The following is a 144,179-nucleotide window of genomic DNA, read 5'->3' on the forward strand; positions in this document are numbered from 1 at the left end:
AGTTTCTCATGCAATGGGGTTGTGAAATGTGTCCACAACGCTCGTTTTCTTGTGTTTCTTATGTTTTCAGAGTCTTGATCTTAAGACTTGTCTCGTCTATCAATCATTCTCCAAATCCTAATCTAAATCTACAATCCTACAGTCCTAAAGGTACTCAACAAGTACGATTACTTCCAAGCTACCTCTACACAGAAAAAGACAACTTAAGCTATGCGGTTTTTAAAAGAAAGTTTTAAACTCTAGGAGAACCTAGAGGAAGTTAAAGGACAATTGCACAAGACGCTCGTGTTTTTCCCTAGTTTACGTCTCTTCGTTCCCCCGCAGCTGCGCCAAATGTGGGCTGCATGTCTAACCTCACCATCCTATCTTATTACAGTGTTAGCGAGAGCCACAATTAATTTGTCAAACCATGGGATGAAGCTGACTCGACTAGTGCATAGAGGCTACAAGAGGTTGTCAATCTCTTGGAAAACAACTAACAACTCGTATCTAACTCAAGCTACACTCAAGTGACTGAAATCACCAAAAGCCAATTACTCATCGGCAAGCAAATCATATCCGTTATAGCATCAAATGACATCCAAACGTAACTTAACTTCTAGGACAAGTTTATAAGACCTAAGCACACATGCCTATGGCCTCAAATTCCACTTTACGTCAAGTTCCAAAATCGCGATTTTTAACAACAGTGGATTTTTGACCTAGTCGTTTTCGACCCAGAATGCATCTAAATGTTTAGCAATGATGCCCCAATACCCCGCCTATGGTTAGTTTTCAATTTAAAAATGTAAATTCCTAGTTATGATGAAATTAGGTCGCGGTTTGGCGACGCCAAAAGCTACGAAATACTGTGAATGGCTTACATCAATGCGTAGAGCTCTTACCTGCGGTTGCAATGCAACAAATGGATTGGCAATGTGACAACCGGAGAGGGAGTAGAAAGCAGGAGAAGGAGAGAAGTGGGCACCGTTAGCTAACGCTGTGTATTTCTTATCCAAAAACTTACAAAAATTGGCTTTTATACCTTAGCCAAGTTTTTTGGGTGGTCAAAAGTAATAAGCTAGAGTTCTACCACAGCTGGGAATTGACTGGTTGATACAATCTGGAAGCTTGTAGCCCCGGCTCATTAATTACAAAGTTTACCAAGAAAATAGGAGTTACAATATTCCCGATTTATCAAAATAATAATTGTTTTACAAGGAGAATTCCAAAAAATGGTGTCCGCGTTTGCTTGCTGCTAACAAGTATCCTGGCTCCTTTCTTTAGCAAGTCAGTTAGTGGTGCAGCTTTAAGAGCATAGTCCTTAACAAAGATCATGTACCACCCTATGATACCTAAAAACCCTCTAGCTTCGGTTTGTAAAGTGGATTGAGGACATTCCACAATATTCTTAACTTTGCCAGGGTCACCAGAGACTCCTTCAAGTGAAATAATAAACCCTACTATATCAACCTTAGGGGTGAAGAAGATACTTTTGCTTTTCTTTGCATACAACTTATTTAGGCGTAAAAAGCTCTAACACTGTCCGTCATGCTCTTCCTCTAATTTGGAATAAATTAAGACATCATCAAAGAATAATGAATTCTCTAAAGATATCATGCATCAGACAATTGAAAGTTGCAGGAGCATTCGTAGGTCCGAAAGCCATCACTATAAATTCATAATGACCATAACAAGTATTGAAAGTTGTTATGGAGATATCATCCTCTTGGATTTGAATTTGATAATAGCCAGATCAAAGATTTATTTTTGTGAAAATTTTGGCTCCATGTAGTCTATCTAGCATCTCGTTAATACGAGGAATTGGATATTTATTATTGATGGTAACCTGATTTAATCCCCTATAATCTATGCAAAATTAAAGAGATCCATCCTTTTTCTTTTGGAAAAGAATACGTGCACCCCATGGAGATGTACTAGGTTGGATAAACCCTTGATCAATGAATTGCTTGAGCTGCTCCTTGAGCTCTAGAGCCTTTGGAAGTGACATCATGTACGGTGCTCTTGAGACATGTTCACTACCTGGAAAATTTTGATTTCATGGTCTACCTCCCTTGGTGGTGGTAGTTCAAAAAGTTATGCGGGGAAAACATCTAAAAATTCTTCTAGCCACATGATTGAGGGTTGAAGAAGATTTTTCTACTTTGTTTAGTTTGACTACAAAATTTTTTTATCCCTTGTGTAGCCCTTTCAAAAGACGATTAGCTTTGACCAAGTAAGCTTTTGGTCGTCCATTCTGGCCTTGAATAGTGACTTCCTGACCTTGGTTGTCCACAAAGGTAACACTTCCTTGGGCACGGTGGATATTGGCATTATGACTGGCTAACCAATCCATTCCAAGAATTTCATCATAGATTCCTATGGGTAAGGTTTGAAAAGTAGTAGAAGTAGAGTATTCTACCAACTTGAAATCTATTTTTTCCATAGTCTATTGAGATAACACCTCCTTTCCATTGGTGGATTCAACTCTCATCTTTCTTGTAGGGTGTTCATTAAGTCCTAACCTCCTTAAAAACATTTAGGTGATAAGAAAGAATGAGTATTTCCACAATCAATAAGAAGCTCAATTTTTTCACCTTGGTGATTTGCAGGTGTTTGAATGACAACATATTGTTGTCTTGCTGCCGGCTCATCAATTGCAGCATGTAGAGTTGCTCTTTCCTCTTGTTCTTCTCCCAATGTTGGTTCTCCTATGATAGCATTAGCTATGGCAGCTATTCTGCACCCTCAACCTCGTCCTCCATTTCTTCCTGCATGTTTTATTATATGACCTCTCCCTCTGGCTTGATTAGGTATATTTGTTGTAGAGACTCGCCTAGGACATACATTCCTAAAATGTCCTAGCTCGTTGCATTCATAGCATCCAAGATTTTCATTTCGAGATCTAGTTTGCTAAAGCTGCAACTATCGGATGAGTTTGGTGAACTGTGTGAACTAGCCTTTGGTTCCACATCATAGGTTGTCCTCTCCTTGCAGAATCCCTTATATTTCCATTCCATCCCCTTTGATAGTTTGACATCTCTTTAGCTAAGGGTTTAGCTCTTAAAAGAGAATCTTGTAAATTTATAGGCCTCATGGCTTCTAGACAATTGTTTAAAGGAGCATTTAGACCTTGGCAGAAACGGGCTACTTGTTGATCTGCGATCATTGGTGGAGCATAGCGCCTAAGAGTTACAAATTTGGAGTAGTATTCTTCCACTATAAGATAAAACTGATGCAATTCAAAGAATTCATTCATATTAAGAGATTCATGTGAAAATGGATGATAACGTCCTTTGAAAACATACTTAATGTCTTCCCAAGTTTGAGTGTTTTGAGCTACATGGTTATCTTTGTAGTGCTATCTCCACCACATCTTGGCATCCCCAGTGAGACGAAATATAGCCAACATTGCTTGGTTATAGGGAGTAGTACCAACAAAAACAAAATTATCCTCCATCTCTTTGAGCCACACTTCTGCATAGTGCTCAAGTAGAGTTCCTCCCCCCTTGAAAGAGGGAAGTTTAGCTTGCTTGAGAAGTAGCTTTTTCTCTTGAAGAGATGTGTACACTGCACTCTACGCAATATAGATTAAGTGGAACTTTATTTGATATAGTAATTTTAATCTACTGTAAAACAGGACTTGATCAAACAATAGTATAGGCAAAAGTCAATATTGATCCAAACTTTATTCATATACACAGTATTTGCTACCAAGGTTGGTAGTCTTTTGACTTACAAGGCTTTGAAATATTCCTATATTTTTACTTCAGCAATTACAAAAGGATAGGCTAAAGGATTAAAAAAATAATTATTTTTTTGACACTCAAAACTGAGGAGATACACACATGGGTCGAATACTACCACAATGGATAACTTTTGTAGCTTGGTTATAGACCCATTGAGTCCGAGATACCTTTTCTCCTCCAAAGGTAGTGGTAGCATCCTGATTCTTCGTACTAACGAAAAGATAAACTTCAATAAATTTTAATTCCTCTACCTATCAAAGTTTCTTGAGGTTGGTAGCCATGAACTATATCTTGTTAGCATCAATGGTATAGATTCCTCGAGATGGACTCCAGTCGATGCCCCATCCTCTATGCACCATTGGGATAGGTGGTGCAAGCATCTTATCAAAAATCTTCATCGCCAGTTTTTGAAACTGATAATTTGTGGATTGGAATGAATTTTTGAACATGATGGTGAACACTTGGAATTCCTGTTAGGCCGAATGAACCGTTTCCTATATCAAGAAAGTTCAATCCTCGATACCATACATACATTCAAAACAATTTCCTAGGTTTTTCTATTATTTCAAACATTTTCATCCTTCAACATCCAAACATCAATCTAAAAATCTCCCCAAGCTTTAACCTAGGCTCTGATACTAATATAAATTCCCTGCTCCCTTTCGAGAGGAGCAGAGTACCTTTGGTAGGTCTCCAATCCTGAGACATTGCCTTAGCTACTACGTAGCCATGGGCATGAACTGTTAATGAAGAATTGGTCCTATCTCGCTATGGTGGAGCGTGACCACCATAACCCTATCTAAACACTACATGTAATCAATTATACCTAAGAGTATAAACCTTAGAGTGACCAACCTGTGAGCTTTTCTCCCCATGTTTCAGAAGCACGACTGCCAAGGTTCATCTCTTTTAAGATTATGACTATAAAAAAGAAAACTTCTAGCATTGAAAAGTTACCCCACTCATTGGGTCCACACGTCCATAGAATGATACCCTCATGGTATCATTCTCCCACTTTCCACACCGACTCACCCTTCTGTTGTTACCAAATTACTACCACAATGTTTAAACATACATGTTCCTTTACCTTATTTATGATACTCGTTCGTTAAAACAACCCTTTAAACAATAATCAAACAAGAAGAAGCAGTCCATTTCGATACCAACGATTTTTGGATTAGGTTCAAATAAGAATCTTTACTTGTGCCATTAGGTCCGATCGGTATATACATTATTCATAAAATCCATGTCATCCGGAGTGTCCCATACCACTCGACAAGTACTCACTGTGCCAACCTGGGCGTACTCCCGCCACAGCAACAATGGTGCCAAACTGGGCTTCATCCTCACGCCATGGCAAAACATAACTGCAGTATCTAGCTGAGCCATTGTGGGTGTAGTCCCATTGGAGCATCAGCTGTGCCACCCTGGACGTCATCTCACACCTCGACAACTATCACTTGATGCGAGTGCTAATAAGTAGAGATTCTTGACGGAAACCATATCAAAAGTATTGGACATACATTCTTTCCTATTGAAAACAACTTAACCAAACAATATTTCCTACTTGTCATACATATACCGAGTTTCTTGGGGTTAAGCCCTTGGTTTCGGTCCGTGCTTTCCTTTCCTAAGGTGATTAATATATGTCTATGGTCCTACATATGCAATGATGCATAACTTGAAATTGTAATACTAATATGTACCATAGTCCGATTGGTCCGATTGCTGGAGACATAACATGTTCCACAGGAGTTTCCCCTGTTACTTTTACCGACTTCATGATCGTTAGCGCCTTGGATTTGAGAACGCTTTGGAACCATTTTTTTGTATTACACTTAGGTTATACACTTAGAACTTTAAAATGGTCAATTTCCCTAGAAATCTCCTTGAAATCTAAGGTCGTTTTTACGTATAAGTAACCTTATTTTTCTTGAATATTACTTTACTAAATTTTTCCAAAGAGAGTCTGTAATTTGAACCCTCATCAATTCAGAACCACTTAGTTTTACTACACTACACCTAATTTCTATATATCAAAATCTTTCCTAATCTTAATTAATCAAAAATTAAGTGTATAAACTACAAAATTGAAATTTTAGAAATGCATTACTTTTATGCATGACATTTCTAATCCAACTCTAACTTCAATTCCTATACTTCAACTGAATCAATTTTTAGTATTATTCAAAATACTAATTAATCTAATTGATAATAAAATTGGTGTATGTAAATTTCATCATGCATAATAAGAGTGTGATGAGTACTCTTATGTATTAACTTTCAATTAACTATGCATAAGTTAATAGTTAAGATGTACTAACTAGAGAGAGTAGGTATAACTAGAGAGATTAGGGTAAGGGAGAACACACACACATCCTTTCTAAAACTAATTGAATCTTACTAATACATTAGAGAGATTAGAGTAAGAGATAACACACACACATCCTTCCTAAAGCTAATTGAATCTTACTAATCCATTAGAGAGATGAAAGTAAAAGATAACACACACATATCCTTCCTAAAGCTAATTGAATTGTACTAATGCATTAGAGAGATTACAGTAAGAGATAACACACACATCCTTCCTTCCTGAAGCTAATTGAATCTTACTAATCCATTAGAGAGATTAGAGTCAGATGTAATAAGTAAGATGTAATACACACACATCTTTCCTAAAGCTAATTGAATACTACTAATCCATTAGAGAGACTAGAGTATGAGAGAATACACACATCATTTCTAAAGATAATTAAATTCTTAATTAATCCTCTATGACTTGCTGAATGTATTTCACGTATTTCTCTTGGAATGATGAATAGGAAACACAGAGATGTTTTCTTGGTTCCCTTCCATTGAAAAAAGCTGAATATAATCTCCAGCAGTAGCCAAACAATCCGCCTCTCCCATCTCCAATAAAATGCAGTAGCTCATTGATATTACAAAAGGGCCGTGACGCAATGTTCATTGGATCCCTAGGGTAGATATGGCCATCAACCCATAAGTTGATTGCCTTGCACCCAAGGTTCCGTAGTTGATCTCCATCATTGGGATTAGATGTGCCAAGTTGCACAATAGTGTACTCCTGCTCTAAATTAGTGTTTAATCGATAACATTTTGACTTGTTAGTAATGTCTTGTAGTGGTAGGGTATTGAATGACATTTGTGTTAGTTAATCAAGAAAATTAGAGAGAATGTGTAATGGTGACTGCTACAAGTAGGTGAAGGTGGCTATGGAGGAAAGAAGTGGGAAGTACTTAGAGATAGGAGAAAAGGATTATATTGTGGAGGGAAGAAAGAGATGGAGTACAACTTAAACTCCTCTGAATTCAAATTGTTGATCATGAGTGTAGAGAGAAAAATGTTGCTGCACACAGAGGTAATGGAGTTTTCCATTGCTCCCAGTTGAAGCTAGATTCAAGGATTTAATATTTATGTAATTACCAAAAACATTGTGTGATCACAAGGTCTTGTGGACATATTTACATAATCACAGCTAACATGATCACAAACAAGCCGGTTCAGAGCAACCTAGAAACCCACAAAAAGCCCGCCGGGATTCTGCGTTTTCCCGCCAGGCCCCGCCGCGGCTATGCATTTTCCCTACGGGTCCTCCGGGAAGACCCTATAGCCCGGTGGGCTGCAACTTAGTATCATAGAGTGCCCAAATCGGGCACGTTCGGTGTTTTTTGTTGAGACACACACACACACACACACACACACACACACACACACACAAAGAGAGAGAGAGAGAGAGAGAGAGAGAGAGAGAGAGAGAGAGAGAGAGAGATGACCATCTTTGTAGGTACGTTGAGAGGAGAGAGGGGGTCATGAGAGAGAGAGACAGAGAGAGAGAGAGAGAGAGAGAGAGATCAATGACTATCTTCGTTGTGGAGCTATGTGGTGTCGCCACAATTATAATGACTACTTGCACACAAAAAACAAACATCATTTGATACACTTACAACCACAAATAGCTCGTAGATGCGTTAGCACATGTGCTCCAATTTGCAAGGAATGCTTGGCATTGTTGTGTAGCTCTCTCCGAGCCAGAAAGCTCTCTCCTCCAAGTGTGACTAGTGGAAATGAGGTGATTTTGGGCTACCTTGGATATCGATAATCAGACTTTCCAAACTATTTTTCCCCAAATTCCCCTGTTAGTCCTACAAGGCCGTGAAATCTATGTTAGACTCAAAAATTTCTTCAATCCGATTCCATTAGCTCATTTTGCAAGAATTTGCGGCCTTGGCGGCCTAATTTAGGCTTCCCGGTTCCATCTGTCGATTCAATTGAAATTTTTTATGCATTTCTATTGGAATTAGGGTTGCAATGAAACGCACACATCTTGGAGAAGATGAGGGAAGCTCAAGGCACACAATAGAGATTGTATTACTTAGTGTGCAATGGAAAGATAGATAGCCCTAGAGTGATGGGCGTATATACAATGCACGGGGGAAAAAACCTCCTAAAGAGGGAAAAAATGCCCCGGCGGTCCTAGTGTGTTCACACACATGACTACCACATGTATATGGTAACAAATCCCCCCTGGAGTGATGCGATGAACGAGAGTTGACACATGAATAAAGGGAAGTGCCATGCCCTGAGGACATGATCAGTCCACAAAAGGGAGTAAGCCCAAAGCTTTGCGGAAAGCTTCAAGCTTCTCATGAGACAATGCCTTTGTGAAAAGATCTGCAAGGTTGTTCTGTGTTGGCACATAAGCCAAGTTGATCTCTCTTGCTAAGAGCCTCTCCCTGGCATAGTGGTAATGCACTTCAATGTGCTTTGTACGAGCATGAAAAATTGGGTTCCTCGCAACTGCCAATGCGCTCTGACTATTAGTGTAGATAGTGTTGACAGTGTCCTGTCCAACACCCGAATCAGCCATAAGGCGTTTGAGCCATACAGACTCAACCGTAGCTGTGAAGACTGCCCTGTAAGATGTAAAGTGCCACTAAGGTAGCGGAAAATCCTCTTGACAACCTACCAATTCTTAGACCCTGGGCTATGCATGAATCTGTTGACGTGTGAGATTGCAAACTGAATATCTGGCCTCATGTTGCATACATAAATGAGGCAGCCAACAACATTTTGGTGAAGAGTAACATCAGCAGGATTGCCAGCATCATGTAGACTCAAATTCAAACCTGTTTCGATGGGAGTGGCAATAGGTTTGCAATCCTCAAGTCCAAACTTACATAGCAATGTCTCTATGTAACTTTTCTGACACAAGGCAATACCACCATCCCACTGCTTAAACTGTATACCCAACTAATGATGCAACATCCCCAAATCTTTCATCTTGAAAGTAGCATTCAAATCAGCCTTAAATTCAACAATATGCCTCTCATTTGGTCCAGTGATCAACAAATCATCAACATAAAGAACCACAATGAGAAGTACATCACCCTCACGCTTTACATACAATGTGCTTTCTGTTGTACGAAAGCCTCATTTAACCAAATGAGTGTCAGCTTTCTCATACCAAGCACGAGGATATTGCTTCAACCCATACAAAGCCTTCTTACATTTGCACACTTTGTCCTCTTGTCCTTTTATGACAAGACTGCGAGGATGCGTTACGTAAACTTCCTCAAATATGTCACCATTCAAGAAAGCAGTAACAAATGTCTGATTGATGTACATCCCAACCAAAATGAGTTGCCAATGCACATGGAAAACGCACAGTAGTCATATGACAAGTGGGGGCAAAAGTCTCTTCATAATCTATGCCTTTTTGCTGTGCATAACCCTTTGCAACAAGTCGAGCCTTATGGTGATCGATCTCACCATCCGGCTTGCGTTTCAACTTGTAAACCCACTTTGTACCAGTGGCCCTTTTTCCAGGAGGAAAATCACATAAATTCCATGTGTCATTTTCTATAAGTGCATCATATTCTGATTGCATGACAGCTATTCAATTTTTTGAATTCTGTGCTTCATCAAAAGACAGAGCCTCCTGAACATCATGTAAACTAGACACAGCCAACGCATAACAATCCGATGCATAAGATGCATGGCGAGAGCCTGAACGATTATGACTACACAAAGGTTCATCCAATTTACTGTCATGCAAAGTGTGCACCAGCCATTTTGGCATACCTCTAGCCTGCTCATTTTCAGCCCTTTCCTCATCAAGTACATCATGTACATCTGCATCAGTAATAGGCCGATTTGTAAAATTTTCAGAAACCCCCATAGGTTGTACTTGAACGATTTTTGCATATTTAGGATTCATTGGGTAGGGTCGTTGCTAAACTCGTTTAGCCATGCTATTCATGGGGATTTGCCTCATTGGAAATTACATTCCTATTTCCACCACTGAAAAGAGGCAACAAAGTGTCATAAATGTCCTGTGAGCTTACATTACTGTCTCTAGTACATGACAGCAAGGGATGAACCGAATCTTCCACAAACACTACATCCCGTGAAACTAGAATACATTTTGTGTGCGGATGATACAACCTGGAACCTTTACTTTCAACACTATAACCAACAAAAATACATTTGACACCCTTATCATCCAATTTTTTGCGTTGTGTTTGTGGCACTAAAGCATATTATGCCAAACAGCCAAAAACACGCATGTGCTCAATAGAAGGCTTTCTATCATGCCATGCTTCATATGGAGAAATAGACTGCAAAGATTTCTTAGGACACCTGTTAAGTACGGAAGTGGCACACATGATGGCCTCAAGCCAAAAAGAATGCGGCAAAGCTTGACTTTTGACCATACATCGTGCCATTTTCGTAAGTGACCTGTTTTTCCTCTCAGCAACACCATTTTGTTGAGGTGTATAAGGCACTATACATTGGTGTTCTATCCCATGAATAGCCAAAAATGCATTAAATTCATGAGACATATACTCCCCCCCTCGATCGGACCGTAGGGTGTCCATAGTACATTTCGAGACATTTTCAGCCATAGCCAGAAATTTTTTAAAGCACATAAAAACTTAGGACTTCGCTTTAAGCGGAAATACCCATGCATGCCTGGAGTAATCATCAATGAAAGTCACGAAGTACAGGTAATTGCCCAAGGACGGAGTTGGCATGGGTCCACAAACATCACTATGCACAAGCTGCAACGTGCATGTGGCCCGAACTGAACCATCCTGTGGAAACTTAGAACGCTGCATCTTACCCAAAATACAGCCTTCACAAACATGTTTGACAGGTGCTTCAAGAGGCGGCAAAGAAGCAACCATATCAAATTTCTACAAACGCAACAAATTGGAAAAAATTCAGATGACCAAAACGTGCATGCCAAAGTTTTGCATCTGAAATAGCCCTTGAATCTAAAACAGCATTTGCAAAATTTTGTCCACTTGTCATACAAAGTGAGTGTATATAGCCCACGGCACAAAAGGCCAGATGCAACAATTTCATCACCAAAACTGAGATCATGAATTGTACATCTATCACCCACAAATTTTACTACAAGTCCAAGTCTAGCAAGTGTAGATACAGACAAGAGTCTCTTTTTGATCCCAGGTACATAAAGTGCATCAACAAGTGTGAAGGAACTGCTATTTGCAGCAGTAAGCACAATCTTTCCAACTCCCTGAACTGGATAAGAGGCATTTTTGGCACAAGTGAGAGAATTCCCATGAGGGACAGACTTGAGAAAGGTGAACAATTCACAATGTGAGGTAATGTGCTTTGTGGGAATGTGTTGTTTAAGGGAGTAAACTAAGACTAAGTCCCCTTTTTTGAAAATTTTTGTGACTAGATGGGAATCAAAAAGCTGTTTTTGTTTCCGCTTTTGTGCATAGATGTGAGCTACAGCTGTTAGCCTTTGCTTCTCAAGCTTTTCTAAATCTTCAAGCATCTCAGACAACTCATTTCTAGTCCACTCAAGATCCTTAGCTACCCTTAGTGTCGGCAATAAAAATTCTATCGACAGTGTGGCATCAAGACCATAAACAAGGTTAAAGGGTGTAGCATTTAAAGCGGTTTTGAATGAAACTCTATAAGCCCATAGAGCGGCATGGAGGTTCATTTTCCAATCAGTCCATCTTGAAGTAACCACATATCGAGCTAAGAATTGTATTCGTATGCTCAGATTGTCCATTTGCTTGTGGGTGATAGGGAGCCGACTTGTTATGGATTACCATAAATTCATTCAGCAGATACTCAATTACCTCATTGAGGAAATGAGTTCCCCTATCACTGACAATTTCTATTGGGAGTCCATATCTTGTGAAAACATTCTCATACAAGAATGAGGCTGTGGTTCTGGCATCATTCTTTTTAGTTGCCTTGGCCTCTGCCCACTTGGCCAATAGTTCGTAGCTACAATGATATATTGAGCTTGGGTTCTATAAGCCGATGGTTGTATTGGCCCAACAAAATCTATTCCCCATTTTGCAAATGCTCTAGCCCCCATCATCAGTCTTAAAGGCATGGTATCTACACGAGTTGGCATTTTTGCTGGTTGACATGCATCACACCTTCGAACATATTCCTTGTCATCTCCAAAAAGTTTTGGCCACCATATGCCTGCCATTAAGATTGCTCTAGTGGTGGTTTCACTAGAAAAGTGACCTTCAGCTAATCCAACATGTGCTTGTTCTATAATAGGAATATATTTGTCTTCATTTTCACAAAGATGCAAATGTTGATCCTTCCCTCTCTGATACAATTGGTTTTCAATAAGAGCATAGTCTCTGCTTCAATTTCAATTGCTCTCTGGCGGCGTTTACTCATATCCTCAGGAATTTTTTGGCTTGATAAGTAAGTAACTTGATAGTTACTCCACTTAGGAATGAGTGATATTTGGAACAATGTTGCATGAGGTATGGGTGATTGTTTCTGGCATTGAAGATAGTTTTTTACAACTGAGTGAACATCGCTTCTCATGGTTGGCCAATATACTCTTAGTCTTAAGATCCGCTTCATAGTGTGGTCTTCCATAAAATGAAGTGCTACTATGGTAATATGTACTTGACTTACATATTGGGTTTTCTTCTCAGGATTAATACACAAAAGCAATATTCGATAACGATTTCTTTTGTACAGCCTTCCAGCTAGTAATTCATACATAGCCGATTGCCCAATTAGTTTGGTTGTAATAGGAAGTGGTGTTTGCGAATCCACTTGAGCTATGGTCATCAATGATACCATATTTTACGACCATTGGGGTATCATTTTCATGGAAAACAGATATGCATCTGGCAGATCATCGTGTACCCCTTTTGGTGGTTCTCATGAAATAATCCTTGACAAATGATCTGCTCTTTGATGAGTAGTGCCCTTTTTCACAACTACAATGAAATAGAAAACCAAAATAATAATGAACCCTCTCACTATTCGTCCTGTGTTGCATGGCTTGTTGACCAAGTACAATAAGGCTTGGTGGTCCACAAAGAACACAAATTTGCTGGCTAATAGGTAATGTCTATACTTTTTTACGTCATAGATCATTCCTAACTCTTCTCTTTTAGTGGTTGTATAGTTTTTCTCTGCCATCTTCAACTGTCTACTAGCATCATTAGGAAAAAAATGGACTCTCCATGGGCCTTGTAAGAATCCCTAATTTCAAGGAAGCCTGCCAAGATTAAGGGGGACAAAGGCTTTGAATGGGGCTATTTTGGTAGGGTCTCCTCCACCTTTGACCCCTAAAAAGGTAGGGGGAAGGGGGGGGGGGGGATAACCATTTAAAAAGTAGGGAAGGGGGGGCTAAACCATTTGAAAAGTAGGGGGTCTTCTCTCTCTAGCTTTTTGGCCAACTTGTAAGTGGCCTCTTAACTTTCCCATGCCAGCTAAGCAAATCCGTGGGTCAAAGAGGTCAAAAAAATGACTTTTTTCAAAAACTTTCAAAAAAACTCTATTCCCCCCAAAAAAGTACCCCCAACATATATACATATTAAAAAAAATATTTTTAAGTTAAATTACTCATAATTCAACATTTTTTGACTCCCTCCAAAACTTTTAGGAAATTCCTCCCAAAATTGAAAACTTTCCCTCCTAATCTAAGCTCCTCTCCTACACCCATCCCCCTTGCACCTGCACCTGCTGCTGCAGCTACACACCCATCTCTCCATCCTTCAAGCTCCATCTCTCCATCCTACAAGCTCTATCTCTCCATCCTTCAAGCTCCATCTCTCCATCCTACAATGCCTCTTGACGACGTGACCAATGTCCCAGCAAGCTCTTCACGCGGTAGGTCTCCAGGGCTTTTCCTACGCCTACCTCAAGAGTATGTTCCGACAAAGAAAACATGCTTGGGTAGATTACCTTCAGCCAACAAACGCCGCGCTCAAGGGGAGAAGAATGTGGATCTCTGGACAGACGGATGCTTGTATCCAAAGGATCCTTCTCTCAATGTTCATCCGTCTTTTACAAACATTCCATCACTATTGCAATACGTTGGAAATGGAGAGCAAGGTTTGTTGGGCTACTGCAAGAGACTCAACAAACACGAGATTGCGCGGTCTGAGATCTACTTGCGTCATTGGCAGTTGCTCAATGGGAGTTTCCACAATCTTCAAGATCAGATGCAAACAGCTACTAGTGCGCTTGAGGAGGCAAAGAGCACCATCACAACCAAGGAAAATGTAATTAAAAAGCTTGAGGATACTCTTTCACACATGAAGAGTACTGCCATGGGAGGTAGGGTGAGGAAACGAGAGTTGTCCGAAATTCAGACTCTTGTACCACGTGGAGGTGCAAGAAAACGAAGGGTGACAACTATAAGGTAACATGTTCTGTCCCTCATGTTGTTTAAGTCTAATACCTCTCATCATTGTTGTTTTGGGCAATAGGAACTTCGTCCAAGAAATGTGCGGCGGGGAGAATGCGTCAGCTAGGGCTACTTTACTTCGTTCTTGTTTCAACAAAGAGGATTTTATTGGGATGCTTGATGCTCCAGAGGAAAAACACTTGAAAGACGCAATCACTAAGAGAGTTCTTAGTGATTTTTCTAATATTGTCCACTGATCTAGATGTTCAGGATATTTGTGATGCTGTTGGGATTAGTACGAAGGGCTATCAAGCAATACATCAAGTGTTAAAAGATGCATTAAGAAGTCGAGGAGTCACGAAAAACCTATTCCCACTTCCTCACAGAGTGGTGATTGCCAAGAAGGTGTCAAATGAAGATGTTGTTCACCGATTAGGGGACTACTTGTATATTGAAGACACGATGCCTCTTCAGCCGCTCCGTAGCAAATCACAAGGAAGGAAGGGCCGTGGGAAGGGAAGCGGTGCTGTTTCTAACAGTGTGTTGCGGACCGAAGGGTTTTTTTACACCAAATTCAGCAATATCTTTGTGGACTTGATATGATTGCAGCAGTCCATGGCTGCTTTCTACAATTTGAGTGATGCAGGTTAGTTAGAGTTGCCTACATGCTCTATGATGTGTCATAACATGCATTCTGAGGCTTTATATTGTTGGCAGTTCTTGAAGGCAAGCTTGTGTTCGTGCTGGAGTTGGATGAGTGTGTAATTGTTAAAGGTAGAAAGTTGGAGAGAATGCGCATCACGCTTATGAATGAAGCCCTAGCTTATGCCAAGCAATCTTGCAGTTCGAGTGAAGTGACAAAGCCCTCTTTTAGTGTGCAATCAGAGAAGGATATATGGTGGCTTGGTGCAATTGAAGTTCCGAAAGAGACACATGAAGTCCTTGCATGGATTTTCAGTAGAATCCCATGGGTCACAGAGGTCATTAAAGCTCAAATAAACGGTGAGAAGCTCATGGTTCCAGGACGTGGGGAGTTTGATGTTGAATGGCATTTAGGTGGTGATCTAAAGACCATAAAGTGCATGCTTGGATGCAAACAAGGTGCAAATTCTTTACTTCCCTGTCCATTCTGTACGAAAGGGCACAAGACAAGTCGAGCAACTCAAGTGGAAGGTCAGAACAAAGATAATGATGACCATATAAATAGGGAGTGGCAAACTTCGGTTCTTTCATGTGATATGTTGCAGGTGCCCAATAGGGATAGCAAAGATCCTAGGTGGAACCCCATAATTCCCTTCTCCCTCAACAATGTTCACTTTTGTACATTGCATGCGTTTATGCGAATATTTGATAGGATTCTAAAGCATCACATTGATTATGCTTTCACAATGAAGCCCCTTCAACGGTCAAAAGACTCCTTGCAGGGGGTGGAGACGCTCCTTAATGAGATTGGATGTCACCGATCAAGGGTGAACATTGTAGCAGAGACTTGTAGGGAGAAGACATATGAGGTGGCACAGAAGGTTTCCATGAATGGAGCCAAGGCACGTCGATTTTTCAAGAAGATGTCAAAGTCTCCAATGCACGTATCCAAGGCAAGTGTCGATCTAGCAAGTGAGAAGCGGTGGGAGTTGTGGAAAGATTTGTGTTCATGCAGGACGGACAAAGATCCCAATGTGGAGGTTGCTAACCAATGCAAGCTAGTATGGTCATCCTTTCAAAAGGTTGTGCAATTGATGAATCTTTCAAGCACCACCGTTGAGCAGCGAGAGGAGTTCAAGAAGGTGCTTTATGAATTCACAAAGGCCGCTAAGGACGGATGGTCTGAAAGCAATATTACACACTACATGGTTTGTTTTAATGGACTTAATACATATGCAATGTTTGAAAATGCAACTTTTCTATTGGCTTATCTCCTTTTTGGTTGTTTTAGCACATTCTCTATGCGCATGGTGCATACTTCATGGACCGCTATGGTTCACTTGATATATGGAGTACACAAGGCATGGAGAAGTCCCACTATCGAGAAAAAGGAGTCTACTTCAAGAATACTCGGCATGGTGGTGGTAGTTCACACTCCAACTACCTCCAAGAGATGTTTAACTGGTTTTTTAGGCACACCTTTGGGAGAACTCGTACTATTGAGAAAGCATCCGAGAAGTGGAAACGCAGCTAGCAAAGAAGTTACGCAACGCCTCCCATACTGCAGCATCCAAGAAGTGGAAACGCTCTCGAGCGTCCCTGGGCCATGAAGCTTGGCGTGCAACTAAGTATCGAAAAGGCAGCCTTTGGGCATCACGTCAGCCGTCCGCATGATCCAGGTTTAGTTGTTAAATTCAATTGGTTTATTTGAGTTTCACTCAATTGGCCGCATAGTGTGAAAGGGCCCAATTCTCAAAAAAAAACCTATTTAAAGGTTGAAGGCGCTCATTTTGTCATTTTCCCTGCTAGGTGCTACCATGGAAAGAACAAAACAAATGGCTAGGATTGCATATCCAGAGGGGCCGGATGGCCAACAACTCAAAGGTACAGCAACAGAAGCTGGAACTTCACAAGCTCAAGGTGAAGTCCACACACAAGAAGCAGGAGCTTCAAATCATCATGGCCAGTCCTCTACAGCTTCAAAAGAGAGAAGGAAGCATCGCCTTGTTGTCTATTCATCAGACTCCAAGGATTCTGATGGAAACAGGGAGGATGAGAGCGACCAAGGCAAAGAAACAAACAGCCAAAAGCAACCGTCAGAAGGCTCTGAAGAGACGCAAATGGATGAAGATGCCCCATGGGTTGGCGTCCAAATACAACCTTATCAGGCTCACATGTCTATTGGAGGTAAGACACTTCCTAAAGGGAGTGGACCTACACCATCACATCCTCTCAATAGTGAAGAGCACAAATCAGATGGAGAGTGGGTGGAATTAGATTATGAGGTGTTGGAAGTGCCTGTGTAGAAAAAAAAGAGAAAGAGAATTTTCTACAAGAAGAGGAAGCAAGCTGCCCCAGCTCGTGCCGAAAATGCACCTCCACGTCAACCTCAGAAGGTACGAAAGCGCAGCCGGGCTTTTGCGGAGATTCGACACTATCAAAAGAGCACCGAGCTCTTGATTCGGAGGGCCCCTTTTGCAAGGCTATGCAGGGAGGTTTTGCAATTGTACAACACTCAGTTTCGGATGGTGGGCGCCATGGCCATAGAGGCAGTCCAAGAGGCAGCAGAGCAATATAACTAGCATATTCAAGGATTCTAACCTCTATGCCATCCATGCAAAGCGTGTAACCAATATGCCCAAGGATATGCAGCTTGCTCACCGTTTGCGCCATGAGGAGTAGCTTGTAATTAGGCATCAAACCTTTTTGTATTTACGGAACTCCAAGATTGGGAAGAATTTGAATACACGCGTCTTTTGATTGTATACCCCACTCTGTGCATTGTATTGGGAAGAATTTGAATATAAGCGTCTTTTATTGTATACCCCACTGCACATTGTATTGTTTTAATTTTGTACCATGCGATGTAGCACTGGTCCAAGTTTTGTCTACCTTCTATTGTATGTATGTAGCCATTAGCTTGTTATTGTGAAAAATTGCCTACGTTTAGCACCTTGGCTAAGTGGGGTATGCACTTCCTGATGTATCCATGCTATGTGACTCACTATTGCATGGAAAAAGCATTTACAAAGTGTTGAAAATGGCTTGGAATGCCCCCAAACTGGCTGCCACAAGGGCGCGCATTTGGGGCTTCCAGAGGCCTATGGATGGACACAATGCGTGCCCTTGTGGCAGCCTTTTCTAGTGCTTTCCAAACACTTTCCAGTGGTTTCCAGACAATTTTGACAAGCAATAAGTATGTTTTGTTTGCTTCAATGCTTCAATTATCATAGATGCTTCTGGCAATCATCCCCCCTTAGTCCATGTTAGTCCTATACTCCAAAATGGGCTAGATATTGCCACATAGTTTACTCTTGTGGTTTGTTAATACAACTTTAGGTATCTGGGGCAAGATGGGCTTAAGGTTACCTGGGTATGTATGTCTTCCTGTTTTGCAGCTGGGTATTAATGTCTTGTCACTCTGTTTTGCACCTGGCTAGGCTCCTACATGGGTCCAAAATCATCTGCCACAAGGGCACGCATTTGTACACTTCATCTGCTGATGGAATGCCCCAATGCGCGCCCTTGTGGCAGCATATTTTAGGGACTTCCAAGCTCTTTACTAGGCACATCCATAACTTTGGAAGCCTAGATATAACAAAGTATGCATTTTATTAATTTTAATGCCTGCCAAACCCTTTAGTAGTCATAGCAGAAATTATGGTGCTTGTCATACACAATGGAAGCCCAACATATAAGAAATTCAAAACCTTGCAAGAAAGAGAGTCATAGACAACAAAAATTAGTTTCATTAAAGAAATAAATTCTTTACATGATATCCGGCTTTTGCTTTAGGATCTTTCGAATTACAATTTTCTGGCGCTTGGCCTTTTGGGGTGGCTCCCTGTTAAGTAAAGTGGTTGTGATTTCTTGGGTGTCATTAACCCCTACAGCTTGGTTCATGCCAACATGGGCAATAAGGCTCCTGCGAAAGTTAACACCAAAAGGGAATATTGCAAAATCTTTCTTTACAAGCACTACAAGGTTGGCTGTTTGGGCAAGTGTTGTTAAACACAACGCCTTGGAGAGTGAACGGAGAGTTAAAATGTTGTAGCGACCATTGGGAGAGTAGTCGGCATGGACAAACACCATGACACCAGTGGGAAGTGTGCCGAGGTAGTGAGCAAGTTCCGCTTGAGGTCCGAATGGCGTCCTTCTCCCCCCTGACCGTTGCGCCCAGGCGTCAACCTCCAAAACATTCTGCAAAACATAGGTTTTCTGAGATATGGCACAGAATTATGATATAACATTAACAAAATCATTTGTAACAATCAAATGTAAGTGAGCATCTATACCTCTTGTCTACGATCCTCCTCATCGGCATCCGGGTGCAAGTAAAGATCCACACTTGACTTCCCCTTTGGATCAAGCAGAACAGGTGTTGCACCAAATGGTGGTGAATCCAATCTTGCGCGTTTAGCCAAACACATGGCTTGCACGGCCACAAACTCCTCCTCAGAGACCTTGGCCTGCTCGGCCGCTGCCACCTCGGCTTGTGCGATCGCCACTGTGTCCGCCAAAGTATTCTCCATGGGAAGTAGGAGATCATCGTTATGGGAGGTGGTGGTATCAACCTCAAACTTGCCATGGGAATCGAGGATGGCGAAAAACTCATCCATGCGAAGCTCAAAGGATTTCTCCAGATCTTGCATAAAGACAAACTCCTCCCCACCCACCACAATGGAGGAGAAGCGGGTAATCTCTACCTCAGGGATGGCATCCCGAGTGGTGGTTCCTTCTGGCGGTCCCGAGGATGAACGGACAGATGAAGAGGCCTCCAAGAGGCCTTGAATCCCTACAGGGTAGGTCAAGGCAAGCGTCCTCTCTTCTGCGGATGATTCAATGGCCGCGGGCTTGGGGTCCTTCACATCAGCCAGTACCCCGCCGATCTGCAAGTGTGGTAGCACTACGTCAAGGCTTACTGGGCACTCGTGAAGGAGGAAGATCATTATGGCCTGAACAGAGAAAAAAGTGTTTCCGATCCTTCCCTTACGCATTGCTCGCACATCATCAGCTTCAAGCCGCACATATTGTCCGGCGGGTTGTGCTATGGTGGCAAAGCGTGCAAGCCGCTGATGAAATGGCCTGTCCCCTTGGTACATGTGGTGGAGAAGACCTTCAGGGACCCATTGCCCTGGCCGATTTGGTAACTCAACAATGAATCTCCCCATGCACCTGGAAATGTATGAAGTAATGTGCTCAAGAGATTGAGAGTGGAGGGTCAAGGTGGTTTCCAAATCGGGTTGGTTTGTGAAAAATGCTTGAAGCTCAGGGTGATTTGCATGCCCAACCTCAGTAAGGAATGCATCTAAAGCACTAGTAGCAGCCATTTCTTCTCTTTGCGTGATTGGGTATGCTAGGTCTCTCTGCACTGCTGGGATGAAAATGGTGAAATGAGGTGGTCCCCCTTATATAGACATATTCCATCTCGAAAAAAATAAAAAATATGCATTTAAAAAATAAATTTACACCACCTTAAAACTCAAGTACAACACCTTAAAACTTTTCAAAATCTTTAATAAAATATCCAATGTATAAACGATTAAAGTTACAAGCCAATTCACTTAGACAAGATGATTTCGTCTGTAGCCCAATCTTTGTAAACAAGCATAGTGGCCTCCATCCGCCTTCCAATCTATACAACCAAAAAATGGGCAATCAAAATACAAAAACCCACAAAAAATAAGAAAAGGTAGCTAAGCAAGCACAAAGCAAACCTTGCATTGTTCCAGTTTGAAACTTGCATTACCGACATCCTCGAATCCCATTATGACAAAGTGTTCCTGAAGATTGGCAAGAGTCCAATGCGGATTCAATGCAACCACCTCCACCTCATTATTGGGCATGCGGACAGGAATTTCAAAGGATTGAACCTCTTTGGCTCTCAACTGCAAGGGTATCCATGTGCCACGTGCTAAGTATGGAGCCTGATTTACCCTTGTAATTTTTTGTGGTAAAAGCGCACATTTGTAAGGCCCCCATTATGAGGAGAAGCCATCGTTCGTGAAGGAAAATCACTCACCGGAAACCAAAATTTTCACGGACAAGAATCAGGGGCAACTTTAGAGACCTCGGGGGCGGAGGCCCCTGAGACTTTTTTTCACCGGAATATTCCTTTTCGCCGGAATATTATGGCCGGCCAACGGCCGGAAAGTGGTCGGAAAACAACCGATCGGTTGGCCGGTGGCCGGTAGTCAATGGCCGATGGCCGGAAGTCAATGGCCGGTGGCCGGTGGCCGAATTCAAAAGCGGACTTGTCTTCTCAAGGGCGGCCACACATGGGCGGATTGGAGGGTCCGATTTGGACTTATTCGCACAAGGGCGGCTACACATGGCTGTCTCTCATAAGAGAGGGCAGCCCTTTTGGCCTATAAAAGGAGGCCATTTCTACACACATTTCATAGTGTGAAGTTCATGCAACAAGGTGAGTGTGAGGTGGTGAGAGTGAAGCAAGGCGGGAGCTCTATCAAGGGTTTAATCCCTTTGTAAACTACTTCTTCTTTTGAAGTGCTAAAGCCATTGAGTGGCTGCTTTCCCGTGGATGTAGCCCACATTGGGTGAACCACGTATATCGTGTGTACTCTCTCTCTCTCTCTCTCTCTCTCTCTCTCTCTCTCTCTCTCTCTCTACTCTATAATCTCTTGTGTGTGAAATCTATCTCTCTCCATTAAGTAATCTACTCAAAAATCTATTTAGCTATGTGTTATTTCCTAACACCACGTTTGTGCATCCACCTCTCGTAGCTAAACCGTGCATACAAGGTGCACCTTGCTTTCAAATACCGAAGGCAAAGCTGTGTGGGGGACACATTGTACTTATAACGGTCACCATCATGCAAACCGTCAACATAGCCCCAATTGACTCCTAGAATGGTGTCCATTGCATCTATGTCAACTTATTTGCAAACAAACATTGTTGGTGTTTCTACAATCGGCAGAGAGCGGAATGCATGTACAAACAAATGAATGGGACAATGCCAACTGAGACCCACCGATCTGGTTGCCTTACCAAACTTTAGGGACCCTTGGAAATATTGGAGCACCTTGCGCTTGAAAGAAAGCAAAGCCCAATGGTCTGGAGTTGGCCATTCTGCACTCTGCAATGAGGGTGTCTCCAAGGCTTCTAACCTACCATAGCTTTGGATTGACTTCGGCACCACGTACTCGTGGAAGTACATGAATATTCGTTGCTCGGTAAGTTTTTTCGATGAGACATTAGGAAACATAAGCTCCCCAATTTGAGCATGCACAACCATGAACGTGCCTGAGAGGCACTCAAGCGGCTGCTCCTCAACTAAGCCGGATGGAAAAACATCTTTAGAAATGTCCTTAGTTAAACATAATGATCACATAAACGTAAACATGACATATGCATGGGATAGCTAAACCATGAAAACTTACAATGAGGTGCAAATTGATTTGAAGCTCTCTTGAGGTGGATCTCAGCTGCACTGTAGACGTGTTGCACGATGGCCACCATTCCGGACTTGGTTTCTTTGAATGCCAATAGCCGACCCTTCCAATGACGTTCCAATACGCCTCGACACCGTAGGCGATGAGGTCCAGCACGTGACGGTTGCATGTAGACACATGCACCCTTCTTGAATACTTGTGGGATCCATACCCCCTCTGAGTTTTTTGTGTTGTGCAACACAATCTCCTCTATCTCTGGTTTGGGCCGTCTATGCGTGGACATGATTGGGAAGTTGGGCTTAGGAAGGGATTTGAAAGAGTTGAGTACTGTGGAGAGAGAATGAGGAGCTGAGGGGAGGGTGAGGTGAGCTGCCTATGGTGGCTATGGTGGCTTTGACATTGGAGATAGAGAAAGAGGGGAGGAGTGAGAGGTAGAGAGGTAGAGAGGATAGTAGAGCTGTGGGCTATGGAGTTTGGGATTGTAGAGGGTTGATGGAGGTGTGAGAGAAGGGGGAGCTATGGAGAGAGAGGAAGAGAGTGGTGGAAAGCTTTTGGCTATGGCTTCCTTGACTATAGAGAGAGAATGTGAGGAGGGAGAAGAGGGAGAGTGTGGGAGAGAAAATTAATGAGGGAGAGAGAGAAAAGTGGATTTTGGGGGGGAAAATTGATTTTTTTAAGTTAGTTTATGTTTTGGGGCAGTTTTGGAGGCAAATGGGTGAACTTTGAAACTTTTTAAAAAAAATTCAATTTTTAGGGTTTTTAAGCATGCGCGTTTTTTTTTTGGCGGTCCCTCCCTCTTTTATGACACCTCTCTCCTCCTATTTACCCCCCCCCCCCCCCAGCCTACCTCCCACCTCTCTCTAAGAACCAAGCATTGAAGAGGGAGACAATTAGGCTGCACCCCTACCATTCCTCCCCCTCTAGGTGATATCCCAAGAGCCTTCTCATTGGTTCTCCCTTAAGCCTTCACTAATCAAAAAGGCCCAAGGAGAGTCCATATTTTTCTTAATGATAAGAAATAGGAAAATCAAATTTTCCGTCTCCTGGTTGAGCTAGTATACACCCAATGGCAAAATTGGAAGCATATACATGTATGTGGAATATCTTATTCCAATCTGTTGCTTTCAATATTGGGTCTGAAGTGAGAGCTTGCTTTAGCTTCATGAAGGATTCTTCACACTCGTTAGTCCATTCAAAGAGTGTGATCAAACTATACATGGGTTTTGCAATTATAGCATACATGTAAATGAATCATCTCTAATATCCACAATGTCCCATGAAAGCTTGAACACCTTTGACTGTTGTCGGTTTAGGAAATTCAGCAATAACATGAATTTTATCCATATCAGTAGCTATGCCATTTTTAGACACTATATGTCCAAGAATTTTTCCTTGTCTACCCATAAGTGTGCACTTTTCAGGATTTAAGCAAATCCTATAAAGTCTACATTTTTCGAATATCTTTTTGAGGTTTTCAAAATGATACTTCCAAGAAATTTTGAAGATATTCTTTAAAATCATGGCTCATCAATCTTTGAAAGGTGGTAGGAGCATTAGTTAACCAAAAAGGCATAACCCGATAGGCAAAAATACCCCATTCAGTTGCAAAGGTAGTTTTATGTTGATCTTTGGGGTCAACCAAAAAGTTGATTGTATCCCAAAAAGCCATCTAAAAATCTATAAGCTTCTTTTCCTGCAGCTCGTTCTAAAACATGCTCAGTGATTGGAAGAGGAAGGTTGTCTCTAATGGTGGCTATGTTCACTTTCTTGAGATTGACACACACCCTTAATTTTCCATCTTTCTTGGGTACTACCACAATTGGAGACACCCAATCTATGTGTTCAATTCCATAAATGATTCGGCTTCATTTAGTTTTTCTCTCTCTTATTTGATCTTTCTGGCAAAGGTTTCATTATAAGTATATGGCCTTTGTCTGCTTGGTTTCGGATCATCTCACATAGGTATGGTATGTTGATAGATTTTTGGATCAACACCCTTGATATCCTTGTAAGACCAAGCAAAGATATCTCAGTATTCTTTTAGTAAGCTTAATAAAATCTCTTCTTCTTCTTCCGTCAGGTCGTTTGCAATGTAGGCAGTCTAGGCTCTTCTGCTGGTTCGACCAAATCTATCTTTTTTGCATTTTTAGGTCCTTCGTAGGACGCGCCTTGTTTTCTTAGTTCCTTGATAGGTTGCTCAACTATAATCTTTCACTCTTGGAGAGTATGTTTCTTGTAATGGGATGGAACACTCATTACATCTTTATCCTCTTCCTCAATTGTTTCGATTTCCGTGGTATACATCTCCTTTAGAGCTTTCTTCAACTCTTGATACTTCTTTTCTCGTTCAACTCGTGTCATGGTTGAATCCTTGTCCTGGTATTTAGGTTTTTCTTGAGTTTCTTTTCTCGTTTTTCTCGATTCTTTTGATATTTCTTGCTTTTCGTCTGAAGGATATCTACCCATGATTTTGTCTTTGACACAATCATGTGCATCTATCTGCATCGGAAACTGTGTTCTACTAGAAACTGATGGCATAGGTTTAGATTTCAAGTTTTTAGTGTCTCTTTTTCTTCAATACCATTTCTGTCTTCTCAATTTCTCGTTTGGAAAGTCATAAAACTTTTCCTTCCCTCCTTTCATGAGTAGTTTAGCTCTCACATGTTCTTTTTCTGACCCTGAATCATCTGAGGTAGCTGAATGTTCTTCTAGCTCGTCTATTGCATCATAGTAGAGGTCTGAAAAGATGTATTGAGCTTTCATTAAGTCCTTGGGTTCTTGAAATTTTTCTTCAATGTGAAGGGTTGAAATCATTTGTATGGAATTATGTCATATCCATCCTCATTGCAAAATTGAGTAGGTATAGACGTATTTATACACAGATTCATTGTTTGCCAAAATTTGAGTCCACTCAAATGGCTCAAACAAATGCTCCGGAAGGGTTCAGGTATATAAGCTTCATCAATGCAATCCCTCTCTAAGATACATTCTTCTCGTTTTAAGCTCTTGTTTCTGAGGCTCTACACATCCAAATGGGTGTGTCTTTGTTTAACCAAGATGGAAGCTTTGTTTCAACCGAAGAGACTCAGTCAAATTCTTGTATGGGAATTTTCATAACATCTCTATAAGTGTGATATTTTATATTAACCCTTGTTATTGATCCCACTTGCTGCAAGTAGAGGTAGTTGTTTTCCCACCAATCCTGGATGAGTTGTACTTGTCGCATGAAAGGTCTTCCCAAGATGATTTCATAATTGAGTTTCTTTCTAAAGTCCACTATTGCAAAATTATGTCAATAATCAATTCCAGAGAGCTAACTATCACTTTTTCAAGCAGTCCTAAGGGTTTTTTCATGTATCCATCAGCAAATTGCAATTTCATTCGAGTTTTTCTAATGGTTGGTTTTTCCTGTAATTCCTATACTGCTTTCGTGTCTATGGCTATGCCTGCCCCACTATCCAGTATTTCCATGGTTTCTATGTCATTAAATCTCACTTGAAGGGTTATGTTTCCTTATTTACCTTCGTAGTATTCTTTGACTTTTTTCATTGGGACGGATCTAATCTCTTTGTTATTCAATCGTGTTTCAATTTTCCCAAATTTTTCATGATTAGCCTTGTTATCCCCACCTTCTCTAGAGTTTTTTGTACATCATTCCATAAATATGGTTTGATTTTTAGTGGTTCTCCTAAAGTAAGAGTGCATTGAATGGGTGTAGACATGATTGAATGAATGTTTTCTACCTCTAAGGTTTGTTCCGCTCTTTTTATCTGAGTGGTTTTATACACTATGGATTCGTATTCGTTATCTCCCAAGTAAGAGGGTAGTATTTTCAGAGTCATTGGTTTAGACATTCCTGAAGCTTCAGAGCTGCAATACCCATACAAGGATTGTATATCCATGTCCATATCAGGAGGTAAATTGTCTAACCAAACTTCCTCTATAGGAGCTGACTTCAAAGCTAGCCTCCCATCATTAATCTCTCTCACTTTTACCCATAAGTGTCCTGGCCAGTCTTCTTCTACGAACGTAATTCCATCTAAGACATCTTCCCTGTCAGGCACTATGAGTTTTGGCTCTTTAATTTCAAGGTGGGGTTCTACCACCACTTTGGATTTCCCTTTACTGATTCCTACCACAAGATCCTCAGGTTTTGCTATACTCTCAAGCTCGGGTTTCTCGTTTTCCAGCATCTCTTGAGTAATTCTTACCAGATTCTGATAAGCTTCAAGTATAGCTGCTTCCATATCTAGAGAATGATAGTTTTTCCATTTGTTTTCCATATTTTGGCCCGCTTGGTAAGCTTCCAAGGCTGCATTGATCTGCTAAAAAATTTTGTCTACCAAAATTGATCCTCCAAATTTCACTGTGGTTTCCTTGATTTCACTTCCAATTTCTTTCATTTTTTTCTAGAATAGTTTCTTGGCTTTCTCCTCGATTTCAACCCTTTGCTTCTATTTTCTCGTCTCATACCTCTCGTTTCTTATTCTCTTGGTTTTTTGAGAGGAAATTTTAGTATTCTCTGAGACATCCGAGGAGATATGTTTCTTTTTCTTAGCCTGGGATCTAGTTATTACCTTGATTGGAACAATAGGTTCACTCTCTGATGAGCTACTAGGTATCACTTGGACTACGTTCACTACTGTTTTACCCTTGTTTAAAGGATTTTTTCGACAATCTTCAAGGAAGTGTCCTTCCTTTTTGCAACATTGTATACAAAAAGCTTCAACTGGCTTAATGATTTGTAAGGATCTGGGCATTCATTTTTCTAATGATCATATGCCCCATAGTTATGGATGTTTCTAGTTCTTGGCTTAATCATGGGTCTTACCATTGGAGTTCTAACACCTTGATTAGCTACATAATACATCGGTGCAAGCTCTGGTGTAGCGTAAGTGACACGTTCTTCCATTGGCGGTGGATGTGAATTATACCACTCTCCTTCTACCATTACTATAGATGGACTAGTCTTAACATAGGGTGTAACAGGCACTAGTGCTTGTTCATCTATGATTCCCTCTGAATGCATGTACTTTACAGGCACTGCGTTATGTCTAGGATATGGAGGTTGTTGACCCAACACGGGTTGAGGTCTTTCCATACCCATCGATGGTCTTTGAGTTGGGTCCATATTAGGCTGATATCTATACATGGGTTGTCCTTGTGGCCTACTGAACATTTCCATCGTACTTTGGTCAGTAGTAGCACTCATTGGTCTCATGGTTGGTCCATTTACCCTCAATTGCACACCATTTTTCTGGCCTAATTGGTTGTACCTATTGAGGTATCCCTTGCCCTAGTCCCCTCATAGGTGCTTTTTGCATGTTATTCATCATTTCATTCATCCTTTTGAGCATGTCTTCTATGGTTGTAAGCGGTGATGCTGCAGCCGTTCCCACTTGTGTTGATTTGGTGGATGTTGTCTTATCACTTTGAGTATCCTTAGGGACATCTTCTTCATTGGAAATATCACAATTGTCTCACAAGTCGATGGCATCCAATACACACTCTTCTAGGGTTGTATGCTTCTTGCTATACAGTATAGCATGAAGTTCTTTCTTTAGTAGTCCCTTTAGAAACAATGATACTAATCTTTCTTCCACAGGTGTTTCTAGTTATGGACATCTTGCAATGTATTGCTTCATTCTAGTTGCACAATCTCTAACATACTCACCTTGTTTCTATTTGAAGTTATAGATTTGAGCTACCGTATTATTTTTTATCCCCGTTTTGGAACATGCAGCTACAAATTCTTGAGCTAATGTATTTAAGTCCATGATTGACCTCAGTGGAATGTTTTGGAACCACGTCAGTGCTTTTCCTTCTAATGTCATTCCAAATTCCTCAAATTGAGTATGGAAATCAAATATGCATTTTGATCTTAGCACTTGCTTGAAACTTGCTAAGTGGTCATACGGATCCCCAGATCCACTGTATTTTTTGACCCATTTTTAAAAATCAGCTGGTCTGACACGTCTATTTGGTTCAACTTCAGGTCTCCTAGCAGTTGGTCTTGTCTTGAGTCCTTCAAACCAATCTGTTGGAAATAGTGACTCATGTAGCCCTGGACTGGCTTTAGTGTCACCCGGCTTTTTGTGCGACGTGGTAGGTTTGGATTTTTTAACATTGCTCCCAAAAGATCTCTTACAGAGTTCCTCTCTTGGTATAGTTTCTGGTCCTTGCCAAATATCCAACCTCTTATGGAGTACCCTTGGTATTTTGTTTGTTCCACCTCCTCAGGACTCATCATAACAGAATTATTGCTATAACAATCCCTAAATAGGTAGGTTGGTAGATCTGTTGAACCTTGTCTTTGATTTTGAAGATATAGATGATCTTCATGAGTATTAATTGTTCTGATTTGGCATGAGAAGTCCATAGAAGATCCTTGACGTTTCTATCCCCCAAACAATAGACTCTGATCCTAGGATTATCCGTGTTAAGCTGTTTCAAAGGCTTCAAATCAACTTGATCATATCCCTCAAATTCTAAAGTCGGTGGTCCTTCTTTTGCTGCCATATCCGGAATGAGTGTATTCACCTCTAATCTCCATTTGTCTATCACATCAGGGTTTCCAACTTTTGAATACTGAGTTCCGTTTCTATGCATATACATTTTTCCTTCCTTATTTTTCCTCATTTCCTCTTCAAACTCTATATCATGGTCATCAATGCGAATAGCATACCCTTCATTAGGATCCAGGTAAACTTGAGCTCCATGGTTATTAGTCTTATAAAGTGTGAGTATGTGCTTATATCACACTGTCATTCGGGTTCCTGAATGAGTCGAATAGGAAGAATTTTAGATGTTGATTCAAAAAAAGTGTCCGAGACTTCTTCAAAGATAGTATCCAAGTGATCACCTTGGTTCACACTCTGTTCGGTGAATACTTTACTAGTGGTCTCTCCAAATATTCCTTGATTTGCTAGTATATGACCAGATCTAAGATTCATATGGACTTGTGAAGCCCTGAAGAGAGTATTTACAGTCTGATTGACTTGTTATCAGTCTCTTCCACTTGACTTGAGTGCAATTTCTGTCAAGATTTCAATTCCTTGTCTGTAAACTAATTCCAATATCAGTTTTAATCAAGTTAGCTATTCTTTCACAAATTGTATAATTTTTTGCCAACTATTTGTGACTGGTCTATGTATATCACTTGAGTTTGAGCTAAGTGAGTCAGCAGTTCAGACTTTCAGATTCTACTTTTGCAAAAAGCCAAAGGACTAATATGCAAACTGGAAATTGAGTGAACATGTACTAATTTGGATCCGATTGACCCAAAAATTGACTGGTGGCCTTGTATTAGGTTGTTCTAACATTGTACAAGCTCAAAAGTCCAAAATTTTTTCTCTGTGCATCAGAAGTAAATAATCGTGTTTATTTACTTTTCTCAGTTTTTTGCACTTTTTGACTTGTTTTGCCAAGTAATCAACTTGTTATGGTCTCTGGACAAGTTTCATTGAGTTTGAACAAAAATTGTCCAAGTTATCAATTGTTTCGTGTCCGCAGACTCACCTTTGTGATCCAAATTTCATCAAATTTGATTTGTGTGATCGACTTGATATGCTTGACCTTGTGGTATACTCAAATGTGAAAATTTGTCCAATTTTGAAACAAAAGTAAATAATCATGATTATTTACTCCTGGTAGTTTTGTGCAACTTTTTGCCCAATTGTTTACACAGATTTGTTAAGCAGCTTAACTTAAGCTCCCTAGCCAAGTTTCATCAGGTTTGAAAATCCTGTTCAAATGGTCAACAGTTTTGTGTCTACAGTCTAACTTTACAAATTTCAATGATCCAAATCTTACCAAATTTGATTTGTGGGCTTAATATAACATGCTAAAACTAGTGGTAAGCTGGGTTGGTCAAAAAATTTTAGAAATGGGACAAAAGTAAATAATCACGATATTTACTTCTGGCAAATTTTTTGCATCTTTTTTGTCAACTGAGCTTGTACACTTGTTTAACACTTCAATATAAGCCTCTTAGTCAAGCTTCACTAAATTTGAACAAGATTTTCTCAATTCACACTCAAGTTCTCGACAATCAATAAAGATTTCAATTTTTTTCAAGGTTTTGGTCAGTTTGGTGATCCAAATTCTCTGAGCCTTTACAAAAGATGTTTGTACACATGCATAGAGTCTTTGGTATCAACCTTGGCCACTTTTGAGCTAAAAGTAAATAATCATGAGTATTTACTTTTGGCCTAAAATGAGCACTTTTTTTTAGCTTTTTCAGTGGATAGTCTTTTTATGATCTACTTTAAGCCTGTGCGTCAAGTCAAAACTTAATTTGGCCAAAAATATCAAGAAAAAGTAAATAATCTGAGTTTTTGCAAAATCTTGAAAATTTACCTCAAATGCGTCCTTAAGCTTACCCACCATTAGTTCATACAACTTTTAAAGCATAATTTCTAGCCGAATTCAGTGATTGACAGTCTTTTGGTGTTGTTTCAAGCTGTAGACCTGAGATTCTATAGCTTCACATAAACAACTCACAACTGATTCTTCTAAAGAGAGCAATGTTATGAGATCCCACCTTGGACTCTATTTACCCTACTCCTAGATTGTACTGCAATGGGCCTGTGGTGGAAAGTGTCCACAAACACTCGTTTTCTTGTTTTTTATGGTTTTTTGAGCCTTGATCTTAAGACTTGTCTTGTCCATCAATCATTCTCAAGATCCTAATCTAATCCTACAATCCTACTATCCTAAAAGGTACTTAGCAAGTACACTTACTTCCAAGCTACCTCTACACAACAAAAGACGACAATCTTAAGCTATGCGGTTTTAAAAAGAAAGTTTTGACTCTAGGTGCTCCTAGAGGAAGTTAAAGGACAACTACACAATACGCTCCTGTTTTTCTCTAGTTTAGGTCTCTTCAATCACCGACAACGGCGCCAAATGTGGGATGGGTGTCTAACCTCACTCTTATCTTATTGTAAACATAGCGAGAACCACGAATATAATTGTCAATCCATGGGATGACGTTGACTTGACTAGCGCATAGAGGCTACAAGAGGTTGTCAATATCTTGGAAAACAATAGACAACTCACATCTAACTCAAGCTACACTCAAATGAATGAAATCACCAAAAGCTAGTCATTAATCGACAAACAAATCATAACCGTTATAGCATCAAACGACATCCAAACATTACAAAACTTCTAGGACATGTTTATAAGACCTAAGCACACATGCTTATGGTCTCAAAGATCACTTTAGTTCAAGTGCAAAAATTGTGATTATTAACAGCAGTGATTTTTTGACCTAGTCGTTTTCAACCCAGAATGCATCTAAATCCTTAGCAATGATGTCCCAATACCTCGCCTATACTTATTTTATGATTTTTAAGCTTAAATTCCTACTTATGATAAAATTAAGCCGTGGGTCGGCGACGGCAAAAGCTACGGATTACCATGAAATGCTTATGTCAACGCGTAGAGCTCTTACCTACGGTTGCAACGCAACAGACGACATTGCAATGTGACAACAGGGGAGGGAGTAGGAAGCGTGAGAAAGAGAGAAGTGAGCATCGTTAGCTCATATTGTGTTCTATTATCCAAAAACTTGCAAAATACTTATAAAAATTGGCTTTTATACCTTAGCCAAGGTTTCTATGGTCAAAACTAATAATCTGGGAGCTCTAACTAAAGATAGGTTGATACAACCTAGAAGCTTGTAGCCGTGTCTCATCAATTACATTGTTTAGCTGGAAAGTAGGAGTTACAACATTCTCGAATTATCAAAATAATAAGTGTTTTTACCATAAAAGCTCCGAAAAATGTTATCCGAGTTAGCTTGCTGCTAAGAGCAGATGTGTATGCCATTGTGTGCGTGCGTATAGTCCACTTGAATAGAGAGAGGGAGAGTACTTCTCTGTAGCCAATAAAGAAAGAGAGAGAGAGAGAGAGAGAGAGAAAGTATCTCTTTGTAACAACAAATCAAAGAGAGAGATTACAGGAGAGAGAGAGAGAGAGAGAGAGGTTTGCATGTGGGACCGAGCTTGGTCAAACCAAAGGTTGAGGGAGAGCATGGAGGGCATTGGGGAGAGAACCCCTGTATGGGGTTGTTGTAGATAGCGAGGGTTGTCGATTTGGAGAGTCGCCAAGGGCTGCCATGCTGACTAACGGTATGAGGCCATAGCCATGCTGAATAGCGAGGGAAGCAAGAGAATTGCTAGGAGATCCAGGTGCTTGGGACCCTAGAGATGGGCCTGGCCCTATTGTATATTGAGATAGAGAGAGAGAGAGATTTACCTTGTGTGGAGAAACAAGAATGAGAGAGAGGCTTTGGCTGTGATGGTTGACGAGAGAGATAGAGATAGAGAGAGAGAGAGAGAGTGATTGAGGGGCTCTCCTATTTGGAATCAAAACCACAAAGAGGGAGTGTTGGGGATTCTTTCTTTGAAATCGAGTCCAGGGAGAGAGAAAGTCAACCTCCATGGGCCACTAATTCTTTGAAATAAAAAAAGAGAGTAACTATTTAATCCCTCTTAATGGAGGATCCCCATAGGCAAGGAAAAGAGAGAGCCAAAACCTCTCTGAGTGGGTTAGAGAGAAAGAGAAAAGTAGAGAGAGATCTACCCTTCTTGCATAAGTTAGGATATTGAAAGTGAGATTCTCCTATACAGAAAAGGAGGGAGAGCCTATACGGAAAAGGAGAGAGAGAGAGAGAGAGAGAGAGAGAGAGAGAGAGAGAGAGAGAGAGAGAGAGAGAGAGAGAGAGTTTCTCTCGTTGAAACCCACGTGAGGTTCATGATGAGAGAAAGATGAGACCTGATTGAGCGAGAGAAGCTCTTGCTAGAGGATTGAGAGAGAGAAAGTCCTTGAAGGCTATTGGAAGCATGAAGAGAGAGAGAGAGAGAGAAATATTGTTCAATCTCTCTCTCTCTCTCTCTCTCTCTCTCGTTGAGTGGTGAAGTGATCACTTTGTTTTTGGTTATTTGTTGGTGAGATCTGACACTAGAGCTGCATTGCCCATTCCTTTGCAGCGGATTTTAGTAGCACTTTCTAGCCATAGTTCTTTGTTGGTGGGCTTGGGTTGGGAGTTTGAGTATTAGCTTTTGCTTGGTTTTTCTTGTTTGGGTCTGTTGGGAGCAAAGTGTTGAGAGAGAGAGTGTGTGTCTCTTTATGAGAGCATTTGGGATAAGTTTTGGGCCAGTCTAATTGATGATGCCACGTTTAATCAATGTCTTATTCAGGAGGAGAATGTTGATCTACCTCTTGTTCTTTCCCACCCTCCACCCTTTTTTAGGAGGTGTTGTATGGCAGGTTTATCGCTTCTTTTGACCATATTGATGATGAGATGCAACCTTTGGAAAGGGTGGCATTTGGTGCTAGCAATTAAGCCATTTGTTGCAATCATCCCTTTTGAAGAAGACGTTCTTATTGACGATGTTCTTGATGCTTCTAGTTTTATTTCTCTTGATGTTTTTGATGATCATATGGTTACCATTGAAAAAATTCCTTTGAAAGAGCTGCTTGATCCCCCTCCTATTATTCTCCAAGCTAGGGAGAGACCTATTGATCAATGGATTGTCAAGTTGATACCCTATGATAGAGTTGGGGCTGATGCCGTCGATTTTCATTTATTGCAATTGGTGAAGCTTGTTGGATTGAGAGTTATGACAATCCTAAAGACCTCATGCGGTTCTTTCCTACCTTTTTGACTAGAATAGCTAGGCAGTTGGATCATAGTATGTTGGGAGATTCTCCACATTTGATGCAGACGGGATGGAATGGATAGAGATTTTGTTGCTAGATTTTCCCCTATTTGGCCTTCAAATTTAGCCTTTGGGAACCTATTAAACTTCTTCCAAGGGGAGAGTGAGTCAATTGATGAGTATGTTGGTTGTTTTCAAAGTTTCAAGAAGAATCATTGTGACCCCTATTGTTTTGATGAGAGGGTTTTATTCAAAAGTTTTCTTAAGGGTATGTTGAGGTATATTCAACTCCACGTGAGGTTGTCAGTTTCAAAAACATGTGAGGATTCATATGCACGAGCTAAGGTCATGAGGGACGCCTTTGAACCTACCACCCTAGCTATCCAATGGAAGGTAACCTTGGAAGCTTATTTGAATTCTATGGCATGTGCTCCTATGGTTCCTATTCCACCATCCCTCACCCCAACACCTTTGCAAGCTAATGAGTCACCTCCTTGGAGTTATCAATTTACCTACTCCACCTTGGGTACCACATGTGCCAAAGAGTGAGTTTGTTTCCCATCCAAGGGGGTTATGGCAAGATAAAGGGAAGAGAAAAGTAATAGAAAAAGGGTAAAATTTAAACGGAAGGAAAAAGAGAAGCCCAATGGATAAGGCATCGGTCTAACCAATAATTTTGGGTTCACACTCGTAGGCTAGTTTTACCTGCAGGACGCCATTGTTACACTTTTATTTGGCCAAGGGCATGGGGATTTTGACAGAGAAAGAGAACATTTGCATGAGATATTGAGCACTTGAAGCGAGATTGAAAGGTTGTTTTATTATAAATTTCCAAGATGATCACTTGATTTTCCTTGAGGAGTTGTTTTGACAAATTATGACATGCTTGGAAATATTGTTATAAAGCCCTCGACCTTGACGACTAAAGATCGAGATTGATCACTGCTCGAAGCGTACCAGCAGACAAGGCTTTGAAGAGGATGGTCGCCAATGGCCATTTATTGTTTTTTGCATATCATCTATGATTTTATCATATTGTGCAAGTGCGAGAGTGTGTGTGTTTGTGAAAGGAGTTCAGAGAATCCTTTGTTGAATATTAAAAAAAGGTGCCTTAATATGTTTGTTTAATGTGTTGAGGGGAGCGTGTTGAACGTGACGAGGGGTGTCTAAGGTATGCATGACGAGATGAAGGGGAGAGTGTGAATAGGAGGTTAAGGGGGATTTGTGTTAATAAAAGAAAAAGAAGGGTTTTAATTTTTTAAAATAAACTATGGACAGGTTACAAAGGGTGACGAGCAGGCATTGCATCAAAAAAAGGTGTCGATTCAGAGCTGTAGGGCGCATGTTGCAGAGGATTAGTGTGAGAGAGAGAGCATGACAAGAGCCGCAGTCTGCATGCAGTGAAAGAGAGAGAGAGAGAGAGAGAGAGAGAGAGAGAGAGAGAGAGAGAGAGAGAGAGAGAGAGAGAGAGAGAGAGAGAGAGAGAGAGAGAGAGAGAGAGAGAGAGAGAGAGAGAGAGAGAGAGAGAAACAAGGGCTTATGGAATCCATACCGAGCAGGCCACTGTGAGAAGAGGAGAAGGAGAGCGCAGAGAGAAGGCTATTAAGCCAGAGACAAAGATACGTAGGGAAAGAGAGACAAGGCGTTAGCCAAGGCGATAGGCAATGCGCTGTATTGATTGATCTAGAGTGGTAGTTATATACACAAGAATGGGCCGTTATAGGCTAGTTACAGATGTCATATGAGGTTCCTAGGAAGTTGGGTAGTTGTGCCTATTAGGAGTGCCTATTAGGATGCGGACTATGTGATGATGTGGATTAATTATTCCCACACGCCCCGTAAGACACATCGTCCATACAGAGGCATGTGTAGGTGCATAGTGTGAGATTTAATCTACATGCTTTGGGTAGATAGAATATGCGTATGCAATTATTCCTAGTGTGACTTCTGAGGTCTTGAACCTGGATCAAGGTCCGACTTCGTAACGAAGAAGATTAGCAACTCTGATTGCTGCTTTGGTCGAGCTTTGAAAGGATTCTTCAGATCAGTAGCATGTATGATTTCACGAGCTTGGTCATTGCACATTCGCCCCCCCAAGTGAAATGAAAGCATGAGTTTATGACTGGCTGAATGAACCGCAAGAGAGCCAAGGTAGGGTTTCAGCATCCTTTTAGGGTGTGGTTGAGGCATCAGTTGAGAGTGTGGCAGGGTGGGTTGTGCCGACATGGAGGAGCTGACCATCAATCTCTAGCATACAAGGCTGGAGAGATGATGAGTCTGCAAGAAGGGGTTGTGCATCAAAGGCGGCGGGCCATTTTTTTGGGTACCGCCCGAGTGGGAAAGCTCTGCAGACGGCATGGCAAGCTCATCGCAAGGCAGCTAGGAGAACCATGGCGAGGTTCTTTTCCCATAGCTGCAGGAGAGGCGCATGTGAGTGCATGGTGGGGCTCTGCACAGAGGAGGTAGGATCTTCTAGTTACTGCGATGATACCAAGTGAGAAGAGGAGAAGGAGAGCGCAGAGAGAAATAAACAAAAATTCAATAAAGTCGTCGAGAGGGGGCTCTCCCATAGGGAGGAAGAGGCCAAAACCAAAGAGAGAGCAAGACTCTCTCTACAAAATGGCATGAGAAGAGGTCGTGAATGCATAGAGAGAGAGAGAGAGTGAGAGAGATTTGCTCTCTAGTTAAGAGAGAGAATCAAGAAGAAGAAAGAGAGAAAGAGAGAGAGATTATCTCTCATCGTTGAGTTTACATAGCCAATGAAAGCAGAGAGAGAGAATGTGGGAACTTGCTTGGGATGCTGAATGACATGGAGAGAGAGGTCTTGTGATAGACCCTACAGAGAGAGAGGATATTTTGTTGTGTGTGTGTGTGTGTGTGTGTGTGTGTGTGTGTGTGTGTGTGTGTGTGTGTGTGTGTGTGTGAGAGAGAGAGAGAGAGAGAGAGCATTTGGAGCTACTAATCAATTGACCACGCTGCCCTATAGGGTGTAAGCCCAAATTGACCGCGTTGCCCTATAGGGTGCAAGCCAAAAGAATTGTTGCACTGTTCTATAGGGTGTATGCCTTAAATTGCTGCCATCACAAAGCTTGGAGCCTATGAAGCTGCCTCAACAAAAGGTTTTCACACCAAAGATAAGTTTTTGTTAAATTATTGTGAAAATAATTTCAATATTCATAATTACACAATATTCACAGTGTCGTGTGCTCATCTTGTCTTTCTTTCTCTCTTGTGAAATAAAGACAACATTGAACTCTTCTTCTCTCTCTCTTTTGACGAATGGTGAAGTGATCGTCTTTGTGGATAGTCATTGATCGGATCTGACACTGAGACTGCATTGCACATTCCTTGGCAGCAGATTTCAGTACCACATCTTCAGCCATAGTTCCTTGTTAGTGGGCTTGGGTTGGGGGTTTGAGTATTATCTTTGCTTGGTTTTTCTTGTCTGGGTTTTCTCCATGGCCTAGGCCTAGAAAAATATCCATCACCTAGCTACTCTTTCAGATCTTTTACATTAGCTCCTAGGCCACCCTTTGTCCCTAGGGCCATAAGCTGCCTTCTATTCTAATGAGGGATCATATGGCGCATAGGGCCATAGTGTGCCAATGTATAAAGTCAAGGGCCATAGGTTAACCTTTATTGTAATGAAAGATTCTATGGCCTTAGGGTGATGGGGATCAAGGTCCAAAGAGTTTCCTCTATTCTAATGAGAGATCATATGGCCCTAGGGCCCTATGGTTCCAATGTATAAGCTCAATGACCATAAGTTCCCCTCTACTATAAGAGATATCCTATGGCCCTAGGGCCCTAGGGCTGCCATGGTGATCATGTAGGCACACTAGAATGGTCTCAATGCTTTTAAAGAGGTTCTACATTGACACCTAGGCCACCTTCTATCCCTAGGGCCATAGGATGCCCTCTATTCTAATCAATGATCATATGGACCTAGGGTCATAGGGTGCCAATGTATAAGCTCAAGGGCCATTTGTTGATGTCTATTGTAATGAGAGATCATTTGACCCAGAGCCATAGGGCTCAAGTGCTTTAGGTTTCCCTCATTTCAAAAAAGATATTATATGGCCCTACGGTGCCAATGCATAATTTCAAGTGCATAGGCTTCCCTTTGTTCCACTAAGAGATCCTATGGTCATAGGGCCATAGGGCTACCATGGTGCCCATGTAGGTGTCTTTGAATGGTTTAAATGCTCTTGGAGAGTTGTTAGATTGATATCCTATATTGTTTGGGACACATGATGTTAATCATAAGTTTCTCTAGGAGTTTGCAAAAGCCTATAATACACCTTTTCATAGTTTATGGCTATATGGATATGATTTTTTTATAGATATAAAATGGAGATAAGTTTATATTCTTAGGTCTATAGGATGCATCTCTATATTTTCACCATGTGGCCCAAGGGCTAGAGGATTTCCCTAGAGAGGAAGGTATGATAATAAGTTTCTTCATGAAAACCATATTTCATCCTATGGCTCTTTTTAGGTGTCTTTAAGAATCTATGAGAGACTATAAGGCCAAAGGACATGTAGATAGTCCACAACCTCAGAATTGTAGGGTACTTTTTGTAGGTATAGAATACAGAAAACTCTGTAGCCTCACCATTGTAGGGTACTTTTTGCTTGTAGCACCCTATGGCTCTAGGGCCATAGGGTGATCTTTGCATGTACCATTGTATAGCGCTAGATCTAGCCAAATGGTGCTCTTTGTAGGTATTTTTAAGACTCTCTGAAAGACAAAAATATGCCTTTCTATGGAACTAGGACCATATGAAAAGGGTTTCTTATAGGTATCAAAGAAGAGGAAACTATAGTCCTAAGATTTTAGAATAACTTATATATGTACCACCCTATAGCCAAAGAGGACCTATATGGTACCATATAGAGAACTAGCAAAAATGTATAGCCTTTGGACATAGGATACCTTTTGGTGATCTCACCACAAACCCTTGATGTTTTTAGTCAACGTAACAAAGATCACAGTGTCAAAGGGTTCCCTCTATTCTAGTTAAACAACCCTATGGACTTATGGGCATAGGGTGGCACACGGAAATAGGGTGCCCTTTGTATGGTTTTATGACCATATCATGGTATGCTTTGATACAAGGGTGTTGATAATAGGTTTTAGAAGAAACCCACATTTTAGCCTATGGCCCAATGGCCATAGGATGCTCTTTGTAGACATTATACAATCATTTCTTTGCAATAAACCTTGATACAATGTTCCCATTGCTACATGACAAGCTAAAAAATTATACTAGTCCTAGCTTCCCTCTATTAAAAAAAATTCAAGATACCCATTTCAATTATTTGCATCATCTAAAAGAAAAACAAAATCATAGTTCGAACCAAAATACTTGCACTTTATATCTTCAAATAAAATCTTGCTGCAATTGAAGTACTAGATCTTCACACAATCCAAAGGACAAATGCTTCATAAACCATTTGTACTTTGATACTTGATGTTCAGTGCCAAAGCAAGTAATTGGTATTTACCAAAAATGTTTAATCTAGTTATTTGCAATACAAAGATAATTATTTCAAATGCTTACACCATCAATTCACAATAGAACCAAAAATGATAATAAATCAGCTATTCACACTCTCATTTTGGAATCTTGAGGACTAAAAGCTTTTGCGTTTTTTCTAGCTTATTTCATTCTCAATAGAATATTAAACCTTAATCACAACCTAAGCAATAAATGTCCCTATGTTTATGAATTCTATAATTCCAAGGTAATAAGTTGACATATCTTCTCCCATATATTCTTCCATAAGTTTGGTTTGGAATTTCGCATACTATGACCCTAAGATCTTCAACAAGATAGTAAGACCACAAAAACATGTTTTTGAGACACTTAAAGAGTCTTTAGGTGACCTAGAATAACCACTCTATGGCCTAAAGGCCACAGGGTGTCATGTGATATTTTATAAGATGTGTCCATAGAGAGCTAAGTGATTTGCATCCATGGGGTGGTTTAAGTGCCCCTGTGGAGATTCTATGTCAACACCCTATTTCCTAAGGCCTTAGAGTATCCCAAATGATCTTGGTTAGCTTACGTTTTCTTCTAGAGATTTTATGTTGACACCCTATGGCCCTAAGGCTATAGCTTAGCCCAAATGCTTATGTGCACTTTTAGAGACTCTATGTAATCAACCTATGTACGTAAGATTGTAGAGTAGCCCAGATGCTTTTGGGGGATTCTATGTTGACACCATATGGTCCTAAGGGTGTAAAGTAACCCAAATGCTTATGTGTCCTTTTAGAGACTCTATGTAATCACCCTATGTCCGTAAGTTTGTAGGGTATCCCATTTGCTTTTGGGGGATTCTATGGCCCTAGGGCCATAGGGTGCCATGGCTACAAAGAACTCTATGATCCTCAAGTCATAGGGTTCTTCCCAAACCTCATATGATCACTTAACTTTAAAGTATTACATAATATATCTTATGACCGCATATATATAGAATTCTATTTTCCACAACATGTCCATATAATATCAAACACTTAAGTCTAATTCATTTATTGTGAGAAACTCAAACTCACAAGCTCACATTGTTTCAAAGAAAATAAATTGAGAAAAATAACAAACCCAATATCAATGTTTTTAACATCATGGGTGGATTTGATATGGGAAATATAAAACAAAATGATAAAAATAATAATCTAAATATCAGTGATGTAATATCATGGGTGGCTAGCTTAACTTGTTTTCTGTAGAATTTTTAGAATGGCATCAGCACTTGCATCCAATGGTTCATTAATTTCTTCTTTCTCTGACTCCTTGGCATTGAATTTCTCTGTGGTATCCACACCTGTCCACCTTCTAAGATCAAGGTCTTCTTCCACTATGCAATGGAAAAGAACTTCCAATTGCGTCATTTGATCACTAGTACATGCATTTAATATCACCTTTCTTTGTTGTTGTAGTGCCTCTTTAGTCCCATAGCCTAATGAGAAGATGTCTATTACTTGATTATCTTCTTTGACACAGTTGAATTTGATTGCCCAACATAGCAAAAAGGATTTGTCCGTGGTCACAGCATCATACTCGTCTTTGTTGATGCAGAGAATATGCATTGGCTCCAACAATGACTCTTTAACACTAGAGTAGTTGGTGTACTGCTCTTCTTGATTGAAGGATGCCAAAACCCCAAAAACTAATTTTCAAAGAGCACATGTTTGGATGGTCTCTGATCCCATTAAGGATCTCAAAGGTAGAATATGCATTTCATACCACCTAGCTTTTTTAGAAATTTCCTTCTCTAGAGAAGCAACATCATGATACTTGACTAAGCCGGTAATTAAACTCTATGGTTGATGTGCTACCCCACATAATCCATCAATTACTTTACCAAATTAGATAACACTCCAACCACTAGATGTAAGAATTTTTTGTGTTGTGTCTGTGATGCGAACACCAACACAAATTGTAGATCTATTCTCACTACACAGAAACTCAATGCCTTCCAAATTCTTTCCAACACACTTGAATTTTCATGGTAAAATGTATTGCAAATTAGAAGTGACATTCTTTTGTGCAATAATCCACTGGACATATCCCCTAGTGATCTCACAAATTGGCTCTTTGTCCTTTGCGTTTTCTAGCAAGAGATTTAGCCATTATGTAAAGCTCATAAAGAGAGATTTGTAGATCTCATCTGTAATGTTATAATGAGACTTAAATTCTTTTGACCATGAAGTAACTACTGTTGCTGATGGATCTCTCTCTTTAAATGCCATCAACATTTGAGGATCAAAAACCCTGGTCTGCTTTAAGTTCGTTGCATGCGTAGCGAGGTCGAGCATGCCCGCTTGATGTGATTGCTTCACTAAGAAGATCTTCTCTTCTATCAACTCCTGTTGTAGTAAGTTGACATCATTATCTTCTAAAACATTTAGGCATCTAAAGGTTGTTATGCTTGGTTGTTTCCCACGAGCAGCTGGCTATCTGATGCTTCTCCACTCTCCAACATGTTTATCCATTGGTTGTAGATTTCATCATTGTACATGACCATGCGTGCTTCTTATGGTTGAACATGATGCTTGTCACATTTACAAAGGTCTTCAAAATAAATAAAAGTAAATTAACTTTATTTCTTAACTTTATTTCAAGACATATTTGTAACAAAAACGAGCATAGGTAATTGGAACTTACACCCCAAGGTGCTCGACTCGGATGACCAATAGGAACTCCTTCCTTGGGTTTTGTTGGTTTAGAATATGAAAGCCATTGACTACGACCATGCTTCAAGAGCTCCAAATAAGGTTGGTTCTTCATTGTTGTTATTCTCTCCATGTTCTCCAATTTGGATATTCAAACAACAACCTCTTTGGGAGAGTCTACCACTATCCTTGCAGTTCTAAACTTGTGGACCTCTTTTCTCAAAGCATACTTAGTGTTGTATTTATGCAAAAAATCTCTAGCCACTATGATGGAATGTTGACCAGAGAGAATCCACTAGTGGTATGTTGATAGCTTGTCTCCATGAACTTCATCTATTTGTAAAGGTATTTTTGTGATTGGATTATACGACATCAAGTCTGCTGCATTGGAGACTGGCCTAGAGTGCTGCCCAAATTACTTCAAGAGGTATTTCACATACACATCTCACAATGGTCTGCATTTATAGCCATCTGGTGCAATGTTGCATTGCTCAACTAGGATCAATTGGATAAACTGTACACCAAATTTAAAATAGTGTGCAATTCCAACGTATCCATCTAGCCCACTCTTGGAAGTTTAGGCAACTTCTTTATCAAGATCTTTTTCTTTAGGCTATATAATACAGTCCAACAGAGTTAAGGATACTAAGTCCACAACCACTGCCACACTAAGGGGGTTTCAACTGTTAGGGTTACAAGTCCACTAGAATATCCTACTTCTTGAATCTATAAAGGTATAATTGAAAGATTTTCTTTGGCCACATTTTTACTATTGTCTCCAAGTGAGGGAGTCTGAATCTCCTTGAGAGTCTTAGATTGTCTTGATTTACATGTGTCTTCATTTTCACTTCTTATTCTTCTTTGTGCAGCTCGATTTACCTAAATATTGAATGACTTTCTCAAAGCCCTCAATATATAAGTCTATGAAGTTCTCACTTGGAGTGTCATCTTGAAGCTCCACCCACCTTGCTTTTGTCATAGTCACTCCATCATAATCAATCTTAACCAAGTTTTGAGCAAAGGCCACATGCTCCAACAAGTAGGAGTCACCATTGAGTAGCTTTACTCCAAGGCATGGTGACATTTCAAAATCTTAACACTGTAATTTTATCTCCTTAACAATCCCACAGTCTTTAAAGGGAAATTGCTTTTTATCTTGAAGTAACAAGTGGACTTTCTCATCACTTCCACCATTTGATAAGTGAAAATCTAGATATCAAGAACTTGGTGTTGAGCCTGTTGCATCAACTAACTTTGACATTCTCTTCTGAGACATTTTCTATAAATAAAATGACATATATTTAGACAAGATGGATATTAATACACCCATATGGACCTAGGGCCATAGAGTCCCCTCTTTGTTAAACCCTATGGTCCTAGGTCCAAAGGGTGCCAACAAAATGGTTCTACAAGTGTACCTTAGCCACCCTACAATACTAGGATCACAAGATCTCTTATGAAATTAGAGGAACGTTGTGGCCATAGGTCCATAGGGGTACAAAGTAGTATCCCTTGAATGGCCTAAATTCCCCTTTAGAGACTCTACAGTAACACCCTATATGGCCCAAGGTCCATAGGGTTCCATCTAATCAAATCAAAGTTCTTATGTCCATGGTGCCCATTTGGGTGCACTTGAGTGGCCAAAATTCCTTTAGAGATTCTACAATGGCGACAAGGTGCACTCTAATCTAATGAGAGTTCCTTGTGTACATGGTTCCCATGTAGGTGCCATTGAGTGGCATAAATGTCCCCTTAGAGCTTCTACCTTATCACATTGTAAACTACCTCACATTCTCTAGCCATGCCTGATCCTTGTACACCTTGGTCTAGAGGTGCACGGTGTCAGAGGAGATGTGTTCAAAACGTGAGCCGGGAAGACGTCGAGCCTCTGGCTGTGGGAGGTGTGAAAGAGGGAGAACGAGAACAACAAATGAAAATTGCTCTAGCAATCACGGTAATGTTCGATTAATCAATTCAAGCTTTCAATACAATGTAGTCGATAGCCAAGGTGGCATGTTAATAGCACCAACACTTGGTTTAACTGGTAAATAGGAGTTTAAGCTCCCCTCATAGATTATTCAAGCCGCTAACGACATCGGGGTTTAATAAGATGATTAATTACTCTTCAGACTGATGACGGTGACGGAATTTTTTTCCTGTCGCTTTACCTGCTTCAACGGCCCTTGGATTCTACAAACTTAAGTTCTTCTCACTGCCTCAGTCTTCATGCTTTAGTTATTATCAATTATCCTGCAACTTCCTAATATGTGTGCTTTGCATTGGCTTTATTGCCGCTCACAAATTTTGACTTCTCCTCTAATCCACTTGCTCTGATTGCCTTTGGTGCTCCGCTTCAATCTTCTTCTTTCCTCATACCTTGCAAGCCTCCAGCCTCACTCTTTCGCTCAAGATGAAGAGAGAGAGAAAGCATAGTCGAGAAATTCCTCCCCGAGATCGAGAGGGAAAAATCCCTTGCTTCTTTGCCAAGAACGAGAGAAAATTTCTTCTCCCCTTCCTTGTCCGAGAGCGAGATCCAGAGATATGGTGTGGCTTCTTATTGCTTATGCATGAGAGTGCCCTTCTTCCCTCCTAATGCAACCCTTGAGTCCTTCGCCTCCCTTGCTTATCAAGCACTAGAGAGTCCTTCCTTTGCTTCCTTTGTTTTTCTAGCCGAGGATGAGAGAGAGAGAGAGAGAGAGAGAGAGAGAGAGAGAGAGAGAGAGAGAAAGCTCCATGCTTTGCCTCCTTCTTCTCCCCTTCAAGCTCTCAGATCCTCTCCTCCTCTATTGTAAGACTGCAACAACCTTACCTTTTTCTCCTCAATCTAACTTGATTAAGCAATGTGAGAGAGAGACACTACGAGAGACCACGAGAGAGAGAGAGAGAGCTCCTCATTCTTCCTTCCTTCGTCCTTGCTCCCCTCTTCTCTATCTCATGCACAGGAGAAAAAGAGAGTGCCCCTTCCTTGCCGACTCCTTGCTCCTTGCTCCTCATTCTTCCTTCCTTCGTCCTTGCTCCCCTCTTATCTATCTCATGCACAGGAGAAAGAGAGAGTGCCCCTTCCTTGCCGACTCCTTGCTCTGATAGTGCGAGGATGAGAGCGACAGAGAGAGAGAACTTTGCATCCATTTTGTTCTCCCTCCGAGCTTCCCTTCCCTTCACCCTAAAAAAAAATCCTTCGTTCATTCTCCTTGATTTATTCAACCTCCCCTCTTTCCCCCTAAGCAACGACGGCACCGTCGTTCCTAGGTGGGAAGGCCTCATGATGATGTGGCAGCGTCGGGTCCTGGGTGTGCAAAATCGGCCGACACTAGAGCCAAAGATGAGTTCCATGGCAAGCTGGTGACTTTATCCTTCATGCTTGACCTCGTTCAAGCTACACACGGCTGCACGCAAATGATTATTCCCCTGCCTTGTTGCCTGTGCCCTGCCTTCACGCCATCACCCCTTTGTTTTTTTCCACTCCTCTCACTATATACAATCCCCTTTTGACTTGGGTGGCCACTAAACCTATCTCCCTTGGGCGGCCTTATTCTCTTGCTTTGGGCGGCCGGACCTTTTAGTGGCACCACACTTAACATGCATATCTAGCAAAGCATTGCCAAGCATCTTTATCGAGTAGTCCTTGACTCGTTTACCTTGGGCAGTCTCCCCTCCTTGGACGACCAATAGCCCCTTTTTGGGCGGCCGATTCCTCTCAAGGAACACCACATTTGGCATACATCTCGGCCAAATCTTCTTAAAGGCTCTCATTAGCCCTAAATTGACAATATCATCATGATTTTGTTTTCCCCATGAGTGTCTCCTACCCTCGAGATGCAAGTACAGGTGATTGGCTTTGGAGAAAGGCCTTCCCTTTGCATTTGGTTAATTTCCCTAAAGTTTCCTTATCGCAACCAGGATGGGTATATCTTGCAATTATTATTCTGCATAAGATGACATTCCGAAACTTAGTCAAAGTCAAAAATTTGCAGATGGCACTCCGGTCGAGCGGACTAGACTAGTACGAAACCTGCCCCCGGTGGACTCTTTAATCGCCAATATCTTGGCAACCGTAACTTCGATCACTGAGCTAAAAAGACAGATGCGCTCCACAAAGTGAGCACTTTAGGCCCGTGCATTCACTTCATTTTTGTCCCCTCAGCTGCAGTTGCTTAATCTGGTATGCATCTACATCAACGTAAACTTCAAGTTGCCATAACTTTTGCACCGTAGCTCCAATCAATGAGTCATAAAGACAATCCGGTAGAGCACTTCAAGCTCTTTAGTTCTAGATCACAATCTCCCATCTGTGCTCACTTCAAGCATACTCCTTTTTAGCATCATTAAGGCAATAGTTGCCCATTTAAATCCGCATCTGGCATACATTAATCATCAAACCTTGCATGTTATCAAGCCCTGATCACTGGTAAATAATCAAGTACACTTCAATCAAGCACAATGTGCATACTTCTCATAAATTTTCCATCATGGAAGCAAAGGTGCACAACATCCACCCCCTCTGAACCTACACAGCTTCAGGTATGTGCCAACTGCACTTCAATCTACATCTGCTATAGGTACCTTAAGCTCTTTGCCATCATTAGACTCACGTATTAGTAAACATATGAATAAATAATATAAATCTTATACCCTATCATCAATGTTCTAGATTAATCATTAGGTAGCTACCCATTAGAAATCTTTGAACCGTATCTGCCGTAGCTCCAAAGCATTCAATTATGGAAACCTGTTTAGTAAACCCCGCCAAACTCAAGTGCTCTAGTTAATGATGCACACAGCTTGACCATTAAGCTCACTTTAGGGAACCCTGTCAAGATTAAGTATGCCTTACTCTGTTTGCACATGGAATGGCCGGTAAGTCCTTTACTTCAAGTTCTGGTAGCAAGATCAAATCAAAAGATGTGAAGATACTTCATCAATTGTCCAAAGAAGTCAACTGGAAGCCATCCATGCAATCTTATTGAATGCATAACCAAAAACTCTTCTGACTTATCATAATCTAGAAACCAAAACCTTGTACCATGCAACCTGCTACTACAACTGATAACTGGTACTCTTCAAATTTGTAACTTGCAGTTTAGCAGCCCCTCGGGATCAAACACAAAACCAATCATTTTCCCCACTCTGAGAATTCCCTTAAAAAAATTGTACCATCCTCCAGGATCATAGGAAATATACAAGAATTTCCAATCAATAGAGCATAAACCTGAATTAATCGTCGCAAATCTTCATGAAAACCGCCTCAATCATATGGCATATAAGTCAATTTCCTAGGACCATGGTAGCTCTAGGTCATAGAAACTTGTCAAAGAAGGAGTATGCACCCCCTCTAAACAAGCATCATCACATTCAAGGTCAGTTTTTCACTTTTGTAGTTGTGTGTCACAACAACTTGTCAATGAAGGAGTCTGCACCCCCTCTGATTCAACATTTTGTGGATCTTCAAGCACATACTCTTGCTTAACCAAGTCCTTAAAATATGTTATATCCAAATTTGGCAAATCTAGTATACCCAAATCCATGGTCCTACTGCTCTCCACAGCAGCCTTGGTGTGACCTATAACATGTGTATCATCAATCAACTCTATGGTAGAATCTGTACCATAAAAAATTTGCTCTAATTCCGAGTCAGTAGCAAAAGTATAATTTAAAACCAAATCTTCATGTATGTCTACTTGAATATGGCTGCACTCGTTCACCTGCACAATTTCTTATTGAGCTTTAGCCACTTGGTCGTTTTGATCCCTTGATTTCTTTTCCTCCTGTACTGCATGTATAGGTTCTTTGCAAAATTCATCCTGTGTATCCTGAACTGCACATGTAGATTCTTTGCCAAATTCACCCTGTGTATCCTGAGGATGTAGAGCCTCACCCTCAAAGACTTCTACTTCATGCACGGCATCTGCAAAACCCAAATTTTCATACACAGCTTCAACTATATCTTCATCATTAGCCTATAAGAAGGTAGCATCCTGTACAATACACTCATCAATCACAGCTTCTAATTTTGATTGTACTTGTCCTCGAATATATGTGTATCTTGGTAGACTTGAACTCTGTTCTTGATAGCTTTCATAATGCTCATAACTTACCTGTACAATAGTTTATTTGAAATATTCTAGTTGTCATTGCACGCTTTGGTAACCTCTTGAATCTGCTCCTTCAAATCTGAACTCACTAATTGCTCAAAAGATGTGATTATTATCTCTTCTGGTATCCCTCTTACCTTGGTTCCCAGCTCATAGCACTCTAGGTAGCTTTCTGGATCATATCCATCAAAGACTCGCCTCTCGTCGTACACCGCATCTAAAGTTGCATCCAAAGCTTCATCCATTTGATTTCTCTTCTGTATGGTCTTCATTTGAAGCAAAGATCCTTGAACCAAATGAAGCATCTTTGAAAATATGGAACTGTTGCCTTATTACCAAAACCGTTTTCACTTAACTCTGCAATCATCTTCATCATTTGCTCTAAATTCTCCATCTTTACCTCCCATGCACCCCGGCCTGTTTTGCATTGGGCTCACAAAAGATGTCGAGGGATATGTGTTCAAAATGTGAGTAGGGAAGACCCCGGGCCTCTGGCTGTGGGAGGTGTGAAACAAAGAGAACGAGAAGAAAAAATGCAAATTGCTCTAGCAATCACCGTAGTCTTCAATTAATTAATTCAAGATTTCAATACAATGTATAAATAGCCAAGGTGGACTATTGGCAGCACCAACACTTGGTTTGATAGTTAAATATGAGTTTAAGCTCCCTTTACAGATTAATCGAGCCGTTAATGACACCGAGGTTTAATAAGATTATTAATTACTCTTCAGACAGATGATGATGAAGGAATTTTTTTCTTGTCGCTTTACCTGCTTCAACTGGCCTTGGATTCTGCAAACTTAACTTCTTCTCACTACCTCAGTCATCATGCTTCAGTAATTATAAATTATCTTGCAGCTTCATGCTCTGTGCGCTTTGCGCTATCTTTATTGCCGCTCACAAATTTTGACTTCTCCTCTAATCCACTTGCTATGATTTCCTTTGGTGCTCCACTTCAATCTTCTTCTTTCCTCATACCTTGCAAGCCTTGGGCCTCACCCTCTCGCTTCCTTAGTTGAGTTGAAGACTGAGAGAAACCATAGTCGAGAAGTTCCTCCCCGAGGTCGAGAGGGAAAATTCCCTTGCTTCTTTGCTTAGATCCAAGAACGAGAGAAATTTTCTTCTCCCCTTGCTTGTCCAAGAGTGAGATCCAGAGATATGGTGTGGCTTCTTCTTGGTCATGCACGACAGAGCCCTTCTTCCCTGCTCATGCAACCCTTGAGTCCTTCTCCTCCCTTGCTTATCAAGCACAAGAGAAAGAGAATCCTTCCTTTGCTTCCTTTGTTTTGCTAGCCAAGGACAAGAGCGAGAGAGAAAGCCCTATTCTTTGCTTCTTTCTTCTTCCCTTCGACCTCCCGGATCCTCTCCTCCTCTACAGTAAGACTACAACAACCTTACCTTTTTCTCCTCAATCTCCCTTGATTCAGCAGCGTGAGAGAGAGAGACCGAGAGAGAGAGAGAGAGAGAGAGAGAGAGAGAGAGAGAGAGAGAATAGAGATCCTCCTTCTTCCTTCCTTCGTCCTTGCTCCCCTCTTCTCTATCTCATGCACAATAGAAAGAGAGAGTGCCCCTTCCTTGCCGACTCCTTGCTCCCATAGTCCAAGGAGGAGAGGGAGAGAGAGAGAGATGCTTCCCTTAAGTTCTCCCTCCGAGATTCCCTTCTCTTCACCCTTAAAAAAAACCCTTTGTTCATTGTCCTCGCTTTATTAAACCCCCTCTCTTTCCCCGTAAGCAATGATGGTGCCGTCGTAGCCAGGTGGGAAGGCCTTATGATGACGTGGCAGTGTTGGATCTTGGGTGCACAAAAAAAGTCAACACCAGAGCCAAAGATGAGCGTCGTGGCAAGCCGGTGACTTTCTCCTTCATGCTCGAGCTACACACGGCTCTGCGCAAACGCTTCTTCCCCTCCTTCGCTGCCTTCACGCCATCGCCCCTTTGTTTTTTCCCCTCTTCACACTATATAGAAACCCCTTTTGACTTGGGCGGCCACTAAACCTATCTCCCTTGGGCGGCCTTATTCTCTTGTTGGCCCTTATAGTGGCACCACATTTAACATGCATATCTAGCAAAGCATTTCCAAGATTCTTTATCAAGCTGTCCTTGAATCCTTTACCTTGGGCAGTCTCCCCTCCTTGGACGGCCAATAGCTCCGTTTTCGGTGGTCGGTTCCCCTCAAAGAGCACCACATTTGGCATAGATCTTGACCAAATCTATGTAAATTCTCTCATTAGCCCTAAACTAACAATATCATCATGATTTCATTTTCCCCATCAGTGTCTCCTCGTCTCGAGATTCAAGTACAGGTGACTAGCTTTGAAGAAAGGCATTCCCTTCCCATTTGTTTAAATTCCCTAAAGTTTCCTTCCCGCAACCAGGCTGGGTATATCTTGCAATCATTGTTCTACATAAGATTACATTCCAGAACTTGGTCAAAGTAAAAAATTTCCAGATGGCACTCCGGCCGAGCGGACCAGACTAGTACGAAACTTGCCCCCGGTGAACTCTTTAATCGCCAATATCTTGGCAACCATAACTCCGATCACTGAGTTGAAAAGACCAATGCACTCCACAAAGTGAGCACTTTAGGCCCGTGCATTCGCTGCATTTTTTTCCCTTAGCTGCAATTGCCCAATCTGGTACGGATCTACGTCAACTTAAACTTCAAACTGCCATAACTTTTGCACCGTAGCTCCAATCAACGAGCCGTAAAGACAATCCGGTAGAGCACTTCAAGCACTGCAGTTCTAGATCACAATCTCCAATTTGTTCTCTGATATGTGCCAGCTGCACTTCAATCTACATCTGCTATAGGTACCTTAAGCTCTTTGCCACCATTAGACTCACGTATTAGTAAACATATGAATAAATAATATAAATTTTATACGCTATCATCAATGTTCTAGCTTAATCATTAGGTAGCTACCCATTATAAATATTTGAACCCTATCTGCCATAGATCCAAAGCATTCAATTATGGAAACCTGTTTAGTGAACCCGGCTAGACTCAAGTGCTCTAGTTAATGATGCACACAGCTTGACCATTAAGCTCGCTTTAGGGAACCCTGTCAAGATTAAGTATGCCTTTCTCTATCTGCACACGGAATGGCCGGTAAGTCCTTTACTTCAAGTTTTGATAGAAGCAGGATCAACTCAAAATATATGAAGATACTTCATTGATTGTCCAAAGAAGTCAACTGGAAGCCAGCCATGCAATCTTATTGAACGCATAACCAAAAACTCTTCTGACTTCTCATAATCTAGAAACAAAGATCTTGTACCATGCAACCTGCTACAACTGATAATTGGTACTCTTCAAATTTGTAACTTGCACTTTAGCAACCCCCCCAGATCAAACGGGAAACCAATCATTTTCCCCACTGTGAGAATTCCCTTAAAGAATTTGTACCATCCTCCAGGATCATAGGGAATATACAAGAATATCCAATCAATAGAACATAAACCTGAATTAATCCACAAATCTTCATGAAAACCGCCTGGATCATATGGCATATGCCTAGGACCATGCATATATCTGTCACCTCCTAGATCAAAAGCTAGCTCAAAATCTCCTACATCATAGGGTGACATAAGATCCCATATAGCATCAGGTATCACTAAATACTGCCATATCCCCTTTGCAAACAACTGGCTCATCCAATTGTCGATCATCAATCACAGGTAAAAGCAATGGTAGTGCACCTTCACTCTCACTAGTATTAGAATCCCAATCATGTATCTGAATACATCAAGTCTCTGGCAAACCTCTCTTCATTAGGCTTGCAAGATGCATCAGAAAACAATTCTCTATCTTGTAGAGGCTCAAAATCAAGTAGAGCATCATCCAACAACAACGTAAGGTCATTCATCAATTTCATCTAAATAAAATTGCTCATGCATGAATCTAGATTGATTAGTATCCTTAACATCTATATTTGAGAACCCTTCCAAAGCTTCATCCAATAAGCACATAAGATTTAGGCCCACCGCTTGAGAAGGTTCCTCCATATTGCACATCTCAAGCTACTGTAAACTAAGATTTTCACATATGACATGCATACTAAATACATCTGCTGTAAACTTATCTTCAAGTCTTTCACCTTCATCCAAATATCTTTGTACTTTTGTAGCACAAAGTTCAGCATGCACATTGAAAATTTCATCTATTGTCCTGTCTGTATCATAGGCACAATGAAACCAATCATATTCAACACCAAGAAATTTCACTTCACTATGCACCCCCTCTGAATCATGATCATCAAGTTCATGACCATTCTACCATAGTGTGAGCTCTGTGTCACAAATTCTTGATAGAGAAGAGGTTTGCTCCCCTTCTAAATCATCAACAAATTCAGGATCAGTTTGCCACATTGGTAGCTCTAGGTCATAGAAACTTGTCAAAGAAGGAGTATGCACCCCCTCTAAACCAGCATCATCACATTCAAGGTCAGTTTTACACTTTGGTAGTTGTGCGTCACAACAAATTTTCAATGAAGGAGTCTGCACCCCCTCTGAATCAACATTTTGCGGATCTTCAAGCACATACTCTTGCTTAATAAGACGATTAATTACTCTTGAGAGTGATGACGATGAAGGAAATTTGTTCCTGTCGCTTTACCTGCTTAAACTGCACTTCGATTCTGCAAACTTAACTTCTTCTCACTGCCTCAATCATCATGCTTCAGGTATTGTCAATTATCCTGTAGCTTCCTGCTCTGTGTGCTTTGCACTGGCTTTATTGCCGCTCACAAATTTTGACTTTTCCTCTAATCCACTTGCTCTGATCGCCTTTGGTGCTCCGCTTCAATCTTCTTCTTTCCTTGTACCTTGCAAGCCTTGGGCCTCACCCTCTCGCTTCCTTAGTCGAGATGAAGACACAGAGAAACCATAGTCACATCTAAGGCCCCTGTCACACTGGGCCGCATGCCCTTCGTGAGCTGGACCTCCATGACTACCCTGCTCGTGAAAGCATGTAGGATTGCACACCCTATTGGAAATGGTGTCGCACTGGAGCATGTGGGAGAAAATGAAAAAGTTGTTGCACATCCAATCAAATTGCACGTTTGATGCTTGGGCTGAGCTTGGACGGGCAGGCGAAGCCGGCACACTTTTGGGAAAAGCTGGTCACTGAGGTGGAGAGCCAGCTCAGCTATGTGACGGGGATCAACACGTGATTGGTGGCTGGCAGGAAAAAGCGTTTTCACTTGCCCGAATGTGATAACCGTTCAAAAAATCAAAAGCGTTTTCTAATGAGCTTGTGATGGCTTAGCAAATACTCAAAATCGTGTTTGTGAGTCCAAGTTAATTGATATCTTGGAACCTAATTTGCTTGAGTGATAATCTAGCCAACACACACTCATTTGTGTGCACGATGTTTATCTTTCATCCACCCTAGATAGCACGATCTCATTCTGATCACAAGTTAATAAAGAAATTGAGATCTTGATAGTGGTTGATGCATCCTATGAAATTATGATAATTACACACCTTACCACAATGGAGAGCAGATGCACGTGTTGTAGTTCACAATCAAAAAATGAGACAATCGCGTACATTTGCTCGTAGATCGCTAGGTGTGAGTCAAAGACGAATTACCAATCCATGATAAGATTACCACAAATGGTAGCTCTTGGCCTTACATGAGGGTTGGCCACCTTTCATACAGGAGGCACAAGGCCATAAGCTGTATAATTCGTTTTGATGTCTTCATGGGTTGAATCCCAAAGAGAGTTTATATGAAGGTCTTCGACATTGGCACATCTCCTGCCCACTGAAGGAGAATAGTCCTCGCAAATACAATATCAACCCGTGCATGCCCTTGCACTCCCCGAGAGACACATAATTAACATAAAAAAGGGAACTTCTTTCCTTCTTTGTACATGCCACACAAGTGTACATAGTATGTGACCATATGAATAAAGCTCGAGGATAATGTGTCCCTTGAAAGTAGACATGCGAAAGACTTCACCCACGAACCCTTTGATTTAAGGGCCAAATAGCCTTGTAACTAGCATACAAAGGGGTATATGCACCTCTGATTTAAAGGGTAGGCAGTCTCATTTCATAAGGGGTATACGAGCGTTAATCTTCAAAGGCTTTTGCCTATTCCTATACTCTAAAGCTCATGCACTTGTGTGAAGATCAAATCTTACACCCTCATTTGCTACATAACCATCCCGAGAAGCAAACTCACGAGTACACATTTTGTAACTAAAAGGAATGAAATCAAATATAGCTTAGTACCCACTCAAGCTTATGAGACAATTAACATGATTAAAGAAATTAACATGTACTGCGACTATAAAGAAGACCTGCTGATCACACAAAATAGGAGGCACACTCAGAATGTATTCATGCTTACCTAGAAAGATGGAGAATACACAACGATAAGCACAAAGCATTCTCTCTCTCTCTCTCTCTCTCTCTCTCTCTCTCTCTCTCTCTCTCTCTCTCTCTCTCTCTCTCTCTCTCTCTCTCTGTGTGTGTGACTGATAGACCTAAAATTCGGGTATCATCAAATTTTTATGCATCCAATGCTATTTTAATAACCGCATTTCACACACAGTTCTGGCACTGTGAATTTGTTGTACGTCCTTTTGGTCTCACCACTGCACTAGCAACATTCTCTTGCATGATGCAAAAAATATTTTTGAAGCACTTTGTCATTATTGTTTTTGATGATATTTTGATTTTCAATAAATAAAAAAAAGAACATGAACAACATTTGCATACTATCTTTGAGCTTTTATGTGACCATGATCTCTATGCTAACCCTGATAAGAGTCATTTGTTTCAGACAGAAATGGAGTATTTAGGTTACATCCTCTTTAAGGTATTAGCCCAAACCCCAAGAAGATAGAGACCATCTAAAATTGGCCAACCCCCAAGATCATACACGAAGTTAGATCACCTTTAGGTCTCTCTGGATTTTATTGTATATTTGTAAAGAATTACTCTCGCATTGCACTCCCTCTCACCCTTCTCACACGTAAGCATACGACTTTTCGCTGGGGTGAAAGTCAGCAAAAAGCATTTGACATGCACCTATTTTGCAATTGCTTGATTTCACACAACTTTTTCTTTGTTGTAATCATTGATGCTAGTGGATCTGGAATAGGTGCTGTGTTAATGCAAAATGACCACCCCATTGGATATGAAAGTAGGAAGCTTAAACCTAGTGAAGCCAACTACAATGTATATGTTAAGGAACTCCTCGCAGTAGTTCATGCATTAGAAACATTATCTTATGGGCTTCGAAATCCTCATTAAGACTTAACAACAGGCTATCAGGCACATCCTCTCTCAATCTACTATCTCTGATAGGTACATTAAGTAGGCTATCTTCATTCAAAACTTTCACCCAATGATACAGTACCAACCTGGGAAAGCCAATGTTGTAGTTGAAGCCCTTAGTTGTAGGCCAGAAGATGATGAGAAACCCTCTAATCTTCACTCTTACATGTTTTGATAGCATTCAAGAGGTGTATCTTAATCATCTTTTTGATGCTGAATATCAATCTTTTGATGTTAAGATTGATGCTTATGAAATAGATATGAATTTTTCACATGTCGGGTCTAATTTGGTCGCCAATATTTATTTACATTTCGGTGACTACTCTTTTGCAAATGGTTTTGTCTTTTATCATAAAAAACTTTGCATCACTGCACACGTTAGAGAACTCACTATTCACGAAATGCATGGACCAAAGTATGTGGGTCACCATGGCATTCAAAGCACTCTCTCTGCTTGCACCACTAACTACTTCTTTTGGCCTGACATGAAGCACGATGTTCTTGGGGGGTGCACTATGTGATCATGTTAATGTATAGCGTGAGTTCAAAAGGAGGGTTTTTAAATTGAAAAATTTTAGGCAATTTAATAGAGATACATTAAAATATGGGGTCATTTTATTCATTCAGACATGTTAAAAGAGGGATTTGTTTAATGCCCCACAAACGCATGTTATATAGGGGGTACTAAAGAATCACACACACACACACACACACACACACACACACACACATGCACACATTACCTTGATCTCAACAGAGCTCGGTGCCATTGGGGCGAGCATGATACCAAAATAAGAAAGTCATGGAGGTGTGAAGAGAGGCGATCTCCACCCTACGCCCATTGAGTGTGAAATACGTCAAAGTCCATGGAGCTCATTTTCCATTTGCATGAGCAAGCCTAGCAGTGAGAAGTGCAGGTTTTATGGCAGTGTTACCCACGTGTAGGGGAAAGGAGAAAAAGGTGAGGCAATGAGCGTTTTTGCACAGATTGCAATGTGAAGCATTATCGGTGACCTATCCATAATCTTGATTCCTCTTTAGGTGAGTTGGCACCTCCAAGCTTGTAAGTTGCAAACCATTGTTCGGTTGCCACGAGGCATGTGCCAAGGGATAGGGTCTATCCTCTCAATGACCCTAAGATTTCTACAAAGAGATTTTTTAAAACCACATTTAAACCAACCATATGGCACTACCAAGCCACCAACTCACTACCACATGTACATTGACACATGGCTCTCCTTCTTATATCAATTTGCACCACATCTAAGGCCCCTGTCACACTGGGCCGCATGCCCTTTGAGAGCTGGACCTCCATGACTACCCTGCTCGTGAAAGCATGTAGGATTGCACACCCTATTGGAAATGGTGTCGCACTGGAGCACGTGGGAGAAAATGAAAAAGTTGTTGCACGTCCAATCAAATTGCACGTTTGATGCTTGGGCTGAGCTTGGACGGGCAGGCGAAGCCGGCACACTTTTGGGAAAAGCTGGTGACTGAGGTGGAGAGCCAGCTCAGCTATGTGACGGGGATCAACACGTGATTGGTGGCTGGCAGGAAAAAGCGTTTTCACTTGCCCGACTGTGATAACCGTTCAAAAAATCAAAACCGTGCAACGTGGCAGCATTCTAGCGACACGGAGACACGCGTTACGTGGGCGCAAAGTTTGGGAAGCATTATATAAGAAGGTCTGAGCAACGGTCGGAGGAGGACACATTAGCTACTCGCGAAAACTCCAGTTACGCGCTCGCACACACACACGCACAGGGGAAGGAAGAGAGAGAGAGAGATCAGAGCGATTCTGAGTAGTGGTTGAAAGAATGGCTCATCTGGTGGGAAAGATTGAGGAGAAGGTGGATCACCTGACGCACAAGGTCACCGGCCATCATGCAGGCGGCCATCACCATCATCATGGCACAGGCGGCCCTCATATGGGCGGCGGCGGCCCCTACGCAGGTCCTCACATGGGCGGCCCCCCTGCAGGAGGTATGGGTATGGGTATGGGTGGACATCATGCAGGCCCACATATGCCACATATGCCTGGCGGCGGTCACCATATGCCGGGCGCTGCAGGAGGCCCTCATCCTCACCAACCCACAGGCGTTCTCCCAGGCGGTCACGGCCACGCCGGCCCAGGCGGACACCACCATGGCCACCACAATGGGCCCCTGAACAAAGTGGAGCATGGCGTCCCCAGATCACTGGCGGCAGATATTAGCTACTGTCATGCACTCCTGTGATCATATAGATATCTTTGTACATTGTGTCTGGCTTTTGGATCCCCGCAAACATTTCTGTACTTTACACTATACACCCTCAGCGAATTTCAAATTTAATAAAAAGAAATGCATCTTTTAAGATGCTGTTCTTCGCAAGTTGTGTATTGACACAAAAGTTGTGTACTGAGAGAGAGAGAGAGAGAGAGAGAGAGAGTTAATTAGTGTAATTCAAACAACCTACCGGCCGGTTTGTCCCGCTCCACCTTGAGAGAGAAGAGAGAGAGAGAGAGAGAGTGTGTTTGCATCTATCTAGAATTAATTAATGTAATTCAAACCAACCTACCGACCTGTTTGCCCTGCTCCACCTTGAGAGAGAGAGAGAGAGAGAGAAAAGGTTAATGTTTGCATCTTCCTTTTCCTTTCTATCATCCCCAACTTGAATTTTTATCTTTAGGAGTCGTGTGTGTACGGCGCGCACTTCGTTGGACACCTTTTACGAATAAGGGGAGGGGGCTTGCGAGTTTATTGTCCTTGTGGCATCTCACGCGCCACCTTCTTTTTGACATGTCCAAAGTGCGAAGGTTATAGAGATACTTTCTCTTTTTGTTCACTGAAATAGAAAAAAAAAGTGATGGTATATTCAAGTATTTTTTGATAGTTTAGAAATAAATTAAGCGATGGTTGGTCGAGTGTCCTCTCGCAAAGAAGAACCGAAAATATTGAGATGCCTCAAATCTCTTTTGCCCTTAGGGGGGATTTGCTACAATTTCAGAAGCCACGTTTCGAACCCACTCAATCATACGAAAAATTTCAATTTGTTCGACCTACCACTCGAGCAGCTCCGTTCACCTGCTGTAGATTGTGAGCTGCAAAGTATAAATAATTTACATGAAGCAACCGAAAATACTGAGATGCCTCAAATCTCTTTCTTGCCCCTTAGGGGGGATTTGCTACAAATTCAGAAGCCACGTTTCGAACCCACTCCATCAGAACGAAAAATTTTCAATTTGTTCGACCTACCACTCGAGCAGCTCCGTTCACCTGCTGTAGATTGTGAGCTGCGAAGTATAAATAATTTACATGCGCGTCTCTCGATCTTTTGTCGTCGCCCTCAAACTCTGCGCATGTCGCACTCATCTGTCCGTCGCATCGCTCCCACCAACTTGTAATTTCGTACTCTCTGCTTGTTGCATCGCTCGACAAATCTTGCTTGATGAACTTTTCTGCAAATTAACGCCAATCGGTAGGAGAGAGAGAGAGAGAGAGAGAGAGAGAGAGAGAGAGAGAGAGAGTCCTTGTAGATTTTACTGAATTTGTTTTTTAGAATTGGGTAACCCCTACTAGCAATGATTTTGAGATTTGTATGAATTTCGAACTACTTTCTTACATATTTTATCGGTTTTTTTTTCCCTTTACCATGGTTTACAAGTAGCTAGTCTCAATTTTCAATCGATTCAAGACTAAGATGAGGAAATCCCTTCTCAAACATTGATTCTAGTTAAACTCATTTTATCACATTCTTATTGTTTTAGAAAGCCATCGAAGTGACTACTGGCTCTACTTTTAGCTTCCATTACATAGAATCTTCCCAAGATGCTTTAGCATCTCCATTCAACTCACAATTCAAAATCAATCCTAATGGGTAGGATTTGACCTCAGCATGTAGGAGAACAAAGGCTCAACCTTAACCATTAGGCTACAAGCTTACGGCACCCTTGGAGGTGCCCTTACCAAGGGTGCCCTTAAGCACTAAAAAAAAACAATAAACCTCTCCCCCCCCCTCTTTCTCCTTTCCCTTTTTTTCCCCACCCTTCCCTTTTCCTTTCTTTTCCCCCCCTAAACTAATTAATGGTTTCTCAAAAAGTCGTTTCGGGGACCTACTGACTTATTTTATTAAATGTTGAAATTATTCTATTGGTTGCAATAGACTAAGATGAGGCAATCCTTTTTAGAACATTGATTCTAGTTTAACTCATTTTATCACTTTCTTATTGTTTTAGAAAGCCATCAAGGTGACCTGTGACCTTTTCACTTGTTTAATTAAATGTTGAAATTATTCTATTGGTTGGAATAGACAGTGAAGCATTTACTTAAGATACTAGTATGTGACCCGCACGTTGCCGCGATTACATGTGCATCAGTTGAAGCAACCATTGTTCTCCTTTCCTTCATAGGGAGGGCAAATGTGGGAAAATGCTTATGATTCTCATGTGAGCTTTTATAGCTCTTTAATACACTTGTGTATCAACCACCACTATAACTACTTTTTAGATGACAATGTATCACAACACACAAGGTGCCCTCCACATTCACACCAACCAAGCACAAATCTATTTTTTTTGGATCAACACTATGTCTACCTTTTCAAGTGTAAGATCGAACAACTAATAAAGTGTAGTTACTCTCCACATTATTGTGGATTGACCAAGGACAAATCTCCTTCTAGTTGTACATGCCAAGCTCCAACATACTCCTCCTAATCATGGCAAGTTTGTCCCTCCCCCCCTACCCCCCCTTCTCTCTATTCGTGTGTGTGTGTGTTGAGTCAAGAATTATCACGTCAATTTGAGGTCCATTGGGAATGAGTTAAGTAATGGGCTCCCTTTGCATGATGTCTTGTCTTAACATCCTATGTTTCTCTCTAAGCAGGCAATGAATTTGTGATTACGCTAGAGACGTCCCCCTCACACAATTGATATGGGACTCTGGTGAGTGGTAGTGGCCCTCTAAATAGAGAGAAATGAAGTGTTGCTACTCTCCACATTCTTGTGGATTGACCAAGGAAAAATCTCCTTCTAGTTGGTCATGCCAAGCTCCGACATACTCCTCCTAATCATGGCAAGTTTGTCCCCCCTCCCCCCCTTCTCTCTATCCATGTGTGTGTGTATGTGTGTTGAGTTCAAGAATTATCAGGTCAAATTGAGGTCTCTTGGGAATGAATTAAGTAATGGGCTCCCTTCACATGACGTCTTGTCTTAACATCCTATGTTTCTATCTAAGGAGGCAACGAATTTGCGATTAGGCTAGAGACGTCCCCCTCACACAATTAATATGGGACCCTCGTGAGTGGTAGTGGCTCTCTAAATAGACTAATAAAGAGTTGGTATCCTTCTTTAGATATAGTGTTTGCATTGAACGATGAATTCTTAGATGCGTTAGCATCCCCTCTCACCATCCTTACCAATCAAGGCATTGGTCATGATAGCAACTCTCCCATGCTTCTCTCGTGTAGTTTTGGTCTTGCATTTGGGGCATAAGAGTCAACTAAGTCATCAACTGCTATTTGTTGGCACTTAGGTTGCATGTACCAGCCATGACCCAACATGCCAACATTACACCACATAGTAGTAGACGAAACTTTGCCATTGGTATGCACAACTGATTTGGTGAGTAGTGTGTCGTTTGCTTCTCAAAGGCAGTATTCATGATGGGTGTGTGACCTGGGGGTGATTGCATAGCTATAGCAACTTTGTCTCTATATGTGGGTAAATTTCAAAATTTACAGGTTGGATTTCACTCAATCTAGCAAGCATGTACACTTGCATCTATCAAGACTCGTCACATGGATGTTGATGTCTCGTGAAATTGACCATAAGCATGTTAGTAATATAAGTCGCATATTGTTTTTTATGTACATTTGGGCACCATTGGCACCTCAAAATGTCAGTGCAATGAAAGTAAAAAAAGTTCACTCAATCATTTCTCTTTGCAAGAGTTTTGGGCATCATGCTAAAAGAAAGGGCGTGCTACAAAACACACACACACACACACACACACACACACACACACACACACACACACACACACACAACAAACATACACACATGCATGTTCTTCTTTGAGAGAGCAGACTGTATTCAACCATTCACATGGTTGCCCTTACCCATATTTTATACCATAGCATCCAATTGGCTTAGCTCCCACTCCCTTAAATGTGAGATAGAGCATTGAGGCACTACATGGAGGAGAGTATCTTTTTGTATGCGAATTATATCCCTTAACAATTTGAGAGTGCGATCATCATACCCTACATGAGTGCTTAGCTTTTGATCACATCAAACTTGCTTTACCCACATTTTAGCCCATACCATGGCTTACATACATTTCTCTCTTAGCCACCTCATGGATTCAACTTGTCCGTGGCCACCCTTATATCCATAGTCTTTGAGCATGGTCCATGTTGTACTCGGTCCCATAGGTCAATCTCACCTTTAGGGATGATCTCTCTCTCTCTCTCTCTCTCTCTCTCTCTCTCTCTCTCTCTCTCTCTCTCGTGTTACCCTTTGAGGTCATTGTGTCCCCCTCTCCTTGTATAAGTATGTGAGCATGCAAGCCCTTGAGTTCAAGAATCAATGTTCATCGGCTAATATTTTTAGGTCTGTTGTGATCTTCTTCTTCTTCTTCTTCTTCTTCTTCTCTCTCTCTCTCTCTCTCTCTCTCTCTCTCTCTCTCTCTCTCTTCTAACTTGCTATGCAACATACGACTTGTTGCTAACAATGTTTGGATTGGATAAGGTTTGCCTAAATTTAATAGTTGAGAGTCGAGATTAGTCGGTCTCAAGATTAACGGGTCTCAAACCACGTTAGTAGGAAGAAAAACGTCTTTGTGTGTGTGTGTGTGTGTGTGTGTGTGTGTGTGTGTGTGTTTAGTTTGTAGTATTAAAATGAATCATGTGAGAGGCGAAGAGCCTGGTCGTGTGTACTAGTGAGTCTACTTTCTACTCGGTCACGAGCCGGCTCTTTTCTCTCTACCTATCTACTTGTGGTGGTTAAGAGCTTTGAAACGGGCATAGCCTCTCACATGGTTGAATTTTGAGGCCCTCTCGGTTAGCAAGAACCTGCTCAAGATCTGTCTCATCACTCAATCAAATCAAGCATTTATCTTCGAAAAGCCACCAATTTTTTTGACTTGCAAACAAAGATGGAAGGCTATTTAGCCATTCCAAAGTGACCAGGCTCTAAATGTCAGCAAAATGACATGGAGGCAGTCCTATAATGGAGGCACGTGCACAAAGGTAGCCCTACAATAAGAGACTGGAGTCATCATTTCTAGGGGGAGGCCACATTAGGTATGTAACACCAAGGAGGATCCAAATGAGCAAACGATTGCTAACTCCAAGACCAAGGCCAATACCCTCGACTGGCACTGATCATCCTCTAATGCAATCACGTCAGTATTCTCGAAAAATCATTTTTCAAACGTACAAAACTGCTTTCCTTTAATTTTCCAAGAGAAAATTTAGAGAATTAGGTTTATTTTGGAGTTTTTTACACTATTTTTCTCTATTTTGGGGCAATGTTTTTGGAGTAGGTGGCTCATCAAGCGCTTGTGGCGAGTGGGACATGTATTGGATCCAGAGTCTTGGTGTCCCGGCCAGCAGAGGATTGAGGTTGTATAAGGGTGTGCGGCTTGTGGCGGATCAGCTGTTGGCAACCAGGGGTGTTGATAGAGGAGACTATATGAGGCCTATTGTAGCAATATTTGGGAAGTTATACATGAAGTAAATGGCGGGTTGTGTTCATGATTAAGTTTAAGGGGGGGAGCGGGGGGAGCATTCTCTGTCAAGCACCACGGCCAATCAATGGCACTCTCTCTCTCTCTTTTGAACAGAAATAGACATACACACTCCTCAGCATGACTAAATGGGATTGGCCCTCTCTCTCTCTCTCTCTCTCACACACACACACACACACACACACAAAGCTACAACAAATAATGAAGACGTCTCTCTCTCTCTCTCTCTCTCTCTCTCTCTCTCTCTCTCACACACACACACACACACACACACACACACACAGACCTGCGACACATACGAAAGTGCTATAGAAAATGAGACCTAATCTCTCTCTCTCTCTCTTAGACATGCGATGTGCCGCATCTCTCTCTCTCTCTCTCTCTCTCTCTCACACACACACACACACACACACACACACACACACACACATTCGAGGCGGACCAACTTATCGACGTATGACACAGCTCGTTGCTCGTTATTTTCCCAAGCTACAAAGTAGAGCCACCCTTTACAAAAACAAAAGTAATCACCCTTCAAAATTGAAAGGTGGAGTGAAACTCCATGGCCTTGCTAAAGACTTTAAAGAATATAAAAATATATATAGTACTAAGTATTGTGACTTTTTGACGGAAGAAATCAAAACTAAGTCTTTTCATTTTCGACCATTACTATACTTGCTATTTACCCTTCACTTTTACATTTCAAACCAAATGATTTTGATTTACCCTTCACTTTTACATTTCAAACCAATAAAAGTAAGTTCTTGAAAGGAAGGAGAGAATGACACATGGATGCCCTCTCTTTCCTTGAAAATTTTAAGCTCAATTATATATAGTATAGATGATAGTGAAGCATTTACTTAATATATGTGATGATGGGAACGGAAGGGATGAATAATAGAGTATTGATATTCATTCAGCTTGAGCCATGCATTAAGCAAGTATGTCTGAATCATTTTGAAACCATTTTTTTAATGGGAACAAGATCATATAAAGAGCGCATTCGTACGGGAGGGGGTTGACCCTAGTCGGACAAGTGTGAGTTGGATTTGCATGGGCGAAAGTTACATGGCATAGTTAACGAGGATTCGAGTCTTTAACTCTGTTGAAAATGGTAGAGTTGCTCTTCAGAAGCTTCGTTTATCGGTGGCATGAGGAGGGTCCACCTTGCCATGAAGCTGACACAGCGACACGAACTTGCGTAGCTTGGCAACCACTGGCCTGCAGGCAGTCACCTACATTGCCACGTGGCTTTCTAGTTGATCTTGCCAGGGAGCTTGGTTCACTTTCAGGGCTTCTCATACTCAACATTAGCAACAATAGCATCTCTAGAAGCCATCCAAAAGAGTATGGTAATCTTCACTTGCTTGAGACCGTAAATCTGAGCAGAAATTTTCTCACACGAATTATACTAGTAGAATATGGTAACATTGAATCTCTTATGTATATGTTGTTTCACACAAACCAGGTGCTCTCCCTACATATCTTGGCAACTAAAGCAACCCTCTTGAATTTTGAGCAGGCGAGATTGCTTTGTCGAGGACCATCCCACCTAAGTTGAGTGAGTGCAAAAGGTTGGAAGTTGAGAGAGAGAGAGATGGTAGTTTTACACATAGTGAACCCCTCGAGGGGGTAGCAAGAGCTGACCATATTGCAGTTGTAGTTGTTGCTTTCTCAATGGCTCCACTGAGACAGAGACACCCTCCCCGAAATCATGAAGGCTCTCCATGGAGGTCGCTAGTATTAGTGTCCTCGTCATGTGAGGTCATCCTCCACGCCACCAGTTTGAGTTTCATTTGAATCAATCTTTTTGGGCATTGCCACAATATAATATGATTGCTCTATCTAGCTACAACTCAAGATGCTTTCAAACCATTCTTTTGAGAAAACCTGTAACAACTAATCCTACTTGTGCTCTTTGTGGGAAAAGCCTTCTCCTTACAGCTAGTAACTCGTGGCGCAACCTCCTGGTGTTCTGCTTAGTCTTAACCTTACACTATTCCAATACCCCACTTTCACTTTCTAGGATGTACCGTACTCAACCTTCTAGAGTCTCATATGTCTTCTATTGAGTGATTCTTATGTCCCATCTATTGAGTGATTCTTCATTATTCTCATCTTATTGTCATTCTTCTTGATTCTATTGTTGGACAATGCTGTCTCTAGTACTAAGAGCGCCATGTGAGGAGCTCTTCCTCGAGGATGTGGCCTACTTGGAATGCATGTGTTATAACCTTCTATGGTGATGTAATCTTTTGCAATAGCATAAATAATATACTTTTTTGACATGTATTGATAAGTAAACAACTCGGTTGTTTTGTCCTGTAGATAGTCTCTTTTGTAACCTGGTGGGCAATGCCCATTTGAATACTTTGAAAATGCTAAGTGTTTTAAATTTTTTGACTATCGATCCAAAACTAGCTTGACTTGCAATGAAAACATTGAGGATAGAGAGTCATGTTTCCTTGCCATTTGAATGTCCCAAGATACATGTGCTTATTCCTTGTTTGCAGATTTAACATTGTGAACTTCATTGAATACCCTCAAGGTTTAGTCCCCCTCTCTTTGCATTTCTATTATGGTAAGAGCTAGCCAATTTCTTTTGTTTTAAACAGGGGGGGGGGGGGGGGGGGGGGTACATTTAAAGCTTTCCTAACTTTTAGGTTAATATTTGAATGGAAATTACTTTTTGGTTTCTTCAAGGCAAGCTTAGAATCTAGCCACATTTTTGCAAATGATTTAGCTAGTTAAAAATAAGATTTTTATTTGAAGCATTCTAAATTTTATCATATGACCAATATATCAATTATAGGAAGGCCTTGTGATTTTATCACTTGTTCAGTATTGAATAAAAAATGAACATGTATTAAAGGACATCGAGGTCCAAATTTTTAGTTTGCAAAATTTAAGCTGCAACTTGCTACCCATGAAGATCCTTCTTGGAGCTAAATATGTGAGTAATAACAATACGAAGAAGTGAGCTTTTGCCAATGGATTTACTACCGGCGTCAAGCACGATGATGGGCCATTGCACACTTGTGTTGCGGTTGCAGATGTACTACTTGCGAGTTCAATGCACAATGTCCAATTGACTTCTCTCTCTCTCTCTCTCTCTCTCTCTCTCTCTCTCTCTCTCTCTCTCTCTCTCTCTCTCTCTCTCTCTCTCTCTCTCAGCTTTCGCCAATTTCACCACATTAGCTATTCTTGCATGTCTTGCCCCAAGGGACTTGTGTGTTGTTGCCACCAAACGACCATAGTATCTACTTGCAATGTAACCTCTATCCATCATCTTAAAACTACAATTATCACCAATGATATTTACGACCATTAATGCATCCTCAAATGCACTCTGGAAGTAGTTGACTTTAAGGTATGAAGAGCTATAAAACTTTGCTTGCATTGCAATGTCGACATGCAAAGAAGAAAGAGGGAGGGAGGGAGATTGAAACCGATAGGTTTGTCAAAGACAACGAGTTTATGGTTTTGCACATGCCAACTCCATCCCTCCACAACAAACACCATGGCATCTCTTAGTATTATATGTGATAGTTAATTAAATCCACTTGAGAAATAATTCAATATCCGTTATGCTTTATAATTCAATATCGGTTATACTTTTCAATCAACTTGGCCACTTTTATCAATCCTGTTATTGGGTAATTCCACCACAGAAATGCTCATGGTATTCTCACGTCTTTGGAGTCTGGATTCTTGCAAATTGGAGGCGATGTCACCCTGGATGGCTGCCTATCTGGGATGTGAACCAATCAAAGGAAGAACGTGATGGTTTCTCAGTAATACGTTGGAAAGTATAAGGACCTAGCCAGTTTTTGCTCTCCCTATACCTAATCTACATACCTAGCCTGCACACACGTAAGCTCTAACATATATACACACACATATATTTATGTACATATACTCACATAAGTATGTATATACAAGCATAATTAGTGCTTGAAAACATGTATATACACACATGCACACTTACACATATACATACATACACACTTACTCATGTAGATACGTGTCTACATGCATACACATATACTATTAGACCTAAGTAGGGGCTAGTAGTGCCAATACTCTAGTGGCACCTCTTTGAATATCCTAACAATCTCATCATGATAAAACCAAGGGTACATTGCGATAATTTATACATGAATGGATTGAAGATCACAACGTCACCGATTAAAAAGGGGCTATACCCAAGAGAAAGTGTTTGACCATCGGGTGCTATGCTCCCTTGCTTAGTGTCTATATACATGCATAATACACAAATATACACATGTATACATAACTACATATATATGCATGCACACACACAAACACAGGTATATGTATACATAAGTACATATATATGCATGCACACACACAAACACACATATATGTATACATAAATACATAACTCTAGCTACCCCTCTTTCTATCTCTAAATTTCTCTTTCCCTCTTTCTCTCCATGTCTATCTCTCTCCCTCTTTCCCTCTATATTTCTCTCCCGTTCTTCCTCTCTATCTTTATCTCTCTCTATCTATCTCCCGCTTTCTAACCCTCTCTCTCTCTCTCTCTCTCTCTCTCTCTCTCTCTCTCTCTCTCTCTCTCTCTCGTTTTCTCTCTATCTTTTCTCCTTTGTTACAAACTGATTTATTCTTTTATTTTTATTTTTTAATAAAATGATTGAATTTTTTTAAACATTCGTCTAGACATCAATTCATGGTTATGTTTAATTTGTTTTAAAACTAAATCTATTTAATTTCACTCATTTCACTCAATTGAAACTCAAACGTACTATACTAATCATACAATCTCTCTCTCTCTCTCTCTCTCTCTCTCTCTCTCTCTCTCTCTCTCTCTCTCTCTCTCTCTCTCTCTCTCATGTCCCTCTCTCATACACATCAATTAGTCAAGCATTCTTTCATCCCTCTCACACACACTAATTGCACACATTGTTCACCTCGCTTCCATGTCCTCTCTCTCTCTCTCTCTCTCTCTCTCTCTCTCTCTCTCTCTCTCTCAAATCCAACTCCAAGCACAAATCTATCAAGGCAACAAAAGAGCACATAATACAAGAAAATCAATGCAAACAAATTAATTGGGGAGCAAACAAAAGGGTGCATAATGCAAACAGTGAGCATTTCAAACAATCTTTGCCCCTAGGCAATGGTGGTCTAGCCTACGAGCAAACGGCGAAGCTCCATGAAAAGCTTTAAGAGATTCCATTATGAAGCAGTTTTTGACTAGCGATGCCAAAGACAAAGTGCTCACCAAGTGGCGAAGCTTGAAGCTCTCTCCCTACGAATCTATTCACAAATACGTAGACAAGTTTTGGGATTTACATCTCAAAGCCACTGTCTACAAAAAGATAGACTTTGGAGAGAAAAAAAACAATTTTGTGCGGGTTTATATGAAGATATGGTGGATTATGTCAACTCCCAAAGGCCTTGCACTATTTTAGCGGTCATACACCATACTATGGTGGCTTCACGAATCAACTTCCAACAAGGGGCTAAGAAAAACCTTAAGCCCATGGAAATCAAAGATCGTAATGAGCCTAAGGGGGAGGACCATGTCCAAAAGTCTCCCAAGGGCAACTTCAACAACAACAAAGCTAAGGAGAAGTGAGTCTACAAAGGCAAAAATAGACTCTCTCTCCTAAAGAGCCAGAGCGTTATCACAAGGATAATCGTTGTTTTAAAATGTGGGGAGCAAGGGCATGCTTATCGTGCTTGCGCACAAAAGAACACACGGAATGCACCTCCTAGAGCTTCCAAAGTTGAAGTTCAAGAAGAAGATGCTCATGGCAAAGGATCTCCTCTATTCCATGCTTGGGGAAAGGTAAGAGAACATGATTCTTTCATTCTCTTCGACAATGTCTCTACTCACAATTTCATATCCACGGAGTTGGCCACTATGCTAGGCATCCAAGCCTTTAAGATGGGAGATACCCTACTAGCCGATGGTGCTTTCAAGGGAGAAGAAGTCTCAGTTACTCCCTTGATTAGGAAATTGAGGCTTCATGTCCAAAACTATGTAGACAAAGAGGATTTCTTCCTCTCTCCCCTTAAGCATGAGGATGTAATCCTAGGGTCACCATGGTTTGATCGCATGGCGGCCAACATCAAGTTCCCTGAAAGGAAAATTTACTTTAAGTAGAAGGACAAAGACATGTACATATATGCTAACGAATCAAGTAACACTATACCCCTTGTACATAAGCAAGCTTTTGATAAGTCAATAAAGAGCTCTATTTTCGTGTACATGATATTTGTAGAAGACTCTCAAAATGATCCTAATGTTTTGTCAAATAAGAATAAAGGGAATAAAAAAGAATTAGGGTTATCTAATTTCCTTGATGAATTCCAAGATGTTTTTATTGATGACATCCCTAATGAATTGCCTCCAAAACGAGGGGATGATGACCATGCAATTGAGCTTCTTCCAAGAAGCTCACCGCCTAATAAACCTCCTTATCGAGTTTCTCAAGCTCAACAAGAGGAAATTATGCAGCAAGTGCATGAGTTGGTTGAAAAAGGAATGGTTAGCCCTAGTTCATCTCCATTTTGTTCACCCGTTTTATTAGTGCAAAAGAAAGATGGCACATATCGTATGTGTGTCGAGCACTAAATAGGATAACTGTCAAAAATAGGTTTCTCGTTCTGCGGGTATAAGACCTATTTGGTAAGCTACAAGGATCGACCTACTTCAGTAGGATTGAGCTAAAAAGTGGCTATCACCAAATAAGGATAGTGGATCAAGACATTGTAAAGACCACATTTTGCACTACGTTTGGTTTCTATGAATTCATTGTCATGCCTTTTGGCTTGACCAATGCACCAACTACATTCAATCGCATGATGGGGAAGCTCTTTAGGCCTCACCGCAGTTACACTACATTGTTCTTTGATGATATAATTATCTACTCCAGTTTCTTGGACGAACACAAACAACACCTCCAAGTAATTTTTCAAGTTCTGCGAAAGAATAGGCTTTACATAAATCACAAGAAATGTGAATTTTTCTTACAAGAGATTCAATATTTAGGTCATATTATCTCTAAAGATGGCATCCAAATAGATCCATCAAAGTTAGAAGTAATAAAAGCATGGCCTAATCCAAGGAATCTGTGTTAGTTAAGAAGCTTTATAGGTATGTGTGCATACTATAGATGCTTCATAGAAAAATTCTCACTCGTAGCAGGACCATTGCATGACCTAAAAAAAAAAGAACATTAAGTATGCATGGTCTACCAAGGAGAACACTGCTTTTGAAAAGCTTAAAGAGAAGCTTATCTCTCAACCCGTGCTTAAACTACCGGATCTCTCAAAGCCATTTGGTCCAATGTGACTCTTGTGGTGATTGCCTTGGAGCTGTTTTGCTCCAAGAATGGCATGCCATAGCCTATGAAAGCCGAAGGCTCAACCTCGTTGAGGAAGCTCTAGGGATATATGAAAAGGAACTCCTCGCAGTTCTACATGCCTTAGACACGTGGAAGCACTACTTATTGAGGACTCCTTTTATTTTGTGGACGGATCACCAAAGCCTCAAGTACTTCATGACACAGACCAAGCTCTCCGACAAAAACAAATGAGGTGGGAAAATTTCCTTTTGCAATTTAATTTTCATCTTGCTCACATTGCTGGCAAGCATAATCAAGTAGTCGATGCACTCTCAAGATGACTGAGAGTGAATGCGGTTTCCATAGCAACTCACAATGATCTATCTTCTATGATAGATGAGTATGCAATCGATCCTGATTTTAAAGATGTGATGTCAGGCCTTGCACTAGGGAATAAAGAGGAACCATTTACCCTACAAGGTCCATAGGAATTCACATAATTAAATTAGATATCTGAGATTTTACAAAAGGGGAAAAGGATGGACACTTGTCACAAGGCTCTTGACTGGGCGTCTCAAATGCTATTGGCTAAGCTTTTCAAGGGCCAATAGGAAGCCAACATGAGTAAATTGCAAGAGGGGTCGACCAAGATGAGAGAGGGGGCTGATTTGTGAAGGTATTATTCCACACACACTCACACAAGCTCATGTGTGAAGTAAAGAAAGTATATCTCCTTCTCAAGCTTTAATGGAAAGCTCTTCATCTACTCTAAGCTTGTGAGAAGGGAGGCCTACACCAACAAAATCTTGGCTTGTGATGCAAATCCAACCAAGAGACAAGCTCCAATGCATGCTCATCTCCTTTACCATGCTAATTACTAAGCTATGCTAAGATATTATGAGTGATTATGTCAGGAGAACTACTTCTTTCTCATAAGAATACTTCTTCCTCCTCTACATCTAGTCGCATACCCTACTAGCTCTCACCATGTTCAAAGGTGTGTGAGGTCTTGGGTCTGAGACCGCGAGAGAATTGATGTTATGTATTATCATGTGTAAGTTTGGTGCATGAAGCTTCCATCTTCATTGCACCAATGAGTTTTTACCAAGGAACACAAAGAATTGTATGGTACAAAGTCTCTCTTAATGGGAGAAGTTATAATACAAATGCCTAATGGAGGGGGGACTGGTCCATGTAAATCCGGTCTTCAATAGTTTTCAATTGTTCTATTTCTCTCCCTCTTTCAAGTATTGTTATGCCAAACTAATTAGGTGTTATGCTAATGCTGCTATCTCCAACCAAGCACTCTTCTATGCTCATTAGGAACTTGCTCTTAATGAAATGCTCACTATGTTAAGTTATTTTCCGCTATTTACAAGCTATTTAGACCATTAAATATTATCGAGATAATTTTCACACACAAGAGAGATTATAGAGTAGAGAGAGAGCACGCACAATATACTTGGATCACCCAACGTAAGCTACATCCACGGGAAAGCAGCCACTCAATGGCTTTAGTACTTTAAACTAGAAGGAGACTACAAAGGTATTATACCCTTAATGGATCTCCGAGACCTCACACACACCTCATTTCATCAACTTCACAATGCATTTGTGTGTAGAAGAGGCCTCCTTTTATAAGCCAAAAGGGATCCCCTCTCTCATAAGAGGCAACAATGTGTAGCCGCCCTTGTGTAGACAAGTCCGAGTTGAATTCTCCCATGTGTCCATGTGTGGTCACCCTCGAGTAGAGAAGTTTGCTTATAAATTGGCCACCAATCAAAGACTTCCACCCAACGGCCAACGGCCATTGACTACCATCCACTGGTCAACCAACCGACCGTTTTTTAATCACTTTCCGGCACCCGTCCGACCATAATATTCTGTCATGACTAGGCGTGGATTTTGGTTTTTCGGTGAGTGGTTTTTCTTACACACAATGGCTTCTCCTCATAATGGGGGCCTTACAAATGTGAGGTTTTGAGACTTAAAGTTACAAGGGGTAAATCAAGCTCCATACTTAACAAGTGTCACCAACTCTTTCTTACTTTCTTGTGAAGAAGCCATCCTCTATTGCCAAAACGCTCTCCCTTTGTGAAACTTTGTCTTCAATGACTTGCAGATAGAGACATTAAGGGGGCTAAATTTTGTATTGGTACTTTTTAGGTATGAGTGGGTAGAATGGTGATATCTATGCTTGGCGCATGAGCGGTAGCCATGAGATCCAATGAGATATGACTACCATGTCCATCTAAAATCAGAAGATGCCTATTTTGAAATCCAATGTCTTTGCATGATGGCATTCTCTAAGTGCTTTATCCATGCTCAAAAGAGTTCGTTCATCATCCATGCTTTTTTACATGGCCACTGCTGCTCATGCTTCACGATCTTCAACGTAGTTGCCATTAATTTGGATACATTTAGATATATAGTAAGAGGGAATATAATAACTAGCTGCATTTACACAACACATAATTGTCATCCATTCTCTTGAGTCACAAGTAAGACCATACACTGACTATGTCCCTTTCTTTGCTAAGATATTCATACCTTTGTCTCTCGAGTCTTGAAAACCAATTTTGTCGGCATTCTAGATGTTAGAGGGTGGATAGCTATTATCATTATAAAGCTTTTAGAGGTTCTCATGGAGATTCTTGACTATCTTAGGCCTGAATCTTGTAGCCCTTGATTGATCCACTCCTTAAGAAACACGGAACACAAGCTATGGGTTCTGCTTTCAAAATCCGTCCCACCAAATACTTCCAAGAATGCCATTAGTAAATAGTGTGTGCCATTTTCCACTTTGAGCTTAATGTACACAATTAAAACTTCATACCCAGAGTTGCACTTTAGGAGAATCCAGTGTAGAAGTGCTTCTTCTTCATCCATCATGAGTATGGCTACCGCAGGGTCTCTTTTCTTCCTTTGTGTATGTCCTTCTTCTCAATTTGTTATTGCAAATTTGCTATTGCCAAATTGTATTGAGCACTTCTGCAAAGATATACCTTGGCCACGGTTGGCCACAGACAAGAAGAGATTTGGTCATGTCTTCTTTAGTCCATAAAAACATTGATTTTTGTTGTACTGGTGGGCTATCCTCATTTTGATTGGCCAAGTTCTAGAGATTGGAATTTGGTGGTGAGGGTTTGAGAAATGTTGATTTTATTTGAAGAGCCAAAGGTGGTGTCCTTGCTATTTTGGTGTGAGGATTTCTTCTCTTCTTGATGCCATGAGTGCCTCAGAAAGAAGGTGAAGCAGCTGCGTATTGGTTCATTGTTTCATTATTCCCTTTTTTATTCCTCCTCGTTTTTGTAGGCTTCATCATTGCCTACATTCCAACTATAGGTTAGAGGGTTTGCTAACAATCCTAAACTATAAAAATTAGTGGAGGAATGTACTTCGAGTTTTAAAGCCTAGTCTTTGATGCCCTCAAGCATGTGTGAATATTGCTTCATTAAAAAAAAAAATAAAGGGGCTGGTGGAGGATTAGTAGGAGGGCTTGCAAGTCTCTTCTCAAGTGATGTTGCTGAGAGGTTGAGTAGTCAAAGATAAAGGTTTAGGAGTAATAAATGGTGCTTTCTTCCTTGGGATTTTGCATAGGAAAGATGGCATAGCATGCACATGACCACAACAATAGACACATCCTTCCGGGGGATTCACTCTATATACAAAATGGGACGCCACTTGTAAGCATACAACTTTGATAAAACCCTTATGTACAACTCATATTAGGGAATATGACCCCCATTCTATGCTCATACGACAATCAATGGAAAAAACTATCATACCCCTATCTTACATATAAAATTTAGGTCTCACATGATCTAACTATGTAAAACTATTCAAGTAGCATGTAGCATAATGGCTAGCAACGTGCTAAGGAACCACTTCTATTGATTGTACCCTCAATGTGCATTAGTTTGACTTTAAAACTATGTGCTCGTTCAGCCTACACTCTAGCTACTTGTCCAATTTTGACCCATCCAAATTACTCAAGAAACATGGGTATAAAGTCGTGCTAGGTTCTCCGTGTAAATTTGCATCTATACAAACTCTTTACAGCTTTCATCCCTCAACAAATTAACTATAATCACAAAACAAGCAATTGATACAAATCATTGTTAGTTCTTGCATGTATCTTTGTAGCTATTGACTCACAAGTTCTAGGGAAGACTCTTTTGGGAAGCCATGATTTTGAAACACAAAAACTTCTTCTCAATTTTCCCTTTTCTCACTTTTTCCATACCCCCTCCCCCCCATAAATATGATACCCCCTCCCTTATTTTTAAGCTTGAAAGATAAATTATTGGGGTCCTGCCCCTCGCTTATATGCTTATGTAACTTGTTTAAAAAACCCCTCCCTTGCACTTACGTGGTGCTATAAGTTTTCCATGGTGAATCCCCCGAGCACGTCCTCCATGCTTGTGCACTAGAAGAGAGGTGCACAAAGGTCTGGCGAGCTAAGGATGCCTTTCTAACAAGGAAGCCTTACACTTGAAAGGAGCCATTGAAGCCATAGAGATTTGATTGTATTTCTCTCAAGAGTGCATGATGGTAACAAGTGGGATATGCAACCTGTTTTTGTTAGAGCAAGATGACATTGTAATGAAAAGAATTTTGTGACACAGTTGGCTACACATGTGAGGTAGTAGTTAAGTTAGAGGTAGAAAAAACAAAGTGTTGGTTGAAATATGTAGGTACCAAACTATTCTGACATGAGGCAAATAGAAAGGCAAGTCAATTTTAAGAGTGACAAGGTGGAGGAATCATCTCAGCCATTGGCTTGTGTGTGTGATATCGACAATTGGATTGAACCTATGGAAAATTCATGATTGGTTCATTTTTTGGTCATCTAATGTCTAACAAATCTCAAACCTAAATGCAAGTTTCCAACGTAGTGTGAAGGGGAGAGTGTAGGTCATATAATGGGTTGTAATGGTTAGTTAATTTTTTGTATCATTTCTATAACAAGTACTATTCTATTTTGATTTTGGAAACTAGGATGCATGATTGTTGATATTGTTTCTCATGTTTCATGTGCAGGTGTGGTGCCAAAGAGGGACAAAAGAAGTGCTATTTTTGGGAAAGGAGTGGCGACAAATTTGAGAAAAGAAAGGGCTACCTTTGCTACATTTGCCACATTTAAAATTTCGCTTCTAGACTATCCACAAAACACTTCTTTTTAAACGAGAACTGACCTCTAATGTTTGCCTCTAAATTGGGCCATGCATTTTACTGGCACCTCTAGCCTTGAAGAACGCCTTTTGATACACAAGGCAAGTCATTGTTTGAAAGTCCCAATTAGTGCTCGAAATAAGGTGAAGGATCACGTGGGATTTCCAAGACATTATAAATTTTTAATTCTTTATGAAGACACCAAAAAGATATATTTAAACCTTTTTGGAAGGCCTCTCTTCTTTTTTTGGCATGTTAAAGCATGACACGGGCACTGTTTGCAGGTGGGTGTAGACACATCTAAAAACTCCCTTCTTCAGACGTGACCTTGATATGGGCTCTAGACGCATTGACAATGAGGATCTATTGACTAAAATTTTCATAGTAAGAGCTTTAGTATTGACGGTAGTATGGCAGTCTAGAAATGCATTACTTTTTCAAAAGAAGCGTGACCCTCTCGACACAAATTTTGTTATGGAGTCATGCTAGTGGAATCTCCTCTATAGAAGGAATAAAATTGCAAGCTTAACAAGTAAGAGAAGTTGTGGAGGTGCATCCTTTGTAATGTAGTTTTTATGGAGTTCCTTGTGCAAAGGATATGTCGGGGTTGTTTGTAAGTTTATGTGATTGATGCAATTCAAGCTCACATGAGCACTTAAAAAAAAAAACCATGACATAGACAAGAAGGGAGAAAAGAAAACACATTCTTGAATGCCTTTTTTTCACTACAACACTAATTGAAGATATCGACGCGCCTATATCGACGGCCATGCCTTTCCACGCGTATATCGATGACATTAGCGGGCATCGCTATACGCGTCGCTATACGCGTCACAATGTGCGTCGATATACGCGTGGAAAGGCATGGCCATCGATATAGGGGCGTCGATATCTTCATTTATTTGCCATGCGTATAGTGATGCGTATAGAGACGCGTATATCGACGCCAAAAAAATTGGGGGAAAAAAGCGAAACCCGCGCGTAGGGGCCATTTTCGCTTGCTCGGGTCTTGGCCGAAACCTGTTGCGTAGGTATTATGTCCATCTCCACCCTCCCCAACCCCTCTCTCTTGCTCTCTCTCTCTCTCTCTCTACCTCTACATCGTGTGTGTGTGTGTGTGTAGGAAAGAGAGAGAGAGAGAGAGAGAGAGAGAGAGAGAGAGAGAGAGAGAGAGAGAGGTGTGTGTAGGAAATAGAGAGAGAGAGAGCGGTGTGTGTGTGTGTGTAGGAAAGAGAGAGAGAGAGAGAGGTGTGTGTGTGTAGGAAAGAGAGAGAGAGAGAGAGAGAGAGAGAGAGAGAGAGAGAGAGAGAGAGAGAATGTGTGTGTGTGTGTGTGTGTGTGTAGGAAAGAGAGAGAGAGAGAGAGAGGGAGAGAGAGAGAGAGAAATGTGTGTGTGTGTGTAGGTAATCAAAGAGAGAGAGAGAGAGAGAGAGAGAGAGAGAGAGAATTAATGTATGCTTAGGAAATTAAAACTAAAGAAAAAAAAATTAAAGAGAGAAATGAAATGAAATGTTATATTAACGTCTTCGAAAGGCCAAAGTGACCTATGAGACATGAGACAAGAAAGTTACAATGTGATGGATCTGATACAAAGTCAGAGTAAGAAGATGACAAAATAAAATATTATGGAATCCTAAACTGCTGGGTGTGGACTAAACGGCTAAACGAGCTAGTTGGGATAGGTAGATCTCCTCCATGGTCAATACTCTGACCGGACGTTGTGCATGTCGAGCCAAAGTGACCTAGCTAGATCCTCTGATGCAGCCTCTGTCGATGTTGTGTAGTCCTCCGTAGTGGTGGGCGTCTACATCTCCCTAGATCAGTCGCTCGTTCGATCATTAGAGAGATAGGGAAGTAGAGAGTGAGAGAGAGAGAGAGAGGTAAGTAGAGAGAGAGAGAGAGAGAGAGAGAGAGAGAGAGAGAGAGAGAGAGAGGAAATAGAGAGATAGAGAAAGAGAGTTATATATATATATATATATATATATATATATATATATATATATATATATATATATATATATAGACAGAGAGAGAGAGAGAGATAGGGAAGTGGAGCTCCAGGAGTTATGGCAGAGAAATAGGAAAATAGAGAAATAGAGAGAGATCGAGAGAGAAAGAACGAGAGATAGGGTACGTAGACAGAGAAGAAACTATGGAACTAAAAGAGGCAAAGGGGTTTTGCCTGCTACATGCATTGCCATGTACACCTGGGAGTGCATGTATGTGTCTACCCATATAGGATTTGACCAATAAAAACGAGATTTTGACCCGGTGGTCCTGATCTCCGTACACCTCTGGACCGAGGTGTACGGAGATTGGGCAAGACTAGAGAATGCGAGGTAGTTTACATTGTGAGGAGTATATATATATATATATATTAAAACAACATTCATAATCATTGTAGATGGCAACGTCATCAACTAACATGGAGGAAAAGATTGCATGCTCGTGCACACTCTGCAAGTATCAAATCCTGCGCAAGCGTAAGATATGTAATGAGCATGTGCACAAGTACGGAGAGTTTGCTAGAGAAACCATACAGAATCTGCGATACGACTCCTACGGAACGGGCATTGATTTCCGCAACATAGCACCTACATCTAAGAGAGAGAGAAAAAATATTATGCGTGAAGGTCCGACCAATATAGAGCCATGGATGGAAGCATAAAAGGGCTTACAGACAGAAGACGACGACATGGAGGAGATGCTGGATGCCTTCTTCTAGGCAAGCGAGGAGAACGCGAACGAAGCTGCACCATAAGCCGTGCGCCTATCTCCTGAAGACATGTTGAGAAAGTTGGCACATCAACCAATCTATGAAGGCATCAAAATATCTGTGCTTCGTACTTGTCTGGCGTTTTTGAATCTTCAGTCAGTGTACAGGTGGTCAGATGCAAGCGTCACTTCTTTGTTTAGGTACGTAATTTACAAAAGAGATTTTCCGATTGCAACGGTGATGTGCTTGGAGAGCTTTAATTTTAACTTAATGTGGCTTAAACAGGTTATTGCGGGAGCAACTTCTCCCAGCTGGCAATGAAATGCCCCCCTCCAGGCCAGACGCAAAGCAACTTCTGACCTCAGTTGGCTTGGACTACAACAAGATTCATGCATGTCCAAATGATTGCATTCTTTTTTGCAATGAATTCGCAGATTGTCTGTCGTGTCCTAAGTGCGGAGCAATGCGCTACAAACAAGATGCAGTTGGCGATACAGTGCCAGCTAAAGTGTTGCGGCATTTCCCTATTATTCCTAGGATAAAAAGAATGTTTCGTTGTGGTTCCATTGCAAAGTTGATGCGGTGGCATTCTACGAATAGATCCACTGACGCAACATTTAGGGTGCCCGCTGATTCGAAGTCTTGGAGGCACATTGAAGATACCTGGCCACATTTTAAGAGTGAACCACGCAATTTGTGTTTGGGCATGGCAATGGATGGAGTCAATCCATTTGGCTTGAGAAGCTCGTCATGGAGCACTTGGCCTGTGTGCCTTATCAATTACAACCTCCCGCCGTGGCTTGCTATTAAGAAGGGTCATTTGATTTTAAGCTTGATTGTACCTGGTAAGTTCAAAGCAAAAAACATGGATGTTTATCTAGCTCCACTAGTTGAAGAGCTCTAGGAATTAGGGCATGGGATCGACATAGCAGATGCGGTTGAACCAGTAGGACAACAGCATGCAAGGATCCATGGACTTCTTATGTGGACTATGCATGATTGGCCAGGATACGGAGAAGCTTCTGGTAATGGTTATTGATTTACAAAATTCTCGCTATTCGCAAGCCCTTTGCCTTGGCCTGATTCATGCTTTGATATATGCAGGACTAACAACTTCGGGATACAATGCATGTCCAATTTGTGGGCAGTCTTTGGATGTGCGCTATTCTACCTCTCTTCGAAAGACAATTTATCAAGGCCACCACCGTTATCTTCCAGATAGCCATCACTTGCGCGAAGGCCATCTTGGTCGCGTCGAATGCCGTCCTATGCATGTATAAGAGTGGCGTCTCCGATGGGAGCAACATGAGGGCCAACCTATTCCAAGAATGCAACGTTTGTCCATTCTCCATACGTTGCCGTATTGGGGTGATCTACTAATTAACCATTTGCTGGATCCAATGCATATATTCAAGAATGTGGGAGAGCTCCTCTGGAAGACAATCATGGGAATGAAAGACAATCGAGCTTCACGAGATGATTTGCAGTCGGTTGGAACGATGCCAGAGCTGTGGCCTTTCACCAATGCAAGTGGTCTTTGTACCGGACCCTCGAGAGCGACAATGGTGGTTTGTGGTTCAGGTTGCTCCAAGAAATAAACAAGTATTTGAAGGGCAAGATCTCCTGGAGGAAAGTCAGCCAGACGATGTCCATACTACTGTGACATTAGATGAGATGGACGAAGGTATGGCAAAGGAAGCTGACAGATATACGAGGGATGACGTAGACGAGCCAGAATTGACACTTGTAGATAAAGATGCAATGGATGAAGAAAATCTGCCAGAACGAGTTGGGGCAGAGTTATGTTTGCAATTAGAGATAGACGATGATACGGTGCAAGATCTTATCGATGATGCCTCACTCGTCGAGGCCTAGGTCTGTAAGTGTTTGTGTGAAGACTTTGATTTAAAATTAAGCTTAAAGTTAATTTAAACAACTGTGTTCTAACGCTTTATTTTACTTTCTTTGTGCAGGACTTTAGTATGGCAGAGGAGATTCCAGATCCCGCTTCCATGAGTGCAAATGCATTCATGGGCTTCGTTACACGGATGACGCCTGCTCAGATGGCAGAGGCTTCTCAATACTGGGTAGCCAGAGGCACGGGTACTACGCCTCCGGGCTTCACACCCGAGGGTCCGACGCCTAGGGAGGGACGCCTACGGGGTTTAGGACGCCTATGGGTACGACGCCTTCTTCTCCCATCACGGCGGCTTCGACACCTAGGGGTGGGGCAGAGGCGGGTACGTCCTCATCTCCGCAGCACAGGCGCACTCGCCGATCTCGGCGATCGTCAGGTGGAGGTGGTGGTTGCTGTGGAGGAGGGTCCATAGATGCTTCGACCCCTCCTCGCTCACGACCCCCGTCTTACCCAGGCACACCTCTCGACACACCTCTTGGCACACCTCGGACACCTTGGGGGGCACACGATCCTAGTGCCTCCAAGCTCTATACTATACGGGGAGATGGTTCTGTTGACATGGATAGAGTCGGGACTGAGATGCGACAGCGGATTTGCCAGCTCGTGGAGCTGCAGTTTTCGATCAACATTCTGACGTCTTGGGATCAGCAAGAAAAGGAAAAAGTCACTTACATAGTGGAGACCATCCTGAGAGAGTACCAGCCTGCTCCAGGTTCTTCCGTTGTTTCGGCGCGGTGGATCAAGGGTGTTGCACGGGACACCATCAAACATCGACGATATGCAGCTCCGATGGCTTTCAGGACCAGCTCGCCGAAGCCTTCGGGCATCCAACACGAGATGTGGCTGCAGATCAGGGAGGATGAGCGGACAGCGGCCACGCGGCTCAGACAGCAGCGTGAGGCCGCGCAGGTACGACAGATGACTAGGGGGACATCTCATCTTGGCAGCGGAGGCTTCGACACCTTTCGCTATGAGTTTGTGAGTTTCCAATCCAATTTTAACTATGGTGTTTTTTAAAATGCGATGAATCATGTATTCTTATTACTTTGATTTTTGTATAAACGCAGAATCTTGCGATGCATTTAGCTCCATCACGCGAGGAGTCAGATAGATATCGCAGAGGTATCTATGAAGTACTGAATGATCTTGAAGCTTTAGGAGAGCCTGTAGACTGGGAGGCCTTACAGTCTCGCTGATCGCTTGAGGTGAGACGTTAATATGTGTGAGTTGATTTAATTAAGTCAGTATATGTGAAGTAATATCAATACTAATTTTGTGAGTTGTCCTATGTGCAGGTTGCGACGCCTATTCATTAGTGGACAAGATTTCATCTATATGCTTTGTGAGACACAGACACTCTTTTGTGTCTCTTTTTTGTACAAACAATTAGTGTTCATACAGTTATTGTTCAGACAGTTATTGTTTCCCTTATGGTTATGATTATTGTCATTGTCATTGTATAGACAGTTATTGTTTCTCTTTCTGGTTATGCTTATGGTTATTGTTAATTTTGTTTATGGTTATGGTTATCTGCATTATGGTTTTGATCAAAGTGCTTATAGCCGGTTATGGTTTTAAGTTATGGTTATGGTTTTAAGTTATGGTTATGGTTCGTTATGGTTATGCTTTTAAGTTATGGCTATGCTTTTCAATTGGTACGGTTGTCTTTCATTGGCCTTAAATCTCATGTGAGATCCTACATGGATAGCATGTAGGAGGCGTATACATTATATGGTTTTTTTTGAAAAGTTTATGTAAAAACAAAGGGAACTCTGCCGAAATTTCTGCGCGGGGGAGCATGGTTGATATTTTGGTGCTGCTCGCTTTCTTGGGCAGAGGGCAGGAAGTCTGGCTGTGGCTATGTCCATCTTTTAACTAGGCACAGGCCAGGCTACCTGCCCTCTGCCCAAGATTTTTTTTTTTGCTATGGTCGTCGCTATGTACGTCGCTATCCGCGTCGCTAATAGCGAGTGGTTTCACAGCGACGCGCATAGCGACGGGCCGCGTCGATATCTGCGTCGATAACACGTTTTTTGTTGTAGTGTTTTTGGCTTGCTAAAGGCCTTAGTATCCATATGGGTGAAGGTCGTTCAATTATAAGTGTTTGACATGTGTCCCTCAAAAGAGCTTCAAAAGTTTTTTTAAAACATATGCAAACACAATTTGTGAGTGGATTGTATTAAGCACAACAAAAGAATTTAAAAAACAACCTCAAGCTCAGGCTGAGCCTTGATGTGTTGAAGATTACAAAATGGATGTCTACCGCCTCTCACTGAGGCTAATCATAACCAGTGAACTATAGTTCTAGGTTTTTACTTCTTGTAGGTTGTCAACATAGCATGGATAGCCCTAGACCAATCTCTCGGGTCTTGCTTGCTTCCAAGCGTATAAATCATCACTCTATTTTCTTGTATAATCTCTGAGAAGTTTGCTACATCAAGGTCTCCCTCAAACACGCGGCAGTTCCTTGCATTGTTAGAAAATAGGACGTAGCTAAATAAATAGTAGAGTAACTTACTTAATAGAAAGAGAAAAATTTTCACACACAAGAGATTATAGAGTAGAGAGAGAGAGAGAGAGAGAGAGAGAGAGAGAGAGAGAGAGAGAGAGAGAGACAAACAGAGAGAGCACAAACAATATACGTGGTTTACCCAATGTGGGCTACATCCAAGGGAAAGCAACCACTCAATGGATTTAATACTTCAAACAAGAAGTAGGTTACAAAGGTATTATACCCTTAATAGAGCTCCCACCTTGCTTCACTCTCACCAACTCACACCCACCTTGTTGCATCAACTTGACACTCTAAAATGTGTGTATTAAAGGCCAAAAGATCTGCCCTCTCTCATGAGAGGAAACCGTGTGTAGCCGCCCTTGTGTAGACAAGTCCAAGTTGGACTCTCCAATCCGCCCATGTGTGGATGCCTTGAGAAGATAATTTAGTCTTGAATTCGGCCACTGGCCATTGACTTCCTTCCACCGACCAACCGGCCAACCGACTGAACTCTTTTAGACCACCTTTCGATCACCGTCCGACCATAATATTCTAGCAGAAAGGAATACTCTAGCCTTGAAAATTTTGGTTTTCGATGAGTGATTTTTCTTCATGCACGATGGCTTCTCCTCATAATGGGGGCCTTGAAAATGTGCGTTTTTAAACTTAAAAAGTTCCAACAGATAAATCAGGCTCCATACTTAACAATCTCCCACTTGGAGACTGATCTCCAAACCAAACCTGTGACTGCTTTCTATCATGGCTTCTTATCCTTGAATGCCAATTGAAGATGAACAAAAGCTCAACTTCTCCTTGTTGACCACCTTTGTAAACATGTCTGCAAGATTTTCACTTGTATGCACCTTTCCTAGCTTTAGTTGTCCCTCTTCCAAAAGAGTACGTATGAAGTCATGATATCTCACCTCAATGTGCTTTGTCCTTGAAAGACAGGCTGATTTCTCTGCACGATGAACGGCACTTTGACTGTCACTATACAAGACACAATTGTCTTGCTTGTATCCAAGGTCCTCCAAGAATTTGTGAAGCCACATAATCTCTTTCCTCGATTTTGTCATTGCTACATATTCTGATCCGTGGTTGAAAGTGAAACCACTTTTTGTAGCTTTGAAGCCCAACTTATTGTTGTGCCTCTAATTGTGAAGACATAGCCAGTAGTGCTCCTTCGAGTATCTTTGTCACCTGCCATATCTACATCAACATACCCTTGCAAGAAAATGTCAGTGCCTCCAAAATACAAAGCATTCGTGGCTGTCCCCTTTATATACCTAAATATCCACTTAATAGCTAGCCAATGCTCTTTACCTGGATTATCCATGAACCTACTTACAACTCTCATTTCATGTGCAATATGTGGCATTGTCTAGACCATAGCATACATTAGAGAACCTACTGGTGCATCATATGGAACTTTAGACGTATAGGCTATCTCTTCTTGTGTCTTTGGACACATATCCTTAGTTAGTTTAAAGTGACTAGCCAAAGGTGTAGAAATAGATTTTGCATCTTGCATTGCAAACCTTTCTAGTACCTTCTGATGTGATCCTCTTGAGATAGCTTTAGTGTCTTCTTTGTCTTGTCCCCCCTTGATATCTTCAAACCAAGTATCCTCTTTGCAGAACCTAAATCTTTCATTGAAAAAGATTTAGATAGCTCCTCTTTTAGGTCTTTAATGTCCTGCATGTTAACATTTGCAATCAGCATGTCATCAACATACAACATTAGGATGATGAAGTTCCCTTCTCCCAAATTCTTTGTGTAAATGTAGTGATCTTAGTTGTATCTTTTGAATTGGTTATCCAACATCCATCGATCGAACTTCAAGTACCATTGTATTGATGCTTGCTTTAAACCGTACAGGCTCTTCTTTAATCTGCAAAACATTTTCTCCTTAACTTTTACTTCATATCCCTTTGGTTGAAGCATGTAAATATCCTTCTCTAAGTCACCGTGAGGGAACACCGTATTTACATCCATTTGCTCAAGATTTAAATCATGAGCATCCACAAGGCTTAAGACAAGCCTAATTGAGTTCATTTTTACAACAGGAGAAAATATATCATTGAAGTCGATAACTTTGTTTTGAGAAAACCATTTTACCACAAGCCTGGACTTATACCTTTTCTTCTCACCTTCTTCTTCCTTCAGCTTATACACCCATTTGTTTTGCAATGACCGCTTACATTTAGTCAACTCAACCAGCTCCCATGTTTGGTTGTGATGTAATGAGTCCATCTCCACTTGCATGCTCTCCATCCATTCTTCTTTGGATTCGTGATGCATAGCTTCTTTGTATGGTTTCGGCTCTCTAGAATCTGAGATCAAGAGATGGTTGAAGGAAGGAACAAACCTTTTTAGAGGTCTACTTGCTCGTGTGGATCTTCGGGGAATATGTTAAGGCTCCTCATTTGGTTGACGTTGTTGCACGTTGTCACCGTTTGCACTCCTTGAGTCTTCACCATCCTCAAGATCCATGTATTTATCTCCTGTTTCTTTTGTTTGTTTTCTTTCCAAATCTTTGTACATATTTTATTCGTTGAAAATTACATCCCTACTTCTAAAGATTTTACCATCTTCAAGATTCCATAGGCGATACCCAAAGTCACCTTCTTCATAGCATATGAAGAAACACTTTTTGGACTTTGCATCTAGCTTTGACCTTAGGCTTCTATCTATGTGCATGAAAGCCTCACACCCAAACACTTTGGGAAATGCATAATTCACCGATTTACCTGTCTATGCCTCTTCTTGAACTTTCCCATCCAATGCCGTTGATGATGATCGATTGATCAAGTACACATACATACTTACTACTTCTGTGCAAAGATCAAGCGGTAAGCCTGCATGTAGCGACATAATTTGTGCTCGCTCCATGATTGTTCTGTTCATCCTTTTGGAAATACCATTTTGTTGAGGTGTCCTTGGGGTTACCTTTCAATGCCTTCGAATGCCATTTCTAGCACAAAACCTTTCAAAAGCTTGGCAGTAATATCATCCTACATTGTCGGATCTGAGGCATTTAACCTTGGTACCGGCTTCATTCTCCACAAAGGCTTTCCACATTTGAAATATGGAAAACACATCGGATTTATTCTTCATTACATAAACCCATGTTTTCCTAGTCGCATTGTCTATGAATGTTACATAGTACAATGAGCCACCAAGTGATGATGTACTTGCAGAACCCCAAATATCAGAATGAACCAACTCAACTTTTTTATTTTTCTTTCATTTTTGAAATTTTACCCTCTTTTGTTTGCCATGAACACAATCTTCACAGAAATTTAAGTCCACTTCTTTCAAACATGGTAGAAGCTTCTTTGATTGAAGTATTTTCATTGCTTTGGCACTCATATGCCTAGGCCAGTAGTGCCACACCGCATTGTTGTAGCTATTGCACAAGTTGAAGATTGTGTACTGAGAGTACACAAGTAAAGTATACCAACCCACCAAAGATCCCTTTGAGATCTTCCATCGTTTGTTTTTGAATGCAATGTTGTGATCTTCATCATCCACTTGTCCTGTAGAGATCAATTTTTTTGCAAAGAGAAGGAACATGCCTAACATCTTTAAGCTTCCATTCGTTTCAATTAGCAATTTTGACACAAACTGTACCTTTGCCAACAATTTCACAAGCTTCATCATCTCCCAACATACCCAAAATTACCTTTGGTGTAATCTTGGAAAAAGAAACCTTGACCAACGAGCAACATGTAAGATAATACTTGCCATAGAAGGACATGAGAGGGTGAAGGTGCCACCAGGGACTCCTCAGTTGCCATCAAAAGAGGCCATGTCATCATCTTCCTTGAGAAAAAGAACCAAGCAGAACTTTGATAGTACCCAAGCCAACGATCCCTAACCACCGGCTTTTCATGGGGAGCCAAGCCTTAGTGCAAAAAGCCACCAGGGTGCCTAGATTCGCAACCCAAGACAGTCAATCCATCGGTGCCACCATGAAGCACCGACCTCCCACGTCTGCACTTGATGCCGTACAACTGAAGACAAGTCTACTGACCGCTATGTTTCCCCCATTAGAGGGGTAGGAGGGCAGACTCACCCACATGCCAAAAATGGGGGGGGGGGGGACTCTACTGCGCGTCACAGAAAGGACTGTTGGGGCTCTCGAGGCAACCCCAACCCCTCAAGTTGAACCTCTTTCCCCACAATGCCTAAAGATCCAACTTTGCCGTGTGACACCCACTGTGTCACAGACCGCCGCCTTGTGCAAACCTCGTATGCTAGAGGGACAGAGGTAGGCTAGAGGGGCAGCGTAGAGAAGCTCCCCACAACCCTAGTTTTATTTTTACAAAGAAAATTGAAAGCTACTTTAAATTTAAAATAAAAATCATGCTACCCAAAAATATGCACCATAGAAAATTTCTATAGTCACATGAAAAAAAAAGTAAAATTCATACGCAATGCTTTAGAATCTGAGATGTGGCAAGATAGTGAGGCTGCATTTTGATCTAAAATTCAATAATAGAATTATAAAGACTAGTAAAATGGTGTTTCTTCCACTGGCGGCATGGCCCCTCTTACCCTCAAATCCCTTGCAAATTTCATATAGCAAATCAAGAAAAGTTCTTTCTCTCCCTCTCTCTCTTTCTTTACAACACTCACAATTTGTGAGTGCATTGTGTTAAGCACAACATAAAATTACAAAACAACCTCAAGCTCAGGCCGAGCCTTGAGGTGCTGAAGATTACAAGTTGGATGACTATCACCTCACATCAAGGCTTATCATCATCGGCTTAAAAAAGTAAGTGAACTTCTAGGCTTTACTTATCGCAGGTTGATATGACGTCACGGGTAGCACTAGACCAGTCTTTCGAGTCTTGCTTGCGTATGAGTGTATAGATTACCACTCTGCTTTCTTGTATAATCTCTGAGAAGCTTGCCATGCCAAGATCTCATTCAAACACACGGCGGTTTCTTGCCTGCCATATATGATGAAAGAATAAGTACCTCTAACAGTTTGAGTGTAGATGAGAAGAGCAGGACTTCCCAACTTTTTGCCACCAAGGAAGAGACCAGTCTTGAAGAATCTGATCTGCCATATCCTTTGAACCCACTTGCATATTCTCCCTACCAGGTCTATAATCGTGTGGCATTCCATGAATAGGAGGGCTAGATCCTCACTAGCTATCCTACACCCCAAACATTGATCTAACCCAATTCCTCTCTCTTGGATCTTCATGATCGTCAATAAATCTCTCCACATTACCTTCCATACAAATATCTTCATAAGCTACGGCCACTTTGGCTTCTAGATGTTCTTCATGACTTACTTGCACCGTTCTTCCAGCCATTGTTATTTCCATATTTTGCTAAGGGGTCAAGAAAAATTATTATCATGTATAAATGCATGATATATTCCTTTAGAATGGGGTTCCCATAACAAACTACTTTTGAGCCATCTCCACGCATTCCACTCAAATCCAAATTCACCGATTAGCATTACCACATGGTCAAGCTCTTTTATCACTATGTTGACTAATAATATCTTACAGCCATTTAGTGGATAATGTGTTGCTAGAAGGTCAGTGGTTTTTGAGCTCTTACAGTTATCATCCCAGAAGTGAGCTAGCTAGTTCAGACCCTTATTATTCACTTTCCTGGTAGTTTCTATCTAATAGGGGCTTTGCAGTGGCCTACAACATTAGATAGCGAGGGAGACCACAGCAAGATGGAGTTCTTGAAGTACCTGGTTTCTTTTCCCCACTCCAAAACCCTATATTGTCTTTTGCACTTCCTTACCAATTCCCCTAAGATGTCCTCAAACTAAGGTTAGACCATGAGGGGGCTAAGAGTTTGTCATGAAACTCTACTCCTTTTCACTTACCACCTTTCAAACCAATTTTAGCTACATCTAACATATCTTTGGTCATGATAGCCCAAGCTTGGTCCTGTTTGGCCAATGAGACCACAAATTTGATGCAACGGGCCTTACCATGGGCAACTGGGTTAAGAATTCCAAGACCTCCTTGGTCCATGAATAACTCCCATCTGGCCCACTGCCATGGTCTAGAGGATTTTATGTTGTTCTTCCATTTTAAAAAAATACTATTTTTAAGAACTCTTTCCAGTGACACTTAGCCATCTTGAGAAGTGGGCGGGTGAAGGAAATATATGGGAGCATAAATGAGGTTATCGCTTTAATCCGGCTTGAGAATAGGAGAATACAATACTCACCTTTTATTTTGTTCTGCCTCTTTCATGGACCCATTGGAATCTTGTTTGTGAGTTACATCCACCCCCAAGGGCCCCCCCAAGTGCTTGAATATATTCCCTTTTGAGACAATCTCACTTGACCAATTAAAAGGTTTGAAGGAGTCATTTTTTGATAGAAATACCAGCCTTGACTTCTCAATATTACATCTTGAACCCAAGCCCTTGACAAACGTTTGCAAAATTTGCAGAGCTTTCCTGACAACCTCAGGGCATGCCTTCATGAAGAGAAGTGGATCGTCTACCTTGTACAGTCAGACCTTGTAACTCCCCTCGCACAACACTATCTTTGAGCATCATGATGGGAGGATGGGCAATGGCAAAAAGCATGAGGCTAGGGGTCATCCCTGCTTAATATAACTTTTGACCTCAAAGGAACCCACAATTCTATCAATAAACATGAGCTCTGAATGGCTGCCAGTCCTCCCTAGTGTGCAAATGAGGTGACACGGGTGAGGCCCAAAGCCTAGAGTTTCCATGACATCTTCTATATATGACCATGTTATTCTATCATAAACCTTATCAAGGTCAAGCTATAGCAGAGTGCACTCTTTATTGGTGGATGTTGTATATTCAATGCCTAGCATTGCTGCCAAGATGTTGTCATAAATGGATCTTCCATTAATGAACCCATGTTGATGGGGAGAGATGATCCTATTCAGTAGGGGTGTTAGTCTGAAGGCTCCTGTCTTGGAAAAAATTTTGTAAGCTACTAAAATTATGGTAGTAGGGCACCAATGCTTAAATAGAGAGCAACAGACCTATTGGGGGATGGGTTTGCATCCACAACCCTTTGATAATGGCTTGCTTACCAACCATGTGACTAGGACCTTGAGATCATCCCAAAACTCTCTAAATAATTCAACTATCATCCCATCCCAATCGAGGGTCTTTTCCTTGCAAAGAGTTTGCAATGCTAGTGAGCATTTGTCTTCAGAGACTACCCCTTCTTGTCGGTTCGCTTCGGATTGGGGAACCTTCTTCTTGAAACTCTCAATAAAAGTCGCTCTGGCTTCATCCACTTTGTTGGACTGGTTGGCCAATAATCTCGCTTCAATAGTTCAACATTAGACCAGCCATCCCATCTTGGTGTTGAGCTGTAGTCCCTTTCTCATCATAGAGTGAGTTGAAGTAGCTCAGACTCTTCTTGACTTTCAAAGCCCTAAAAAAATATGCTTGATTACAAGCTTATGCCAGTTGTAGGAAAGTCTCCCTGGAGAGCAATCTTGCCTTCTTGATTTCCTCAAGCTATTCATTAGCCGTGATGGATTTAACTTTGAGCCATCGCTTGTGCTCATTCTCAGTAACTAGCCCAACAACCTTTCTTGAGGTTAGCAGAGCCACCTCTATTGTGTGAGATGCTTAAAGTGCACCTAACTGTCTTTTTTAATCTCAGGGCTTGAGCTTTTGGTCGCTTTTTTAATGCTTCAAGCGAATAGATCCCAAGCCTTAGGTTTATTGAGATCCACATCTCTCTTGAGCTTACCTAATGCTTTCTTGGTGAGACTTCTCAAAAGACGGTCTTTGAGCAAGTGTGACCCTGCTATATGAAGCCTTTTATCCCCTTTCGGGGTCTGCACCTCCCCTATCAAATTCTCAAGTTGTATTTGTAGGGGAATGTGATCCAAAGGTTGTTTGTGGAGATCGCCCTCATCTCTAGCATTGACGAGATCTAGTTAGCTTGGTGAGAGCAATAACATCTGCCAATCCTAGAGACGGTATGGGCATATTGGAGACTTGTGTAGGTAAACCCAGGCTTGATGTTCCAAGGGCCCACCTCCCACAAATAAACCATAGCCCACTTACCACACAAGCTCAACCATTTAGATTTTTCAAAGCCAGAGCATACAGGTGGAACCTATTCTATCCTTAATCTTCTCTACCATATTGAAATCCCCAACCATGAGCCACTCTCCTTTTATTGGAGTATCCCTAAGATTAATCCACAATCTATCTCTATTCTTTGCATTGCAAGGACCATATACATTCACAACAGTGTGGGGATGATCATCCCACTTGACTCTAACTCCAAGAACTCTATTGGAGGGGTGGTTAAAAACCATCTTTGGTTCGAATTCTCTCTCTACAATAAGTAGAACGCCATTGAATCCTTCACTTCCTTCCCCATAGAATACAAGATTTTTCCCTAAGGTCTATTTTCTCCTCCTATGGGTATCCAGGTGGTGTTCCTAGATGGACCAACAATTGACTTCTTTCTCCTTCTTAACTTCATCCTAGAAGAGGACACTCTTCTTCCTGTCTTCTCTCCAGTCACCACATCCTCAGTCCTAGGAGAATTCGGGGGTTCGGAATCAGGGGATTTATTTTCTTGAATAACTACAAAGGGGTTGTGAAGAGGAATGAATACGGACCCCCTTTTCTATTGTGCGAGGGGAGAGACAAAGACTTTCGCTTTCATAATTGACATGGTATACCTTTACCCTTTTGGACCTCCTCAAACCTAGGATTTTCATCGCCGACCTAGTTGTCACTGTCATAAACTTAGGTGTCGAAGGAAGAAAACAAAACGCACATTCATTGTGTGGGCATTTGGGGATTTACAGTGTGAGTTTTCTCTTTTCCAAAGTCTTCTCCTGCAGCTTGGTTCCCGCCTTGTCACAAATCATAGCCTCCTTTATGTCCCCTTATCTTGCCCCTTTGTTACTCTTTCCCTGATTCACACTCCCTTCCACCGTGGTTTCCTTACCATGGAAATGGTTTTTGTTCCATTTGCAGAAAACTTATGCTGCAGGATTGGTATTCAATTTAGCCTTCATGGGGTAATCCTTGGCAAAGTGTCCAAATTTTTTACACTCAAAACAAGCCCCAAAGTAGGTCCCAAAATTGAGGGGAATAGTTATCAGCCCAGCTCTGACATTGATCACCATGCTCGTAGGTGGTGTCTTAGAGACATTCCATCCTATACAGACCCTGTTAGAGGACCGACCTAGACCTCTCTTGTTAGGAACAAACAAGAGGGTGCCCAATTGTCTAGAAATCATCCTAATTTTGTTGAGTCAAACATGGTCTCCCATGGCACCACACAGATAGTAGTCTTGTTAAAAAAGAGGGGACCTTTATCCAAAATCTTCAAGACATTGGAGAATTCTTTGAATCTAATTGAATAAAAATCGTTGTCTAGGTAGGAGGTAAATACAATTGCTCGTCCATGCCCAAGAATTTGTGCTCCCTAGAGCCACTGAATTAGATCGTACTTGTTTGGGACTCTCCCACTGAATTGAAATACTAGTGTAAGCTTAGCTTGCATGGCCAGCTTCAAAGTTGGTAGAATTGCCACTGTAATATCCTCTGCAACCTCCTGGCTTCTACAACCGGGATTTCTTTAAAGCACTAAAGGCCCTATCCGCCATCCCATCTTCAAAAACCCCACTACTTTCAGCATGCGAGAATATTCTTTTGTTGCAGTGTGGCCAATCTCGGCTTTTGAAATTTCTGAGTGTTTCAAACTCAAGCTCCATCAATAAATTTAGAAGTGCTTACGACCAAATATTGCAAAGAGACACGTACATGTCTCTATCTTCATTCCATTACATGTGTATATATAATTCTTCCACAATGGAGAGGTTAGAAAGACAGAGACCATCCTCATGTGCAAGTTGAAAATCTGCCTTGATTTTTTGGATGACGCTTCGGATATTCAAGATTCTAAGGGAATTTTGTGCAAGGTGGACAAACAATCAATTGTGTGCAAGTGTATGATAGAACTACAAAACTTCATAGTTTCTTTCTGCTACATAAGGTGGCATCGAGTAAAAGGTCACTTGGTAGCTATGGACCAGGACAATGTATGTGATGATACTAGTAATCCCTTGAGGGTGATTGAAGTAATGTGTGAAAATGAGTTGGTGATAGTTGTAGCATTAGAAGTAATGCCACCCTAAGAAAGGTGCGGGAGGATTTGCTTAATGAGATCAGCCTCAACATGCCTACAGTTATTTTTTTCAAGTGCAACATGCAAAAGATACTATGCTGCACATCTACTAGTTATTGTGTCTATGTAATTTACGTTCTCATTGTGATGAAGTTGACTCAACTCTTCTGCCACTTGTTGTGCTACAAATATCCGAGAGAAAGAAAACTACAATAGTATGTGCACATATTGAAAATGGTAGACTGCACATTGTGTGTTGCATAGCTTGAAGAAAGACACAAATCGTTGTAACAAAGCACTTTACCCTAAACCAAAGAGGGCATATGAATGCCATTTTCTTAACAAGTTGTAGATAGCACATCTGTAAACATCATACAATGATCAATACAAGAAACTTTTTTGTCCAAGCTTTAATTCAACAAGTATGAATGAGTACATTCTAGTGAGTGTTTTATTGATATCCAACAAAAGGTGAGGAAGGGGCATGAGTAATAGAGGGTAAGGCAAGAGGGATGGTTGGTGTGGGGGTGGTGTTCGTTGGTGTGTAGAAGAGGTAGGGGCATCAACAGACATGGGTAGAGGGTGATGAGGGGGGCAAGGGCCTAGGAGAGGTATCTCAAGAAATGGTGATGGAGGCAGGCTACTGCATTGCTGGAGGAGATGGGGGGTATCTCCTAGGTTGAGGCCATGGAGTGGGCCTTGGTGTTGGCGAAACGAATGCATTGGGAACTCCTTTCGGGCATGTTGCTACAAGGTTGATCATGTTCTTGACCAATGTGGGAAGAACAAATCAACATGCACATCTGTAGAATCTGCTAGGTCTCTAGCTTGCAAAATCATTCAACCCCATACATTAGTTTAAGAATTTATTGAAAAGTCACAGATAGTGATGAACAAAAAGCATGTGCTTATGCTTCCATTCTCCTCCCCATACATGTACTCTAGCAAGAGCCCCATGTTCATTAACCCCTCCAGCCAACACAGGAATGACCATCTTGTTGTTTGGGGACCTTGCAACTTAAAATGGTCATGTCTTCACATATCTCCTCCTGGGTCGGTGCCTCTAGAGTAGTTACTAGCTTTCAAAAAGACCTCAAAAAATTGGAATTAAGTGTCATAACAATTTCACAAATAGCTCGTGACACTCAAGAAAGGACTCCAAAGCATGTGTGGGTTTTGCAAGGTAGCAACGCTTTCGCTCTAGGGCCACAACAACCAGGCTCCATTGGAAGTTGTTTTACCAAGTAAGTTCAAGTGAGATGCACGTTTTCAACATACATATAGAAGGTAGATTTTCAATAATGACAACTCTTTATCCTAATTGTAAGCTAGCAAAAAAATCTTTGTTGTCTCCATGTTGATGGTCTGAAACCAATCAAATACCTCCACCAGCTATGTATTCTCAGATGAGAGAACTATAGAAAGTTGGGAGCCGAGAACATCAACGTCACCCTGGACATTCCATGCAAGGTTTGAAACAACAAAGTTGTGAGAAATTATATATTCTATCATGAAAAATGCACAGTAAACTTTCAACCAACACAAGATGGGAAAAAAATCACTAACCACAAAAAATAGTTAATAATTGAGCTCGTCGGCTCCTTGTTTAGGTCCCCCAAAATGCAGATCTCATGGGGTCCAAAATTGAAATAGAGGACACGTCCCCATACCACAATGGCAATGTCAAAATGTGGGTAAAGACACTCAAGAGTGTCTTCATTAGCTTTGTGATGTGATATTGCCAATCGTTGCTCATGGAGGTCAATGTTACACGCTTCCTCCTCCGCTTGAAAGTTTAATTTTCGTGCTTCCTCTTTTCTTTGAAATTCCCATTTTTTATTTAGATGGGTGTTATATTGATGCATATATGAAGAAATATCAAGCACCTTGACCTTTCCTAGTGGCGGGATTCTCAAAATGTTGTCCATCTTTTTGTCGGATATACCCACAGGCATCAATTTTTTGTTGTACCTAAACCTAATGAGCCAAAGGGAGTTCAAATCCCGTAATCATAATGTAGCTGTTTTGAAATAGCTTGACAAAAAAATCCTCTGTCATTTCATGGAGGCAACCCTTGCATTGCGAGACGATTTGAAATTAACGTTGTTTTGGTCGTAGATTTCACCAAGAACTCTCTGAAAAGGTAGGTTTGGTATAGCCAGGGACACATGTTTTTGGATATTTTTGAAGCTCCAATAACACAATTTGATTCTGTTCGTTTCCTACTTCTCATGGTCATGCATAAACAAGGTAGCAGACTCTTTCCTGGAACACATGACATTGATGCTTGACCAACATCATACTAAGCCCTACAAGACTGTTACCATATACATGTGGTAATGATGTGTGTGAACACACTAGGACCGCCGGGGCATTTTTTCCCTCTTTAGGAGGTTTTTTCCCCCGTGCATTGTATATACGCCCATCACTCTAGGGCTATCTATCTTTCCATTGCACACTAAGTAACACACTCTCTATTGTGTGCCTTGAGATTCCTTCGTCTTCTCCAAGCTGTGTGTGTTTCTCTGCAACCCTAATTCCAACAATTGGTATCAAAGCAGGTCACGTCCTCCCGGGCTTAGTCGCCAGCTGCTCCAGCACACGCGTGCTCACTTTCTCCGATTTCAGTGAGCTTTGGCGAGCGTTCGCAGGTCGACAAATATTTTGGGCAAACTCATAGAGCCCGGTCTGCTCAGAATTTTGATTTGGGCTCATTTCGGCCTCCGTTTCCACTACAGGCAGTACTGCACAGGCTATTTCGTCATTTTGTGCAGATTTTCTGTCAGTTCCGTTTTCTGCATAACAAGTGCCTTATAGTCTTCTACGGTTTGTGCTATATAGCACAAGTTGTTCCCGCTCCATTTCTCCTATTTTCGGGCAGTTTTCACATCAGGTGCAGCATTTACCATGGCTGACAACAACAACACAGATGTGTTCAAGATGTTTGCTGCTGAGGACAGGTTGGATGGGGACAACTACCCTATGTGGGCTTATATGATGCAACATGTTCTTGTGTCAAAAGGTGTCTGGAACATTGTGCAGGGCATTGATGTACGTCCTGGTTCTGAAGATGTAGGCGATGTTGAGGATGTTGCAGGTCTTGCTGCAAGGATTGCAGCTGTTAGAGTTGTTTTGCCTACGGCAGAACAAGCTCGTTGGGATGTTAAGGATGCGCAGGCTCATGCATTGATTGCCTTGTCTGTGAAGCGCACCATTATTCCTCACATCCGTTCAGCAAAATCTGCAAAACAGGCTTGGGATATTCTAGCAGGTCTTTATGCAAGCCGCAATGAGGCTAAAATTGCTTTGCTGCGTAAAGAGCTAGAGTCGAAGATTATGCATGAGAAAGATGATATGGACACTTTCCTTGCTAGTGTCAAGGATATCAATGAGCAACTCATTTCTGCAGGTGAAGTCATTTCGGACTGTTCCCTTGTGCAGACTGTTCTTGATGCCTTACCAGATTTCTACCAGACTTTTGATAGTACTTGGAGACTGATGACCCAAGGAAATCCTGAAGTTGTCAAGTTTGATGCATTATGCACATTGATGTTGCAAGAGTCACTTTCTAGAAAAAAGAGGACAGGCAGCGTGCAGTTGAACAGGCTTTTATTGCTTCTCAAAGAAAGGGTGGTAACAGTAATGCAGCCACTTCTTATGGTTCTGCTGCGAGTGGCAAAAATTCTGCTCCTAATGCTTCTGCTGGCAGCACTTCGTCTGGCAATTCTGGTGATAAGGGCAAAAAGAAGATGCATTGCCATTATTGTAAAGCCAATGATCACTTGATCAAGTCGTGTCCTAAGTTGAAGGCCAAAGAGGCTAAGAAGAAAGAGGGTGGTTCCACTGCAAATGCTGGTTCCACTACAAATGCAGCCATTGTTGAGTCTTCTGTGAAAGGAGATTGTGATGCTGATGTTGATGCAGAATGGGCTTTTAGCGCAGAGTGCACTTACAATCCTGCTGTCCATGATGCATGCTTGTCAGTTGCTGCAGATTCGCATGTGTGGTATTTCGACAGTGGTGCTACAAAGCACATTACCTCACATTGTGAATTGTTTACCTCTCTCGAGTCTGTCCCTCATGGGAATTCAGTCACTTGTGCCAACAACGCCTCTTATCCAGTTCAGGGAGTTGGAAATATTGTGCTCACTGCTGCTAATGGCAGTTCCTTCACACTTGTTGATGCACTTTATGTACCTGGGATCAAGAAGAATCTCTTGTCTGTATCTGCACTTGCTAGACTTGGACTTGTAGTCAAATTTGTGGATGACAGATGTACAGTTCATGATCTCAGTTTTGGTGATGAAATTGTTGCATCTGGCCTTTTGTGCTGTGGGCTGTATAAGCTCACTTTGTATGACAAGTGTGGACAAAATTTTGCAAATGCTGTTGCAGATTCAAGGGCTATTTCAGATGCAAAACTTTGGCATGCACGTTTTGGTCATCTGAATTTTGCCAGTTTGCTGCGTTTGCAGAAATCTCATATGGTTGCTTCTTTGCCGCCTCTTGAAGCACCTGTCAAACATGTTTGTGAAGGCTGTATTCTGGGTAAAATGCAGCGTTCTAAGTTTCCAAAGGATGGTTCAGTTAGGGCCACATGCAGGTTGCAACTTGTGCATAGTGATGTTTGTGGGCCCATGCAAACTCCGTCCTTGGGCAATTACCTGTACTTCGTGACTTTCATTGATGATTACTCCAGGCATGCATGGGTATTTCCGCTTAAAGCGAAGTCCGAAGTTTTTATTTGCTTCAAACAATTTTTGGCTATGGCTGAAAATGTCTCAAAATGTACTATGGGCACCCTCCGTTCCGATCGAGGGGGGGAGTATATGTCTCATGAATTTAATGCATTTCTGGCTAGTCGTGGGATAAAACACCAATGTACAGTGCCTTATACACCTCAGCAAAATGGTGTTGCTGAGAGGAAAAACAGGTCACTAACGGAAATGGCACGATGTATGGTCAAAAGTCAAGCTTTGCCGCATTCTTTTTGGCTTGAGGCCATCATGTGTGCCACTTATGTACTTAACAGGTGTCCTACGAAAGCTTTGCAGTCTATTAGTCCATATGAAGCATGGCAGGATAGAAAGCCTTCTATTGAGCACATGCGTGTTTTTGGCTGTTTGGCATATGCTTTGGTGCCACAAGTGCAGCGCAGAAAATTGGATGATAAGGCTGTCAAATGTATTTTTGTTCGTTATAGTGCTGAAAGCAAAGGTTACAGGTTGTATCATCCGCAAACAAAATGTATTCTGGTTTCACAGGATGTAGTGTTTGTGGAAGACTCTGTTCAGCCCTTGCTGTCATGTACTAGAGACAGTAATGTAAGCTCACAGGACATTTATGACACTTTGTTGCCTCTTTTCAGTGGTGGAAATACGAATGTAAGTTCCAATGAGGCAAATGTACAGCCTATGGGGGTTTCTGAAAATGTTTTAGAACAGCCTATTACTGATGCAGATGTACATGATGTACTTGATGAGGAAAGGGCTGAAAATGAGCAGGCTAGAGGTATGCCAAAATGGCTGGTGCACACTTTGCGTGACAGTAAATTGGATGCACCTTTATCTAGTCATACTCGTTCAGGCTCTCGCCATGCATCTTATGCATCAGATTGTTATGCTTTGGCTGTGTCTAGTTTACATGATGTTGAGGAGCCTCTGTCTTTTGATGAAGCACAGAATTCAGAAAATCGGATTGCTGCCATGAAATCAGAATATGATGCACTTATAGAGAATGACACATGGACTTTATGTGATTTGCCTCCTGGAAAAAAGGCCATTGGTACGAAGTGGGTTTACAAGTTGAAACGCAAGCCGGATGGTGAGATCGATCGCCATAAGGCTCGACTTGTTGCAAAGGGTTATGCACAACAAAAAGGCATAGATTATGAAGAGACTTTTGCTCCCACTTGTCGTATGACTACTGTGCGTTTTCTATGTGCATTGGCAGCTCATTTTGGTTGGGATGTACATCAATCATACATTGTTACTGCTTTCTTGAATGGTGACATATTTGAGGAAGTTTATGTAACGCAGCCTCGCGGTTTTGTCATAAAAGGACAAGAGGACAAAGTGTGCAAATGTAAGAAGGCTTTGTATGGGTTGAAGCAATCTCCTCGTGCTTGGTATGAGAAAGCTGACACTCATTTGGTTAAGCGAGGCTTTCGTAACAGTCCAACAGAAAGCACATTGTATGTAAAGCCTGAGGATGATGTATTTCTCATTGTGGTTCTTTATGTTGATGATTTGCTGATCACTGGACCAAATGAGAGACATATTGCTGAATTTAAGGCTGATTTGAATGCTACTTTCAAGATGAAAGATTTGGGGCTGTTGCATCATTACTTGGGTATACAGTTTAAGCAGTGTGATGGTGGTATTGCCTTGTGTCAGAAAAGTTACATAGAGACATTGCTATGTAAGTTTGGACTTGAGGATTGCAAACCTATTGCCACTCCCATGGAAACAGGTTTGAAATTGAGTCTACATGATGCTGGCGATCCTGCTGATGTCACTCTTTACCAAACTGCTGTTGGCTGCCTCATTTATGTATGCAACACGAGGCCAGATATTCAATTTGCAGTCTCGCAGGTCAGCAGATTTATGCATAGCCCAGGGTCTAAGCATTGGCAGGCTGTCAAGAGGATTTTCCGCTACCTTAGTGGCACTTTACATCTTGGCTTGTTTTATCCCAAGGGGGGATCATTGCCGCCCGACTTACATGCTTTTTCGGACTCAGATTGGGCTGGTTATTTTGACACGCGAGTGTCCACAAGTGGTTTTTGTTTCATGCTTGGCAGTTCATGTATATCATGGTTGAGCAAGAAGCAACCTACTGTGGCCACTTCGAGTTGTGAGGCTGAGTACAGGGCAGTCTTCACAGCTACGGTTGAGTGTGTATGGCTCAGACGCCTTATGGACTTGGGTGTTGGACAGGACACTGCCAACACTATCTACACTGACAGTCAGAGCGCATTGGCAGTTGCGAGGAACCCAGTTTTTCATGCTCGCACAAAGCACATTGAGGTGCATTATCACTATGTCAGGGAGAGGCTCTCAGCAGGAGAGATCAGCTTGGCTTATGTGCCAACACAGGACAACCTTGCAGATCTTTTCACAAAGGCATTGTCTCGTGAGAAGCTTGAAGCTTTCCGCAAAGCTTTGGGCTTACTCCCCTTTGTGGACTGATCCTGTCCTCAGGGCATGGCACTTCCCTTTACTCATGTGCCAGCTCTCGTTCACCGCATCACTCCAGGGGGGATTTGTTACCATATACATGTGGTAGTGATGTGTGTGAACACGCTAGGACCGCCGGGGCATTTTTTCCCTCTTTAGGAGGTTTTTTCCCCCGTGCATTGTATATACGCCCATCACTCTAAGGCTATCTATCTTTCAATTGCACACTAAGTAACACACTCTCTATTGTGTGCCTTGAGCTTCCTTCGTCTTCTCCAAGCTGTGTGTGTTTCTCTGCAACCCTAATTCCAACAAAGACGATCCTTCACCTTGGTAAACCTTCCTGCTAGTCTGCTTAGTACGAGCCATCGGGGAACGACTAACAACACAAGAATCAGGGGGAGTGGAAAGAAACAACTCAAATGGGTTCCAAGATGTCAAATAAGATTGTGGGTGCTAAGAGAGAAAAGAGATCTTGAATAGCAAAAAATGCTTGACAAGAGTGAGCGGGACATGTTGTATTAAATAAATGCACATAATTATGCCATTGAGAGGATAGTTGATGTCATGATTATGCTCATAATTTCAAGTTGTGGTGCATTGGGATGTTCCTGACCGTATGTACTCACATACATATATATTTATGTGTGTGTTTTGTAAGGTTGCAGTGTAGAGCGAGTATGAGGTGATCAAAAAATGTACACAGGTCTCCTCACATTGTGCCGTGACAAGGAGTTGTGCTACAATGAGATGGGGTGTGAGATGTTAAACATACCCAAGGCCCCTTGCAATGTGGCACAACTGGTACATGTGGCAGTTGTGCCACAATGCGAGGAGCCATGTGTACATTTTTTTGGTCACCCTGTCCTTGCTTTGTACCACGAGATTGTTCATATTTTAACTGCAACCACGCTCTCGTGTTGTACCACGACCTTGCAATATACATGACACACAAATATTTACAGATATATATATATATATATATATATATATATATATATATATATATATATATATATATATATATATATATATATATATATATATATATACATACATATACATACACACACACACACGTTCTCATATATTTTAATATATGTATAGGTATATGTGCAGGCATTAATTGGAATCTACTCAAAGCAATGATGAAGGTGGTTTTCATGTTGTCAATGGCCATCATGATCTTTTGTGAAAAGCCAATAAATAAGAACCACCTATATGCCCATAGTCGTCTAAGTGAGTTGAGTGTTGTCGTACTGCTTTGCTTCCATGATGGGAAAAAGAGCCAAAGAAATGCAAGTTAAGCTTCTTTGAAACCTATATATTTATTGAGCAGTGACTAGGGCTTGATAACAGGCAAGGTTTGATGCTAAATTTATGCCATATGCGGCCTTTAAGGGCTAAAACCTATGTTTTTAATGCTAAAATTAGGTATGTTTGAAGGGATTAGAAATGGAAGTTTATAGATTAGAATTGCCGTTGCTCAAGGTGCTCTATAGGCCTCTCTATATGGCTTGTCAATAGGAGCTACTGTAAGGAAGATATGACAATTTCAACTTGGGATTGATACCATATCTGTACCGGATTGTCTAGCTGTAGATGAGGAACCAGGGATGAAGTGTATGCATGGGCCTCAAGTGCTCGTCTTGCGGAGCATGTTGGTCTTTTTAGATCTGCAATCAAATCTCTGGTTGCCAAGATATTGCCCGTTAATGTTTCAACAAGGGCCAGTTTCCTACCAATTTGGTTACCTCAGCTAGTGCGCCATCTCAAAGTTTTTGGGCTTCAAATAGGTTTTAGAATGCAGTGCACTTAATAGGGCAATAAGAAATCAAGGAGCATCTTGTCCAGAATGACATCTCACGTAGTGCATCGAAAGTGGGGTATGCTGCCATAGTAATGCTCAGTGATATGGTGGTCAACACGTAAGCCTAATGTGACGGTCATTGATGCTTTGGTCGGGATGTATGGCAAATGTGTTGTGTGACCCCTCAATAATCATCAAGTGGTGTTTAGAGAAAAAGAGAGAGGGAAACAACAGCACCGTCTTTCCCCCTCTTCAAAAGTATTTTTTATTTTGAGAGGTGACATGTCATGGAAAGTTAAGGGAGAGTGCCATGGGAAGAGAAAAGGAAAAGAAAGAAGAAGAAGAAGAGAAAGAAAATAAAGAAGAAGAGAGGAAGAAAGAAGAGGAAGGAAAAGAACGAAGAAGAAGGAAAATAGAGAAGAAGAAGGGAAAGAAAAAGGAGGAAGGGAGGGTTTTTTTGGTTCTCTCATTCTCTCTATCTCGAGCCTTCAAATCCGCTCTTTCTTGGAATAAGGATTAAACAAGACTAGAAGCCCGCACTCTTGCTCTCTCAATTGAAAGAAGGGAAAGAAAAAGGGCAATTGAAGCAAGATGAATACATGGCGAGGAGCTCCATGATTGTCACGGAAGCAAGCAAAGGAGAACTGAGGGAGCGATCACACTTTCTACAATCATCGACGTTACGATCACGATGCTCCTTTTCTCAGATAATTCAATCTCAATCATCAACTTAAACTTTGTTAATCTTATTGATAAGTCATGGTATCGTTAACGACCTGCTTAATCTTTGTAAAGGGAGCTTAAACTCCTAAGTTTTCAATTAGTCCAAGTGATGGCGTTGACGTTAACGACCATATTGGCTATTGATTATTAAGTTGTGCTGGAGGCTTTACTAAAACTAATTGATGTTTATGATGATTGCCAGAGCTATTAATGTATGTTGTTCTCTCTCTCACACACACCTCTCACAGCAAGAGGTCCTGCACCTTTTCGGATCATGTTTCAAACACATATCCCCCAGCAGCGTGCACCCCCATCTTTCACATCATATTTCTTAGTCAATCCCTACTTCTTATCACGTGCATTATCGTCCACAATGGACCCTTTCGAGAGCAAGATTAAAGAGGAGGTACCTTGCTCTTAGGAAATGCCAGACAACAAGCTATCTAATTTTCTACCCTATTGGCCTCCATCACCACCACGAGGTAGAAATCAGGCCAATGTTTTATCCAAAGTTCTTGTTGCAAGAATGGATAGCTGTTGGGCACAACTTCTTGCACAGGTTGAGCACACCTACTAGCAACAACTGCTAGTGAAACAATTGAGATGCAGGGAATATGCTTTGTGCATACAAAGGACATAAGTTTTGATCCCTCAAAGAAACACATCTTCTCTAGGATATGGTTGAAGCTTCTGACACATATGCGAAGAAATGACATCAAATGCATCCTACATAACCGCAAATGTCAGATGATTGGATACTATGTAGGTTTCATTCTATACTTGCACATTATTTTAGGAGAGCATGTGGATGCAACAGAGCAGGCATTGAGCGAGGTTCCATCTATCCGGGGTGATGATTTAGTTCCTCATTGAAGTGGATACTTACAAGTTTTGGAGGGTGTACAACTTTTTGAAGGTGCTTTACCTACACGTATCCTTTCTACCATTCAGATTGGTGAATTGCAGTATGTAGTGCTGCTCAACAATATCATGGAGCTTTTTGACTTGCAAGAGGACTATTTCCTCGCCATAGTGGCACAAAATTTAGAAGAGGATAATTCCATCATACACCATGAGCACAACAAGTACTTTGTGATAGATGCCCATGTGTCAGAAGGTGAGTTTATAGATCTAGCAAGTGCACTTACAATAATCTACAATGATGTAGCCAAGTGTGAGGCGACACTTCCAATGGGAGAGGAGTTCAAGGCAATTTAGGAAAAGCTAAGAATAAAAATCATGGGAAAACTAATTCATCGACATCCTCATTGGACTTAACAGGGCACCAAGCAAAGTGGATAGTGCCATTAACTTATGGACTCAGGCACTACTTGAGGAAGATGAAAATTAGAAGGTGAAATTTTCTTTTCTTTTTCAGTTGTATATGGATTAAAACTTCTTTTATATGCAGTAATCCTTACTATTAATTGCTTGCAATTGGTTGGTTATGACGATAACTTCATTGCTTGTCCTCGCGGGTGAGGCATGGAAGATTTAGGAAAGAATTCCTCCCTCGGCCAATATTTGAAGAATTTGAGCTATCCAAAGTTTTTGGTCTTCCATTCCTCCTTCTCTAATGATAACGCTGAGCTACCTCTGATGACCTTGAAGAACCCATCAAGATACCTAGGAGGTGCCCTCATCAGATGGAATATAGAAAAGATTATGCTTCTAGAGAAGCAAGCACAATTGACAATGTTCGATCAAGGCCCAGGTGTGTATGGCTTGTAGGGTCACTATTTTTAGACACAAGCAGCATATGGTCTAACATGTGGAATCACAGACCCTAGCCAAGTATTGGAGTATGACAAGTACACTCTATTTTGCAATAAGCGGCCAGTCATGGTGGCTACTACAGAAGAAACCCCCCATACTGAAATAGATACTGAGACAATCTAAATGTCTCTAACTTGTTCTTTGTGATGTGACATGTGCATAAGTTTGCGATAAGTCCATTGATTTAGTTCCTCCAATCTATTGACTTTTTTTGCACCACCTTCATGGGGGCAAGTGTGGCTAAAATAACTATATGAGCTTGATAGTGAGTTTTTGCCATGCCTTGTGTAGATCAGATACCCAAGCTGCCATACGGTCTAGCGAGCTAGGGCATGTGGTTGCATATAATGTGCTACATAGAAGACCAACACAAACTTCATATGAAAACATGTTTCCATAATATCAACAAATTACTAATTATACCATGTAATGAGTGATGTTCTGATTTCTCAATGCAAATATGAAAGACTTGTGGAAGGTCTCTAAAGCCTCTTCAAAATGTGTATAGTTAGCGTCGCTCCATGTATTGAGCTCACAAAACTTGAATATTGCATCCAAGATTTTCCACACATTTGCCTTGCAAGTCCTTGCTGCACTATTGTGTGCATGGTCAACCACTGCACTGTGGAGATTTTTCCACCTATTGTATCCCAATGCTTGCCCTTCTTGTGCACTTTGTCTTTTATGATATCTATCACTTATCGGCATCGACAAGAAGAGATGAGCTTTCACACCACCCATGGAGAGATTCTTTGGAACATCTCGACCATTTTTAGACCTCTTCTCATCTTGATCTATCTTTGCATGTCCTCCATGCACGCCCATGTTTGAAAACTATTTCTACAACCAAGATATCCTTTTGCTTTGAAGGTACGAGCCGAGTGGTCCAAGCAAAAAAAATTTAGAGGAACATGAGTTTCTCAATGATCTTGCAAAGTGCATGCATTGTGCATATGTGAACCCTAGCTAGTGGGATGTCCAACAATGGCTGGAAGTTAGGGTCTTGTAGGTACCTCTTTGGTGCTCTTCTTTAATACTATTTGAAAGGCTATGGACTCCTCCCATGCAGTACACAAGGGCTTTTCCTTATTGCTCCTTTGCAGAGGTTGTACATACGCTTCAAGGTATTCAGATCTCTAGCCATTTTCCACTCCACTGTGTAGGATCCCATGTTGTAAACATCAAGTGTCTTTCCATTTCTCTGCTTACTTGTTACTTCAGGGATGCTTATTTAATGAAAAACCCAATTTGGTATATCAAAGTTCTCCACAAGCACCTGCAATAGAGATATTTAGTGAGCTCAATTGTACATGCAAAAGTGAGATATCCAAGCTAATCATTCTGCCAACACACCTTAAATGTGGCAAGAAGAAATATATTATTTTCAGATTGCACACTAAAGTTTCTAGCATCATCAATTGTAATGCTTCCATACATTGTTGTGTTCATTAGTGTTATTGTGACTCTCTCAATTTTAGTCTCCTTCACAAGCTCACACTCATCTAGATTAATTACATGCATTCTTAGGGAGTAACTTCAAACAGTTGTACAATGTATGTGTGCAGAGCGATCAAATCATAAAAAATATTGTTGTACATGTTGTAAACCACTTTTTCTGCTGATGGTGATCTATATGTTGAATGAATGTGAAAAGGGCTCCCCAACATTTACAGAACCTCCTCATTGACCTATTGTCTTGTCTTCTAAGTGGAGAAAGGGTTCGGTAGCAGCGTGTGCTTCAAGTGAAACTTCTTACCTTGTTATTACTACATGGACCTAAAAAGGATAGATTTCAGTAAGTTGTGTTTCCTTATAGTGTGAGAGAGATGCAAATAATATTACATACATAAAATTTGCAGAATAGACTTTATTTAAAATACCAGCTTCATCCAAAAAAGATCGAACATCTCGTGTACGAAGTTGATTCTCTTTTAAAATATTGTCAAGCTATTTGGTGATGATCTTGCCATACCACTTGTCGGCTAATAGCCTAGCAACATTTTTTCGATTCAATATGAGGTTGTATTGAGCAAAGGAAGTGGGTTTGTTGCGCTCTACATACTGTTCGATGTGAAGAAACAATCTAGGCAAGCAAGTCAAGAGTAAGATACAAGACAAAGTCCATGTGGAACTAGATGAACCTACTTGACGGTGATAGCCATTTTTTGTCTCTCTGTATTTGCCATAGTAAGCCACCTCACCCAGGTAAAATCACTTTAACACTATGGATATCCTCACTTGTTCATATGTATATATGTGTGTGTTATGTGACCTATTATTCCATGGGAGAAACCTCAACTAGCTAGTTATCTAGTTGGGGGAGACACAAAAAATATATAGATAATTAACACGATCAAGTTTGTACATAATATTTCACCCTAATTTTGAACTAATTATAGTGTGTGTTTATGTAAGTATTTTACAAAGTTTTGTGTATACTTATATTGAAGTGTGGGTTTTTATCGAGCCTACATACGTCATCTTTTACCATTTTATCCTACATAATAATTTGTTATTTTTTCTTGTACATACATGTGTATACTTGTAGGAAAGATTGCAAATGATAATACCAAAATGGCTATAACTTAGCCTTGGTCGAACTCCACCCCAACACAAATCACAAAAACTAGTTTTATTTATGTGAATATATTTTTACTATTGCTATTTTTTCATTTCTCCAAATATTCTCCTTTTCACTCTCATAAATTAAAACACAAAAGATATATATCTTTTTACAGTAGCCTCATAATGAGAGAGATTTTTTTAAACTTGACCTCTTTATATTTTTTCTATCTATATTGTTTTTTAATTTTATTTTCACATGAACACCTCTTAATATTTGATTTACTAAGTTGTATTATTCATTTATATCATGAGCTTAGCAATATCTTCACTTAAAGACCCACAAAATAAGGTCAAGGACATTTGACGTGCATGCATGCATTATGGAGGGCTCACTCTTGGAGGCATTCAAAAGAATCATCCGAAGAGGCACCCCACAAAGACTCAGTGCAATGGACAAAGGTAGTCGATTTTGCAAAAATTTTAGTTTCCACTTCCTCTTTGAATTTGGAAAAGTGATATAGACAAGAATTGTAGCTTGTGAGCTAAAATTTGACCTCAATTGGTTTCATAATTTATGGACCTAGGAGCTGTGAGATATGATTTAATTGTTGGATCCTAGTCTGCCCATGCCATGCACCCACAATCCCTCTGCCACTCTATCATTTTTCTCTTTCACACACACCTCTCCACTCATCATCCCTATCTCTCTCACCTCTCCTCTCTGCTCCATACTCACCTCCTCCTCAACCTTGAAGAATAAGAGAAACCATAGTGAACTCATGCCTCTTACACACTCTTCTATTTTAAAATTGACCTCCTAGTTTTTCTCCTCCAAATTATCAATTTCTATTTAAAAAATCCACCAAAGTCAGCCTCTTCTCTTAAGGAATAGCATCATGGTGATGTCTTACTCATCTTCAATCACCTTGTCCCCCAAGAATGGAGAGAAATCGTGCCGTCAACGTTAGTGAACCATCAACAAACGTAAAGAATTGGCCTACTCAAGCTTCTTGGAGCATCAACATTGAAAGACATCCATCTTTTCTTACCTCTCAAGAATTTATCTTTCTTATTTGTATTCTACATGAATACTCTCATCCATCAACATTGAAAGACATCCATCTTTTCTTACCTCTCAAGCATTTATCTTTCTTATTTGTATCTTACATGGATACTCTCATTGTAAATATGAAAATCCATTCGTAAATCAATAAAAAGTACTTTACTAATCTACTAGCACTAACCCTACTATGTGAATTTCTATCACCTCCATTTCTCTCCTCTCTCTTTTATCTCTCTATCCCCACCACCTTCTTGAGAATTCTAATCAAGAAGATAGATAAAATGATAAAAATCTAACCCAACCACGATTAGAGAAGTAATCCTAGTCCTCAAAAATGCTATAAAAGGAGGGTGTAGCTAGCACAAAGGGAGAGAAGCCATAAGAAAGGCCACCATGCTATAGCTTTAGAAGCCAAGCTCAATCTCTTGAAAAGGAGATCTTGAGTGAAATCTCGTTAGCTTATGCACACGCATGTGTTGCACTTAGGGGTGTGGGTTTGGGTGTGTTTTTTTTTTGTTTTTTTCAACCCCCAACCCAATTGAGCAGCACAAGGCCTAAAAGGATTCTTAGAGTCCACTCTCCTTATTGCCCGTCCCAGACCGCGTCAATGTCTTGAACTCTTTTCTTAATTCTCTCAGAGTCAATCTTTAGTTGTTCGATGTATCATAGTCTTGTTTCTCTTTGCCATGGACCCAACATAGTTTCTTTTTCTCTAAGTGCCAAAGAATGCTTTGCCATAAAGCGTCTCCATGGTATCAACAAAGATAGATCATGCAAACGGTGGTTTGATAAAGAATGTCAAAATACTTGAAAGTCCTTGATAAAGCTTGATGCAACTATGGACAAAGATAACTATCAAAGTCATTTGCATACATACAAGGCATTGATTCAAAAGAAGAGAAGAATATGGGAAGTAAAGAAACAAATTTTTCAAGTCCAAGAAAAGGCACATTCATGTGGAAGATTTTGGAGAAACTTGAGGGGCAAGCGGGTTGAGAACTTTGGTAACTTGAGTCTTGTGGATATGTACACACATTGTAGGCAATTATATGAACAAGCAAATGCTGAAAAATGCCATTTTATGATTCACTCACATGTATGTCTTCTTTTTTAAATATTGAGGATATATGCGGTGGACTTGAAAAGTTGGCCACTCGTAAAGCGGGAGATCTTCAAAGAATCAAGCCGGAGATGATCAAATGGACGAGAGATTTTACCCATGAGTGGATGTGGGATATGTTTAGCCTTGCACTTCAACATTGTATGACTGGAGTACTAATTGGGTTAAGCCTTTGCATAAAAGAGGGGATGTAAATATTGTAAACAACTATCGGACTATAATGATTGGGTCTCTTATGGCAAAATTGTTTGGGTGCATAATGGAGATTAATTAACAAGAAAAAGGGAACTTCCTTCCTTCTTTGTACATGCCACACAAGTGTACATAGTATGTGACCATATGAATAAAGCTCAAGGATAATGTGTCCCTTGAAAGTAGACATGTGAAAGACTTCACCCACCAACCCTCTGATTTAAGGGCTAGACAACCTCAAAACTAGCATACAAAGGGGTATATGCACCTTTGATTTAAAGGGATAGGTAGTCTCATTTCATAAGGGCTATATGAGCGTTAATCTTCAAAGGCTTCTTCCTATTTCCTATACTCTAAAGCTCATGCACCCTCATTTGCTACATAACGATCCCGAGAAGCAATCAAATTTGTAACTAAAAGGAATGCAATCGAAATATAGCTTAGTACCCACTCAAGCTTATGACACAATTAACATGACAATGTATGTTAAAGAAATTAACATGTACTGCGACTATAAAGAAGACCTGCTGATCACACAAAACCTGAGGCACACTCAGAATGTGTTCATGCTTACCTAGAAAGATGGAGAATACACAACGATAAGCACAAAGCGCTCTCTCTCTCTCTCTCTCTCTCTCTCTCTCTCTCTCTCACACACACACACACACACACACACACACACACACACACACACAGATGCACACATTACCTTGATCGCAACTGAGCTCGGTGCCATTGGGGCGAGCATGATACCAAAATAAGAAAGTCATGGAGGTGTCAAGAGAGGCGGTCTCCACCCTACGCCCATTGAGTGTGAAACATGTCAAAGTCCATGGAGCTCATTTTCCATTTGCATGAGCAAGCCTAGCTGTGAGAAGTGCAGGTTTTATGGCAATGTTACCCACATGTAGGGGAAAGGAGAAAAAGGTGAGGCAATGAGCATTTTTGCACAGATTGCAATGTGAAGCATTATCGGTGACCTATCCATAATCATGATTCCTCTTTAGGTGAGTTGGCACCTCCAAACTTGTAAGTTGCAAACCATTATTCGGTTGCCACAAGGCATGTGCCAAGGGATAGGATCTATCCTCTCAATCACCCCAAGATTTCTACAAAGCTATTTTTAAAAACCACATTTAAACCAACCATATGGCACTACCAAGTCACCAACTCACTACCACATGTACATTGACACATGGCTCTCCTTCTTATATCAATTTGCACCACATCTAAGGCCTCTGTCACACTGGGCCGCATGCCCTTCGTGAGTTGGACCTCCATGACTACCCTGCTCGTGAAAGCACATAGGATTGCACACCCTATTGGAAATGGTGTCACATTGGAGCATGTGGGAGAAAATGAAAAAGTTGTTGCACATGCAATCAAATTGCACGTTTGACGCTTGGGCTGAGCTTGGGAAAAGCTGGTCACTGAGGTGGAGAGCCAGCTCAGCTATGTGACGGCGATCCGTGGGCGCAACACGTGATTGGTGGGTGGCAGGAAAAAGCGTTTTCACTTGCCCGAATTGGATAACCGTACAAAAAATCAAAACCGTGCAACGTGGCAGCGTTCTAGCTAGCGGCGAGATATGAAGACACGTGTTACGTGGCGCAAAGTTTGGGAAGCAATATACTGAGGAAACGGTCAGAGGAAGAACCTCGCACACACAATATTAGCTACTCGCGAAAACTCTAGTTACGCGCTCACACACACACACGCACCACAGAGGGGAAGAGAGAGAGAGAGAGAGAGAGAGAGAGAGATCAGAGCGATTCTGAGTAGTAGTTGAAAGAATGGCTCATCTGGTGGGAAAGATTGAGGAGAAGGTGGATCACCTGACGCACAAGGTCACCGGCCAGCATGGCCATCATGCAGGCGGCCCTCATATGGGCGGCGGTGGCCCCTACGCAGGTCCTCACATGGGCGGTCCCCCTGCAGGAGGTATGGGTATGGGTGGACATCATGCAGGCCCGCATATGCCTGGCAGCGGTCACCATATGCCGGGCGCTGCAGGAGGCCCTCATCCTCACCACCCCACAGGCGTTCTGTCTGGTGGCGGTCACCATATGCCAGGCGCTGCAGGACTAGGCCCTCATTCTCACCACCCCACAGGCGTTCTGCCAGGCGGTCACGGCCACGCCGGCCCAGGCGGACACCACAATGGGCCCCTGAACAAAGTGGAGCATGGCGTCCACCAGATCACTGGCGGCAGATATTAGCTACTGTCATGCACTCCTGTGATCATATAGATAATCTTTGTACATTGTGTCTGGTTTTTGGATCCCCGCAAACATTTCTGTACTTTACACTCACTCGCTGATACACCCTCAGCTAAGTTAAATTCTTAATAAAAAGAAATGCATATTTTAAGATTAAAAGATGCTGTTATTCGCAAGTTGTGCATTGACACCTTGTGTGAGAGAGAGAGAGAGAGAGAGAGAGAGAGAAAAGAGGGTTAATTAATTAGTGTAATTCAAACCAACCGAGAGAGAGAATTAATTAGTGTAATTCAAACCAACCTTTGCATATATATATATATAGAGAGAGAGAGAGAGAGAAAAGTTCAATGTTTGCATCTTCCTTCTCCTTCTCCTTTCTATCATCCCCAACTTAATTTTTATCCTTTTGAACACTTCGTTGGACACTTTTTACGAATAAGGGGAGGGCACTTTTTACGAATAAGGGACACTTTTTGAACACTTCGTTGGACACTTTTTACGAATAAGGGGAGGGCACTTTGGGATTGTTCCTCCACAACTTTATAGTTGTTTGTAACTTCTATAAACCCCATTGAGTCGATTTGGAGAAGCCTACTACTTGGAAGCAGTCTTGTGGGTTATTGTCCTTGCTGGCATCTCACGCGTCACCTTCTTTTTGGCATGACCAAAGGGCCAAGGTTATACAGATGCTTTCTCTTTTTGTTTGCTATAAAAAAAAAAAAAAAGTGATGGTTATTCAAGCATTTTTTGATAGATGAAAAATGAATTAAGCGATGGCTAATCAAATGTCCTCCTCGCAAAGAAGCAAACCGAAAACACAATGATTTTGAGATTTGTACGATTTTTGAACTTCCTCACATATTTTATCGTTTTTTTTTCCTTTACCATAGTTTACAACTGGCTACTCTCAATTTTCAATCGCTTCAAAACTAAGATGAGGCAATCCTTTCTCGAACATTGATTTTAGTTAAACTCATTTTATCGTTTTCTTACTCTTTTAGAAAGCCATCTCGGTGACCTTTTCACTTGTTTAATTAAATGTTGAAACTATTCTATTGGTTGCAATAGACGAAGATGAGGCAATCCTTTCTCGAACATTGAATTCAAGTTAATCTCATTTTATCACTTACTTATTTATTATTTTAGAAAGCCATCTTGACCTTTTCACTTGTTTAATTGAATATTGAAATTATTCTATTGGTTGCAATAGATAGTGAAGAATTTACTTAAGATATGTGATGATGGGAATGGAAGGGGTGAATAATAAATTATTGATATTAGCTTGAGCCATGCATTAAGCAAGTGTGTCCCATCATTTTGAAACCATTTTTTTTATGGGAACAAGATCATATAAAGAGCGCATTCGTACGGGAGGGGGTTGACCGTAGCCCGGACAAGTGCGAATTGGATTCGCATGGGTGCAAGTTGGATTCGCATGGGCGAAAGTTACACGGCATAGTTAACGAGGATTCGAGCCTTTAACTCTGTCGAAAATGGTACAATTGCTCTTCAGTAGCTTCGTTTACCAGTGGCATGAGGAGGGTCCACCTCGCCATGAAGCTGGCACGGCAACACGAACTTGCATATTATGGTGGCCACTGGCTGCAGACAGCCACCTACACTACCATGTAGCAAAACTTAATCCATGCGAACGCTCTATTTTTTACAGGCAACGTTGTCTGTCGATCGAGAGCCGAGTTGGGTAAAGTGCAACGAGCGGGGGTGCCATCTCTACGTGCAAACGTGCCCTAACGTTTGGGCAAAAGCTTGGACAAAACTAAAGGGAATGAATTCTCTCCCAATTGAGGGCATGAGTGATGCCTATGTTTTTTTCTTTGTGCGTGTTGATAGACTGGACGTATATATGACTCTCTCTCTCCCTACAAGCTTGGCAAAATTATGTCTTTGCAGGTTTTGGACCATTTCTGGCACTGATGTCTTTGTATACGAGTTCCATTCCATCCCTTTTCATGGCCTTTTCTACCCCTGGCCACTTGTGCACAGTCTACCTATATGGCTTCTCTAGCTCCCTGCTTGCCTACCGCAACTAGTTGAGTCTAGCTCCCTTATTTTTCTGGCTAGAATTATTTATAGAAAAAAAATTGGTGATGGCAATTATTAGATAAAGAAGATGTCGTGCAAATGATGGAGAGTGAGTGGTTGCACCGTTGAAGATCACTCTTGAGATGATGTGATCAAATACCAACTGCTTTAAGCGGACTAGCTCCATTGGCAGATTTGTGTGCTGAGGCATTCAAGGCTCCACCTTCTAAATTGATCATGCTTTCGTGGCTCCGCCTCCATGTAGGGATCTTACAAGTCTTGTCATAGTCTTGCAAGTCTTGTCATAGTCTTGCTTCTGGTGAATATTTATCTGCTACCTAATTAAGTACTTGGCTTAGTCATCTATATGCACGTGTGAGGGATCCATGGCCAAGAACTTGGCGAGAAGGCAAAGGGGTCGCAGGAGCCGACCATATTGCAGTTGTAGTTGTTGCTTTCTCACATTGAGACAGAGACACCCTCCCCGAAATCATGAAGGCTCTCCATGGAGGTTGCTAGTATTAGTGTCCTCGTCATGTGAGGTCATCCTCCACGCCACCAGTTTGAATTTCATTTCAATCAATCTTTTTGGGCATCGCCACAATATAATATGATTGCTCAAGATGCTGCCCCTTTGAAATCCCTTCTTTCAAACCATTCTTTTGAGAAAACCTGTAACAACTAATCCCACGTGCACTATTCCAATACCCCACTTTCACTTTCTAGGATGTACCATACACAACCTTCTAGAGGCTCATATGTCTTTCATTGAGTGATTCTTATGTCCCATCTATTGAGTTATTCTTTATTAATCTCAACATATTGTTATTCTTCTTGATTCTATTGTTGGACAATGTTGTCTCTAGTACTAAGAGCGCCATGTGAGGAGTTCTCCCTCGAGGATGTGGCCTACTTGGAATGCATGTGTTATAACCCTTCTATGGTGATGTAATCTTTTGCAATAGCATAAATAATATACTTTTTTGACATGTATTTATAAGTAAACAACTCGGTTGTTTTGTTCTGCAGATAGTCTCTTTTGTAACCTGGTGGGCAATGCCCATTTGGAACATTGAAAATGCTGAATGTTTTAAAATTTTTGACTATTAATCGAAAACTAGCGTGACTTGCAATGAAAACATTGAGGATAGACAGTCATGTTTCCTTGCCATTTGAATGTCCCAAGATACATGTGCTTATTCCTTGTTTGCAGATTTAACATTGTGAACTTCATTGAATACCCTCCAAGGTTTAGTCCGCCTCTCTTTGCATTTCTATTATGGTAAGAGCTAGCCAATTTCTTTTGTTTTGATCGTGGAAAAAAAGGGGTACGTTTAAAGCTTTCCTAACTTTTAGGTTAATATTTGATGGAAATTACTTTTTGGTTTCTTCAAGGCAAGCTTAGAATCTAGCCACAGTTTTGCAAATGATTTAGCTAGTTAAAAATAAGATTTTTATTTGAAGCATTCTAAATTTTATCATATGATCAATCTATCAATTATAGGCAGGCCTTGTGATTTTATCACTTTTTAAGTATTGAATAAAAAATGAACATGTATTAAACGACGTCGTCGAGGTCCAAATTTCTAGTTTGCAAAATTTAAGTTACAACTTGCTACCCATGAAGATCCTTCTTGGAGCTAAATATGTGAGTAATAACGATACGAAGAAGTGAGCTTTTGCCAATGACTTTACTACCGGCATCAAGCACGATGATGGGCCATTGCACACTTGTGTTGCGGTTGCAGATGTACTACTTGCGAGTTCAATGCACAATGTCCAATTGACCTCTCTCTCTCTCTCTCTCTCTCTCTCTCTCTCTCACACACACACACACACACACACACACACACACACACACACACACACACAGAGCTTTCGCCAATTTCACCACATTAGCTATTCTTGCATGTCTTGCCCCAAGGGACTTGTGTGTTGTTGCCACCAAACGACCATAGTATCTACTTGCAATGTAACTTCTATCCATCATCTTAAAACTACAATTATCACCAATGATATTTACGACCATTAATGCATCCTTAAATGCACTCTGGAAGTAGTTGACTTTAAGGTGTGAAGAGCTATAAAAATTTGCTTGCATCGCAATGTCGACATGCAAAGAAGAAAGAGGGAGGGAGGGAGACTGAAACGGATAGGTTTGTCAAAGACAACGAGTTTATGGTTTTGCACATGCCAACTCCATCCCTCCACAACAAACACCATAGCATCTCTTAGTATTATATGTGATAGCTAATTAAATCCACTCAAGAAATAATTCAATATCCGTTATGCTTTATAATTCAATATCGGTTATGCTTTTCAATCAACTTGTCCACTTTTATCAATCTTGTTATTGGGTAATTCCACCACAGAAATGCTCATGGTATTCTCACGTCTTTAGAGTTTGGATTCTTGCAAATTGGAGGCGATGTCACCCTGGATGGCTGCCTATCTGGGATGTGAACCAATCAAAGGAAGAATGTGATGGTTTCTCAGTAATACGTTGGAAAGTATAAGGACCTAGCCGGTTTTTGCTCTCCCTATACCTAATCTACATACCTAGCTTGCAGACACGTAAGCTCTAACATATATACACACACATATATTTATGTACATATACTCACATAAGTATGTATATACAAGCATAATTAGAGCTTGAAAACATGTATATACACACATGCACACTTACACATATACATACATACACACTTACTCACGTAGATATGTGTCTACATGCATACACATATACTATTAGACCTAAGTAGGGGCTAGTAGTGTCAATACTGTAGTGGCACCTCTTTAAATATCCTCACAATCTCATCGTGATAAAACCAAGGGTACGTTGCGATAATTTATACATGAGTGGATTGAAGATCACAACGTCACCGATTAAAAAGGGGCTATACCCAAGAGAAAGTGTTTGACCATCGGGTGCTATGCTCCCTTGCTTAGTGTCTATATACATGCATAATACACAAATATACACATGTATACATAACTACATATATATGCATGCACACACACACAAACACACGTATATGTATACATAACTACATATATATACATAACTATATAACTCTAGCTACCCCTCTTTCTATCTCTAAATTTCTCTTTCCCTCTTTCTCTCCATGTCTATCTCTCTCCCTCTTTCCTCTCTATCTCTTCCTCTTTCTCCATCTATCTCTCTATCTTGTTAGGAAATAAGACGTAGCTAAATAGATAATTGAGTAGATTACTTAATGGAGAGAGACCGATTTATATACACGAGATTATAGAGTAGAGAGAGAGAGAGAGAGAGAGAGTACACACGATATACGTGGTTCACCCAATGTGGGCTACGTCCACGGGAAAACAGCCACTCAATGGCTTTAGTACTTCAAAACAAGAAGTAGTTTACAAAGGGATTATACCCTTAATGGAGCTCCCGCCTTGCTTCACTCTCACCACCTCACACTCACCTTGTTGCATCAACTTCACACTATGAAATGTGTGTAGAAATGGCCTCCTTTTATAGGCCAAAAGGGTTGCCCTCTCTTATGAGAGACAGCCATGTGTAGCCGCCCTTGTGCGAATAAGTCCAAATCGGACCCTCCAATCCGCCCATGTGTGGCCGCCCTTGAGAAGACAAGTCCGCTTTTGAATTTGGCCACCGGCCACCGGCCATTGACTTCCGACCACCGGCCACCGGCCAACCGACCGGTTGTTTTCCGAACACTTTCCGGCCGCCGTCCGGCCATAATATTCCGGCGAAAAAAAGTCTCAGGGGCCTCCGCCCCCGAGGCCTTTAAAGTTGCCCTTGATTCTTGTCCGTGAAAATTTTGGTTTCCGGTGAGTGATTTTCCTTCACGCACGATGGCTTCTCCTCATAATGGGGGCCTTACAAATGTGCGCTTTTACCATAGAAAATTACAAGGGTAAATCAGGCTCCATACTTAACAATCTCCCACTTGGAGACTGATCTCCAAACCAAACCTGTGACTGCTTTCCATTCTGGCTTCTTATCCTTGAATGCTGATTGAAGATGAGCAAAAGCTCAACTTCTCCTTGTTGAACACCTTTGTAAACATGTCTGCAGGATTTTCACTTGTATGCACCTTTCCTAGCTTTAGTTGTCCCTCTTCCAAAAGAGTGCGTATGAAGTGATATCTCGCCTCAATGTGCTTTGTCCTTGGATGAAAGGCTGAGTTAATTCTTCGCAAGATGGATAGCGCTTTGGCTATCACTGTACAAGACACAATTGTCATGTTTGAATCCAAGCTCTTCTAAGAATCTGTGAAGCCACAGAATTTCTTTGCTTGCCTCCGTCATTGCTACATACTCTGCTTTCGTGGTAGAAAGTGAAACCACTTTCTGCAGCTTTGAAGCCCAGCTTACTGCTGTGCCTCCAACCGTGAACATATAGCCAGTAGTGCTCCTTCCAGTATCTTTGTCACCTATAATATCTGCATCAGCATACCCTTCTAGAAAAATATCAGTTCCTCCAAAATACAAAGCATTTGTTGTTGTCCCTTTTAGATACCTAAGTATCCACTTCACAGCTTGCCAATGCTCTTTACCTGGGTTGTCCATGAACCTACTCACAACTCCCACTACATGTGCAATGTCTGGCCTTGTCCAGACCATAGCATAAAGAGAACCTACCGCTGCAGCATATGGAACTTTAGACATATAGGCTATCTCCTCTTGTGTCTTTGGACACATATCCTTCGTTAGTTTAAAATGACCAGCCAAAGGTGTAGAAACTGGTTTTGCATTTTGCATTGCAAACCTTTCTAGTACCTTCTTGATGTAATCTTCTTGAGATAGCTTTATTGTCTTCTTCGTCCTGTCCCTTGATATTTTCATACCAAGTATCCTCTTTGCAGCACCTAAATCTTTCATTGAAAAAGATTTGGACAGCTCCTCTTTTAGGTCTTTGATGTCCTGCATGTTAGCACTTGCAATCAACATGTCATCAACATACAACATTAGGATGATGAATTTCCCATCTCCCAAATTCTCCGTGTAGACGCAGTGATCCGAGTTGCATCTTGTGAATCCATGATCCAACATCCATCGATCAAACTTCAAGTACCATTGTCTTGATGCTTGCTTTAAACCATACAAGCTCTTCTTTAATCTGCAAACCATTTTCTCCTTACCTTTTACTTCATACCCCTTTGGTTGAAGCATGTAGATTTCCTCCTCTAAGTCACCGTGAGGGAATGCTGTATTTACATCCATTTGCTCGAGATTTAGATCATGAGCAGCCACAAGGCTTAAGACAAGCCTAATTGAGTTCATTTTTACAACAGGAGAAAATATTTCATTGAAGTCAATACCTTTCTTTTGAGAAAAACCTTTTACCACAAGCCTAGACTTGTACCTTTTATTCCCACCTTCTTCTTCCTTTAGCTTGTACACCCATTTGTTTTGAAGTGCCCCCTTACCTTTAGGCAACTCAACCAACTCCCATGTTTGGTTGCGATGTAGTGAGTCCATCTCCACTTGCATGCTCTTCGTCCATTCTTCTTTGGATTCATGTTGCATAGCTTCTTCATATGATTCCGGCTCTCCAGAATCTGAGATCAAGAGATGGTTGAAGGAAGGAACAAACCTTTCTGGAGGTCTACTTGCTATTTTAGATCTTCGGGGAATAGGTTGAGTCTCCTCATTTGGTTGACGTTGTTGCACATTGTCACCGTTTGCAGTCCTTGAGTCTTCACCGTCCTCAAGCTCCATGTACTCATCACCTGTTTCTTTTGTTTGTTTTCTTTCCAAGTAATCTTTGTACATATTTTGTTCGTTAAAAATTACACCCCTACTCCTTAAGATTTTACCATCTTCAGGATTCCATAGGCGATACCCAAAGTCTCCTTCTCCATAGCCAATGAAGAAACACTTTTTGGACTTTGCATCTAACTTTGATCTTAGGCTTCTATCTATGTGCATGAAAGCCTCACACCCAAACACTTTGAGAAATGCATAATTCACCGGTTTACCTGTCCATGCCTCTTCTGGAACTCCCCCATCCAATGCCGTTGAGGGTGACCGATTGATTAAGTACACAGACGTACTTACAGCTTCCGCCCAAAGCTCAAGCGGTAGGCTTGCATGTAGCCGCATGCTTCGTGCTCATTCCATGATTGTCCTGTTCATCCTTTCTGAAATCCCATTTTGTTGAGGTGTCCTTTGCCTCCGAATGCCATTGCTAGCACAAAAGCTTTCAAAAGCTTGGCTGCAATATTCGCCTCCATTGTCGGATCTGAGGCATTTACCTTGGTTCCTGTTTCATTCTCCAGAAAGGCTTTCCACCTTTGAAATATGGAAAATACATCGGATTTATTCTTCATGACATAAACCCATGTTTTTCTAGTCGCATCGTCTATGAATGTTACATAGTACAATGAGCCACCAAGTGATGGTATACTTGCAGGACCCCAAACATCAGAATGAACCAACTCAAGTTTTTTATTTTTTCTTTCATTTCCTGATTTTTGAAATTTTACCCTCTTTTGTTTACCATAAACACAATCTTCACAGAACTTTAAGTCCACTTCTTTCAAACCTGGTAGAAGCTTCTTTGTTTGAAGGATTTGCATTCCTTTGGCACTCATATGCCCAAGTTGGTAGTGCCACACCGCACTGTCAACTTCTGTAGTTGTTGCACAAGCTGAAGGTTGCGTGCTAACAGTACACAAGTAAAGTGTACCAACTTTTTCACCCTTGGCAACCACCAAAGATCCCTTTGAGATCTTCCATCGTTTGTTTCCGAATGCAATGTTGTGACCTTCATCGTCCAATTGTCCTGTAGAGATCAAATTTTTGCGAAGAGAAGGAACATGCCTAATATCTTTAAGCTTCCATTCATTTCCGTTAGCAGTTTTGACAGAAACTGTACCTTTGCCGACAATCTCACAAGCTTCATCATCTCCCAAGTATACATACCCAAAATTACCTTTGGTGTAGTCTTGGAAATGTTGCTTGTGTGGTGTTGCATGGAATGAAGCCCCGGAATCTACTATCCAGGAATTAGACACATTGTCTAATGAGAGAATTAGAGCATCTTGCTCTACTTTACCTGCCACATTGGCCTCCGATGTTGGCTTGTTGTCTTGAGACTCTGTCTCCTTCTTCTTCTTGGACCAGCAATCCTTCTTGACGTGGCCCTTCTTGCCGCAGTTCCAACATTCAAGAACTGACTTTGTGCGTGACTTGCTCCGCCTTGAGCGATCACGACCCTTTTGGTTTTTGAACCTCTCCTTAAGCCTTCTTCTTGTTTCCACTGATAGTGCAGCACTTGATGATTCTCCTGTGCTTCTCCTTCGCATTTCCTCACTTAGGAGAACACCCACAACATCATCAAACTTAAGAGTATTTGTGCTAGAGATAGAATTACTTACAGCCATCACAAGGCTGTCACAACTATCCGGTAGAGATGATAGTATAAGGAGAGCTCGCACTTCGTCATCGAAATTGATTTTCACTGATCGAAGTTGAGTTATGTTTGTGTTAAAGTCATTTAGGTGTTCTGCAACTGAACCATTCTCTGCCATCTTTAGATTGAACAAGCGCTTCATAAGAAATACCTTATTGGATGCCGATGGTTTCTCGTAGAAGTCGTCAAGTGACTTCATCAAGTCCTCTGTGGTCTTCATCTCCAAAACATTGAAGGCCACCGTTGACGCCAAGCTTAACCGGATTGTTCCCAGTGCCTTTCGATCAAGGACAAATCAAGGACAATCCATGCTTCATCTGCCATTGTTGCGGGCTTCTTCGCAAGACCGCCTAGTGGCAAATAGAGGTCCTTCTGGTAGAGATAGTCTTCAATCTGCATCTTCCAATGTTGGTAGTTTTTGCCGTTGAACTTCTCAATCTTGAGCTTCCCTTCCTCCGCCATAACTCCCACTCAATTCAGGGAATCCTTTCCTTGAGATAATTTAGCTACGAGCAAACCTTGCTCTGATACCAGTTGTTAGGAAATAAGACGTAGCTAAATAGATAATTGAGTAGATTACTTAATGGAGAGAGACAGATTTATATACACGAGATTATAGAGTAGAGAGAGAGAGAGAGAGAGAGAGAGAGTACACACGATATACGTGGTTCACCCAATGTGGGCTACGTCCACGGGAAAGCAGCCACTCAATGGCTTTAGTACTTCAAAACAAGAAGTAGTTTACAAAGGGATTATACCCTTAATGGAGCTCCCGCCTTGCTTCACTCTCACCACCTCACACTCACCTTGTTGCATCAACTTCAAACTATGAAATGTGTGTAGAAATGGCCTCCTTTTATAGGCCAAAAGGGCTGCCCTCTCTTATGAGAGACAGCCATGTGTAGCCACCCTTGTGCGAATAAGTCCAAATCGGACCCTCCAATCCGCCCATGTGTGGCCGCCCTTGAGAAGACAAGTTCGCTTTTGAATTCGGCCACCGGCCACCGGCCATTGACTTCCGACCACCGGCCATCGGCCATTGACTTCCGACCATCGGCCATCGGCCATTGACCACCGGCCATCGGCCATTGACTACCAGCCTTTAAAGTTGCCCCTGATTCTTGTCCGTGAAAATTTTGGTTTCCGGTGAGTGATTTTCCTTCACGCACGATGGCTTCACCTCATAATGGGGGCCTTACAAATGTGTGCTTTTACCACAGAAAATTACAAGGGTAAATCAGGCTCCATACTTAACATATCTCTCTCCCTCTTTCCCTCTATATTTCTCTCCCGTTCTCCCTCTCTATCTTTCTCTCTCTCTATCTATCTCCCTCTCTCTCTGTCTGCCTCTCTCTCTCTCTTTCACTGTCTCTCCTCTCTCTCTCTCTCTCTCTCTCTCTCTCTCTCTCTCTCTCTCTCTCTCTCTCGTCCTCTCGTCTCTCTCTCTCTCTCTCTCTCTCTCTCTCTCTCTCCTCTCTCTCTCTCTCTCTCTCTCTTTCTCCTCTCCTCTCTCTATCTTTTCTCTCTCATCTTTTCTCCTTTGTTACAAACTCTTTTATCTCTTTTATTTTTATTTTTTAATAAAATGATTGAAAATTTTTAAACATTCATCTAGACATCAATTCATGGTTATTTTTATTTTTTAAAAAAACTAAATCTATTTAAATTCACTCATTTCACTCAATTGAAACTCAAACCTACTATACTAATCATACAATCTCTCTCTCTCTCTCTCTCTCTCTCTCTCTCTCTCTCTCTCTCTCTCTCTCTCTCTCTCTCTCTCTCTCTCATCATGTCCCACTCTCATACAACATCAATTAGTCAAGCATTCTTTCATCCCTCTCACACACACTAATTGCACACACTATTCACGCCCTTCCATGTCCCTCTCTCTCTCTCCTCTCTCTCCTCTCTCTCTCTCTCTCTCTCTCTCTCTCTCTCTCTCTCTCTCTCTCTCTCTCTCTCTCACTCAAATCCAACTCCAAGCACAAATCTATCAAGGCAACAAAAGAGCACATAATACAAGAAAATCAATGCAAACAAATTAATTGGGGAACAAACAAAAGAGTGCATAATGCAAACAATGTCATAATAATCAATATCTAATTCTCCTAAATGATTTTCTCATATTAAACTGATCATTTAATGTGGGGAAGGCCAGGGGAGAAAAAGCTAGAATATTGGTTAGATAGCATCGACAATACTTTCAAAAGAGAGAGAAATTAAGCTATTGACAACAGTTGAGGACCGGATTTTCATGGAGCCGGTCCCCCCTCCAAAAGGCTTTGTATTATGGTTTCTCCCATCAAAAAGAAGAGGCCATAGGAAATCCTATGCCACATGGAAGAGGTCGTCCAAGTTGAAGAAATTCAAAGAGGGAGGGAAGAGTATCTCTTTCCTTACCTATGATGGTACCTTTGGTGCTTTCCATTATGAAGCAGTTTTTGGCCACCGATGCCAAAGACAAAGTACTCACCGAATGGCGAAGCTTAAAGATCTCTCCCAATGAATCTATCCACAAATATGTAGACAAGTTTTGGGACCTACAACTCAAAGCCACTGTCTTCAAAAAGTTGGATTTTGGAGAGCAAAAGCAACAATTTTGTGCGGGCTTAACCGAAGAAATGGCGGAGTATGTCAAGTCCCAAAGACCACGTACCATATCGGCGGTAATACACCACACTATGGTCGCCTCTCGAATCAATTTCCAAATGGGGGCAAAAAGAAATAATAAGCCCCCGGAAAACAAGGGTTCCAATGAGCCTAAGGGGAAGGACAATGTCCAAAAGTCTCCTTAGGGCAACTCCAACAAAGCTAAAGAGAAGGGAGTTTACAAAGGTAAGAATAAACTCTCTCCTGAAGAGCCTGAGCGTTATCGTAAGGATAACGGGTGTTTCAAGTGCGGCGAACAAGGGCATGCGTACCGCGCTTGTCCCCAAAAGAATAACCGCCAAGATCCTCCTAGAGCTTCCTTGGTTGAAATCCAAGAGGAGGAGACTCACCAAACTCACCACAAAGGATCTCCTCTATGCCATGCTTGGGGAAAGGTAAGAGAACATGATGCTTTTATTCTCTTTGACCCTGGTTCTACTCACAATTTTATATCTATAGAGTTGGCCACCAAGCTAGGAATACAATCCTACGAGATAGGAGATGTCCTACCCGCAGACAGTGCCTTCAAGGGGCAAGAAGCTTCAGTCACTCCCTTAATCGAGAAATTGAGGCTTCATGTCCAAGCCTATGTGGACAAAGAGGACTTCTTTATCTCTCCTCTCAATCATGAGGATGTAATCCTAGGGGCACCATGGTTTGACCGCCTGGCTACCGATGTTGAATTTCCTGAAAGGAGAATCTCCTTTAAGTTCAGGGAAAAAGACATGTATATAGATGCTAAGGAAATGGGTAACACCATCCCCATTGTACATACACCAGCTTTCAACAAGTCAATAAAGAGCTCTATTTCCGTGTACATGATTTTTGTTAAAGACTCTCAAAATGAACCTCATGCTTTAGCAAAAGAAAATAAAAACAACCAAAAGAAATTAGAGTTATCCAATTTTCTCAAGGGGTTTCAAGATGTTTTTATTGACGACATCCCTTGTGAGCTACCTCCTAAACGAGGTAATGATGACCATGCAATTGAACTTTTTCCAGGAAGTTCACCGCCTAATAAACCTCCTTATAGAGTTTCTCAAGCTCAACAAGACGAGATTATGCGGCAAGTGCATGAGTTAGTTGAGAAGGGTATGGTTAGGCCAAGCTCATCTCCATTTTGCTCACCTGTGTTGAGAAGGGTATGGTTAGGCCAAGCTCATCTCCATTTGCTCACCTGTGCTATTAGTGCAAAAGAAAGATGACACATAACGTATGTTGTCGACTATATAGAAACTTAATAGGATCACTCTCAAGTTAGGTTTCCCGTTCCACGAGTAGAAGGCCTATTTGATAAGCTACAAGGATCGTCCTACTTCAGTAGGGTGACCTAAAAAGTGGCTACATCAATAAGGATAGTTGATCAAGAACATTGTAAAGACCGCATTTCGTACTACATTTGGTCTTTTTACGAATACATTGTCATGCCTTTTGGCTTGACCAATGCACTAGCCACATTTCAACCGCTTGATGGAGAAGCTGTTAGGGCCTCATCGAACATTCACGGAGTTTTCTTTGATGATATATTCATCTACTCTAATTCATTGGAGGAACACAAGCCAACACCTCCAGGTAATATTTCAAGTTTTAAGAGAGAATAAACTTTATGTTATTGAAAGAAAAGTGAATTTTTCTTGCAAAATATTCAGTATTTAGGTCACATTATCCCTCAAGATGGCATCCAATGGATCCATCCAAGTTAAGAGTAAAAAAGGATGGCCAAACCAAGGAATCTTCATGAACTAAGAAGCTTCATAGGTATGTGTTGCATACTATAGATGCTTCATAGAAAAGTTCTCACAAATTGCGGGAACATTACATGACATAAAACAAAGAAAGCGTTAGTATACACACGGTCTGCTAAGGAGAACAATGCTTTCGAAAAGCTTAAAGAAAAGCTTATCTCTCAACCTGTGCTTACACTACCGGATCTCTCAAAACCATTTGAGGTCCAATGCGATGCTTGTGGTGATTGCCTTGGAGCTGTTTTGCTCCAAGAAGGGCACGCCATAGGCTATGAGAGTCAAGGCTCGACCCTCTTGAGCAAGCTCTAGGCATATACGAAAAGGAACTCCTTGGAGTTCTACATGCCATAGACTCATGGAAGCACTATTTATTGGGGACTCCTTTCATTCTGCGAATGGATCACCAAAGTCTTAAGTAATTCATGACGCAAACCAAGCTCTCCGACAAACAAAATGAGGTGGGAAAATTTCCTTTCGCAATTTCATTTTCATTTTGCTCACATTGCTGGCAAGCATAATCAAGTAGCTGATGCACTCTCAAGACGGCGAGAGTGAATGCGGTTTCCATAGCAACTCACAATGATCTATCTTCAATGATAGATGAGTATGCTATTGATCCCGATTTTAGAGATGTGATTTCAGCCCTTGCATTAGGGAAGAAAGAAGAACCATTTACTTTACAAGATGGTTATCTTCTCTATGGAAATAGACTATGCGTTACTAACTCACTACGTGAGAAAGTAATGTATGAATCTCATGCTCCACCTTATGCGGGGCATAGAGGGATTCAGTCCACCTAAAGGGAATTGAAACATATTTCTATTGGCCTACCATGAAAGTGAACATACAAGAGTATGTTTCCAAATGTGTGGTATGCCAAAAGACAAAATTTGATAGAGGGAAGCAACTTGGATTGCTTCAAACCCAAAAGACAAAATTGCCAATCCCTAATTCACCATGGGAGAGAATATCCATGGATTTTATCTTTGGATTGCCTAAGTCTATCCATGGGAATACGAGAATATGGACGATAGTAGACAGGTTTAGTAAACAAGCTCATTTTATACCTGTCAAAAAGACTATCAAAGCCCATCAAATGGCAACCCTCTTTATTTCACAAATTTTCAAGTACCATGGCTTGCCCATGTCCATAGTGTCGGATAGAGATCCTAGAATGACCAGTAATTTCTCGAAGGGTCTCTTTGAGAATTTAGGAGCAAGGCTAAACTTCTCTTCGGCCTATCATCCATAAACTAATGGCCAAAGTGAAATAGCTAACGTAACCATTCTCGATCTACTAAAAGCCTATGTAACGGAAGTAGATCAAAGATCCCAATGGGAGAAGTACTTACACTTAGTGGAGTATGCTTACAATAACACTGTACATACTTCCACGGGAAAAGCACCTTTCGAGGTTATTGAGGGAAGATAAAAAAGTCCCTTGCTACTTAAGGTACATGGGAAGATCTTCGCTGCAGATGAGTATAGCCGAGACCTACAAGAATCTTTCCAAAAGATTAAGGATGCTATCTCTATCTCACAGCAAAGGCAAAAGGCTGCTGCTGACAAGCACAAAAGAGCCCAAGCCTTTAAAGAAAACGATTGGGTCTTGTTAAAGTTTCCCAAGGCTCGATTAAGGCACACAACGGACAAGAATCCTACGGGTCACCAAAAGTACTATGCTAAACTAGCAAAAAGGTACTATGGTCCCTTTCAGATTCTTAGGCCAATCAATGAGATGGCCTATCAACTCAAGTTGCCCAATCATTGGCTCATACACAATGCTTTTCATGTGAGCCTATTAAAGCCTTACAAAGGAGATCCACCTCAAGAACCAACTATTGAAGACCCACCGGAGATCGAGGACCAAGAAGAGATGTTGCAGTCCGAGTCCATTCTCCGACATGAAGACAAGGTACTAACAGGCGGTAAGACTATCTGACGATATCTTATTAAGTTTAAGAATTATCCTTTTGAAGATGCTAGATGGATGCAAGGCATACAATTAAAGGATAACCTAAACCTTGTCAATACTTACAATGCTTCCCAAGAGTAAGCAAATGTACAAAATGTTAAAAATGAACAAAATTTTTGTCTTATAAGACTCTCTTTTTCTTTATGTGTGCACAAAAATGAAGTAGTATGCATGCTTGGATCAAGTTTGCGGAGACGACGTCTCCCAAACACCAAGTAGAGCTTGTCACTCTACTATGGAAGACTGATAGGACTGATGTGCAGACATGCTTGCGGCAGCCTCAGGCTCTCAAGCGCCAAATGGACTAGTCATCCATTGTGGAATGATGTCGTAGGGTAACATAGGGATCCTCTACCCGCTAAGAAAAGAACTCATGAACATGCTTTATCTTCTCTACACCATAGTCTAGGTTGATTATGATTTCAAGAGAGAGGTAATTTCATAATAATCAATATCTAATTCTCCTAAGTGATTTTCTCATATTAAACTGATCATTTAATGTGGGGAAGGCCAGGGGAGAAAAAGCTAGAATATTGGTTAAGCTAGCAGACCGGCCACAGTAGGAATCCAAAGGAGGGAAAATAGGGATCCAAAGGGGGGGCCATCTGCAAAAGAGCCATGTGCAACAATGGGCTAAAAAGACCCTAAGGTTCAGCCCATTAAGACTTCCAAAATGCTAAGGTTCCAAAATTCAAAGGTTGTGTCCAAAGGTCAACGCTAGGGAAAATTGGATGCTTTGTGTGTGCCCTAAAAGTCTTTGCACATCCCTACATGGGAGGGGGCGAGCCTAAAGGTAGGGGATGAGAGAGAAAGCCACACACACACACACAGGCTCCCTTTACACAAAGGGAATGAGGGACACATGTCAGCTCCCTAGGCCAGATGCCCACAAGGTGTGCCCAATTCCTATTGGATGACCCTTGAAGTGGACCAATGAGAATTAAGCTAGAGTAAATCTAGTTTAATTAATTTAAAAACATTTAATAAAAGAAACCAATGAGAATTAAGTCTCCTAGAAGACTATTGGGCAGTCTCCCAAGGGGTCCAATGAGCATTCAGGAGCCCATGGCTTGCCTGATTCCTATTGGCCAGGAGGCAAAGGGGTCCAATGAGAGTTTAGTTTAATTATTTAATTACCTAAAGCTCTCACAAAAGGGGAAAGGGGGACACATGTCAGAAGGCTATCACTTATGCTGCTTAATTGTAATTGGCTTGACTTGGGGAGGTCCAATGAGGCTTCAGCAAGAGTAATTAGCAAGAGGGCTCGCCCAAGAGAGAGAGGGGGCTGATTTTTGCAAGGCATTATCACACACACACACTCACACAATCTCATGTGTGAAGAAAGAGAAGACTATCTCTTCCCAAGCTTTAATGGAGAGCTCATCACCTACTCCAAGCTTGTGAGATAGAAGCCTACATCAACACTCTCTTGGCATGTGGATGCAAATCCAACCAAGAGCCAAGCTTCAATGCATGCTCATCTCCTCTACCAAGCTAATTACTAAGCTAAGCTATGCTAATATGAGTGATTATGTGAGGAGATGTACATCTTTCTCGTAAGATACTCCTTCTTCCTCTCAATCTACTCTCATACCCTGCTAGCTCTCACCATCTTCGAAGGTGTGTGAGGTCTTGGGTCTGAGAACGGGGATAATTCAAGTTGTGTTTGTTAAGTGTTTTGCTTAGTGCATGAAGTTCCATCTTCATTGCACTAGCTAGTCTTGAAGGAACACAAAGAATTGTATTGTACAATGTCTCTCTTGATGGGAGAAACCATAATACAAAGCCTTTTGGAGGGGGGACCGGCTCCATGCAAATCCGGTCCTCAACTGTTGTCAATAGCTTAATTTCTCTCTCTTTTGAAAGTATTGTTGATGCTATCTAACTAGGTGTTATGCTTTTTGTTGCTCTCTCCACCCAAGCACTCTTGTAATTCTCATTAGGAATCTATTCTAATGAAATGCCCACTATGTTCATGCTAATTTCCGCTACACATAAGTTATTAGGCCATTAAATGTTACATTGGTATCAGAGCTCAAGGTTTCTCTTTTCTTGCTCAAGAAGGGAGGTCCTCAAGCTAGCTACAAATGGTTGGTATTATTAATTGCCTGTGAGTAAGTAGAATAGGGATTTTTCAGCCTTGCAGTGCGCCTGCCTTTGTGCAGTTAACGGGGCATCACCGTCGAGAGCTATGGTCTTAATAGTGGAGTCCTACGGGGCTTGCCTACGGCTTAACCACTATTGAGCTATTAGAAGCTTGACAGGAGCCGGTGCTGTTTTGGTGTCGAAAGACCCTCTCTTCTATTCCTTGCAATTAATGGTATTCGAGCCGCGGGTACAGTAGCTTGAGTGCTTTTTCTAAAGGGGTAAAGAGGAGTAGCAACTAGGGCTTGAAGTGCCAAAGTACACCTAAAAAGTTTACACCTAAAAGTTGTTAGAATGGCTGACAATAGTAAAGAGAGTGAAATTAATGTTGATAACTTTGATTTTGCTCATGAGCAAGCTACTAATGATGCTTCAATGCTTGTTAACTATCTTGTTTCTAGGCTTCAACAAGCCATGGGCAATCCATCTCTCCAAAGTGAAGTGCAACGGCAGCTCCGTGCTCACGGGATTCTCCAAGCTCATCACCATGACGAGAGAACACCTAGGAAGCCTCCTTGTGAGACTACCAAAAGAGGTCTCTCTCCGATTCGGGAAGAAGAAGAGAATCCATATGAAGGGCTCAAGAATTTACTTCTTGATGATGCATCTCCTTCCCAAAGGAGAACTCAAGAGCCTCCACCGAAGGAACGAGAAAGAAGCGAGTCTCCCGCCACCTCGGCGGAGATGGCTCCACGAAGACGGCGGGCTAAACGCTCTCCATCACCACCAAAGCGGAGAAGACCATCACACTCTTCTCCACACCATAATTCAAAGAGGGATGATAAAAAGCAAGAGAAGAAAAAGGCGAGAAAGAGGACACCCTCTTCTCCATCTTCTTCATCCTCTTCCTCTTATGAAAGCTATGGTGAAGACGACAAAGATCAAGACAAGAAAAAGGCGAGAAAGAGGTCACCCTCTTCTCCACCTTCTTCAAATTCTTCACCTTCTGAAGAAAGTGATGGTGCAACCTTTGAACCATCAAAAAGAAGAGGCCATAGGAAATCCTATGCCGCATGGAAGAGGTCGTCCAAGCTGAAGAAATTCAAAGAGGGAGGGAAGAGCATCTCTTTCCTTACCTATGATGGCACCTTTGGTGCTACGGACAAAGTCTTGGCCTTTATCCAACAATTCGATGCGGCGTTTGGAGATGAGGGCTTCACGGAGTCCTCTAAGCTACGCCATGTAGCTATGCACTTTCAAAAGTCCGCCAGACAATGGTGGTCTAGCCTACGAGCCAACGGTGAAGCTCCACGAACATGGAAGGCTTTAAGAGCTTCCATTATGAAGCAGTTTTTGGCCACCGATGCCAAAGACAAAGTACTCACCGAATGGCGAAGCTTAAAGCTCTCTCCCAATGAATCCATCCACAAATATGTAGACAAGTTTTGGGACCTACAACTCAAAGCCACTGTCTTCAAAAAGTTGGATTTTGGAGAGCAAAAGCAACAATTTTGTGCGGGCTTAACCGAAGAAATGGCGGAGTATGTCAACTCCCAAAGGCCACGTACCATATCGGCGGTAATACACCATACTATGGTGGCCTCTCGAATCAATTTCCAAACGGGGGGTAAAAGAAATAATAAGCCCCCGGAAAACAAGGGTTCCAATGAGCCTAAGGGGAAGGACAATGTCCAAAAGTCTCCTAAGGGCAACTCCAACAAAGCTAAAGAGAAGGGAGTTTACAAAGGTAAGAATAAACTCTCTCCTGAAGAGCTTGAGCGTTATCGTAAGGATAACCGGTGTTTCAAGTGCGGCGAACAAGGGCATGCGTACCGCGCTTGTCCCCAAAAGAACAACCGCCAAGATCCTCCTAGAGCTTCCTTGGTTGAAATCCAAGAGGAGGAGACTCACCAAACAACCACAAAGGATCTCCTCTATGCCATGCTTGGGGAAAGGTAAGAGAACATGATGCTTTTATTCTCTTTGACCCTGGTTCTACTCACAATTTTATATCTATAGAGTTGGCCACCAAGCTAGGCATACAATCCTACGAGATGGGAGATATCCTACCCGCAGACAGTGCCTTCAAGGGGCAAGAAGCTTCAGTCACTCCCTTAATCGGGAAATTGAGGCTTCATGTCCAAGGCTATGTGGACAAAGAGGACTTCTTTATCTCTCCTCTCAAGCATGAGGATGTAATCCTAGGGGCACCATGGTTTGACCGCCTTGCTGCCGATGTTAAATTTCCTGAAAGAGAATCTCCTTTAAGTTCAGGGAAAAAGACATGTATATAGATGCTAAGGAAATGGGTAACACCATCCCCATTGTACATACACCAGCTTTCAACAAGTCAATAAAGAGCTCTATTTCCGTGTACATGATTTTTGTTAAAGATTCTCAAAATGAACCTAATGCTTTAGCAAAAGAAAATAAAAGCAACCAAAAGGAATTAGAGTTATCCAATTTTCTCAAGGGGTTTCAAGATGTTTTTATTGACGACATCCCTTGTGAGCTACCTCCTAAACGAGGTAATGATGACCATGCAATTGAACTTCTTCCAGGAAGTTCACCGCCTAACAAACCTCCTTATAGAGTTTCTCAAGCTCAACAAGAGGAGATTATGCGGCAAGTGCATGAGTTAGTTGAGAAGGGCATGGTTAGGCCTAGCTCATCTCCATTTTGCTCACCTGTGCTATTAGTGCAAAAGAAAGACGGCACATATCGTATGTGTGTCGACTATAGAGCACTAAATAGGATCACTATCAAGAATAGGTTTCCCGTTCCACGGGTAGAAGACCTATTTGATAAGCTACAAGGATCGACCTACTTCAGTAGGATTGACCTAAAAAGTGGCTATCATCAAATAAGGATAGTTGATCAAGACATTGTAAAGACCGCATTTCGTACTACATTTGGTCTTTACGAATACATTGTCATGCCTTTTGGCTTGACCAATGCACCAGCCACATTCAACCGCTTGATGGAGAAGCTGTTCAGGCCTCATCGAACCTTCACTGGAGTGTTCTTTGATGATATTATCATCTACTCTAATTCATTGGAGGAACACAAGCAACACCTCCAGGTAATATTTCAAGTTTTAAGAGAGAATAAACTTTATGTTAATCGAAAGAAAAGTGAATTTTTCTTGCAAGAGATTCAGTATTTAGGTCACATTATCTCTCAAGATGGCATCCAAATGGATCCATCCAAGTTAGAGGTAATAAAAGGATGGCCTAAACCAAGGAATCTTCATGAACTAAGAAGCTTTATAGGTATGTGTGCATACTATAGACGCTTCATAGAAAAGTTCTCACAAATTGCGGGACCATTACATGACCTAACAAAGAAAAGTGTTAGGTATACATGGTCTGCTAAGGAGAACAATGCTTTCGAAAAGCTTAAAGAAAAGCTTATCTCTCAACCTGTGCTTACACTACCGGATCTCTCAAAACCATTTGAGGTCCAATGTGATGCTTGTGGTGATTGCCTTGGAGCTGTTTTGCTCCAAGAAGGGCACGCCATAGGCTATGAGAGTCGAAGGCTCGACCCTGTTGAGCAAGCTCTAGGCATATACGAAAAGGAACTCCTTGCAGTTCTACATGCCTGAGACTCATGCAAGCACTATTTATTGGGGATTCCTTTCATTCTACGAAGGGATCACTAAAGTCTTAAGTACTTCATGACGCAGACCAAGCTCTCCGACAAACAAATGAGGTGGGCAAATTTCCTTTCGCAATTTCAGTTTCATATTGCTCACATTGCTGGCAAGCACAATCAAGTAGCCGATGCACTCTCAAGACGGCCGAGAGTGAATGCGGTTTCCATAGCAACTCACAATGATCTATCTTCAATGATAGATGAGTACGCTATTGATCCCGACTTTAGAGATGTGATTTCAGCCCTGGCATTAGGGAAGAAAGAAGAACCATTCACTTTACAAGATGGTTATCTTCTCTATGGCAATAGACTATGAGTTAGTAACTCACTACGTGAGAAAGTAATGTATGAATCTCATGCTCCACCTTATGCGGGGCATAGAGGCATTCAGTCTACCTTAAAGGGAATAGATACATATTTCTATTGGCCTACCATGAAAGTGAACATACAAGAGTATGTTTCCAAATGTGTGGTATGCCAAAAGACAAAATTTGATAGAGGGAAGCAACTTGGATTGCTTCAACCCTTGCCAATCCCTAATTCACCATGGGAGAGCATATCCATGGATTTTATCTTTAGCTTGCCTAAGTCTATCCATGGGAATACGGGAATATGGACGATAGTAGACAGGTTCAGTAAACAAGCTCATTTTATACATGTCAAAAAGACTATCAAAGCCCATCAAATGGCAACCCTCTTCATTTCACAAATTTTCAAGTACCATGGCTTGCCAATGTCCACAGTGTCGGATAGAGATCCTAGAATGACCAGTAATTTCTGGAAGGTACAAGGCTAAACTTCTCTTCGGCCTATCATCCACAAACGGATGGCCAAAGTGAAATAGCTAACCTAACAATTCTTGATCTACTAAAAGCCTATGTAACAAAAGTAGATCAAAGATCCCAATGGGAGAAGTACTTACCCTTACTGGAGTATGCCTACAATAACACTGTACATACTTCCACGGGAAAAGCACCTTTCGAGGTAATTGAGGGAAGATCAAAAAGTCCCTTGCTACTTAAGGTACATGGGAAGATCTTCGCTGCAGATGAGTATAGCCGAGACCTACAAGAATCTTTTCAAAGGATTAAGGATGCTATCTCTATCTCACAGCAAAGGCAAAAGGCTGCTGCTGACAAGCACAGAAAAGCCCAAGCCTTTAAAGAAAACGATTGGGTCTTGTTAAAATTTCCAAAGGCTCGATTAAGGCACACGACGGGCAAGAATCCTACGGGCCACCAAAAGTACTATGCTAAACTAGAAAAAAGGTACTATGGTCCCTTTCAGATTCTTAGGCCAATCAATGAGATGGCCTATCAACTCAAGTTGCCCAATCATTGGCTCATACACAATGCTTTCCATGTGAGCCTATTAAATCCTTACAAAGGAGAGCCACCTCAAGAGCCAACTATTGAAGACCCACCGGAGATCGAGGACCAAGAGGAGGTGCTGCAGCCCGAGTCCATTCTCCGACATGAAGACAAGGTACTAAGAGGCGGTAAGACTATCCGACGATATCTTATTAAGTTTAAGAATTATTCTTTTGAAGATGCTAGATGGATGCAAGGCATACAATTAAAGGATAACCTAAACCTTGTCAATACTTACAATGCTTCCCAAGAGTAAGCAAATGTACAAAATGTTTAAAAGAAAAAATGAACAAAGTTTTTGTCTTATAAGACTCTCTTTTTTTTTATTTGTGCACAAAAATGAAGTAGTATGCATGCTTAGATCAAGTTTGTGGAGACGACGTCTCCCAAACACCAAGTAGAGCTTGTCACTCTACTACGCAAGACTTACAGGACTGATGTGCAGACATGCTTGCAGCAGCCTCAAGCTCTCAAGCGCCAAATGGACTAGTCATCCATTGTGGAATGATGTCGTAGGGTAACATAGGGATCCTCTACCCGCTAAGAAAAGGACTCATGAATATGCTTTATCTTCTCTACACCATAGTCGAGGACGACTATGATTTCAAGAGAGAGGTAATGTCATAATAATCAATATCTAATTATCCTAAATGATTTTCCCATATTAAACTGATCATTTAATGTGGGGAAGTTCCAGGGGAGAAAAAGCTAGAATATTGGTTAAGCTAGCAGACCGGCCGCAGTAGGGATCCAAAGGAGGGAAAATAGGGATCCAAAGGGGGGGCCATCTGCAAAAGAGCCATGTGCAACAATGGGATAAAAAGACCCTAAGGTTCAGCCCATTAAGACTTCCAAAATGCTAAGGTTCCAAAATTCAAAGGTTGTGTCCAAAGGGTTAAAGCTTAGGGGGAATTGGATGCTTTGTGTGCTCTCCAAAGTCAATGCACATCCCTACATGGGAGGGGGCGAGCCCTTCTTCTAGGGGATGAGAGAGAAATCCACACACACACACACAAGCCCATTTACACAAAGGGAATTAGGGACACATGTCAGCTCCCTAGCCCAGATGCCCACAAGATGTGCCCAATTCCTATTGGATGACCCTTGAAGTGGACCAATGAGAATTAAGCTAGAGTAAATCTAGTTTAATTAATTTCAAAACATTTTATAAAAGAAACCAATAAGAATTAGGTCTCCTAGAAGACTAATCGGCAGTCTCCCAAAGGGTCAAATGAGCATTCAGGAACCCCATGGCTTGCCTGATTCCAATTGGCCAGGAGGCAAAGGGGTCCAATGAGAGTTTAGTTTAATTATTTAATTACCTCAAGCTCTCACAAAAGGGGAAAGGGGGACACATGTCAGAAGGCTATCACTTATGCTGCTTAATTGTAATTGGCTTGACTTGGGGAGCGCCAATGAGGCTGCAGGAAGAGAAAAATAGCAAGGGGGCTCGCCCAAGAGAGAGGGGGGGGGCTGATTTTTGCTTGGAATTATCACACACACACTCACACAATCTCAGAAGAAAGAGAAGACTATCTCTTCCCAAGCTTTAATGGAGAACTCATCACCTACTCCAAGCTTGTGAGATAGAAGCTTACCTCAACACTCTCTTGGCATGTGGATGCAAATCCGACCAAGAGCCAAGCTTCAATGCATGCTCATCTCCTCTACTAAGCTAAGCTATGCTAATATGAGTGATTATGTGAGGAGATGTACATCTTTCTCGTAAGATACTCCTTCTTCCTCTCAATCTACTCTCATACCCTACTAGCTCTCACCATCTTCGAAGGTGTGTGAGGTCTTGGGTCTGAGAACGGGGATAATTCAAGTCGTGTTTGTTAAGTGTTTTGCTTAGTGCATGAAGCTTCCATCTTCATTGCACTAGCTAGTCTTGAAGGAACACAAAGAATTGTACTGTACAATGTCTCTCTTGATGGGAGAAACCATAATACAAAGCCTTTTGGAGGGGGGACCGGCTCCATGCAAATCCGGTCCTCAACTGTTGTCAATAGCTTAATTTCTCTCTCTTTTGAAAGTATTGTTGATGCTATCTAACTAGGTGTTATGATTTTTGTTGCTCTCTCCACCCAAGCACTCTTGTAATTCTCATTAGTAATCTATTCTAATGAAATGCCCACTATGTTCATGCTAATTTCCGCTACACATAAGTTATTAGGCCATTAAATGTTACAAGTGTAATCATTCAAGATTCGGTGTAGGTTTTCAACTACGAGTTTGAGGCCTTAAATCGCTGTTTTGAGTGTCTAGATGCGTGTTTTATGTTGTTTTGACCCTAGGAGGGGCTTTAGGGACCCTAAAACAACCCATTAGGATCACCTGTTTGCTGTTTTTGCTGACTTTGGGACGAACGATCGCGATCAATGTACCTCTCCAAAATACTGTTACAGTGATACGATATGTTCCCGATAATCCCCTGTAGCTTCCCTTCAAGTTTCGAGCGATTCCGATATGATTTGCATGGTAAACGGGCGTGATGACTGAAGAACGGTGTAGGAGGACATATGAAGATTACTTGGCGGTAATGCATTTGATTTACTTGTAGAGTTAGTAGTTGCATCTCTTCGAGTTCACTTCATTAGGATTGACACCCTAGTGAGTTTCCATGCCTCATCCGAGTCGCTTTCCCTGTATTGATAAATATGTTGATGCTTGAGAGCTATGCTATGGACGTCCGTCGTGGCGACCCGCAAACATTGGCGCCATTGTCGGGGAATGCACCTTAGGTGATGAGTGACCGAGTGCACAGTTAGACTCCTTAAAAAAGATCTATCCAAAAATCCATTTTACATCTCAGTTAGGCTGCTAGACAAGGGTTTAGAGCTTAGTGGAGTCTAGAGCCAGTGGACCGGCTAGATCCTCTCTTAGGAGATTTAGGGAGATATGAGTGAGTGTGTTAAAGCATTTTTGCTCTTCAATTTCTCTAACTCGATTGAGTACTTAAATCTCACCCGAAATCTGTCCTGTTTGTTTTGTTTGATTCATTTTCTTATGTTTTTTCATTTCTGTACTGTTAGAAGCTGGACACAGCCCACGGCACTAACTACTCAGAGGATTATTATTTTTTGCAATTATTCATTCATTGAGGAAAACCTGATTTTTCACATTGTAAATATTGGGACTTACAGAAGTTTCCAGATTGTATCCCAGTTTTGATAGTTAGATTGAGTAGATGATTGATTTTGGAACTTTAGGGTGTGAGAAATCGTAAGGTATATATACCACTTTTTGACCTTAATGAAGGAACCTCTTGTCATTTTTAAAACAAGTTTTGAAGTCTGTGAGTGAGCTTACTGTGTACGAGAGAGAGAGAGTGTAAAATTCATCTTGACGTTACGTGTGCTGCGATGGTTGGAACCGAGTGCGGAGAAGTGCAACGTCTTGGACCCGATGAGAGCTACGCGCCGATACCTACATTGCGCGCGTACGGTCCGGTTTTGCGAGCTCCTTCTACGAGCTTCATCGGGTGTTTGGGTGAGCATACGTTGTCCGATTTTGCATTGCAGCACATCCACGCGTTCATATTGAGTAGAACTACACATTAGGCAGTTTAGATTTTGGAAACGAAGACCTACAGATTTCGGCCAGGCCATCCTACGTGTTTTTGCACCAGGTGTTTTGGGTGGGGATTTTGGTTCTTAGATCTTAGGGAGAGTGACCTATTGGTATTAGTAGGGTCTCCTTCAAGTTCTATGGTGTTTCGAGATTGTTTGATGGGTGTTCGGCTCTAGAAAGCGTTGTAAGAAGTTTCCTCTTATGCACTCTTGAAGGCTGTGACTTAGACAATTGGTAGTGGCCTCTCTAGGAATTAGTTAGGAGTCGTTCGAGTGTAGGTTGACACCTTATGCTTGCTTCCACGTGCTTGTGGGTCGAGCTTCGTCCTTAGCTGACATTACATGTTAGGTGAGTTCTTGCTGTGCTGACGTCCGTCGGCGTATCCGTCCAACATTGGCGCCGTTGCCGGGGACGAAAACCTTAGGTAGGTGACCGAGACTAATCCTTGAGGATTGGGATTTTTGGCTTTCCAAGAGTCTCGTTTTACATTTAGATAGGATCAGAGGGTGGAGGACTCTATACGTCTTAGAGGGAGTCTAGGAAGCGTGTGTCTGGCCTAGATCCTTCGACTTGGGTAGATTAGGTAGACCAAGGTAGTTTTAGGTAGTAGTCGAGTTCTTGAGTAAGATTTGGAGTGGTAGAAGCGGTGAGAGGAGAGGTTGAGAGTCCGGAGAGGCCAAAAAGCAACCAAAAACACCATTATCACCATTTCACATGATAAGTAGGACATCATGATTCAGGATCTAGAGCATTTCATGCATGTATACTTGCTTTGTAAAGTCATTACAAGTTTGTAAAAGACACAAAAGTGTGTTTGAAAGCCTAATTGAAGTCCAAAAGTTACTATGAGTGTTTTTGATAGATCTATAGAGCATCAGAAGCATTTCTGTCAGAAAAAAAAATTAATTTCAAGCCAAGAGACATCCTACGCATAGGATGTCTACAGGCTAATATGGGAGGAATTTTGGGATTTTGAGTTGACTAGTGTGTTCAGAAGGTAGGGTTTACCCTAATTTCAACTGGAAAGTGGAAATTTGGCCATATCTTGACAGGATAAGGCCAGATAGACTGAAATTGCTAGATATCCTATCCAATTAGTTCCAAAACATTATTTCGAGACCAAAACCATAAGATGGCTGCATGAGCATGTCTTGCATGATATATTGAGTGACTGAAAGGGGTTTCACCTCATTTGGGTGAGAAAATTGGGTTCAAAGCGGACTTTAGCACTTTTGACTGAAAAAGGCAAGAACAACTGAAATTTGGGACTTTTAAAATCCAAACCAAAATCTAAGCATACCACTGGGTTACTGACATCAAGGGGAAGCTGTGGGACAAGTCTGGGGTCAAACAGGCCAAAAAGACATCCTACGCGTAGGATGTCTTCTGAGTGATTTTGGACTCCAAACCAAATTTTGAGTATACCAAAGTGATCAGCAACTCAAGAGGAGACTGGGATTTAAGTTTGAAGCCATTCTAATGAAATAGACATCCTACGCGTAGGATGTCTAAAGCAAGAAATTGAAGCCAGACTTTGACAATGAGCATAGCTAGGTGTTGTATAGCCTAAGGCAAGCCTCCTAGTCAATTTTGGTCCAAATTGGAGTTGATTCGACTGATCAATATCAGCAACAGGCTGTCGGAACAGATTTCTGACTCATTGACCAGCTAATAGGTGTCCAAATCAAAAAGTAAAAGCAACTGTAAGCTCATCACAACAAGGGGAAACCACAGTGCAAAAATCCAGGCAAAACAAAGCAGGAGACATCCTACGCGTAGGATGTCCAGGCAAAACAAAGCAGGAGATATCGTATGCGTAGGATGTCTATTGGGGCATACTGTAAAGAAAATTTGACTGGACATAGACAGTGAGATTCTATTTGGCTTAAGGGTTCCAGAACTTCTTTCAGAAGTGAATTTGGACCTTGTTTGCCCATTTGACGAAGCAAAGACTGAATTCAGACTTTTTTGCGTAAATTGACCAACATCTGAGGGGAGTACAGTTTCAGATTAGCAGACCTTATCCAAAACATTAGCAGTGTATAAAATACAGTAGTGGTTGAGATTAACTCTCTAGTTATACCAATCATTGCTAAGATAACCTCTAGCAGATAAATGCTTTGACTCGATTACCGAAATTTAAACGCTTGTGTACAGGTATATTCAACAACAAAGCAAGAAATTGTGCAGAAACTGATCCTTTGCCAGATGAGTGGTTGGATTTTTGATAAATTGCATTGATAAGTTTGATGAATTTAAGATCGGTAAGATACATTGTTAGAGACCAAAAGGTGGAAGGTGACCAAGGTAGCTTAGTGTCCACCAAAGAGAGTGTAACTCAGGCAAGGCTAGATCCGCTAGCATCGATTATTGAGGAAGGTAGTGATACTGACACTTCGTCAGACAAATCTTTCTTCATGATGGGTAATCAACAGCCAGCAGGTTTCACCTATGATGGACCTATGCGAGGAGGAAGCACCTCCCAAAATCGTTTGAATGATTCTAAGCTCACTGTGATCTTCTTAGAGGGAACAAACTCGAGGGGAGCCCTAGTCTATTCTGACTATCGAGGACGCAAGTGCATTTATATCGAAGAGAGACCAGCTCAAAGATTGAAGATAATTCGAGTCTATAATGATGGAGATAGATTCCGAGACGAAAAGGGGAACCATTATCTGATAGTTAGTAACCCTGAAGATTACAACAAATATGGAGATAATGTGACAAAAGGGAAAAAAAATTCAGAAACTCAAGAACCGCCACCAAACATTGATCGGCCCGGAGCTATTTTTATGTATGATAAGAAAACAACCAGGGTTCCAACTTATAAGGAGAACGTGGGAATCTACAAACATGAGAGTGAGGGTATAGTCTCTTACTTTCGCATCAAAGAACCATACGCAAACGAATTAAGCAAAGACAAGGTTCTTTACTTATTCTCTTATGAAACTGCTACGGGGAAGGATATAGTTTTTGCTGATAGATACGGGCGAGGAGGTAGAAAGGGCAACAGGTCCAGGAGCATCAACATATGCCCCTGAGGAAGTTCCAAGAACCGCATACACCCCAAGCAAGTCAACGAATCCTTTTTCAGATGAGTATGACGCTACCTCACATTCCACCCGACCGCAAGCATTCAACAACCAGAACCAACCGGCAAACCATCCATCATTGCAGGCATGGCTTCGATAGAGTGCAACAATGGAAGAAGACCTAAACCGAGATGGTTATCAAGCCGCAAGAGGGCTAAGGTATTTGCAAGAACCACCACTCTATTCAAGGTATCAGGGAGAGAGTAAGCCAAAGACTCAAGGGTCAACAAAGGCTGGAGGACCACCCATAGAGCGAGTTCGAAGAGAAGAACCACCTTCAGCGAGAACTGTTAAAAATTATGGCTTAGGAGCACCACTGGGAGAGGAACCAGCCTATTACAGAAGGCCTGAGGAGGTATATCGATTAGGACGTGGAGATCCAATGATGAGGTTTGTAGACCAACGAAGAATTAGACCTTCTCAAGTGTAAAAATGGGTAAACAAGAAATACATAGGAAGCAGAGACCCAAGAGATCATGTAGCAACCTTTGTGCGTGTAATTAGAGCCGAAGAGGTGTTAGACTTTCCTACCCAATTTGCAGGGTTTGGACTAACCCTAGAGGATGACGCTGTCACTTGGTTTGACTCTGTAGAGCGTAGAGACTTTGAATCTATGGAGGAAGTATTCGACGAGTTTATCGAGGAATTCTCACAAAGGGAAATAGCTCATAATACTGTCTCACAGATCCATAAATTCAAACAGAAAGATGGAGAATCTGTACGAAAGGAGGCCCTAAGACTAAAAAGATATGTTAAGTTCTATCATGTTGAAGAACTGCCAACTCAATCCAGACTTATACTGATATTCATCCAAGGACTAAGGAATGCGGATCTCCAGAAAGACTTACATATGAAGAGGAGCACAACGTTGAATGAGTTGAACAAGGAAGCTCTTTACCTGGTGGAAAATTGTGCGGTCTACAAAGAGGGGGAGTTCAAGGACCTTTATGACGATTCGTCTTCACAACAAAGTGGAAGCAAGTCTTCCAAGATAGCACCGAAAGGAGAAGTAGTTGTAAACCAGGAGCAGCTTGTAGATGAAGTTCTAAAAAAGATCAACTTGTACACCAAACCCCAGGCTAAATAGCCCAAGTGGTGTGCTATTGAATCAAAATGGACAAACCATGGGACCGAAGAATGTTATTATAACAAGGGATATGTGAGAGAGAGACCTTACGCTCTCCAAAATCCGGTAGCTTCCCCTCAAGTTCCACCGATGCCTAGATATCAAGGAGGCAACCTACCAGGACCTGTAGGTATAGAAAGACCACAACCTGTGTTGGGGCAACAACCACCCCTACCATGATTACGACAAGTTGGTATAAGATACACACCAACCGTAACTGAATCCGAGGATAAGGCTTTGGTGCATATGCATGCATATTATGAAGATCCCAATGGATATGTGGAAAACCCTGTCTATTATCCACCGAAAGAACCCTCAACACCAGAACCATGGAGGATGATAGGAAATACAGGACCACCAACTGTTGCACAGGCAGCAGGAGAAAGAAGATATAGCTTAGATGAACGAACACTGATGTTCATAGCTAATGGGGGCATGGACGGACAGAGACATGCATACCAACAAAGAGGAGCTCGAGGAGCACCTCAACAACCCAAGGGACCCTGCTACAAGTGTGGTGGAGACCATTGGGTGAGAGACTGTCCTCATGATGAAATCATTAGAGTCAATGCGTATTGCCCAGAGTGTGGAATTACTCATTTGATTCCCAATTGCCCTAAAAACCCGAGCAAAGGAGAAAAAACCACCTTAAACATGTTAGAAACAGTACCTTCCAGTGGAGGATCGGAAAATGAAACAATCATACCCATCCAGGCGGTAACACGGGCCCAATCTCAAAGAAGGACGAACGAACCCATAGTTGAAGAACCAAAAACCGATGCCCAAGGTTCAGAAACAAGAAATCAGAGAAGCACTTGGAAAGCTAGAAAGGCGCGTAGGAAATCCAGGAAGAAACGAGAGCAAACAGCTCTATCCAAGGAGTTAAAACATACAAAGGAGAGATTAGAGCAGTTAGAGGATCTAGCTAGCTTAAGCTCACACACCACGGCACCCATAGCACCCAAGGAAATAGAAGGACCCAAAAGTGCGGGATCAAGAGGATCTGTACTGGCTGACAAGGTAAATGAGCAGTTGGATGCACTGCTAAAAGCTTATGAAACTACACTTAAATGGAACCAAACCCAGGAGCAAAGGTGGATGACTTATCCATACGCAGAAATAGAAAAATAGAGGTTGGAAATGTGTAAAAAGATGATCGAGACAGCTCAATCGTTGATGGAAGACCCGCTGGGTAAACCTGCGAATTGGCATGAGGCACCAGCTCCAACCAAATTTAGAGAAACATGTGGAAAGAATGGAAAAACTCACTAATGCCTATGAGTCTAGAGGAGAGACTATCATAGTGTCAAATACCACAGATGGGACAAGTGACGGGTTCCAGCCTAAAATATTGGCAGAAATGGGTAAGGACTGTAACGGTCTAGACGATCTATGGAAGAAAATACGTGAGGCCAACGAGGCTAATAGGATGAGTAACCACATGAATAGCACGAGAAAAGAAAATAATGTAACCTTACCTCCTATTGAAGAATTTGAGGCAAGGTCGCAAATAAACTTTGAGATACATTCACAAGGGGGAGACCAAGGATCAATTAGTTCGGAGCACAGCCAGCTAGACTCGCTGAGAAATTTA

The 144,179-nt window shown here is 41.4% G+C and overlaps 1 pseudogene; it reads left to right on the plus strand.

Annotated features, from left to right (window-relative positions):
- The first annotated feature begins 57,402 nt into the window (after positions 1-57,402).
- LOC147422021 (uncharacterized) lies at positions 57,403-57,926 on the plus strand (annotated as a pseudogene).
- The last annotated feature ends 86,253 nt before the right edge of the window (positions 57,927-144,179 follow it).

Source organism: Adiantum capillus-veneris, chromosome 27 (genome assembly GCF_014529385.1).
Source record: "Adiantum capillus-veneris isolate H3 chromosome 27, ASM1452938v2, whole genome shotgun sequence".
In the NCBI taxonomy this organism is placed as follows: domain Eukaryota; kingdom Viridiplantae; phylum Streptophyta; class Polypodiopsida; order Polypodiales; family Pteridaceae; genus Adiantum; species Adiantum capillus-veneris.